The sequence below is a fragment of the Notamacropus eugenii genome, chromosome 2 (assembly GCF_028372415.1).
Source record: "Notamacropus eugenii isolate mMacEug1 chromosome 2, mMacEug1.pri_v2, whole genome shotgun sequence".
Lineage (NCBI taxonomy): Eukaryota > Metazoa > Chordata > Mammalia > Diprotodontia > Macropodidae > Notamacropus > Notamacropus eugenii.
Genome location: NC_092873.1, coordinates 83,808,216 through 83,930,111, shown reverse-complemented (window position 1 = coordinate 83,930,111; position 121,896 = coordinate 83,808,216). Strand labels below are relative to the sequence as shown.

The following is a 121,896-nucleotide window of genomic DNA, read 5'->3' as shown; positions in this document are numbered from 1 at the left end:
ATTTGTGGTTGGGAGGGCAAGGTATAGTGGTTTTCAGACATCCACCAAGTTGGAAAGTCTGCAACACCCATGAGCCCCAGGTCACTAGAAACTTGTGTCAACATAGCCAGAGGCCAGCAGGAAGCTCCTAATCCTAAACCCAGGTAGAAGAGGAGAGGAAGCCCTGTTAGTTCTTTTACACATTATAAATCCCCACCTCCCACCCCTCTCAGGGAACTCTGACACTGGTTCCTGGTTTACATTCACCCAAACTACAACTCTTAAATGTCTTCAGGTATTAGCTATTTATTGCCTTCTTAGGTCTGACCAATTTTTGGCCACTCACTTTGCTCCTTCTGGCTCAATTGGAGTGAGGTGTTTATACTTTGTAAGGACATTATTTGGTGTTAATACTTTATTACCACATCAACACCTTGACATCTGTAACTACATCTTATGACTATATCAACTGAACTAGGAGGCAAGGGGAATAGCAGGAAGAAAATTTCTCGGCTTCTATCAACAAACACAACCTCTGTGAGAAGGATTTAGACATAGGGCAAAGGAGAAGGGAGTGTGAGTGGCAACTGGGGGTAGTCTTCTTTCCTCAGTTTTCTCTAAGCTCGGAGTAGATTTCAGATTTTACTTGAAGTCATACTAGTGCTTTAAGTGCTTTAAACCCTTACCTTGAAGGACTTTGACCTTGAAGGAGATTTATGAACAGGTGAGGTGGAAGTAAAGCCAACTAAGGAAGATGTAGAGGGGCACAGACTTTGACCTTGGTAGATGATGGAGAATGGTGGAAGTTGGAGGCTGGTTGGTTGGTTGATTGTTGTTATCCTTCATTGTCCAAAAGATTGAAAGAGAAAATGATATCATTATGCTAGAGTCAAGTTACAGTGGATTTGACTGTGGCTGATCAGATCAATATGACTTCAGAATGTTCTACCACAGGTCAGTCAAAATAGTCCATGTGAATGTTTAGGGTGGATTCTCTAAATTTTCACATCTCAAGTTTTTTTTAAGCTACTTCAATTCTGCTTTGCTTACCTTCTCTGATGAGGGCACTCCGTGCTAGGCAGTCCTGTGCCAGTGTCTCTTATGTCACACAATCAATCCCAAAGTTCTTCAGAGAGACCTTGAGAGTGTTCTTGTGTTGCTTCTTCTAACTTTTATGTGAGTGAGTGCCTGCCTTGTATGAGTTCTCCATAAAATAGTCTTTTTGGCTACTTATCAAGCTGATACACACACACACACACACACATATTTAGGTAAATGTATATATATGTGTGTGTATATATATGTGTGTACGTATGTATATATGTATGTATATGTGTACACATATATATTATTTGTGTATATATTTATATATGTGTATGTATGTATGTATGTGTGTATATGTATAAAACTTTGTCATTGTGGCTTTGATGGGGTGCTTGGGTGCATGTACTTGGGCCCCAATTCTAAAATCACATTTCTCTTTAAAAATCACATTTCTTCCTAGCCTCAACACCATCCCAGGCAGTTTCTCCCCAGCCCAAGGACAGCCTGCCCCAGCAACAATGTTATCTCCCTCCCTGCTATAGTAGCCAGCTCTACCTATAGAACTCATTATTTGAACCAGCTGTGTACTAGCTGAATAGGCTGTGTGCTGGATCATAATGACATTTACTACTCACTGACCAATCATATGTGTCCTAGAGTTAGACATATAGAGTATATACATATATACTCCCTTACATTTATCTTATCTAACAAGACATTGATGAGAACAACCTCGTATTTTTGAGCCAGCCCTGACTGCTAGTTGATTTAGTGACTTTCAGACCTAAAACCACACCTTCAGGTAATCCCCGCCTTGGGTTATTTCCTGATGAATTTTGGGTAAAATACCTGTGCAGTAGATACTAAAAGTGCATGTTCCTTTAAGAACTGACCACTCTTTAACCACTCCCTAATTCCACCCCAAAACACCTAGTCAGCATATTTGGCGCAAGTGATACTATAGAATATCCTATATAAACTTTGCCTGTACCCCTTTAAAGTTGCAAGTTCCCTAAGAACTTTTGCTGCTGGAAAGCGTAATAAATCTTTACCTTGACCTCAGCAATGCTTGAGTTCATAAATTCTTCTCCAGATGACCTGCCCCTGGTACCCTGGTTTCAGTGGGGGTGTTACACCGCCCTTCCAGCCCTCATCAGCTTGAGCTAAGTACCATCAAGCATTACTGTGCTACTATTCCAAAGTGATGGGGCATGCCCTAAAGGTCTGGAGACTGAATCTAAGAGCGAGCTAGCTACCATCTGAGAGGCAGAAACAAAGCTGTTGGTGACATTGCTTTGTTGACTTTCCTCTATGCTTTTCTGGGGGAACTGAGATTCACTTTCTTGCTGTCATGCCACTTACTATTTACCTGTGATGTAGAGGGAGCCAATCACACTTGGGAAAGGGAACTGTCCACCCCTATTTTGCCTTGCTGCATGTCCAAGTCTGTTTGATAGCAATTCAAAAAGTGGACTACAAAAAAACACAAACAAACCAGAATTGTGAAACTATGAATTTTTATTATGCCCAGTTTTCAAAAGTATGCATTAAATCTAACACAATGGTAACAAAACTTCCTCGTTTGTCTATATCTTTCACTGAACTCCCTTCTGCTCTTTTCTGTGTATTTTTAAAAATGTTTCATTAAAGCTCTCCTTTTTCTTTTGCATCTGGTTTGTGGGGGACCAAAACCCTGCAGACTGGGAAAAGCTTCCAGAGCTCAGCTGTATGAAAAAATTGTAGCTTAAAGGAAAGGCTCAGCAGGGGCATTTTGGTTTCAGTGTTCTCCATGGAGAAGAGCAAATGGATTAGAAACACAATGGCAGATTGTAGACAGGTGGGAAGAGGGAGAGGGAGAGGGAGAGGGAGAGGGAGAGGGGGATCCATCAGGCATTTTTTGCTGCTAGTCCAGAACCTAGAGACTAGGTGTTTTAAGCAGTTGACTTCTTCATTGACTGTTTTCCCTAACCCATTCAAACACCTGAGAAGGGGATATTGGTGGAATAGACTGAAACCTTGGACTGTTATCAAGTCAGGAGATCTGCAAAAACCTGGGAAGGGTTTTACTCTCCTATCTGACAGGTATTTATGCCAAGATCTTTCTTTGTTCCTTAAATTGCTATTAATTCCTGTTTTGCATATTATTTAAAAAGCTAGCTTGCCCTAAATATAAAATTATGGCTGGTTGTAAATGTTTTGTGTATGTTCTTAACCATAAACGGGAGCAGAAAGAGAAAGAGCTAGTGAATCAATTTTAGTATACAAAGATAAAAAGAGGACAGTTGGCTTAAAACATCAAGGTTCTGCCCAGGAGTGGAAGATCTTGAGCTAAAATTTTAAGAAATTCTTATGGTTTTGATTTATTGTTTAATTTTTGACAAACTTCCCTAAATAAGTAAAATTTAAACTGAGATTTTTCTGTCCTCAAGTAGAAGTGAACTGTGTTATTGGCAGTCTGATAAGGAGGTAAGGTGGGAGGCTGAAGAAGTTGGTAAGACACAATATCTTTCCACTGTTTTTCCTTTATCCATTCTTCGTGAAACAAGGGCATTGATTAAAGAGGTTACCCTAAAGACAGTTTAGGGAAAGTGGCCTTTTATTGTTGTTCAGTCCTGTCTAACTCTTTCTGCCCCCATTTGGGGGTTTTCTTGGCAAAGAAACTGGAGTGGTTTTTCTATTTACTTTCCCAACTCATTTTTACAGATGTGGAAAGTTAAGTGACTTGCCTAGAGTTACACAGCTAATAAATGTCTGAGCCCATATTTGAACTCAGGTCTTCCTGATTCCAGCTCTGGTGCTCTAACCACTGTACCATCTAGCTGTCTCTGAAGGTGGCGATAGCTACCATCAAAGACAGGGGTCAGATTGGAAAGTGAGTGTCTTCTTCTCCTTCTCCTTTTTTTTCTCCTTCTCCTCCTCCTTTCTCCTCCTCCTCCTCCTTCTCCTCCTCCTCTTTCTCATTCTCCTCCTTTTTCTTCTCCTTCTTGTTCTTCTTCCATTAAGACCACAAACCTTGACAGATAGTGCCACCAACTGATTACTATTACTATTGCTATCTCCTCCCTCCACAAATCTCACCTCACTCAATGCCAGTGGAAGCCTTCTCCTGTAATAAGACCATATAGTCAAGCAAAAAGAAATTCACACATCCTCCAAACTCTATGATATATTGCGATAATTTATTTCTCATGAATATATTTACAATTTTCTTTATTAATTGAATGGGAAAAAAATTGATATAGGACTCTTTTCTTAATGGTGGAGATGAATGTCCTGCCCTGTGTAACTGGTGGGGTGGAGTTAAGAAGAGCTGAGAAAGCTTTAATTCTCAAGCAGTCCCCTTTGAGTGTCTTTTGGGATAAGTCCTCTTTGGAGATTCATCAAACTTCAAGTGTTCTTTGGGACTCTTCAAGTGTTGAGTTGCTTTGGAAACTTCTGACTTCCAGTTGTGAGAAAAAAAGATGGAAGAGGGCAACTCTATGTTGCTGAAGGAAAAGACTCTGGAAAGAACAGTTAGTTTGTTACGATAGAGATTGGAGGGAGTTTCTCATTGGATAAAATCAAAGATACTCTCTTGATTGAACTGAACTATATTTCTCAATGGAAGAGCTCCTTTACTCTGTATTGTCTGATATATAGTCTCTTATGTATACTTTCTTTTATATCTATCTTGCTATGGTTTGAATAAATGGATTTATTTTCTATTTACTATGTGTATTCATAGTATAACTGATATTAGTTGAGAAAGGGGTCAAGTCTTGGACACAGAGTTTGAGGTTTCCCTTCCCTGCAAAATGACAGTGACCAGAAGTTAACTTGAACCCCATCATAGCCCTTAGACAAATAATATTTAAGGAAGCAGATATACTTCTAATTTGGTCCCCACTCTCTCTGAGCAGAGCAGAGTGGCCTCTGGTCCACCTTCCTGCTTCCATCCTTGGCAGGAATGAAAGTGTCCCTGGGAGAAAGGTGAAGGGGATAAGGGGCTAGAGATGTCTATTCTGCCTCTTTTGGAGCTATGAAACCACAGGTTTCATATGTGGGCCCTTCTCTGCCCATGGGGCTCACCTTCTCTTTCTCTATATAAAATCAGCATGATCACCCCAGTTGATTAAATATTAATTATTTAATAAAATGGAAAAATCTTCTTTCTCAATCTTATAGCCTTGATAAAGTCTGGGGATCCTTATCTATTTCGATACTGTAAAGTGAGTGGAGGTCCTTAGGGAGCTCACAACCTATTGGGGGGTTAAACAAAAGCTTTTGTGGGAAAAACTCAGTGTAGGGTTTGTCAATCATGCTAATTAGGTAGGCCAGGTGGGATGTGGGGTGGGATTAAAGAGTGGTCACTTCTTAAAAGAACATGCAGTTTTTGCCCTTAGTGAGCAGGTGTTTTACCAAGAGTTCACTATGGGAAGAGGGGGAAGGGGGAGAGAAAGGGAAGAGGAGGTGGAGGAAGGAACTGGCTCACCACCAAGGGTGTGTTTTTAGGTCTGCAACATCATTAAGTCAACACTGATGGTCATGGCCTTCCTGTTTGTTACCAGTCGATGTCCTGTTTAGATAAGATAGATTGGGGAGTTGACATCTATATCTCGACCTCTGGAATGTATTTGGTAACTGGGGGAGTCAGTACGTGATGGTTCTGTTGGTACAAGATAGTTCTGTTTAAACAAGGGAAATTCTACAGAGGTCAGCTTGTTCTTGTAACAGGGAGAGATAGTTTGTTTCACTGGGGCCTGCTCATGGGTTACTATCAGAGATGTGGTCTTTGGACTGGGGTCCAATCACCCCATTAGAAATACTGAGTGGCTACAGACAATCCTGCACCTTTAGACTGGGGAACACTTCATCTGACCCTGCTGCTTCTATGCTCTCGATTATTGAGGCACTGCAAATGGTATCTGATGGGCTGGGGATTGGGTCCATTGCTTTTGGAACTGGTATTTTAGATATCGCTGTGACTGTTCATGAAGCTATTGGAAACACTCAAGCTAAAGCTATTTCTCTAACTGTTATCCTCTGCTCAGGGTTTGGAGGGGGTGGTATGTGCGTTCTGGATGTACCCTACTCAGGACTGTAGCTTGAAAGAGGGATGAGACCTCACAGTCAGGGCAACGGACTGAAGTCAGGCTCCAGGGCTCATAGAGGTCTCCTTCAACAGGGTTAAGACTGAAGTTACCATCATTGGGAAACCAACACTTTTCACAAGGTTCACATTTGTCATCTTAGGTAAGGGAAAGCTGGATCTGTTTGGCCAAGGTAACTGGGTATCTGGAGACTCTTCACTAGACCTGGACTGAGAGTTAGATTCTGAAGATTTTTTTTGACTGTGAACCAAAGCTCTGCCCAGGAAAATCAAAACCTTTTTCTTTCACTTGTCTTGACTATTTGACTCTTTGGTTTTGAAACCAATTCTATATTCTAGACTGAGGAACATTGAAGCAGTTAGCAAGTTCACTTCTGACAGAATTGTTAGGATATGGTTGCTTGTGAAATTCACCAGAAAGAACATTCAGCTGAAATATGTTAAATACAAATGCATTTCTTCTCTGCCCCACATTTTTTTTTAACTGCTCATGGATGAATCAGAGGTCAAAGCAGGTTTCAGCTTGGAAGACTTCAAGGTGGCTGGCTAGCAAGTTTGTCTTGGCTTAAAAGGAAGCAAGAGATTGCAGATATCTTTCTAATACTATTTGCTTGAGGTCTCATTCTGGCATGTTTTCTCCAGTGTCAGTTACTAATGATTAGTGCCCTAGGATCAATCAGTCAATATACATTTAACTATCTACTATGTAATATGCTAAGTACTACTAGAATGCTAAGCTTTGGGTATAAAAAAAGAGCAAAATTGACAAGTCCCTGCTCTCAAGAAGCTCAAAATATAGTGGGGGGTGGAGGGGGAGACGAGCTAATATATACAACAAGCTATATTTGGAATAAATAGGAAATAATTAACAGAGGGAAGGCACAAATGAAGAGGAGTTAGGAAAGACTTCCTATAAAAGATGGGATTTTAGTTGGAATGTGAAGGAAGTAGGCAGAAATGAGGCAGGAGAGCATTTCAGGAATGGGAGATAATCAGAGAAAATACCCAGAGTGGAGATACAGAATCTCTTGTTTGCAAACAGCCAGGAGGTCATGGATCAAAGGGTATTAGGGGAGGAGTAAAGTGTAAGAAGACTGGAAAGGAAGGAGATGGCTAAGTTACAAAGGGTTTCTTGTAGAAGCTGCCCCAATTCCCAGCCTCAATGTCTCCGACTACAGAAGCAGCAGGGTCAGATGAAGTGTTCCCCAGTCTGAAGTTGCAGGAATGTGTGTATTCACTCAGTACTTCTGATGGGGTGATGGGATTTTTTTTTTGATTTTGCAGGCAATAGTTACCGGAGGATAAAGAGTAGGGGGATGACATGGTCAACTGGTTAACATCAATCAGCTTTTACAAAGAGATAGTTAATGGGAAAATATAGATTTTCTAACAAGAAATATAAACATTTCTCCCTAATAGTAAGGGTACTGGATTACACATTGGTGCCTGGGGAAAAGATGCTCAAACCTAATGCAGTTGCTATAAAGTATTTGCCTCAACCAAATTCCCTCCCAAATGCAGCATAGCCCATGGATGAATTGCTTTCCCTTGATTGCCTTCAATCCAGTATTGTACTGGGTTAAGTAGGTAGCTGAGGAGTTCACTCCTCACCAGAATAGGCTGCCTGCAAACTCTGGCATAGATTCCTGATATTGGAGCTCAGGCAGCTTGCTTTTCTGACCTTTCAAAGCTTACAAGATCCCAGTCTAGTTCAGTCCATTTCCAATATTCCTTCAGCTGAGGCAGGGAAAAATATGTACAAGAGGGACCAGTTTCAGATGCCAGAGGTGATCGCCATGGTACCCAGGAATTTTGAGCCATGGAAACCTTGGAGTCAGAATTGCAGGTAGAGTGTTGCAGTCAGTCAGGCTGACATGGAAGCCTTTGGAAACCAGGATGCTTGAGAGTTGAGCTGGATTAGGGATTCAGATTGGGATTGGAACTGGGATTTTGTTCTAAGGGAACTGAACTAAACTGTGAACTTAATCCCTTTCCTCTCCCCAGGGACTGAGGTGTAAGGAGAGAAGGAGGATGATGCCTCATATATGTTGGGGGAGTTGTATGATTATACCTTTTGAAATACATATTCCAGAGTTATGAATATAAAAATAGGAATCCTTTTGGCTAATTCCCTGTTAAATTAGCCCAGAATTTGAAATTTCCCATCCATGGCAAATCAGCCAGGATACATTTTGAACATGTCATCCATATCCCTAATCCTAAATCATTCCAGGGAGGCATTAACATTGTTTTTTGAGCACTTTTAAAAAGTTCTTTTTTTTTTTCCAGCAGATTGCTGGTTATGTTTCTTTTAAAGGTAACATTGCTTTACTCCATTTATTAAATGTCTATGATGTGTCAGGCATCGTACTAAGCTCAGGGAACAAAGAAAGGCAAAAAACAGTCCCTGCTTTAGAGGAACTCATGGTCTAATGGGAAGACAACATATAACAACTATTTACAGAAAAGATATAGACAAGATAAATTGGAGATAAACTTAGAGGGAAGGCATGGACATTAAATAGGAACTTGTTCAACCCTTTTGGTCATATCTGATTCTTCATGACCCTATTTAGGGTTTTCTTGACAAAGATGATGGAGTGGTTTGCCATTTCCCTCTCCAACTCATTTTACAGATAAGGAAACTGAGGCAAACAGGGTTCAGTAATTTGCCCGGGAATCACACAGTTAGTATCTGAAGCTGAATTTGGCAAGGTTAGTGTTTCTGACTCGAGGCCTGACTCTATCCCACTCTACCACAATAGCTGCCCCAAATGGGAAGTACCAGAGGTCAAAGAAAGATAATCTTAAAAAATATAAGCTGAGAAAAATCAAATACTCTGAGAACCTTCACTCCCTTTGAAACATCCCCTACTGTAGCTTTAAAGAGTAGCCCTTAGGGCAAATGTTCTTAATCTGGGGTGCATGAATTAAATTTTTTTTTTACTATTTCAAAATAATTAGTTTTCTCTGTAATCCTGTGCATTTTATTTTAAAAACATTCTGAGACTCAGACTACTGAGGGGGTCCATCACACAAAAAGGTTAAGAACTGTTGTCTTAGGGGGAGTTGGTGAGGGCTTCCTGCCAGTTCTGAGGATGGCCATGTCTGCTTGACACAGTAATGCTAGAAGTGCCTAAAACTGGCAGTTCTGAAGCCAGAGAACTCAGAATTTACTCCAGAGGTCCCCCTGCTGGTTAGACCTGTATGGTGAAACAAAACTACATAATTTGTGCTCCTTGGGAAATGTTTTCCAAAGGAGCTTGCTTTGTAACCTTGCTTTCTGTGGTTTCCTCATTTCTCCTCATGACAGAAAAATCTTGCGTTTGCTGACTGGGGCTATTTTCCATTAATTAAATTTCTCTAACACACAATGATTATTAATCATTGGACAGCTAGGTGGGGCAGTGGATAGAACACTGGGCTTGGAATCAGGAAGAGTCATCTTCCTGAGTTCAAATTTGGTCTCAGACTCTTACTAATCAATCAATTAATATTTATTAAGCATCTACTATGTGTCAGACACTGTGCTGAGTGCTGGGGGATTTTTTAAAAAAGCAAAATGCAAATGAGTTAGTGACAGTCTAATGGGGGAGAAAATAAACATATACAAAGCAATCTGTATACAGGATAGATAGGAAAATAATAGAGGGAAGACATTGGAATTAAGAAGGGTTGGGGGAAGGTGGAATTTTAGTTGGAATGAAAAAAAAAAACCCAGGGAAATCACTAGTTGGAATGGGAGGAGAGAGAACATTCCAGATGTGGCGTATAGCCAGAGAAAACAATGCTCAGAGAGGAGAGATGGAGTGGCAGGTTTGTGGAACAGCCAGGAGGCCAGTGTCACTGAATTAAAGGGTGCTTGTGGGAGAGGAAGATGTAAGAAAACTGGAAAGGTAGGAGAGTGTTAGGTTACCAAGGGCTATGAATGCCAAACAGAGTATTTTAAATTTGTTCCTGGAGGCAATAGAAAGCCACTGGAATTTATTGAGTCTGTACTCATGAGTGAGCCTGTGCTTTAGGAAAATCACTTTAGTATCTGAATGGAGGATGAATGGATGAATGGACTGGAGCAGGGAGACCTGAGGCAGGCAGACTGACTAGCCAGCTATTGCAGTGATTTAGGCATGAGGTGATGAGGACCTACACTAGAGTGGTAGCAGTGCCAGAGAAGATAAGGGAGTGTATATTTGACACTTTTGTCGACCTTTGCTCTAACTAGTCAATGACTTGACTACATAGAGGGAGCTGGTTTTGAAATGATTCCCATGTTGGCAATAAATAATTTTCTATTCATTAAGAGAAAGTCAACTTAAATTTGTGTGTTTAATGATGTTAGTGCTCAGCACATCCAAATCTCTCTCTCTCTCTCTCTCTCTCTCTCTCTCTCTCTCTCTCTCTCTCTCTCTCTCTCTCTCTCTCTCTCTCTCTCTCTCTCTCTCTCTGTATCTGTCTCTGTCTCTCTCTCTCTGTCTCTCTCTCTCTCTGTCTCTGTCTCTCTCTCTCTCTCTCACTTTCTCTCTCTTTTAAAGAAGGAGAGCTACTTTCATTTCTTAATTCTGAACTAGATTTTCTAAGATATTTTTTCACCATCTTTTTATGCCTACCTTTGCATTACAGTCACTGAATATTAAAGTATATGATGATTTGGTGTAAGATAAATTCTACTTCTTAATCCTCTGTGGCAGATTAGTGCATAAGTTCTAAGTTTCTGTTATTCAATAGGTGGCTGCCTATTATTTCTAGGATGAAATGTTATAAGATATATAGATGGGCATAGTGGATAGAGCACTAGATCTAGAGTCAAGAAGACTTGAGTTCAAATCCAGTCTCACACCCTTACTAGCTATGTGACCCTGGATAAATTGCTTAACCTCTTCATGCCTTCGTTTCTTTATTTGTAAAATGAGGATAATAATAGCACCTACCTTCCAGGATTTTTGCATTATCCTATTTTCAAACTTCTTCAAGTCAAGTCAACAAGCATTTATGAAGTACTTACTATGCGTTAGGCACTGTGTTAAACTTTGGGTACAAAGAAACGCAAAAACTAGTCCCTGCTCTCAAGGAGTGGGGAGCCAACATATAACAACTATTTACAAACAAGATATACTTTATGTCACTGCATAATAGTTGCAGATTGTATGGTGATTTTTTTTTGCCAAAAAGTGGGTGCAATCATTATGTGGACCTTCAAAAAATTGTGCTGGTATTACTTAAAAATCATTTATTACCAAACTGTCTTTGGTGCAAGATTAGGAGGTATGGAATACTTGTGAATATAAATTAAAATTGGAAAGATGCAAATCTTACCATATCAAGGGACTTACTCATGGCAGCTTCACCTGCTTGAGTGCTCGCCTTGCATTTACTGCTTTTTATTGGGTTGAGAGACACTATGACTAGTACTACAGTGCTCTAAACAAACCATGCAAGTCTGGCTTTTGGAAATATACTAACAAGGCACATGCACTGAGAATTCTGGGGTTGAGGCTAGCAATGCTCAAGAGATAAATGTATATCCATATGGTACTGGTGAGGACATTGCTGCTTTGTTTGCCTTTTAAGTGGCATGTGGAACAGAATTACACCATCTGACCATTACATGACCAAAGATTAGAAACCAATTTTGGACTGAAAAAAAACAACAAACCCAAACCAGAGTGTGAAGATTATGCAGTGGAGATGATTATGCAGTAAAATACTGTAGACAGAATAAATTGGAGATAATCTTAGAGAGAAAGCACTGGCATTAAATGGGAAGTTGTTGTTTGGTGATTTCTGTCATGTCCCACTCTCAGTGACTGTTGTTAGGATCAATTGAGATGACATTTGTAAAGTGTCTTGCAAACTCTAAAGTACTATGTAAAATGTTAGCTATTGTTACTTAAACTCATCTGCTTTGGTAGTTTGATTGGTATGTTACTGAATAAGCAAATTAGTTTGGGCTGAATGTCATTTTTATCATATTGGCTCATGAGCAACTGATATTTTTCCAGTTGATTAGATCTGACTTTATTTGTGTGAAAAGTGTTTTGTAGTTGTGTTCATACAGTTCTTGTGTTTGTCTTGGCAAGTAGATTCCCAAGTATTTTATATTATTTGCAGTTTTCAAAAATACAATTTCTCCTATCTCTTGCTTCTGGGCTTTGTTGGTCACATAAAGAAATGCTGATGATTTGTGTGGGTTTATCTTGTATCCTGCAACTTTGCTAAAGTTGTTAAAGTTCAAATAATTTTTAGTTTATTCTCTAGGATTTTGTAAGCATACTATCATATCATTTCTAAAGACCAGTAGTTTGATTTTCTCATGGCCTATTCTAATTTCTTTTACTTCTCTCATTGTTATAGCTAACATTTCTAGCACAATAATGAATAATAGTGGTGGTAATGGGCATTCTTACCTCACCCCTGATCTCACTGGGGCGGCTTCTAGCTTATCTCCATTACAGATATTGTTTGCTGATGGTTTTAGATAAATACTGCTTATCATTTTAAGGAACACTCTTTTTATTCCTATGCTCTCTTGTGTTTTTAATAGGAATGGGTGCAGTATTTTATCAAAAGCTTTTTCAGCATCTATTGAAATAATCATATGCTTTCTGTTGGTTTTATTACTAATAGAGTCAATATGTTGACATTTTTCCCAATGTTGAATCAATCCTGCATTCCTGGTATAAATCCCACCTGGTCATAATGTATAATACTTGTGATATATTGCTGTAATCACTTTGCTAGTATACTGTTCAAAATTTTTGCATTGATATTTTTTAGGAAAATTGGCCTATATTTTTCTTTTTCTGTTTTAGCTCTTCCTGCCTTAGGTATCAGCACCATATTTGTGTCATAAAAGGCATTTGATAGGACTCCACCTACTTTTTCTAAATAATTTGTGTAGTATTAGAATTAATTATTCTTTAAATGTTTGGTAGAATTCACCTGTGAATCCATCTGGCCCTAAGGGATTTTTTTCTTTTCTCCTGGGATCAGACCACATAGTCACTTTTTGCTTTTGAACTGGTTCCTTGCTCAGTACATAGCCTAAGGCCTGAGACTGCTTTTCCCTCTAGATTATCATGCCTGGGCACAAATCTGATCCTCAGTCTGCCATGGGTCTGTGACCTAGATCTAGGTAGTGAGCAACAGAGCTGTCAGTTGGCACCTATTCCTCTGTCCCTCACAGGTCTCAGATTCACCAATATAGGTCTTGGAACTCTTCTTTTTCTTGGACATGGCCTTGGTTTTCTTTTAGTTCCTGTGAACTCAGGTGCTCTACGCCTTGCTGCTCCATCCCCTCCCTCCCCAAATCCTGCTTAGATTCTATCCCCAGTGTCCATAGATCTTTCCTTATTTATCTCCCTATGCTAAACTGAACTAAAAAAAAAATGATTCCTTGTGATTTATTAAAAAAAAATTTCCTGTTCAGAACTAGGTTTGGTGTTTTCTTTGTGGAAGAATTGTAGAGAAAGAGCTTGACTGCTACTCTGTCCATTCCCTGAACCATATCACCTTATGTTACTTTATTACACCATATTTTCACTTGAATGTCCCACCAGTAACTTAAACTCAAAATGTTCCAAACTTGTCATCTATTTTTATTTATTTGATTCAGTTTTATTTTATTTTTTTGGTTGCAAATTCTCTTTTCCTTCCTTCTCCCTTCCCCACCTATTGAGAAGACAAGAAAAAAATATCATGAATATGCATAGTTGTGTAAAAAAATTCTGCTTTAAGAATGTCTAAAGAAAATAAAGGAAAGAAAAGAAAATGTGTTTCATTTTGTACTCTGACTCCATCAGTTTTCCATCTGGAGGTGGAAAGCATGTTTCCTCATGATGTGGTGGGTCATTTTGTTGATCAGAATTATTATTTCTTTCAAATTTGATTATTTTTACAATATTGCTATTATTATAGAAATTGTTCTTCTGCTTCTTTTCACTTCAACTGAGTTTATACAAGTCTCGGTTTTTTTTCTGAAACCATCCCCATCATCATTTTGTATAGTATAATAGTATTCCATCACATTTATAGAACATAATTTGTTCAGCCACTCTCCAGCTGGGGGGCATACTTTCACTTTCCAATTCTTTGCCACCACAAAAAGAGTTGCATTTTTGTACACTTAGGTCCTTTTCTTTTCCTTTTTTTCTTTTTAAAAATTCTTTGAAATATAGAACTAGTATTGCTTGATTAAAAGGAATGCACAATTTAATAGATTTGTGGGCACAGTTCCAAATTGCTCTCTAAAATGGTTGGATTAGTTCACAACTCCACTAATAGTGCATTAGTTTCCCAATTTTTCCATATTACCTCCAGTATTTGTCATTTTCCTTTTCTGTCATGTTAGCCAATCTGATAAGTGAAGCGGTACTCAGAGTTGTTTTGATTAGCATTTCTCTAATCAAGAGTGATTTGGAGAGTTTTTTCATATGACTATAGAGAGCTTTAATTTCTTCCTCTAAAAACTGCCTGTTCATATCCTTTGACAGTTTATCAACTGGGCAATGACTTGTATTCTTATAAATTTGACTCAGTTCTCTATATATTTTAGAAATGAGGGCTTTTTCAGAGACACTGGCTGTGAAAATTATTTTCAAGAGAAAACAAGCTTTCTGCTTCCCTTTTAATGTTGGTTGCTTTGGCTTTGTTTGTGCAAAAACCCTTTAATTTAATGTAATCAAAATGATCCATTTTGCATTTTGTAATGTTCTTGATCTCTTGTTGTCATAAACTCTGTTCTCCATAAATCTGACAAGTAAATTATTATTTGCTTTCCGAATTTGCTTATAGTCTCATCCTTTATGTCTAAATCATGCACCCATTTTGACTTTATCTTGAAGTATGGTGTAAGATTTTGGTCTATGCCTAGTTTCTGCCATACTATTTTCCAGTTTTCCAATAGCAATTTTTGTTAAATAGTGAGTTCTTATCCCAGAAGCTGAAGTCTTTAGATTTATCAAACAGTAGATTCCTATAATAATTGACTACTGTGTCTTGTGTACCTAATCCATTCCATGGATCTACCACTCTTTTTCTTAGCCTGTACCAAGTAGTTTTTGTGATTCCTGCTTTATAATGCAGTTTTAGATGTGGTACAGCTACACCACCTTCCCTTGCATTTCTTTTCTTTATTTTTCTTGATATTCTGGATCTTTTGTTCTTACAGATGAATTTTGTTATTATTTTTTTCTGGTCCTATAAAAATATTTCGGTAGTTTCATTGAATTTTTCTACATATTTGAGAAATGAGGCTTTTATCAGAGAAATTTGTAAGTTTTTTTTTCAGTTATGATCACTATTTTCCTCCATCCAATTTCCTCTGTTTATGCTGTCCCTGTCCTCTGCTTTCACCTTGTCCAATCTCAAAAGTGTTTTGTTTCTGATTACTACCTTCCCCAATCTACTCTCCCTTCTATTATCTCCCTCCAACTTCCTTCTATTATCCCCTTTCCTGCTACTTTCCTGCAGGGTATGATAGATTTCTATACCCAACAGAATGAGTATGTTATTCCCTCTTTGATCCAATTCTGATAAGAGTAAGGTTTAAGTGTTCCGCCCCACCCAAGTTCCTTCATATTTCTCTCCACTGTAAAAGCCCTTTTGCACCTTTTTTTATGTGAGGTAATTTACCCTATTCTACCTCTCCATTTCCCCATCTCCCAGTGCATTCCTCTTTCTCACCCCTTAATTTTATTTTTACTGATATCATCTCATCATATTCCACTCACAACTCTGCCCTTTATCTGTGTATACTCCTAATTGCTCTAATAATGAAAAAGTCCTTAGGAGTTACAAGTGCTATCTTCCCATGTAGGATTGTAAATAGTTTAACTGTATTGAATAACTTATGATTTCTCTTTTCTGTTTATCTTTTCATGCTTTTCTTGAGTCCTGTATTTAAAAGTTAAATTTTCTATTTGGCTCTGGTCTTTTCATCAGGAATGCTTGAAAGTCTTTTATTTCATTGAATGTTCTTTCTTTTTCTCCTGAAGGATTATACTCAGTTTTGCTGGGTAGGTTATTTTTCATTGTAATCCTAACCCCTTTGCCTTTCAGAATATCATATTCCAAGCCCTCTAATCCTTAAATGAAGAAGCTACTAAATCATGTCTGATTCTTACTTTGGCTCCATGATATCTGAATTATTTTTTCTGGTTGCTTGTAATATTTTCTCTTTGACCTAGGAGCTCTGAAATTTGAGTATAAACTTGGAATTTTTCATTTTGGGATCTTTTTCAAGTGATGATTAGTGGATTTTTAAATTTCTATTTTGCTTTCTGGTTCTAGAATATCAGGGCAGTTTTCCTTGATAATATTTTGAATGACCAATTTGAGGCTTCTTATTTTGATTATGGCTTTCAGGTAGTGTAATAATTCTCAGATTAGCTCTCCTGGATCTGTTGTCCAGTTCAATTGATTTTCCAATGAGATAGTTCACATTTTCTTCTATTTTGTCATTTTTTTGATTTTGTTTTACTGTTTCTTGATGTTTTATAGAGTCATTAGCTTCCACTTGTCTAATTCTAATTTTTAAGGAATTATTTTCTTCAGTGAGCTTTTGTGTTTCCTTTTCCATTTGCCCAATTCTATTTTTTAAGGAGTTCTTTTCTTCAGTGGATTTTTATGCCTCTTTTACCATTTGTTTTACTGTTTTTTAAGGTGTTATTTTCTTCATTTTTGGGTGCCTCCTTTACCAAACTGTTTCCTCCACCTCACTTATTTTACATAAATTTTTTTTTGAGGGAAACTGGACCAATTCACATTTTTCTTGGAGGCTTTGGATGTAGCAGTTTTGATTTTATTATCTTCTTCTGAGTTTGTGTTTTGATCTACCATGCCATAATAGTAACTTTTTATAGTCAGGTTCTTCTTTTTTTTGTTGGTTTGCTCATTTTCCAGCTTATTCCTTGACTTTTAACTTTATATTAAAGTTGGGCTCTGCCCCTGGGATGGAGGGGGCATGGTCTTAACCTTTAGGCCTTTCTTGCTGCTATTGTTAGAGCTAGTTCTCGGGCTTGGTAAATTTTCAGTTCTTCCAACATGGTATTTGCCCACTGTTCTCTTGACCTATAATCTGGCCTATGAGTGACCACAAGCACTCTTTTCCACCCTGGAACTGTGACCAGAATCCTCATTCCCCTCAGGCTTCAAGCTATGGTATGCTAATGTTGATGCTCACCTTGGGACTGAAACCCAGAACTGAGACCTGGATCTGTGTATCAACAAAGCAAAAGAGTCCTGCATCCAGTGCCAGCAGTGAGAATTCCTATAATTTCGTTCTAACTGGACCTCCTTGCTGTCTGTAGGCTGAGAGTTCAGGAAGCCCCTATTGTGCTACTGATTGTACTGTCCCTGAGGTTGCTGCTAATTTGCTTGGTCAGAGCCTGAGCTGGCTGCACTGAATTGTACTTCACTTACCCTGTTGTGACAGACATTTTCTGCCAATCTTCTAAGTTGTCTTGGGCTGGAAAAATTGTTTCACCCCATCCTTTTGTGGATTCTGTCACTCTAGAGTTCATTTTGAGGTATTATTTAAAGTTGTTTGGAGTAGAATTTGGGAGAATTCAGGTGAGTCCCTGCCTTTTCTCTGCCATCTTGGCTCTACCCTCTGCTTGTATATTTTTTGAGTCATTCTCTTCTTCTGAGTTTGAATTTTGAGCTTCCTAGTTGCCATAGTACCTCTTTTTGATGGTGCTATTTTTCATTTGTTTGCTCATGCTTTAAGTCTACTTCTTGACTTTGGACTTTATGTTATTGCTAGGCTTTGTACACTTATGAGGGAGGTAGGGGTGTCTAGCCTGAGCTTCTTTCCCTTTATCTCCTTCTGCTGCTTTCATAGCTCTATTTGGGGTCCTGAAAGTTTTCTATGCTTCCAAAGTGGTGTGATCAAGGGGGTGATCAGGTCACTGACCACCTAATTTGAGTTCTGCAAATTCCTGACACATGTTTGAGTCTGTTACCTTGTTTCTGGTTGGGAGTTATAGTAGTTTGTCACTGGACTCAATCATTATTGGCATGCTGGGAGGCTCTGCAGGTTCAGAGTGGCTGAATCAACCCTCTTTGGTCTGCAATACTGCATTCTTCTCCTGAATTCAGACCCACACAGCTACCATATAGTTCCCAAAACTTGTTTTAGACTCAGTCACAGTCAGAACCAATGCTTACTTCTGTTATTTTTCACCCCAGATCTGTGACCCAGCACTATGTGGGTGGGAGGGACTCATTCCTGTACCTAATACTTGCTCAGGAATTACCTGGGATTTCTTGCTGGTGTTTTATCTAAGACCTCTCTCTGCCCCTGAGCATGGAATACTCCCTTGTTCTGCTGCTGAAGCCCTGAGCTCATGGTTAGACTACTTTTCCAACATCCACAGACCTCTAATCATGTCCTTCAGCTGCCCTGGTCTGGAAAAATGACTCATTGTGACTTCTTGGCTTTCTTAATCAGAATTCAGTATAGTATATTTTATTGTTGAGGTATTGGGTGGGGGGAGGAGAACTACTCTAAAGCTTCCTTTCACTTTGTTATTTTCATTGGAAGCCTGCATTTTTCTTTCCTGCTAAACTTCATTATAATCCTACTCTTTTGTAATCTTTCATGTCCCAAACCTTAAGGTTTTTTTGTCTTGGTTTTCTTTCATCCCAACATCCAGCTACTAATTTCTGCCGACACTACACTCACAATGTTTCTTGCACTCATGGTCCTCACTTCTTTTTCCACTACCAACCTGGCACCATCCTAGGTTATTACAAAATCCTTGTAAGTCTTTCATTTTTTATGTGTTTATTCTCTTTCCTCTGCAAGCCATCCTCTTCACATCTTTCTTATGCATAGTGAGACAACTGGTTTTTGCATTTGCTAGAAAATAGCATAAAAGTAATGTTTGTGAATATGTATGTATACAATAAATATTTCCCAGCCCTCATTTCCTTGCAAATCAAATAAGATTGTGTGATAGTAGATTTTATTGCCCTAACCTCTATACAACTCCTGTAGCAGTTTTTTTTTTACTAACATCCCTGAAATAAGTTATGGGAACAGAAGATTCCAATCAGGGATAAAGGAATTTAATCTTCAGTCAGCATGTTATTTGGGACCACAGACTTGGAATCAACACAGGACACAAATGAATAAAAAGAATGAATAATCTTAGCTTCAGGTCATTCTGTAGGTCTTAGTTGTCCTTAGGTAAATATGGTAGCTTATAGCTTTATGTTCTAGTTTAAATTTAATCTAACCTACTGAAAATGCAGCATTTAGAACCAAAATATTCTAATCAAGCTGTTTTGTTTTTAATTGAAGTACACCAATACACGATAAACATGGCCCCTCTTGGCCTTCATTATCTACAAAGGTACACTGAGTAAGTCTGGATGGAGGTGGATTGTATGGTCCTTCAATCAGGTCTGAGTAGTTCCTGAGTAGCAGACAGAGTGATTCCTATATTCTTTTCAAGATGGTTTCACACCTGAGGTCTTGAGGCTGTACCCCATTAACTGCTGCCTATCACACAAATGTACAAGGAATTTCTGCCTACTCTAATTGGGGCAGTTTGGTGGTGCAGTGGATAGAGAGTCTGCTCTGAAGTCAGGATGACCTGGGTTTAAATCTGGCCTCAGATACTTACGAGCTATTTGACCCTGGGCAACACCCTGAACCTTGTTTGCTTCAGTTTCCTCATCTGTAAAAATGAGCTGGAGAAGGAAATGGGAAACCACTCCAGTATCTTTGGGGTCACAAAGAGTTGGACATGAATGAAAAATGACTGAACAAACCCCCTCAGCATATCTTAATTAAAAGATTTGTAAAGTGTTCTTGTGAACTAGTGACCTAGCCACTGCATCTTAGTAGCTGGGAACACAAAACTCAACAAACAGCTCTGGAGGACTGAAGCCCAACTAATATTAGAGGATAGCAGATTGGTCATCACAAAACCAGCAGAGATATTCAGTTTGATGAAATCACTAGATAACATTAGGAGTCATGCAGCATTTGAAGATACAAATTGCCCCAGACACATGTTCCACATATATGTATATTTATATATGCATATATGTATATATGTCTCTGTGTGTATATCTTTATATATATATGCACACACATACATATCCTCCATGCATATTTTTTTGGTTATGCGTTTTCTGCATGTTTGCTCACTGGTAGTATGATAACTTATGAGAGTCTGTATTTCATGTATTCATTTGTCTTGTTCTTTTCAATACTACTTCACCAAATGTCATTTTGTTTGTACTTTCTTCTTCCTGGTTGACTTAAAACAAGTAAAAAACATTAATGAGGAGTCATGAACTATGGTTTGGAGAGGATACTGATTCTTAGAGTGCCTGGAACTTAGGATATCTTTTCTGGATTTCTACACATGAAAGTACCCCAGGTGTTATATCTCCTCTGCTCAAAATCCTTCATTCTCCTACTAAGGAGATCCCACATACTTGAAGCTTAAACTTTAAGCCCTATTAAATATCATTCAAGATTTTCTATTGTTCTGCACCATCATACCTTTCCAGATCTATCCAATATTATTCCCTGACACACATACAATGTTTTAGTCAAATTCTGTTTCCTTTCCACTTTTATGCCTTCACTCATGTTATTGCTTCATACTGGAATGGTCTCCCTTATTATCTTTGCCTGTTGAGTTCCAAATTCTCTTCCTCCCTCCCTCTTCCTATTCTTTAACGCTTGCCTTAAACGATCGTCGATTTAGAGCTGAAAGCTTAGAGGTTCCTCATCCAAACCTTCATTTTAGAGATGAGAACACTGAAGGCCAGAGAGGTTATTTATTTGCCTGAGGATATATAAGTAATCAACAAGTAAACAATAATTTGAACCCAAATCTGGTATTCTTTTATTATTTGGCACTTTCTTGAAGTTCCATGAATTGTTCTCTGGTGTTCCAATTTGTAAAAATCAGATCTCATAGCATTTTTTCACTTCTATTATGACATAAGACAAGACACATTGTATGTATAATTATTTGTGTATTGTTTTCTTCTCTTCCTAACTAGATTATAAACTCTCCTAGGGCAGGGACTATGCTTTACCTAAACTTTCTAATGATCTCAGAGATTTGCACAGTGCTTTGAACACAATTGATGCTTAATAAATGCATTTTGGGTGAATTTTTCTTGACTTCTTTCTCCAGTTTTCATTCAGTAATCAAACATTGGTTCAGTTTTACTTTGTACACAACTCTTTTAGACTGTTGGCGCTACCTAAAAAAGAAGTATAAGACATGGTCCCTATTCACATGGAACTTGCAATCTCTTTTGACTTATTCTGTTGCTATTTATCTCAAAATGTTTACCCATTTCTCCCACCTCTCCCTTATCTTTGCTTCAAGTGCTGAATCTCTTTCAGTCTCCTGCCCTGTGTATGTGTCATGGAACATCAGAACTGGAAGGCAATATTTGAACCCCAGACTTTCTGACTCCAAATCTGGTACTTGTCCATCCATCCCTGTGCTACCTTTTCCTATATCTATCTGTTCGTACACCTTTCTGTCTTTTCCGCTGGCATCTCTCCTTTCCCAGTCTACTTTTCTTGATCTCTTCTTTAACTCCTCATCCCATTTCCTTCACTCGTACAATCTCCATCCTTCATACCCCATTCCCTTATTCTACTCCTAGGCTCAATGTCCTTCAGACCAACCTGACTTCTATTTGTATGTCTCCATCTCTCCTTCTTTCCCGTACTCCCTGCTTTCAGCCCTAGTCATTAGCCTCTTTTCCCAATCCCTCAGCCTAATTTTCTTCTCTGGCTTGAGCTTGGTTTCTCTGTCTTATTCCCTGTTTTCGAATATTTCCCCCCATTTTTCGGCTCGAGTCACAAGTCCGTTTCTGCCTCCCTCTCCCCACCTCTCTCTTCCATCACGGTGGGCGGTCCAGGGCGAGGCCGGGATCCGGGGCGGTACCCGGGGCTCCGGTTGTGGGCGGCGCCCTCTCCCCTGTCCCCCTCCCTGTCCTCCGTTCCACCCTCCCTCTTCCCTCCGCCCGGAGGTTCCCGGGTCCCCGGCGCCGCCTACTCTCTTCCCGGCTCCGGGCGCCCGCTACAGCCGCTGCCCGGGAAAAGGAAAGACTGGGGGGTTGGGCAGAAGAGAGGGAGAGGAGGGAAAAGACCCCTGCTCGGCCCAGCGCTGTGTACTGGAGGCAGGAGGGAAAAGAGGAGGAGGAGGAGAAAGGAGTGGGGGGGAGGGAGGAGCGGCCCGGCCTGGGGCCCTGAGGCCCGGGGAGAGGCGGGGAGCTGGGCCAGGGAAAGAGCCGGGTGAGCTGGGCCAAAGCGCCGAGGTAAGAGAGCCAAGGGCCTGGAGGGAGGAGGGCAGGGAAGAGAGATGGAAGAGAGGAAAGGACATGGGAGGGGATGGAGAAGGGGAAAGGAAATAGGAAAAGAGGAATGGGGAAGGGGAGCAGGAATGGAAGGAAATACGGAAAGGCTGGGGGGGGATAGGGTAGGAAGCGGGTAATAAGAGGCTAGAAGAAAGGTGAAAAATGAGGTAGGGGACAAATGGTACCGAGGAGAAAGATGGAAAAGGGGAGGTGGGAGATGCCGTATAGTAGATGAGAGTGGAAAATGGGCTCCCGAAGAGGGGGACGAGGGGGTACGGGGGTGATGCTGTTAAGATAGAGTCCCAGAAGGATGTGGGGTACCTAGGAAAGGAGGAAGAGGGAGGGGACATAATCTCTCTTCTCCTCCCCCTCATCCCGACTTGGCGCGGTGCTCCGCCTCTGCCTCCTCCACGGGGCGCTGTCCACACGTCCCGATGCTGAATCAAGCAGCAGCCTGGAAAACACTGTAGGACCGAGGAGGGGAATGAAAGACAGAGCCGCACCCCGTCCGGTCCGCTTCCATTGAGGTTCAATTCTGTCCTAACCCGGTGTCTCTTATCCAGATGCTGCTGCTGCTACTGCATCTCCTTCTTCCCTTGGGTTCTGATGGGGCCCAGAACTCCAACACAACCTCAGAAGGTGCACCTTTCTCTAAAATCTCTCCAAATACCTGACCACTCCCACTTGCATTTTCCTGTTTCCATGCTCTTACATTCACTACCTCAATCCAGCTTATTTCTCCCTTCATTTTAACTTAACTCGGACAACCCATTTTATCCTTTCCTTCTTACTATACTCCATTTCCTTTCCCCACCCTACTTGAACAACTCCCAATTCTTTCCCTGATCCTATTGGCTTCTTGTAATCCTCTCGAATCATAGTCTGAGTCTTTCTGTTCCTATCTTCCCTCTGGCCTCTCTTCCTAACCTTTAACACCACTCCCATCCCTCCCCTTTATTCCCTCGTGACATTTCCCATTGATCCTTGCTTTCTTACATCACGTTTCCTTAAAACTGACTACCTTTTCCCTTTCCCCTACACCTCTGACAGGCTGCCAAATCATACACCCACCTTGGGAAGGGGGGATTCGCTACAGGGGCCTGACCAGAGATCAGGTTCGGGCAATCAACTTCCTGCCCGTTGACTATGAGATTGAGTATGTGTGCCGGGGGGATCGTGAGGTTGTGGGTCCCAAGGTTCGAAAATGTCTCTCCAATGGTTCTTGGACAGATATGGACATGCCAAGCCGGTGTGGTGAGTAAACTTGCAATGGCGCCTTTTACCCTTCCTTTTCCTTAAGAAATCCTCTCCTTCCCCCTCACACTCTACTCTCCCCAAACTCATTGGCATTGCAACCCTGCAAGTAAGGACTTTGAATACTATAAAAATAAATATTTATAGAGCTGTACTATGTACTGTTAGGGATATAATGAAGTCATCAGCCTATGGCATTCTTTCATAATCTCCCTATAGTCCATTATGATTATGGTTAATTGAATTTTTGTTATTTCACTTTGATTATTATTGGTGGTACCTTACAAAAATAAATTCATAAATCCATGATTTATCCACACCACCCCATCACACTTTTGTCTACTCGCATCTCCCAATATAGTCACATATGTTTACTGCATCATAGTGCAGTAGAAAGAGTACTGGTTCAGGAGTTAGAGGACTTGGGTTCAAATCCTGGCTCTGCCACTTGATAACTGTGTTATTTAGGGCAATTCTCTTAAGCTGATTATTCATTAGTTTCCTTATGTGTAAAATGAGGGCATTGGGTAGATGACCCCTAAGGTTCCTTCCAGCTCTAAAGCTATGATCCTATGAACTTGATTTTAATATTAGATTAAGTAACCTTTGGAAGAGATATCTCTACTACTTATAAAAAAGAGAAATTATTATTGCATTATCTAGAATTTAATAAGTATTTAATTAATATGCACAGCTGAGTTTTAACTATTATAATCAACTAAACTTCTTAAGAGTGAGAACATGTCTTATTTTTCCTGTTATCATCACCACACGTAATAGCTAGCTAAATGCTTGTTTAGTAAATGAACATTTAGAAAGGGCCTCTCTCTGGTGTGCCTACAGATCTCAGGTTCCTTCCTATGTTGGACTCTTGTCCTTTCCTTCTCCCCGCTTACTTGCAAATCATTCTGTCCATGCCTCCATATCCCCAATCCAACTTCTTTCTTGCACATTGAAATGAAAAAGTTTTCTTCTTTGATACATATATCAAAGGAGATACATGTGATTATATGCATCAAAAGACAGAACTCACTATATGTATGTGTATGTATACATATATATGTATATTGTGTATACTTGCATCTCTCTCTTTTCCTCTTCCCATTTTTTTTTTTTTACAGTACGTACCTGTTCCAAGTCTTATCTGACACTGGATAATGGGACAGCTTTCCTCAGGGGAGGGAATCGTCCAGCCCTGGATGGTGCCTGGGTGGATTTCAGATGTGACCCTGGTTTCCATCTAGTGGGCAGTTCCCGAAGCATCTGTGCCCGGGGACAGTGGGACACCCCGAAGCCCTCCTGCCAGGGTGAGGGGAACAAGCATTTGGGCATATTTAATGACAACAATTTTTAGGGGATAGGTCCTAAGTAGGGTTGGGTGGGAATGGATAGGGAACAGGATACAGATGTTAGGAAGAATGAATGGGGTGGGGGAAGAGGCTGAAATAACATTCTATCCCCTCTTCCTATAACCCAGCCTCCACTCCTTTAATTACAACTTTGCTTCTCTTACTTTGTCCACCTCTGGGCTTTACTCTTTTGCTTTTTCTTTACTCCTCATCTTTAACCCTGAACTTTTCCCTCTTGCTCAGTGTGCCTCATCTTACTCTTACAAATACTCCATTGTTTTCTCCATAATCTTACTGTTTTATGAGCTTCTCTTTATACTTTAAGCTCTTCCCCCCTGCTTTCTGGACCCCATCTTCTTATTTTAGCCACCAAATTTCCTCTACCCCTCCCTGAAATATTCAGGTTTTACTTAAAGAAAATGATTCAAATATTTAGGAGGGAGAATTCCGGTTGGGAGGAGAGTTGGGAAAAGGGAATATAACATTTGGGAGCCAACCTAGAAGGACAGGGATTTTATAATAAGCTTATTTTATCAACTCAGGCTTTTCAGTCCTTAGGTCTCCTCCCCTAGCCTCTTTCTTAGAGATTCTGGTGTTTGGTTCTCCATCATTTCCCCTGCCCCAACCCCATCCCCACCCCATACACATTTTTCCCCCATTCTATTGAGCCTTTACTCCACCCTAGGGAAGCCTGTTCCTAAATCTTTGGTTCCCAGTACTCAGGCATCCTATTTCTTTGTCCCAGATTCTCTAACCTTGTAGATTGCTTTTCCCCCCTCAAGATCCTGGTCTTACCCTTCAACCCCTGGCTCTCCTTATTGGACCCTAAGTCTCCATGATACCCATTATTCCTTGATACTCAGCAATCTCAACTTTAGCTTTTGACTCTCCTCCCCCAAATTCTGCTCTACTACTGAGAAAATACAAGCTCTGACTTCCAGCTGCAACTTGCTCTTATCCCCAGACACCCTCCCCTCCCAGAAACTCAGGCGTTCTGCTCTCCCAAGTGCTCGACTTGGAAAGGTGTGGGGGGGTGATGGGGATCGGGCCGGGGAAAGCTGGGCATCAGTGATAACTCTTCTCTGCATCCTCGTCTTTCCTGCTGCCAGTGAAGAGAACCACATACACAGGTGAGACCAGAAAACCTATATTCCATTTAATGTACTACCTTCCCTTTCTCTGCCCTAGACTGTGAGGCCCCTTCCTTAGTTCTGCTCTCTTAGCCCCCTCTTGCTCTACCTTATTCCTATTGCCTCTACCAGTTCTTCCTTTGGGCTGTGGTGTCCACTCCCATTCCACTGTCCCATTCCCTACTTCCAGATTCCCTGCCTCCCCTTAACTTCTCCCTGATCCTATTCAGCTGAATGTCAGGATACCAGCAGGAGGACAGGATGCTATTATAGCTTTCATCCCTGCATTCATTTTCTTAACGACCTCTTCCTTTTACCCAAACTTTGCCCTTACCCTCACTGAAGTGCTCTCCTAACCCAAGTGACTCCTGCCTCAGTCTTTCTCAACCCTGTCTTTATCAATCTATACCACTAATCCTAAATCGTACTGCCAAAGGTCCCATATAACCTATCCATCACTTTCCTTCAACTGTTCCTTTCCCCAATGCCCCATTTCTTTGCCCCGCAAACTCCCCCATCACTTCTTAACCTTCCAACTGCTCCAATATCCTTTCCCTAACCCCTTTCTCTATTCCAAATTTTCCTTTCCATTCATTAATCTCCTCCCAAAACCCTTCCCCATTCCTAGCCTCCCACTCCACTCTCCTCCTCTACGTCTTTCTTCGCTTTCTCATTCTCTTCAACTCTTCACCCATCCCCCCTTCCTGTCCCTCACCCCCACCCCGAGGTCCATCCACCTTCCCTCCCCCACTTCTAGCGCCCCACCACGTCCCTTCCTCACCTTCTCTCACGTGCTCCCCTCCCTCACTTGTCTCCCCGCCTTCGTTCGCCCCTCTCCCCTCTCAGCAAGCTGCAGCTCCTAGCTTCCTTCTGGACCACAGAGCTCTCCTTCCCTTTCCCGCCCCGCATCCTCCCTTTCAATCGCCGCCCCTTGCGCCCCCTGCGGCCGCGCCGCCGCCCGTGACGTCAGAGCCCGCCCCCTCCCCGCCTCTTGCCCCTTCCTCCCCCCTCCCCATAGCTTCCTCCTCCTTCCCTCTCTCAGTCAGTCGGCTATAGGAGAGTTCTCGGCAACGACAACGGGTGCGGCGGGGGCTTAGGGAGACCAAACCCTGAGTCACCTCTCCCCCTCTCTTTTCCCCAAATTCGGGATGGAGGCGTCTCCTCAGTCCCGATCCCCCCTCCGCAGCCCCCCCTAAAAAGTGTTTTCCCTGAGGCTCCTCACTCCTTCTCCCAAACAGCCCCCTCCGCTGGTCATGGGCCCGGGGTCTCCCTCTCTTAGGGTGGGTTGGCCGCTGCTGGTGGGGATGGTGCTGGTGGTGGGGGTGCCCCTGGTGTGGGCCCCTCACTCTCCCCCGCGGCCCGGGCTCCCGCACCCTCACCCGCACCCCCGGGCCCCCTCAGCCCCCTCCTCAGGCCGGCGCGCCGTCTATATCGGGGCGCTGTTCCCCATGAGCGGGGGCTGGCCCGGGGGCCAGGCCTGCCAGCCGGCGGTGGAGATGGCGCTGGAGGACGTGAACAGCCGCAGGGACATCCTACCCGACTACGAGCTCAAGCTCATCCACCACGACAGCAAGGTAGCCCCCCAGGATGTGGGTGTAGGGGACAGTGGCGTTTGGGCTGGGGGCACTGCTCAGGCCAGGGAGATACATGTATATACCTGGGATTTAAGCTGAGCCTAGAATCACGAGGCAGAGCCCAGCCCCCTCTTCCATGTGGGGGTATGGAGTTTGGGAGGACCGGAGGGTAGAGAGAGACTTAGGATCATCTTGAGAGGCTAGGGGGTCCAAGGAATCTACCTAACAAAATAATCTGAATTTTCTCATGCAGGGAGTGTGGGGGCATTAGAGGAAATGGTATATGAAGGAGGGGGAGGGGGAGAGAGATTTGGAGAGGGAAATAGTTTCGGGGTACAAGCTGAGCTTACACAATATCAAGGTAATTGTTATGATGTAGGAGCCTGAGGTGGGGGTTGGGGTGATTTAGGCTATAAGAAGAAATAAGGTACAAGGGAGAATAAGTCTTAGGACCATTTAGAACAGGATTGGAGTGGGGGGATATCCAGGGACATTCTGAGCCAGAAGCTCAGTGGCAGCAAGATAGACCCCAGGGGTCTCAGGGAAGAAATATAGAGAAATAGGGTTATGGAGGGAGGGGTAAGAAGAATGGGTGTGGGGATGTAGGAATGGAAGTAGTTGCAGAGCAGGATCTAGGTTCAAACTCATTACCCTCCATTCCAAGATATCCCCTATATAAGTGAGTGAGGGTCAAGGGAGGGGTGAAGGCAGGGTACAGGAATGAGAAGAAACCTTGGTCATTATGAGGGATGAGATCATGATTATTTTTCTTAGCAGTAAGGTAGTGGTTGAGAGAAAAGGTGTTTGAAGAGAGCTAGGGACTGGGGCACAAGTTTATCCTCTAAGGAGAGAAACAATTGCCCATTCCCCAGCAATGTGGAGCATGTGATATTGAGAATAAAGATTTGGGGAGAAATTCAGGGACATTCTAGTCAACCAGACATACTTCATGACAGGTAACCCCAGATACAAAGGAGAGTATTGGAGGTGTATGAAAAAGTATGGGGTAGAGGAGTAAAATGGTGTTCAAGGGATGGATTACCTTAGTGATATCCTATGTGACTCTGACCTTATGCTGATTCTTCAGGGCAGGAAAGTAAACCCACAGGTATGAGTCTTCAGGGCAACCTGAGTGAGGTGAAGTGCCAAGGTAGGGGCAGTAGAAGAATGGCAAAACCAACTATGGCCCTTGACTAACCCCTGAGAAGAACAGATAACCCCAGGATACAAGGGAAGAGCAAATGAATACAAGAGAAGTAAAAAAGTACAGGGAGAATTGGAGGATAGGTAAAAAGGAAGGGGGATTTCATTTAAGAGGTCATGCTGAGTATGAGATGCAAAGGAATCTTATTTGGAAGAGAAAGGGAGATGACTGGAAACAGGAAAGAATAATGGTGAGGGATAGAATACAAGAAGATCACTTCTGAGACGAGATCACAGGGAAATGAGGGACACCTGAGCATGAGCTCAAATTCATCCACCATACCAGGTGATTCCCTGGAGGTATAGGGGGAGCAGATGGGGGGACATAGGAGCTGGAGCTGGAGGAAAAAATAGAAGTGGAAGGTAGGGGGAAGGGGAGAAAGAAAAATATTTTCCCTGACTACAAATCCAGATTCACTGCAACAGAGAGGAGAGGTAGACTATGGGGGAGGGGAGTAGTGGTAATATATGAGTCTGTTAGCCCATAATGAGCCAAATACATACTCCCCTGACAAATAGGTGTGGAAGAGAGAAAGGAAGTGTAGGAAAAGATGAAGAGAAAGATGAAAAGTGAGGGAGAGAGAGAAAGAGAGAGAGAGAGAGAGAGAGAGAGAGAGAGAAAGTAGCACCTCATTCACAGAGAACAGTAATGTTATATAGTGCTTTGTTTTAAAAAGGGACTTTAATATGTACTGTTTCATTGAAACATAGTTTATTGCTCATGACAACTTTTACCTGGGGCAGAAAATTAGAGGAATTTTGAGGGGGTTGAGAATTTGGCACTAGGGAGAGGCAAGGAAAAGAATTGGGATAAGTGATGGCTGTCTGGGAGAAGGGGACCCATAAGAGTAAATAGTCTGAAAGAAGATTCTAGAAAATGATGGGATAATAAGGAAAGCCCATCAGAATATTGTTGAGAATTGACCTTCATAGGGGGTGGGGGTGGGGTGTCAAGTTTCAATTGAATGTTGTTTCTTCACTTTGTGTTAACCCCGCTGTAGTTCTCCCTGATTTCCTACAGTGGCCCAAATGTCAAACCTTAGTGGGGAAGGAGGTATCTCCAGGGGGTCATTTTTATTTCCTTTCTACCTGCCCCTACATTTCACCATCTCCAGGCCCCTTGTGTTTCCTGTCTATCTCCCTTGTGCCCCTGCTCCCCTACTGGGTTTCTGCAGCCTTTCAAAGGTCAGGCTTCAGTGTGAAGAGAACATGGACTGAGACCTGTGGCTCATACTTGCTCCCTTTAACCCCCCTTCTTTCTCTTTATTCACCCTCCTCCTTTTATCTCCTCTTCTCTTCTATCACTTATCTACTGCCAATTTCCTCTCCCAAACCTCAAAGTATCTTTCCCTTCTTTTCTGTACTCCCTTCCTATTTCTTGTCCTCTTGTTCCTTATTAGACCCCTGATTCTCCCCCACACCTCAATTGTTTCTCTTTTCTAAAGTACCACTCAAAATGTCAGGACACAGTAGGAGGGGATGGATAGCTGAGATCCCCATGGTTTCTCTTCTGCTGTACTTTTCTCTTATCTCTTACCAGTCCTGAAAAGAGATAAGGGAAAAATACGAAGTGAGGAAGAGGAAATTTAAAGTGAGGTAGGGGATTATGGGGATTTTATTTATATTCTTATTCATTCCTTTCTATTCGTGGATAAACCTTGAGACATCACGGCCTGAGGAAGGGGGAGGGAGAGTGTCTGGGAATTAGCAGAAAGGGACGAAAGAGAAAATAGTGTCCTGGTTAAGGGGAGGGAAAAAATAACATGAAAGGATGCTATTTGATAGAAAAAGGAAGAAAATGAATGATAGGCAAGTACATCTGGAGAAGGAAGAGGGAAAGAAGGGTAATAATGAAGGGAGGAATCTCAGAGCAGGAATAGGGGATAATAGTGTCTTAAACTGAAAGACAATGGGAATGAAGGAGAGAGGTGTCTGAAGTACGATTGCTCCCTAATTTCCTACCCTTCCTATGCAGTGTGATCCTGGACAAGCCACCAAGTACCTCTATGAGCTGCTTTACAATGATCCTATCAAGATCATCCTCTTGCCAGGCTGCAGCTCTGTCTCCACCCTTGTAGCAGAGGCTGCCAGGATGTGGAACCTCATTGTGGTGAGCTAGGGTGTGGGTATTTATGTGGGAAATTCAACCTTTTGGGGTGGTTTAGTTGGGAGGTAGGGGGGCCATACTCTTTGACTGTGGGAATGAATGCTTAAGATCCTGCTATTTTTGAGAACATCATGGGGAAAATTCCCCAGGTTCAGAGACTACTGACGATCAAATCTACAAATCTCCCACTCTGACTGGCATCCCAGGAATGGTCAGACAATTATAGTTGCTTGAAATATGACAATTTGAGGGTTCAGTTAGTTTCTCTAGCAAGATGATTTAGTTAGATCTGAGGAAAAACTTTCAGATTTTGAGGTGAATATGAAACTTCTCTAGGAATGCTAGAGACTAGAGACTAGAGTCCACTAGACTAGTGGACTCGATGGTATCTCTTTCCATAGGACTGTCTTGGTGTAGAAGAAATCCTATATCTGTATGAGTAGTGAGAAGGGAGAAAAGGAGAGGGAATCAGTTGATTTCCAATAACCCTTAATAGCCTGGATTATTCCATGTTGAATATGTCTTATTGCACCACACTCATCTCTTTCAGCTTTCTTATGGTTCAAGTTCACCAGCCCTCTCAAACCGGCAACGTTTTCCTACTTTCTTTCGAACACATCCATCAGCCACCCTCCATAATCCTACCCGGGTGAAGCTCTTTGAAAAGTGGGGTTGGAAGAAGATTGCCACAATTCAGCAGACCACTGAGGTCTTCACTTCGGTGAGGGAGGTGGAGCCTGGGGTTCAGAGGTGGGGGGGGGGGGCGAATCTAAACAACATTGGGGAGGAATATAATGGGAGTAATTTCTCTATTTTAAATGAAGAATGGACAAGCATTTTATCAAGCATATACTCTGTGCCAAGCACTGTATTAAGTTCATAAAAAGAGAAATCATTTCTTAGGTGTAATAGCTGAACTTTCCAATCTAAGGGTTCTGTCATTCTTTTGATGCTCTCCCTTTGTGGATCAGAAGATAAAGAATTGTTCAAATCTTTTGGAGGTTCATCCCACACTCAAAGATAAGAGAGGAACACAGAGACAAAAGTGCAAATAGTTAGAGTCAGAAAGGAGAGTCAGGTGTGTGTGATTGTGAAAGTAAAGGGGAGAGGAGTGAACGCAAAGGAGACAGGTAGATAAAGATGCACAGAAGATCATATACATTTGGTGAAATAGATACATAGAGAAGGGCACTGACAATAGAAATGTTGAGAGAAGTAATTGAAGGATAGAGACTGGAGGGGGAGTGGAGAAAGAAATACATAGCTCTACACCTGAGAGAGAGAGACATTATTAGTCTGAATTTATCTCTCTGACCTTACTCTTTTGGACTTGTGTCCACTCTCCTACTTCTTTGTTTGCTTTCTGTTACTCTGGATACAACTCTGATTTTCTTGTCCATCTTTACACTTGTTTCTCCCTGTCCACTAATTATCTATCTATATCATGCCCTATAATGGAAACCCTACTTGGGTCTCCACTAACTTTTATGGCCTTCCCAATGAATTCTAGTCAATGGAGGTCCTATTCTACACTCTACTGATTTAAAAATCTGATCAATTTTGTCCTAAAGGTTCCACTGGCAATCTCTATTCTTATTGATGCCCCCCACCCCCAGCCCCCAGTCCTTTCTACCACATAAGGATGCTCCTAGATTCAGTATTTAATATCCTTCCCAGTTCTATCATTCTCATTCCTAAGCATAATTAGTTTAGGAAGGTTTATTTACCTTCTTAAAGGGTAGTAGAAAAACTTACAGATTCTACAGAGGGCACAAGATATTATGGTATCAGGATAACTTTGTAGTTAGCTGACCAGTGGGAGTATTGGTCAGTTCTAAACTAATTACCTCCTCAAACCTCATCTAGAATTTGAGCCTAGTACTGAGACCTCATGGCTTCTGCCATGAATAACTTAGGAGACAAATACATTCTTTCTTTGAATTGTGTGTGTGTGTGTGTGTGTGTGTGTGTGTGTGTGTGTGTGTGTGTGTGTGTGTTGAATTTGTTTTTCTATCTGCTTTCTTTTCTTTCCATTGATTTTCATCAAGGATATAACTAAAGAAGGGAGTAGGTAAATGGGGAAACAGCCCTGAACACAACCCTATACATAGATACTCTGTATGAATGAATGCCATTCCCTTCTATTCACAATCTTTTCCCTTACCTATCTCATATGGCTCTGCCTTAGGGCAAAAGAGACTATTCTGAGAACATGTATTGGATATACAAGTCCCAAGTTAATACTTTTTGTCATTATTCAAAGTGTACTCCATATTTTTTCCAATTGTTTATTTCCCTCTTATCAGACTCTGGATGATCTAGAGGAACGTGTGAAGGAAGCAGGAATTGAGATTACTTTTCGCCAGAGCTTCTTTTCTGATCCAGCTGTGCCAGTCAAGAACCTTAAGGTACCATGGAAGAATAAATAAGGGTCTGGGATAGCCTGAATCCTAGGGATTGGTGAAGATGACAAAAGTTGATTTTGGGGGTAGTGAGGAAAGTCAGCCTGGGCAACAAGAACTCTCGGTCCTGGTACTGAAAGAGAATGGTTCATCTCACTAATTTAGTTAATATCGATCAATGTGGATTGCTGTGTTAGGGACTTTGGGAGATTCACAGATGTCTTTCAGGATCTCTGCCTCTCTTTTCTTCTGCAGCGCCAGGATGCTCGCATCATCGTGGGACTTTTCTATGAAACTGAAGCTCGTAAAGTTTTCTGTGAGGTGGAGCTGAACTCTGAAGAGGGAGGGTGGGCAGGGAGGACACATCAAGCCTCGGTTTCTCATGTTATCATTTTTGTACTCTTCTGTGCAAGCATTATTATGATAACATGACTTTGTACCTGGTGGTCACATCTAGTTTTTCTGCCATTACTTTCTTCAAATACCATAGCATTCTATCTCAGTTTCCTATGGGGTCCTGTGAATTAGTAGAGGGCATCAAGGAAAGACCTCTGAGGGGGAATTTGTGGGCTTTCCCTGTTCTTTCTACCCCTGAAACTTGTACATGTCATGTTTTGCCTCTCCTTTTTTCTCTTATTCTCAAGAGGATGGTCTGGAGTTAGAGCCAATCTTAGCCGTCCCTCTCCTTTATACTCAGGTTTACAAAGAGCGTCTCTTTGGAAAGAAGTATGTCTGGTTCCTCATTGGGTGGTATGCTGATAACTGGTTCAGGACCCCAGATCCAGCCATCAACTGCACCGAGCAGGAGATGGCAGAAGCAGTAGAGGGACATGTCACCACAGAGATCGTTATGCTAAACCCAGAGAATACTCGTGGTATTTCTAACATGGTGAGAAGTGTTTGGGGTTGGATAGTTAGTAGGTATGTCAAGTGTGTAAGGGGTTATAACTAAGAGAATGTTGGGGTAATTAGAACTCAGGAGTCAGGGTTGGGGAATGTGGCCACTTTCCTATTCTGAATATGCTTGAATGGTACTTACTGTAGGGTCTGCCTCTGTTTGTGGTTGCTCTGGAGATGGGTGGGGGTAGGGAATCAAGTTCTCAGTATGCTCAGTGTGCTAGTGAAGGTGGGGGGGGTGACTGTCACCATGGAGATGAAGAGAAGTTAGAAACATGTAAAGGGAGGGCAGTGGAGTTAATAACTTAGTTCTTTGGATGTGCAACTGTACCTTGCTTGGTACTCATTGTGTTCCTGAAAAGCTGGATGTAAATCAGATTTTATTTTCTCAGGGAAAATTAGATTACTTAGATGTTTTATCCTTTTTATTCTTTTTTCTGATTGATACTCAGCCTAGTTTCTCAAGCTTTCCTTAAATTTTTATGTTAAGTAGTTAACAGTTTGTAAATAAATACTTAAAAGAACTAAGGGAGTTAGTTAGTGAATAGGGTTTTTTTGTTTGTTTGTTTTTTTGTGAAGCAAAAACCATATGATTTATCTGTTTTGTATATTCTTATGTATATTGATTCAGTCAACATTTACTGAGAGCTTAGAAGGCTGAGGCCCTTTAGGAATAGCCAATTTGGAGAAACACAGTGAACTGTATAAAACATTTATGGTAACAATTCATGGCAATATGAAAGTGCCAACATGAATGTTACAGCTAAAGCTATGGGAGTTCAGAGAAGGGGGAGAACTGATATGGATGGAAGAAGTTGGAGAAGGCTTCACTGAGGGAATAAGATTGGCTTAAGCCTTGAAGGATGATATTTAGAGGAAGGGATGTTAGTTCATATATTTAGAATTGGAAGGGAACTCAGGGGTCAACTAGTCCAAGCCTTTCATTTTTAAAAAAAATATTTCTTTTTTTCTAGTTTTCAGCATTCAGTTTTATAAGATTTTGAGTTCTAAATTTTTTCCCCTCTCTATTCTACCCCCTCCCCAAGATGGCATGCAATTTGATATAGGCTAAATATGTACAATCATATTAAACATATTTCCACATTAGTCATGTTGTGAAAGAAGAATCTAAACGAAAGGGAAAAAAACACAAGAAAGAAAACAAAGAGAAAGTATGCTTCCATCTGCATTGAGATTCCATAGTTCTTTCTCTGGATGTAGATATCTTTTTCTGTCATGAGTGTTTTGAAGTTGTCTTAGATCATTGTGTTGTTGAGAAGAACCAAATCTATCAAAGTCCAATCCTTTCATTGAGATCTTGAGAGAGGAAGAGACTTGCTCAAGGTTGCATAGGTAATAAGTGACACAGGCAAGGTCTTCTAACTCCAAAAGTCACTCTGAGAGTCACTTAGTTACAAAAAAATAATTCCATCAAGAAATGAATGAACATACACAGCTGTCCCCAATTCTTTCTCTTTTCCCCTCTTCCCCTCAGAATAATGCTTGAATTTGGAAAGCTTCTAATCCTCAGATGGAGAGACTTGAAAAATGAATCACCAGAGGGAGTTTGGGGAAAGTGGATAGAATCAGTCAACTGAACCAGGAAAGGCTTTTTCATTCACTGAGTTCAGGACCTGTCAGTCATCCCTGCTCTGCAAATGAACTGCCAACTACAAGTCCTCTCAGCTAGGAAACAGGAATTTAAGAGGCCTCTCAAAAAAAGGATTGCTCAGACTTTGAAATAGGAAGTGACAGGGAATTTGTTTTTGGTTGTTTGAGGGAACTGGTATCATGTAGATAGGTTCTAGAGAAAGATGACATTCACCTTCAAGGCCACAATGCTAATCGTAAGACTAGTCTTGGTTACTTGCTTAGAATAAGGACTAAAGTTATTTAGTTTTATCAAAGGGTGGAATTGGCCTTAACTTCCTAGTGAGTAGGCTTTAGGCATACTGAATAGGGCTGAAAAATGAGGGCAAGTCAATGTAAGATGGCTTGAATCCTAAGGAGAAAATATCTTCCAAGTAATGTAGGAAAGGGCCTTTTGGCAGGGACCCAGAGTGACTATCCTGTGAAATGTAAGGAACACCAGGTCCAGAGGGACTTACATTCAGAAATAATGGTAGGAAGCAAATTCTGGGAGGTACTGAGAATTCTCTTAGACCTAAAAGCGGTTCTGGGAGGGACTGTGAATTCTATCAGGCCCAGTAGCTGGTTTTATGGGATTGTGAATCCCACCAACTTTAGCAGCACTGCCAAGCCAAGTCGATCTTGAGCCAGAAATTTCTGTATTTTGGTCTAGCATCCGTTCTCACACATCTAACCCAGACAAGGATGAGGTGAAGAAAAGGGAGGAAAAAGCTGGCTTCCTGTGAGCTGTGCCAGCAAGCTGATCTCTGGCTAGGTTGGTAGGAACAAAATCTGTACTCTGTAGACTTGTTCATTTTTATACATTTAATTTTGCTTATTGTTGTCTCTTAGTTCCTCAGTAAAAGTTTCTTTTGAAAATTATGTCCTTGTCTTGGCAAAATGAATGTTTCCACAAGTGTTAAAAGGCTAAGTAAATTAGGCTAGACAGAAGTGGCAGTATTTATCCCAACTCAAAAATCAGTATAACTGGGACAAGTTTAAAGTAGGAAAATAGGAAAAGGAATTGAGAGATCAAAGGGGCTGGGTGTTGGGTTGGGGTCATCAGTTGTGGATGCTGATGCCTTCTTTCCAAGGCAATCTCAAATAGTGTTTAAATTGTAATGGGGAGAGAATGGGAAGAGGGAGACCATTTCAAAGGCGGATGTCATTGCTTGGACCTAGAATAGGACAGTCACAGTGGGAATAAATAAGAAACAAATCTGAGTGAGATCTCAAAGGGAGAACTGACAGAATTTGGTCGTTGATCATAGAGAACAAAGAGGTGATACTGATTCCAAGATTTTCAAGCCCTTGTGATGGGGAGAATGGTGGAAATAGAGAAATCGTAAGGGAGAGATAGTTTTTTTGGGAAAGACTAGTTCAATTTTGGTCATAATGAGTCTGAAATGATGGGACATTCAAGTAGAGATGTTCTATAGATAATAATTCTATAATTCTATAATATCTATAGATAATAGTTAAAAAACTAGGCCTGAAGTGAGGTGCTCATAGTACTTAAAAGCTGGAATAGACCTTAGAAGTCATAGAAGAGTAACCCCTTCATTTTATAAAGGAATAAACTGGTCTATGGAAATAAATAATTTTCCTGAGGTAAGCAGCAAAACAGTAATTCAAGTTTAAATCCTCTACCTCTAAATCCATTTCTCTTTTCACTCTCTTTCTAGGCCTTTAATGAATTCTGAGGGAAATCTGTATATCAATATAGAGGGAACCCTCTTAAACTTTTGACTATCCCTCCCTTTCCCCCATCCATATCCATTTTTCTCCCTTGTTGATCCTCAATAATCCAAAGTCTTCATGAATTAATCTGTTTATGTATGATTCTATGCTAAGAGCTTATCAAACTAAATTAAAAAGACTCAGTGCCCTTGTTCTATGTATTTGCCTTATAAGCCATGACAGACATATGGATACAGACCAGAACAGATGGGTAAACAAGAAGGAAGCATGGTATGAAGGAAAGAGTAAGGGCTCTGGGGTCAGAGGACCTGGGTTCAGATTTCCCCTTTGTCACTACCTGTGTGATCTTGGGTGATCTTAACCTACCTGGACCTCAGTTTCCTTATCTGTAAAATGATGGGATTTAGATTACTTGACTGCTGAGATTTTTTCCAGCTCTAGACCTATCATCATTCGTACATTAAATGAATAAGTATATGAATTAAATGGGGAATGAAGCAGGAGTCAAGGCAATTGCATATGCCAATGGGAACATGGCATATTAACTCCTTTATTCCTTCCTTCATCAGACATCCCAGGAATTTGTGCAAAAACTGACCCAGCGGTTGGGAAGCAAGAAAGCTGAGGAGACTGGTGGCTTTCAGGAGGCACCTCTGGCTTATGACGCCATCTGGGCTTTGGCTTTAGCATTGAACAAGACATCAGGGGGCAGTGGAGTCCATTCGAGTGGTGGGGTGCGACTGGAGGACTTCAACTATAACAACCAGACCATCACAGATCAGATCTACCGGGCAATGAACTCTTCATCCTTTGAAGGAGTTTCTGTGAGTCTTGTCCCATCCTTTGCTTTTCACTAGACTTTTTTCTCACTTAAAGACTTTTATCCTCTAAAATATCTTTCCTCCTCCAGACCCACAGTATACTTTTATTCAGGATAGATTTTTTGGAATTTCCTTAGATTGCATGGACCTAACCTTCCTTTGCCCCCAAACTCATTTTTGGCATTTGTCTGTTCATCACCCTCTTAAAAAGTTACAGAAATAGCAAATATAAAGGCAGCTAGATGTTGCAGTGGATAGTGCTAGACCTAGAGGCAGGAAGACCTGAATTAAAATGCTGTTTCAAAGATTTACTAGCTACGAGATCTTGACTGAGAGTTGTGAGGATAAAATGAAAAATGTATTTATAAAGCCTTTCATGAATCTTGAAGCTCTACATAAATTTATTATTACAAAAGAGAATTATTATTATTGTTATTAAAGAGAAAGAGTATTCAATTCCCTTGAGACCTGTTATCAGATTACCACCTGATTTTCATGAGTCTCTTTAATACCATAGAATTTTTATTGCTGAAAGAGAATTTAGAGAGCATCTACACAAACATCTTCATTTTATAGATGAGGAAATTGAGACCCATAGAGATTTATGACTTGCCCAGGGTCATACAGCTAGCTAAAGGCAAAGGTAGAACTAGACCATAGGTCTCTTAACTCAGTCTAGTGCTCTTTATAATTTAAAGGTAATTTGCTGTCACAGATGCTTAGCTTCATCTCTTTAGGGGAATGATGTCTTAAAATCTAGGGTACTGACAACTGGGGTGTGTCCTATATGTAGGAAAATACCATAAATAGCATTTATTGAAAACATGAGAAATGAAAGTGTCCCTGATTTGCTTTTTCTTCTGTCCTCCTTTTATCCATCCCTCCTCACTTCCCTCCTCCCATCCCCATTTCCTCCTTTTAGGGCCATGTGGTATTTGATGCTAGTGGTTCTAGGATGGCTCGGACTCTCATTGAACAGCTGCAGGGTGAGGGCAAGGTTTGTGGGGAGGAGAATTGGGATGTGGGAGGGATCCTAAATGGAGAGGGAGACACCAAATGGGGAGAGCTGTCAAGTGGAACGCTGATAAAAATTACAAGGTTATTTCATTTCCTTTTTCCCTGTGCCCTGGCTTATCTTCTCCATTTCTCAGGTGGAAGAAAGTGACAACCATAAAAGTTCTATCCATTCATCTATCTTCCATCTATCCATCCATCCGTCATCCATTTGTCTGTCTGTCTGTCTCTCTATCTGTCTGTCACTTATATATGTACATACATATGCAAATATGTGCATATATACACTATATGTAACTCACTTTATACTTAATAGCTGTATTCCTAAAAAAAGTTGTTTGTAAATTGAATTAAATCCTATTTCCCCAATGACTTATATTACCATTTCGGAGATCCTTTAGCTTCATTTCTTATAGACATTAAAATGCCAAGTTTCTTATATTAAATTTTCCCCACTCTTACTTTCATCCTTGCTCTTCCAATCACGGAGTTTTAATCTGTTTCTATGTTAATCTGTTTATGTTAAACTGCTAATATGTTTTAAATTTGCAAAGGGTTCTAATTATTTCAAACAACATTGCCATTTAAATGATTCATCATTTTTTTTTTTGTAAAGCCAACTACCACCCTGCTTTTTAAGTTTGACATTTCTGTAAATTTATGAATCATTATTGAATTGGGTTTTCTTAATATGAGTTTTCCTGTATGACCAATAAGCTTCTCTGAATTAATTTACTTTCTCTAGTCTTTGGTAAAGAGAATTATTTCTTGGATCTCTTTGAAAAGCTCCTTTTTTCTATCTCAATCCCTTCTTTCTGTGTCCAAGATGAGAAAAAAAGAAAGATATTTAGCTACAACGGAAGGGAAATAAAATAGAGCTTGCAGAAGCTGCCTGGAACAGAGAATGGCAGGGAGAAGTGTGAGACATTGGAATAGATAACTGAGAAAAGTTGTGGAGCGGCCTTTCTCTAGAGAGGTTTAAAGCTAGGAATGATGCTTGTCTGTCTGAGCTGGGTTGGGCATACTGTACTACTTTTATGGGGATCCTTTCAATTCTAAGCTTGACATCCCTAGGGTCACATAGAAGAGAAGTCAAAGAGAATGGCAGTATGGCTCTTCAGGAAATGGGGAGAGAAGGGGATTCTGGTTGTTTTCTAAATTCCTCTTGTGCCTTCTCTATTTCTTTCTTCCACCTAGGTGGAAAATACATGCAGATTGGCTACTATGATAGCACCAAGGATGACCTCCACTGGCTGGGTGCTGATAAGTGGATTGGTAAGTGACATCTGTTGCCTTTTCTGTGACTTTATTTTCTATATCCCTTTTCCTTCTGAGAAGGAAACAAACAAACAAGCCATTATTGTTGATGGAGGTGGAGGGAGGGCTGTGGCTAGAATGTGGTAGCTATAGCACAAGACCCAGGATCAGGAAATTAGAGGGGAATCAAAAAAGACTCATCTAAGTTTATAGAGTAGTAAGAGAGTCACAGATATTAGCAGTAGGTAAACTAAAGTATAGGGTTAGGGCCCTTCACCATAGGCTTGTGGTTGAAGGAAGGAAATGGTTTTCACATTGAGGGTTTCTGATAGAGTGGAAAGACCATGAGCAGAAGAAAATTTCTCTTCCACTAGTTAAATGTGTGACCTTAGGCAAAATACTTAACTTTTCAGTGGTTCATTTTTCATATTTGTAAAAGAAGGTGATTGGTCTAGACAATATCTAAGGCTCTTTGTACATCTAAATCTAAGACTCTTTATACATCTAATATTTATTCTTCTTCTACAATTCTATATTATGGTGTTATCATGAAATATTCAAAATAATCCCAACCCCTGACTTGACTTGAGATGAAAATTCAGGGAGCAAACTGGGGTGTTTATCCTGTAGAAGAAAAAACTAAGGAATGACCTAATTTTTGTCTTCAAGCACATAAAGAGTTTTAAATGAGAAGGATCCTACACAGTACTTTTCATTTATGTGGAAATTAGTTTAAAATAGAAATAACAATTAGTTAAAAAGAAGAATTTCAGAGGGGAACAACTTTGAGCTGGGCAACCGACGGTAAATGTATAGTCTCTGCCCTGAAGATGTTTAAGAGAAAGATAGGAAGCTAGCCAAACATCTGGTCCCTGATGGTTTAGGCTATTGATACCCCACATTTTTTTTTTGTGGTGTTTCAGCACCTTGTTCTTTTATTTAAATATGGCCTTCTCCCCTCCTAAGTATTGTGTGCATATAATATGTATATAGATAAAAAATATACATATATTATATATATGCATGTATATATGTATATATACACATATACAGTGTATTCATATATCCAACATATATTTATATTTTATTTAAGTGAAGGTAATTATTTTGGAGAACTTAGGGGAATTTTGTGATACCCCTTAAGGAATTTGTAGATATTCTAAGCTATTGTGGTTTAGATATTCGCTCTAAAAGCAGATTCTGGACTACATAATATGTTCAAGATTTTTTCCAGCTTTGTGATTCTGTAGTTCTCTTGCTTGATGACTTTTTGATTCAAGGCTAGAAGAAACCTCTTAGTCTACCCTTTTGCCTGATTATGACTGTGCCTTGCTCCTTTCACTGTAATGCACTTCCCTTTGCTTAAGAAACGGAAACTTTACAACCTACTTTGGTGATGAAACTCAACATCTCTCCTGATCCTGCCTGTTAGGAATATTTGCTCCCATAGTGTAACATCTAGATTTTCTGTAGCCTCTCTCCTTTCCTTAGTTGGATTAGGATTTCATATATGTTAGTGTGTGCATGTGTGTGTGTGTGTGTGTGTGTGTGTGTGTGTGTGTGTACGCGCACATGTATCACAGGCATTTGCTTCAGATCCCTCACCCTTTAAAGTTCTATCCTTTTTTTTTCTTTTCTGTTTCATTTCCTTCTCCAATCCAGGAGGGTCCCCCCCAGCTGACCAAACTGTGGTCATCACGACATTCCGCTATCTGTCCCAGAAGCTCTTTATCTCGGTCTCAGTACTATCCAGTTTGGGCATCGTGCTGGCCATCGTTTGTCTCTCTTTTAACATCTACAACTCTCATGTTCGGTCAGTTCCTTCTCCACCTTTCTCTGTTTTTTTTTTAAACTTTATCTCTCAAATGACCACTATGGCCTCTACTCATTAATCTACCCATAAATAGATATCATGGTAGAAACAAAGTTTTGGTTCGTTATAAAGCCAAACCCCAAGAATGTCTGCCCAGTGTTGGCTCACTGACTTTCCAGTTAGCATTTGAATTAAAGTTAGGGATATAGACTATAAATTCCTTCCTGTCCTTCAAGTCATCTATGTGGGGGGGGGGCGGGGGGGGGGGGCGCATGCCTCCTCAGAGGCATTAAAGCACTGATAGGTCCTATGCAAAATATAGACTCAAGGACACTTGTGACACTTGTAGGCCCTCTGTGGTCCCACTTTTTGCCCAGTTATGAACATGATCCTTTCTCCTCTTCCTTCCTAGTATTGGAGAGGGAAATTTCTATCTATATCCAAAGACTACTCTTAATCTGATTTCTCTCAAGCCTTTAAAAGTTTGCTTTCTTGTAGTCCCATGGTCTCCATGCCTGGGCTTACACTTGTGGTATTGAGTGGGAACAATTTGGTTTATCTGCAGAGGGGTAATTGGTCTTCCCCTTTACCCCTCTATTCTAGGTATATCCAGAACTCACAGCCAAACTTGAACAATTTGACTGCAGTGGGCTGCTCCTTGGCTTTAGCTGCTGTTTTCCCACTTGGGTTGGATGGCTACCACATTAGGCAAGGCCACTTCCCCTTTGTTTGTCAGGTAAGGAGCTTTGATCCTGGAAGTTGTGTCCTATTACCATCTTGCTTAAGACATCTCTCATGCTTTATTTTCTCTTTTTTTCCCCTTTTCTCTTATAGCTTTGTTCTTCATATTCCTATCCTCCACCTGTTAATATGCCATGCTTGTCTCTGCCTGACTATTCAAGTCCTTCCCAACCCTATTTATTTTGCAATTAAATTCCAGGGAATGGCATAGTGAACAAAGAAATGGCCTTGGAACCAGGATGTTTTGGTTTCAAGTCCTGCTTCTGGTTGTGTGATCCTGGGGCAGGTCCATTACCCTCAGTGCCCCAAGCAACTCTGCAACTATAAGTTGCAGAGCCCATTCCAATCTACATTGGTTCAGGTAGTAACCAGAATGGGATCTCCCTATGTGGATAAAATTCTGTTAAAAAAATGGAAAGCATTCCAAAGTCACCATTAGACACCTTGTAGGTAGGAGATGAAGTAGAGGTAAAGAAAAAGCATGCATGGACAAGAAATCCACTAGGATAACATCACTGTTGTGTAGTAGGGGTTCAAGATAAGAACTGAAGATTGAGAAGAGGGAGTCCCACATTGGGTTGAGGAGCACTTTATCTTAACTATCCCATGTCCATTTTCTTGGCACTCTTCACTCTCTCCCATCTCTTTGTCTCTGTCTTTCTTCTTGTCTGGATCCTCATATCTTGTGTGTACTCTTTCTCAACCTTATTCCTCCTCTAACAACTCCACAATCTTCAACTCCTCTATTCAAGTTTCTCCCTTGTTCTCTACTTTTCTACTTGCCATGGGCCCCTCTCTTTCTTCTCTCCACTTTCCACAATGCATGTACATATTCTTTTTCTTTCCTTAGGCCCGACTCTGGCTTTTAGGCTTGGGCTTCAGTCTGGGTTATGGCTCCATGTTCACTAAGATCTGGTGGGTCCATACAGTATTCACAAAGAAGGAAGAAAAAAAGGAAAGACGGAAGGTGAGCTGACCTGCCCTCTCCCCTAATCCTCTGCCAAGTCTAGCCCCCTCTACCTCAATCTCCTTATCCTTTCCAGGAATCATTGGTAGATTTTTGGTGGTATTGAAGGTGGGGAGTGGTTGGATCCCCGCATAGGGCTGTCTCTATTAATAATTGTCATGTCCTCTTTGGCTTAGACTCTAGAATCCTGGAAACTTTATGCTACAGTGGGGCTGCTGGTGGGACTGGATGTTTTCACATTGATTATTTGGCAGATTGTGGATCCCTTACATCGAACTATTGAGGTACACTTAAAAGCTATGGAGTTGGAACTGAAGGGACTGAGGGCAATTCGTAATAGCATTGACCTTATTAGAAATTAGTTCAGAAGACCCCAGCAGAGATAACTCTCTGGCCCCTACTAGGCATTGGAGAGACCCTTTTCCCCTTAGAAAGAGCTCTATCAAAGGTGTATTTATTATACAGTTGGAGGGAGGGGAAGGAAGCAGAAGACCTAAGGTATTATATAGATAATAATCAGGTAGGGTACATTTAAGGAACTGATGCTCTCAAAAGTGGGGAGCAGGGATTTGGGGGTGGAGATTGGGAAGGGAAGCTCACAGACAAAAACTGGGAACTGGGAATGTTATTGAGTGGGAGGTCTTGGTATTGAAGATAACTTATTTGGGGAAAGGGGAAAAGTTGGAGACCATATCCTAGACAGGCAGTAGAATGTGAGAAGTGGCAGCCTTTGTACCTATGGTCCCATTTTTCCCTATAGTCTTTCACGAAGGAGGAGCCAAAGCAAGATATTGACATCTCCATTCTGCCCCAGCTGGAGCACTGCAGCTCCAAGAAAATGAATACTTGGCTCGGTAGGTGGGGCATGGGGGACCTGGAGACAAAAGTGATCATGAAAACAGAAGGGAGGAGGACAGAAACAATGAAGGGGGTTGGGGAAATGGGTAGGAGTCACCTGGGGTAAATGCACAAAGTTTTAACATTTTTAACAACTTGGATTGCATATCTCCCATGTGAAAGTACTTCATATAATAAAGGCTTTTCCAAGAATGGAAGACAATTTATCTCTGTCTGCAAGGAACTGAAACTCTAAGATAGAGATATGAGTCACACTTCTGTAGTGGCAGAGGAATAAGCTGGGACTACCTTATCGACAAGTATATACCATCTGTGACTGGCAAGTTAGAGGCTTCATTCTCTTTTGGTTCAGTTGGTGTTGCTATGTTCTATAGCCACAGACTATGTGACTTGACCCTGGAAAGTCCTGTTATATACACACACCATATTTGTTCTTGGCTGCCAGAATTGGTGATCTGGAAAGCCAGTATGTACAGTTCAGGACAGTACATCACCTTTACTGAGAAAAAAACTTGGAGCATATGTCCTGCTGAAAAGAGGCCAGCAGTATCACCTTATATTCAAAGGATAGCCCCTTATAGGGAAAAGGGAATGAGATTTAGGGAAGATAAGTGGGAGGTGGGGTCAATATGGGAGGGCGGGAAGAAGGGATTGGTGGTGCTACTCAATAAGAGAAACTAGAAAGGTCATCCTTCACTTTGCTTTAATGACAAATTATGGAGCTGTTATAAAAGATGGCAGCTGGTGAAGGATTAGGGAAGTTGAGGGTATTGGGGAAGGAACAGGTGTTGGGAGGAAGTGAAGATCATTGTTTACCATGTGACCTCTTTATTCCCTAGGTATCTTCTATGGGTATAAGGGACTATTGCTGCTGCTTGGGATTTTCCTTGCTTATGAGACCAAGAGTGTCTCCACTGAGAAAATCAATGACCACCGTGCTGTTGGCATGGCAATCTACAATGTGGCGGTGAGCCATTTTGATATTATCTCTGAATCAATGACATGTAGGTACACATGGGTAGATCATCCCAGGACTCAGAAATGGAGTTCTGATAACATTAAGGTTGTGGAGCCTAAGATCAGAGGCTTAACCAAGAATTTGTGATACTAGAGCAAATTCACCTGGCTTGGGTAGGGAGGCGGGGAAAAGGGGTAGAGTAGAAATGGGGGGAGGTGGCATAGTCTTCCCTAGGAGCAGTCATACTGGAAAAGGAGTTGACTTGTCCCCCAGGGAGCCTGACTCATGCCTCCATGGCATAGAAAACAGTTCCTGCCCTTTCCACAGCCCTTCCATTCCTCCACCTTAGGAAGAGTTACAGAGGAGAGGTATTACTAGAGTGACACCCCAGTCTTTAGACTGGGGTGGGTGGCCTTGGACTGGGAGATGAATTGAACTGGGAGAAACAGGCTGAAAACATACCTCCCATTGTTAGCACCCTGGTTGGAGGCACCTTCATTATGGCTCTGGCTAAGATTCATATTAAGTCTAAAGGAAATGGATTCTGCTCCTCCTCTTCACAGTGCTTTTGATCATAGTATCATTTAATAATTGGTTATTGAATGAAATTAAATGTCTTTCCATTTCTGAGGCAGATGGGGAATACCAAATGTGTGTGTAGGCTAATTCTATGCCTACCTATTGGCTATACTCATATCTCTGAGGAAGCACAGGGGAGAAGGGGATTGGTCAGGACTGAGGAAATAATTGTGGGATAAATTTCTTTGGAATTCATCTCCAAACCAATGGTTACCATGATCCCTGACAGAGGTTATCTCTAATGAGATAACCAAAGGAAATATGCTTTCCTTGGTGGCTCCCCAAATTTACATTGTGATAAGAATTAGGGAGGGAGGAAATTTGTCCCACATCTTCTTGGACTCTAAAATTCCCAGTGTCTTTAATCTCTTATTTTTCAGGTCCTGTGTCTCATCACTGCCCCAGTCACTATGATCCTGTCCAGTCAACAGGATGCCGCTTTTGCCTTTGCTTCTCTTGCCATTGTATTTTCCTCCTACATTACCCTAGTTGTGCTTTTTGTGCCCAAGGTGAGGCTTTGGGATAGGAGGAAGCTGTTTTTCTTAATGAATTCCCTTTTCTTAATCTGGATTTATCTATGTTTTCTAATTCTTCCTGACTCTATCTCTGTCCTTTTGTCTTTTGTTTCTCTTTAACCCTCTTTCTTATTCCTCTTGTATTTTATCCCTTCCCATAACCCAGGAGTTCTCCCTCCCCCTCCATATACTTTCTAGACTCTGATTTTACCCTTCCCCCTCCCCACCTTAGCCATTAGACTCAGGTGAGTGTTTTGTTCTCCTTTCTGTACCAATTCCCCTCAGATGCGAAGACTAATCACCAGAGGAGAGTGGCAGTCTGAGGCTCAAGATACCATGAAGACAGGTTCATCTACCAATAACAATGAGGAAGAGAAATCACGACTGCTAGAGAAAGAGAATCGGGAGCTAGAGAAGATCATTGCTGAGGTGGGTGGAAGAGTCTAAGGGAAGGTCAGCTTGTGATTCTGAGGGACAGGTAGTTTTGAGAAGAAGGGTTTGTAGGGTTTATATTCTATTTTATTCTATTTGTAAGTTGAAAGCTTTCATTTCTTATCTTTTCCCTTTCATTCATTTCCTTCTAACTCCTTTATTCTCTTGCCATCCTCCTGGTATCCCTTTTCTTTCCTCCTTCTCAATTCCCCCCTCCTTTTTTCTTACCTCTTTCCCTCTCCTCCTTCAACATTCCCTCCCTACTCCCTGTCATCTCTTTCCTTTTTGCTCTTATTTTTCTGCCACTAGAAAGAGGAACGCGTCTCTGAACTTCGCCATCAGCTCCAGTCTCGGCAGCAGCTCCGTTCACGGCGTCATCCCCCAACTCCCCCGGACCCTTCAGGGGGCCTTCCTTGTGGTACCTCTGAGCCACCTGACCGGCTCAGCTGTGATGGGAGCCGGGTCCATTTGCTCTATAAGTGAGGGAATGGGAATGAGGGGAAGGGAAAGAGATAAGGGCTTTTTTTGGGGGGGGAGGAATGAAGGAAGGGAAGTGGGAAAAGATTTTGGAGAGCATTAGGGAGAAATAGGGAGAAGCCCTCATCCCCTGGGGGACAGAAATGGGCTTTCTAATCCCACTGCTGTCTGTCTGTCTCTCCTGGGGTGGGTTGGGTTTCCAGCACTGTGGGAAACAAGCCTCTTTCCTCATACCCATACATCTTCATGTCCTGCTTTATTACCTCATCTCTAATTGCTCCTGGTCATCTCTTGATGTATATATACTCATCACTACCATCTCCTTTCTTCTTGTGACTCACATCTAACTCCATCTCCAATCCACTTGACTCATTTAATTCATACTTACTGTGTTCCTCTGGACCCCTCCTGCCACATACTATGTACCTTTTTATACTCTCATACACTCATAGTTCTATGTACTTTATAAATGTGTTTTTTTCCTTCTTTCTCGCCATTGTCTTTTCCAGTGTTGGGTCATTCCTATTCTTAATTTAGCACCTTTGTGCTTTTTCACTCTTCTCCCTGCTCCCTTCACAAACATTCAGGCTCTCCCACTTAGCCTTCTTACTTTGCCCGCATTCTTCTTTTCCTTGCCCAGGCTTATTTGCACTTTTGCCTCTGACTTATTCCTGCCTGTGCTTGCCACTGCATATAGACTCTTCCCACACATCTTTGCTCACAAAGATACTTGGTTTACATTCATTTCAGCACATGTATTTTAAGGATTTCATATGTCCTAGGCACAAAGAAAGATGAAAAACCACCTAGTCCCTATCCTTTTGGAGTTTAAAGTTTAGTAGAGATTAGATAAGTTAACAATCAGTTTTAATACAAGTTAGAGTATTATAAACACATAGGAAAGGCCATGGTGACATGAGCAATTTGAAGGATCATTTGTGGTTGGAGATGTCCAGTAAATTAGAGAAGCTGTGTGATATGGTGCATTGGGAGCTGACCTTGAAAACCTGGAAGACCTGGGTTCAAGTCCTGACTCTGATGTGCACTAACTGTGTGACACTGGCTGAGTAACGTAAGCTCTCATTGCTCTTGCCAGCCCTCTAAGACTATAAGTTGCATGAGGTGCCATCCTGCACTGATAGTTTCCTTACTTGAGAGTTCCCTATGCCAATAAAATCACAGGTTCAGTCCTGTCATTGTGCTCATGGTCATGTGCGTTTTTACATATGCCACTATCTGCAAGTGCTATAACTAATGCTTTTCTTACACATGCTCAGTCACCTCTGTATTCTTTGTACTTTTATAGCCACATGTTTACTTTTTCTGTATATTCTCATTCATAAACCCATGTGCCCTTCCTACACATTCATTGTTCATGTTGATGGATTTCCTCTCCTTCTATGCTTGCTTGCTTCCTCTTGCCCATACCCCTACCCATGCGATAACCTCCCCTTTCCCTCCCCTCATATGATACTCACCTTCCTATAGTCACAACCACTTAGCACTCTATCCATATTCATATCTGTCCTCTCTGTGATCCTCCTTTCTAACACAACTCCCTTGGGCTTAGGTTTTGGGGAGAATTGATGGAGAAGGCATAGGGGGAGTAATTGAGCTACTTCTACTGGTTAGCTGGTAAGCAGTCTTGACCTGAAGGAAAGGTGCCTTCAACAACTAGGATAAATAGATGGACATACTGGGCATGGATATTTCCTCATATTGTGGTGTCTTCTGGGGAAGATTCTCCTAGGCCTTCAATAAACCAGAGATCAATGTGACAGATGGCATCTCTTCCTTCCTCTTGTTGAGAAAGGAGCAAACCACCTCTTTATCTTGGAAGACTGAAGCAATTACTTAAATTTTAAGTCAATGAGGCATTGAGGAGAATGTTTTTTTTTTCCTCTTGTGGGGGAGAGGGTGGTAGCTGCCATTTAGAATCATTGAGGGGAGGAAGGACTCCTTAACAGGAATAGTCTCTACATCCTGAAGCATGTTGACATCAGAGTCTGAGAAGTCTCCTTTGCACTTAAAATACCATGAGAACATCTATAGAAGATGAATGAAATGGCATTATAAGGAATCCTTCAGCAGTAAAATTCTTTGAACACTGCTTCCTGGGGAAAAAAGTATGAGGGCAGTGAAATAAAATCTTTATTATTTAATGATCAAAAGTTAAGACTGTGCTGCTTAGATTTTTGTATCCTGTGAGCTCCCAGGCTTTGCAGGGAGATATCTCTTGTTCTCTTACTTTTCTTTTTCTGGAACTTGATTTATTGCCTCTTGATGACCACATGTCTTGGCAGAGAGATGCTTGGCCCTTGACATCCTATTTAAAGTTAAAGAGAATTAATGATTTCTAATTCCTTATATTATAAAGACATTATGTTACATAATTATGTATCATATAAAGATGTATTATATTATTATAAAGACAGAAGGAACATAGATAATTGATGTCTATTGAATCCCATCTCCTTCTGATATAACTTCTAGGGAGGAAGGAGGAGGAAGAAAATGACTATGGCCTAGATAATCCCTCTTAGGCAGCATACAGAAAGAGAAGTGTGTTACCACCATCCTCATGGAAAAATTAAAAATTTGAAGGTGAAGTTTTTTCAGTAGCTGAGCTCACAAAGGGGAAACCAGTCTTCCTTAGCATGAGGGATGATGCTGGGGAAACCTACTGGAAGAACTCTGTCTCGTGTAATGAGAATACATTGATTACAGAGCAGTTAGGAAGACTTTTCTCTCCTCACTCCCTGCCCCGCCTTGCTCTGGGAAGGAGTTACAGTATCATGGAACCCTTAAGTTGGAAGGGACCTTACCAATTCTATTGCAACTTTTTCCCCCAAAGGCATCCTCTCTGAATCCATGCACTTCCTGAAGACCTCCAATGGGAGGAATCCCATTCTCTCCCAAGGGAGTCCATCCTACTTGTGTACAGCTTTGATCATTAGGAAATTTTTCCTGACATCAAGTACAAATGGACTTCTCTGCAATTTCTACTGAGTTCTCCTCATTCTGAAGTCTAATCCCTTCTATACAACTCTTCAGGAACTTTATCCAGGGCCTTCTCCAGTCATCCTGATCTATTTCTCACCCTTGGGCCCAAGAGGCTCTGGAGGAGAAAGTGAGACTGGTGACTTTGCACAGCCCTCCCTCACTTAAATCCAATCCACTTGCAAGTCATGACACAACCTCCCTGATGTCATGGTCCTCTTCGAGAATGTAGAACAAACAACTTTAGATACTTAGGATCATTGATGAAGTGCTAGAAGGGAACCATTTAGTCCAACCTTATTTTAAAGTGGTAGTAACTGAGACCAGGTGAAGTTATTAATTGCCCAAGGTCACACAAGTAATAAATATCAGAGGTGGAATTTGAACATGTGTACTTTCACATCAGAGTCAGTGCTCTTTGATATACCACTGAACACAGTTATCAGGTCCCTGCTCCTTCCTCCCTGCTCCCTGCAGTCTTCTCTAGACTAAATATTCCTAGTTTCTTCAATGAACCTCACATGGTAGAATCAAGGAACTTCATTACCCTGATCTCCCTCATATGGACTCTTTTGGGTATTAATTACCAATGTCCTTTCTAAAATGATACAGAACAATACTACAGGTGTAATCTGACCATGGCAAAGTACCAAAGGACTATCACTTGTTGCAAGAAGCTATGTTTTTCTTAACATGCCCCAAAATGAGATTTCACATTGTTGACTCATATTGCTCTTTCAGTGTACCAAAACCCCAAGGGTTTTTTTTTTTCGAACTACTATGTAAACTTGTCCCCCACATCTGATGCTTGTGAAATTGATTTTTTGAACTTAAGTGCAAGACATTACATTATTTACTAAATTTCCTCTTACAAGATTTAAGTATTTCTAGATCTTTTGGGATCCTCTGTCATCTGATGATTTGGTAAGATTTATTGAGCACATATTACTATGGCTCAGGCACTATACTAGGTACACAGAGGAAAAAAAAAGAAATAATCCCTACCCTCAAGGAGCATGTACTCTATTGGGGGGAAATAACATGTAAATATGAAATTATATTCCAATTAATTTTAAGGAGGAGGAGGCTTTTGTTGAATGTCACATTTGAACTGAGCTTTGAAGGAAGCAATGGATTCATGGAGATACAGGTAAAGAAGGAGTGTATATTAGGTATAGGGGACAGCCTGTGCGAAGACAGACAGAAGATGAAACATATGAAGAACAGCAAGTGCTTTGATCTGACCAAAGAAGACATGAATGGGAATAATATATAATAAGCCTATAAAGCTTTAAGCATCAAACAGAAACTTGCATTTTATCCTGCTTTTATCCTGGAGCTAAGAGGAAGCTGCTGAAGTTTTTCGTGTAAAGAGAATGACATGGTTGGTAATTTGGGAATACCACTTTGGCAGCAATGTGGATGGGCAGCTAGGTGGTGCAGTGGATAAAGTGCCAGCCTGGAGTCAGGAATACTTATCTTTCTGAGTTCAAGTCTGGCCTGAGACACTAGTACTGTGTAACCTTGGGTAAGTCACTCAACTCTGCCTCAGTTTCCTCATCTGTAAAAATGAGCTGGGAAAGGAAATGGCAAACCATTAAAGTAACTTTGTGAAAAAACCCTGAATAGGTCATGAAGAATCCAACAGGATTGAAAAATGACAACATAGGGAAGGAGTCAGTTTGGAAGGTTATTGTTAACTATCTCTTCTTAACTTTGGGTTATCTATAAATTGGATGAGCCTTTTATGCTTTACACATAAAATGCTTTAAGCATTTATGATCCCCATCTCCTCCCTACTATCTTAAATAGAGCAGAAGCCTGGGGCATTGCACTGGAGACTTGCCAAATTTACATTGAACTATTAGAGACTACTCCTTGAGTCTGTCCATTCGTCCAGTTCTGAATCTGTCTAATTCTTTCTTGTCTAACCTTTAGCTCTTGACATTTTTCAACATGAATAGTGTAATATACTTTATTGAATACTGATTAAAAATCTGCACAAGCACTTTATGGCATTCCCTTGACCCACCAATTAAGTAATCCTGTCAAATAAAAAAACATGATGATGGTGTCCTTGAAGCCTCTTTGTGATCACTACTTCCTTTTCTAGATATTCACTAATAATATGTTTAACAAATTAATTTTGCCAGGAAACAAAGTGAAGATCACAGTCGGATAATTTGTATACTCTAGGAGTTAGGATTTATAAAGCACTTCATGGTTTGGAAAACACTTAACCAATATTAACTCATTTTATCCTCTCAGCAACCCTGGGAGGTAAGGCTATTATTTATCTCCATTTTACAGATGGGAAAACTGAGGCAGAGGTTAAGTGACTAGACTAAGTTTACAGAGCTATTAATATATGAGGACATATTTGAACTCAGCTCTTTCTGACTTCGGATCTAGTGATCTATTCCTTGTACTACCTACCTAGCTTCCTCTAGAGATACTATACTCATTTCCTTCTTTTTTGAAATGGGAAAACTTTTTTTGTTACATTTCATTGTACTTTAGTTGAAAGGAAAATTCTTCATTTGGGCTTTCCACCCTGATTAATTAAAAGGATTTCATTATAAGTTTGTCAGGTTGACAGGCTGATCTTTGGAATTCAGCAGTGGCTTCGAGATGGAGACAGCTTTTATAGGCAACTTTAAGACAATCCAGATTGGTCCACCTCAGCAAAAGAGGTTGGACCTTTACATCTCAGTGCCTCCCCAAGGTAGCAAGAATTTGGAGGTAAAACAAAAAGCTACAGACTTGGTTTCTCCTCCGTCAGAACCTTCCTCAGCACTGATTGATAAGCAGGGCTGGGGACAATGAATGAGCCATCGAGTTAACAGTCTCGGCTCATTTTGAACTTTTTTAGTATTCCTGACATTATTCTTATGGGATTGTGCCATACTTTATATTCATCATCTTATTTGCCTTTGCTTCCATTTTCCATACATATCTTTTTAAAATACAAGTTGGTTGGTGAGTTCTTTATTCATCCACTTAAGATCTCTCCAGACAAGTCCCATGTTTTCCTCCTCAGAATTGTTGATACTTGAGGCTTGTAAAGCAAGCCTAGCATCCGTCTTTCTCTTCCTCCACCACACTCTGATCTTATCTACTTTTTAAAAAAAAGTTTAAAAATTTTTTTCGTTCCAAATTCTCTCCCTCTCTCCTTCCCTTCCCCACCTTGAGAAGGCAAGCAATTTGATATGCTATACATGTGAAGTCATGCAAAATGTTTCCATATTAGTTACGTTGCAAAAGAAAGAAAAAACCAAGAAACATAGAGAAGTAAAAAAAAAAAAGTATGCTTTGATCTGCATTCAGACTCCATTTCTTTCTTTGGAGGTGGATAACATTTTTCATTGTAAGTCCTCTGGAATTGTCTTATATTGCTTTAGAATAACTACGTCATTTACAGTTGATCAGCAGACAATGTTTCTGTTACTGTGTACATGTTCTGGTCCTGCTCATCTCATTTTGCATAAGCCTTTCCATGTTTTTCTAAAAGCATCCTGCTCATCATTTCCTATAGCACAATAGTGTTCCATCACGATCAGATATCACAACTTGCTCAGCCATTTTCCAATTGATGGGCATCCCCTCAGTTTCCAATTTTTTTTTCACCACAAAAAGAGCTGCTATAAATATTTTTATACATGTAGGATCTTTTCTCTTTTCTTTGATCTCTTTGGGATACAGGCCTAGTAGTGGCATCTCTGTCTTTTCATCAATCTGGGACAGGATTCCCCTTCAGGATTCTGACCTCCTTCCTGCCCTAGTTAATACTTTTGTGCTCAGAGCTGCCAACATCAAGTTTAAAATAGCAGAGAGGAAATAGCTTTTCCTTAAGATCAGAGTTTACCATCCATATTGCCAATTCTGCTCTAGCTGATTTTCTAACCTTTTGGACTCTGGAACTGTCTGCCTAGAGTGAAATGCGGACACTTGTCCTCCCTGCCTTAACTAGCTTTCCTTTGGTAACCACCTTACATTTCTGGTCCAGTCCTCAGGCATTAGAGGGTGCCCTATTATTGTGATATCATAAAAAATGAATGACTTTTAATTTGAAGTGCAAAATTCTCGTCTCACCTATTTCTTGGGGATTATTTATCATATAGGGGTTATGACCTCAAAAATCCCTTCAACTCCTAAAGAAAAGATTTCCTGCCCTTTTTTGGATAGCTCTTTTCTATTGCTGCCCTTGTATGACAGAGCTATACTCAGACTCATCTGTACTCAGGTGTTGGAATATATATTTACTCCCATAGTACCCTATCCTTGGACATGGATCCTATTTCTAGCATCACCTAACGCCCTCCACCCCTAACTTGGCTATTAGAGAAAATTGCAGCTTCAACTAGGTTACCGTGGACCATGCATTAGGGGATGGGCCTCTAAGAAATCTATACTGTTTATACCTCATGGCCATTACTATATATCTGGTTTTGTGTGTGTATGTTGGGGAAGGATGGATATAGAAAAAGCACTAGCAACTGAAGACAATGAAAGGCTTCTTTCAGGCAGTGGCTTAGCTTTGAAGGAAGTTAGGAATTATGAGACATGGAGATGAGGGGAGAGTACATTCCAGACACAGAGGACAACCTGTGTAAAGACAAGGAGATGAGAGACTGAATGTCATATGTGAGAAACAGAGACAAGGCTGGTTTAGTCAGATCATGATGTGTGTAAAGTATCATCAGCCTTGAAAGGTAGGTTGAAGCCATGTTATGAAGGGCTTCCTTCTAGCCTCTGACCCTTCATATCAACCATTTTCCTTCCCTCGCTTGCTTTAATTCCTCCCCTCCTCATTAATTAGTCAAATACTCATTGAATGTAATATGTGCTAGTTATATCCATCTCCTTTGAAACCACTACCAGAAGGCCTTTGTTGATTTCCCCCTACTCTATTCTAGTCTTTTATTCTTCATCCCCTCCCCAAAAGAAGCCAAAACACTTTCCAATTTTGCACACAGTGGAAGTGTTTCTCTTTTCTGTTGGGCCTTACTTTTCTTGTTCCAGAGCTTAAGATTTATTGCCTCTGTCTGACCACATGTCTTGGCAGAGAGGTGCTTGGCCCCTGATATTCTATTTAAAGCTAAAGAGAATTAATAATTTCTAATTCTCCATATTATTATAAAGACATGTTACATAATCATATTATATAAAGATATATTGCTATAAAGAAAGAAGGAATGTAGTTGATTCCTACTGAATCCTATCTTCTTCTGTTATAACTTCAAGGGAAGAGGAAGAAGAAAATAACTATGGCCTGGATAATTCCTGTTAGGCAGTGTACAGAAGGAGAAGTAGTTTACCACCATGCTCTTGCAAAAATTAAAAGTTTGAAGGTAAAGATTTTTTCAGTAGCTGAGCACACAAAAGAGAAATCAGCCTTCCTTAGCTTGAGTAGTGATGATAGGGGAACCTAGTGGAGGAACACTGTCTGGTTATTGGCTACAGAATAGTAGTTAGGAAGAGTTTTCTTCTCCATCCCCTCTCCCCTTCACTCTGAGAAGGAGTTACAGAATCATGGAACCCTTAAGTTGGAAGGGACCTTACCGACTCTATTGCAACTCTTTCCTCCAAAGGCATCCTCTCTGAATCCATGCACGTCCTGAAGACCTCCAATGGGAGGAATCCCATTCCTTCCCAAGAGAGTCCATCCTATTTGTGTACAGCTTTGATCGTTAGGAAATTTTTCCTGACATCAAGTACAAATGGACTTCTTTGAAATTTCTACCTAGTCCTCCTCATTCTGCTTTCTCCTCCACATGACAGCTCTTCAGATACTTCATCCAGGGCCATCTCCAGGCATCCTGATCTATATCTCTTCACTGGACCCAAGAGGCTCTGGAGGAGAAAGTGAGACTGGTGACTTTGCACAGCCCTCCCTCACTTAAATCCAATGCACTTGCAAGTCATGGCATCACCTCCCTGATGTCATGGTCCTCTTCAAGAACAAAAGACAAACAGCTTCAGATCAGATTGAATGTTTCTAAAGGGAGAATCCTAGAATCATAAAATTTGAAAATTGGAACATATCTCATCATCCACCTTGTCTAACCCATTTATGAAATGAATTCCCTCTATAACATACCCAACAAGTGGTTCTGTCTGGTCTCTCCTTGAAGATCTCCAAGGAGGGATAACTTGCCACCTTTCTAGACAGCTCATTTCTACTTTTGGATAGCCATAATTGTTGGAAGTTTTTCATGATATTGAGCCTAAATTTGCCTTTTTTGTAATTTCTACTTATTGTTCCTGGTTCTTCTCTCTGGGGACAAATGGAATTAATTCCTACTCCACATGACAACCCCACCCTTTAAATATTTGAATTTAGTCATCATATCTCCTCTCTTCCCAAGTCTTACTTTCTACAGGTAAAATATGCTCAGTAACCTCAAACAATCCTCATATAAAATGGACTCAAGACTTTTCACTATCCTGATTGCCCTTCTCTGGACAATCTCAAGCTTATCAATGTCTTTAATTAATTGTAATGCCTAGAACTGGACACAAAATGAGTGAGGGCAGAGTATAGTGGAACTACCACCCTTATTCCTGGAAGCTTTGTTCCTCTTAATGAAGTCCAGGTGCCTGCCAAAATCTCTAATTAACTTGGTCTTTATGATCAGAGACCTCCAAAAATGTGCACCCTACAGAGTCCAAAGGGTCTTGGAGCAGAGACTACTGAATGCCTCATTGTAGGTCTCCTAGAGTTCTAATCTTTTTGGGGATGACTCAATAAATGATGGATACCCAGGTGAGGAATGTGGACTCTCCAAAAGCTAGAGTTCATTAAAACTCTAGGCTTCTTTCTCTATTATGGGAAACAGAGTGTCAGATTATTCTAAACTGTTTTTGGAATGATCTGCCATGTTCATGGAAGGTTGCATAGATCCAATTTATCAAACCTATTTTCCTTAGTAATTGTATTTCTTCCCTGTAGAATTTCTTCTGAAGACTGACTGTAATGGCAATTCATTTTTATGGGTGTTCTGGGCTGGGTCTGACTCAGGCCAGTTCCCTGTTAGTTATGTATCATAGTAGAGTAAAATGAGACACTCAAGACATTCAACAATTAACAAAAGGAGATTCACCAAGCATATGGTGAATGGTGGTATGGCAGGTGTGGGGAACATGTGACCTCGAGGCCACATGTGGTCTTCTAGGTCCTTGTAATGGGAGTTAAAAATATTTTCCACCCATTGATAGGCCTCAGATGGTACTATTGAGGGAGGCTTGATTGGGGGAAGCTTGTTTTGTATGGGGCCCACACCTTTTGCTGATTGCTGGTGAGGCACTGGGTCATATACTCTGAGGTGAGTTTTGCTTTGGTTCTTAGTTTTTGGAACAAGGTTCATGTGCCAGATGAGACTCTGGGCAGCTGTTTTAAGAAGCCCCCTGGCTTTGGAAACCCATATGTTGGTACTTTTCTCTGTGGTAATGATTTATGGATTGCCTGTGGTCAGACAGTTGGAAGCCCTGTTTGTTGGTCCTGCTTGTATTTTCTTTGTTAGTATATGTGTTTGATTAAAGTGATTGTTGACCCCTCAAAAGTTGCTTTTCTTTTAGAAAAGCAAATCTAAGAGCCTCCTGTGTATGCTGGGATGCTTACTGCTACAGTCCTCAAGTGTGGCTCTTAGACTGAATCCAAGTTTTACAGAACAAATCCTTTCATTAAGAGGATTTGTTCTCTGAAGTTTGGAATCAGTCAAAGAGCCACACTTGAGGACCTAGAGAACCACATGTGGCCTTGAGTCTGCAGGTTCCCCACTCCTGGTCTAGGAACACTAAGAATTGATTCAACTGAGTGAAGTTTTCTTGCCTCTGAGTTCATCATAGGGGTCTACCAGTCAAGTGTGAAAGAATGTCTGGAGCTCTGTTAGGGCTTTTAGTACTCAGACAACCAGGAAATGATGCCTTGAATCTTCTGAGCCAATTAAATCTGGAGGATGATTTCAATACCTTTTAAGAAAACACTTGCATGGGGGTGAGGGCTAGAGTATTGTACTCACTATACCCTATCCCTTGGTGGCAAGACCCTTAAGGCCTTCAAGAAAACTTTCTACCACTTAAGTAATTTTTTATTATTTATTATATGCTGATCTCAGGAATCCAAGCAGCCTGATATAAGTAGCACCAAAGGAGGAAAAAGAACACTAAGCTAGAAAGATGACAAAAGAAAACAAATAATGTAAGCCTCCTGAAGGTGTGTCTGAATATGGAAGAACTAAGAACAGAAATCCCAGGCTTCATCTTCCCCTTTAGAAACATTGAAATTCCTAGATCTGAACCATAGGGCAGCAGATGCCAAATTTTTGCAGTTTAGATTATGTCTCTATATAAAGGGGTGACCGAGGAGGAGCAGCACAGGAAAATCAGGGCTACAGCAAAAATGATGATACTTCCTGTAAAGTCATCGATCCTGATTAGGAGTCAGGAAGAATTGTCTTGTACCCATTTAATGTCCCCAGGTCCCACAGCCAGGACTTTCCTCTCTCTGTAAGCCTCATGGTGGGGAAGGAATCCCAAACATTTGCTCTATTAGGGGCTTCTAAGGATTTCTCCTCCTGTAGGGGATAGGTTTGCATTCACCTCCCCTTTATTGCCTGAAAGCAAGCCACCCCCCAACAATGTCACCCATTTGTTCTCCAGGTCCTCTATGCAGAGGAGTTGTCTTAGAGTAACATGGAACCAGCTGGTTTTAGATTACATTAAGCAAAGGCTAGATTTTGCCAGGACTTGTTCCCACTTCTGAGGTTCCCCACTCTGTTACTGTTGCTCTGTCATTGCCATTGGTGCTTGCCCCACTGGATCAAATGCTACCCCCTATGTGGGACTGGGACCTGAGTTGTATTATGATACTTCCATATCATTTGCCAGGGCAGGACAACTGCCACTGCTTGAGCTGTGATCTACCCTATGCAGAGGCCTGACTGTACCCCTACGTCAAAGCAAAGTGTGCCTCTCCCATGGTGGGGCAAGTGCTGTCCCTTATTTCCTGAGTCTAATTCTCTTTCCCTCCCTACCCCATACTGGGCCAGATATTGCAGGCCAGAATGTCACTGCCCCTGATTGGTCCATCCTTGTTGATAAAGTCAGGTCTCCTCACAAGGGGTAACTCAGACAATTTCAAGGGATTTGGTTGATCATGCCAGAGCTTGAGTTCTTGAGTTCTTCCTGTTAGTATTCATCCTTTTCAATGTGGGAAATTCTCTGTACTGCTCATTGGGTCACCAAGGCAGAGAATGAAGACCTGCATTGTCTTGAGATATCCACCAAGTGTCAAGAGCCCTACTTCATGTGTAGGGGCCTTCTTATGTGTGACTATAAGGTGACTAGAACACCATATTAACTGACCTGATTCCACTAAAAGATTGTGGCTTGAGTCTTAGCTGTCTGGGCCAATCATGATGTTTTGGGATTGCCATCTTTGTCTTTTAGGGAAAGAACTTGCCTAATGTTCATTGTGGAGGGAGTGGAGGCAGAGAGAAACCCTAGAAGATTTTGATACTAACATATCATGTCTCTTCCATCTTATGCTTATGATACTGATTTTTTTTTTGTATCTAAGAACAACTGAATTTAGCCCAGTGCTCTAGTCTAGTAATATTCTTTTGGATGCTGGCCCTTTCATCCATTGTGGTAGCTATCACCCCTCCCTCAATTTTGCATTATCATCAAATGCAATGAACATACAATCTATGTCATTAAGAAAAAGTGTTAAACAGCATAAGGCCAAGCATAGATACCACTGGAGATCTCCACCATGTTGATATTGAGCCATTAACTACTCTTTGAGTCCAGATACCCAACCAATGGTCAATGTGATTGCATTATTACCAAATCTACATTTCTCCATTTTCATCCCAAGAAGAATGTGAGATAGCTATCCAAAGCTTCACTAAAATCTAGGTAAAATATATCCACAGAATTCCCCTCATCTTGGTAAAAGAGGAAATTAAGTTAATCTGGCAAGACGTGTTCTTGATGAAACCATGATGCCTCTTTGTAATCCATGGTTCCCTTTTAAGGTGCTCTCCAAATACCTCTTTAACGATTCATTCTATAATTTTCCAGAAGTACAAATCAAGCTTCCCATCCCATAGTTTGAAGATTCTTTTTTCTTTCCTTTATTTGAAAATCAGCACATTTGCCCTTCTCCAATCTTGTGGTACCTGTCCTGTTAACCATGATCTTTTCTACATCATTAAGAGTGAATTGACACACACCTGGTAGTTTGCTTAGGGCCAGAGGATGCAGTTCATGTGAACCAAGTGACTTGGATTCTCAATAGCCCTTAGTACTTAGTACTCAGGAAGAACTTGTATAAAGGGTATATAGTACCTGATTTTGATTAATTCCAGGTGTAGAGGCTTTAGATTGGACTTAATTAAGCCTGGTCACAGCTTAAAGGAAGTCTGGCATTCAGTAATTTAATTAATGAAGCAGATTCACTATAGCCTCTCTTTTTTGCCCATTTGCACTTTTCTGGGCTTTGTGACTGGAAAAGACATTTTATGCATTTGGTTCATGCATCTCTGAATAGTGGGATATCAACAGAATGAAGGAATTGGGGATTGCCAAGGGATGGAAAGAAAGAGCAAGGAAGCACCACTGAAAATATTAATCATTTTTGAATATTAAGCATGTTTATAAAATAACTATTATTTGTGATGCTCTTTGTTGATTGGGCACTGGAGTGACAATGATGAAAAATAATAGTCGTTGTCTTTGACGAATTTATGTAGATAGTACTGTAGTTAGGAGAAGTTTGCAAAAGCATGATTTTGGAAAGTGTTATAGAAGTTATTAGTTTATTAAAAATATTGCTTCTTTATTTTTAACCTCATCTTCACTTCCGTGTATGTGTGTGTGTGTGTGTGTGTGTGTGTGTGTGTGTGTGTGTGTCCAAACCAAGCAGGGCTACTTGGAGAATTGGTTAAGATTAGAGTTAGGATTACAATTAGGATTAATGTTGGAATTAGGTTTATTTGGGTTATGATTTGAATTAAAGTCAGATTTTTATCTTCTTTGTTTTGTTCTTCGTTCTTTATTTTCAGTCACCTGTGTGTGGGGCACTTTAGCACAACCAGCGTTACCCTAGGGAGGTGTAACACCAATGTGATATTCATAGTAGCTATTTTTCAGGGTTGAACTGCAAAATATAATAAGCTTTCTTCATTCAAGACTAAACCAAAACATTTATTTGGAATATTACTACTGAGATATCAGAAGGCAAAACTTAATAAAGTCACAAATGAAGAAATACTTGTAAACATCACCAGTTGAGGGAGCACCAACATCTTAAGAGTTCTTTCTGTCCAGCCTCCTCCAAAACAGGCCTCTGACAAGTAAGTCCCCCTAGGCAAGTTGCTCCCTACACCATACCTCTCCCTTCAAGTAATATTGACCTGAGCACTGAGGCACCTAGCTGGTCACTAGTTGATGCCTATTTCAGTTCCCCAGGGCTTCCAAAGATTCCATCCTGGAGCATCCTCAGATTAACTTTTTGTTCTTTCTGCTTCTGAACACAGAGCCTCACAGACTACACATCTTACTTCTCTGGGTAGTCTCTGGCTATGCTAGGAAGCTACCCTGTGCTGGCACTAGCTTTGCTGGGAGAGCCTCATTTCCTATTATCCATAAACTTCTGACTTTTTATATAGTTCTAGAATAGAGGAAGATACTGTTTCTCATCGGATTTCTTAAATTTCATTATTTAATCAGCTGTGGACTTCAGAATTTTGCTGAAGTTAGGTATGTGGGAGGGAGTTGTGAGATGTGCTTCCCATTCAAGGCCAAGACAACCCAGGCCTAGGGGCTCTTATATACCTAATACTCTGTCCCAAGAAGACAGAGAAGGCCCTAGATTCTGAACCTCAAAGATCCCAGTCTAACCCAGGGAGGTGGAGGTCATGTCACACCCCCCTCCCATCTTTCCTTCCTGTTTCTTTTTTTTTTAAAAAAATATTTATTTATTTTTAGTTTTCAACATTCACTTCCATAAGATTTTGATTTCTAAATTTTCTCCCTTCCCTCTCCCTTTCCCAAGATAGCATGTACTCTGATATAGGCTTTACATATACATTCATATCAAACACATTTTTACATTAGTCATGATGTAAAGAAGAATTAGAGCTAATGAGAGCAACCATGAGAAAGAAGAAACAAACAAAAGAAAGCAAATAGTGTGCTTCAATCTTCATTCAAACTCCATAGTTCTTTTTCTGGATGTGGATTTTCCATCATGAGTCGTTGCTGAGAACAGCTAAGTCTATCAGTTAGTCATCACACAATGTTGCTTGTTACTATGTACAATGTTCTCCTGGTTCTGCTCCCTTCACTTAGTATCAGTTTATGTAAGTCTTTCAAGTAGGTTTTTCTGAAGTCTGCCTGCTCATCATTTCTTACGGAACAATAGTATTCCATTACATTCATATACCACAACTTGTTCAGCCACTCCCCAATTGATGGGCATCCCCTTGATTTCTAGTTTTTGGCTACCACAAAGAGAGTTGCTATGAATATTTTTGTACATGTGAGACACTTTCCCATTTCTATGATCTCTTTGGCATATAGACCTAGAAGTTACATTGCTGGGTCAAAGGGTACGCACAGTTTTATAGCCCTTCGGGCATAGTTCGAATTGTATTCCAGAATGGTTAGATCAGTTCACAATTCCAGCATTAGTGTTCCAATTTTCCCACATCTTTCCCAACATTTATCATTTTCCTGTTTTGTCATGTTAACCAATCTGCTACGTGTGATGTGGTACTTCAGAATTCTTTTGGTTTGCATTTCTCTAATCAATAGTGATTTAGAGCATTTTTTCATATGACTATAGATAGCCTTAATTTCTTCTTCTGAAATCTGCTTATTCGTATCCTTTAACCCTTTATCAATTGGGAAATGACTTGTATTCTTATGAATTCTACTCAGTTCTCTATGTTTTAGAAATGAGGCCTTTATCAGAGACAATGGCTATAAAAATTGTTTCCCAGGTTTCTGCTTCCCTTCTAATTTTGATTGCATTGGCTTTGTTTGTGCAAAACTTTTTTAATTTCATGTAATCTAAATGATCCATTTTGTATTTCATAATGTTTTCTATTCCTTGTTTGGTCCTAAATTCTTCCGTTCTCCATAAATCTGACAGGCAAACTATTTTTTGCTCTCCTAATTTGCTTATAGTCTCATCCTTTATGTCTAAATCATGTACCCATTTTGACTTTATCTTGGTGTAGGGTGTAATGTTGATCTATGTCTAGTTCCTGCCATATTTTCCAGTTTTCCCAGCAGTTTTGTTAGTGAGTTCTTATCCCAGAAGTTGGCATCTTTGGTTTTATCAAACAGTAGATTACTTTAGTCATTGACTACTATGTCTTGTATACCTAACCCATTTCACTGATCTAGCACTCTGTTTCTTAGCCAGTACCAAGTAGTTTTGATGATTGCTGTTTTATAATATAATTTAAGATGTGCTATAGGTAGGGAGGTGGAGGTCATTTCAAACTTCAGAATGCTGCAGGGCTGAAGGGACCTAGTCCTAGGAGAAAGCCCCAATTCAGGAGCTAAAGTTGGATATATAAGTAAATCAAAGAAAATTATATACAAATATACAAAATAAAATACAAAATAAAAAAAAATTATTGCAAATCTAAAGATTCCCCCAAAGAAAGACACACACAATTCAGTAACAACTGCACGCATAGATTCAAAAGAAAAAATGAATTTCTAAAGGACAACATGAATATTTAGGACAAATGAAGCAAGAGGTAGAAATGAAATAAAAACTTTAGAAGAATGAATCAGAAGGAGAATAATTAGCTTAGAAGAGAAAGTGATAACTCATCTTAGAAATGGAAAGCCTGAAAACTAAATAGTTCAAACAAAAATAAATTATTCCACGAGACAGAAAGAAATGTTAGAACAAAATCAAAAGACTGAAAAAAATAGAAAAAAGTAATATGTCTGATATTAAAAAAAAACTGACAGAAAATATATCAAAAAGTGAATTTGATAATCATTGTAATCATGGAAGAAATTACCTGGCAGATCTATGAATGGGGGAAGAGTTCATGACAAAATAAAAAAATAGAGAGGTTCACGGGAGGTAAAATTTTGATTATGTAAAATAAGAAAGTTTTTGCATAAACAAAACCAATGCATTTAAAATTAGGAGGGAGGAAACTCAGAACAAAATCTTTGCAGCAAGTGTCTCTGATAAAGGTTTCATTTCTTAAATACAGAGAACTAAATTTATAAGAATAAGTGCCATTCACCAATTGATAAATGAACAAGAGATAAGAACAGGCAATTTTCAGAAGAAATCAATAGTCATATAAAAATGCTCTACACCACCACTGATTAGAGAAATGAAAATTAAAAATCTGAAGTACCACTTCATACCCATCAGATTGGCAAAGATGACAGAAAAGGAAAATGAGAAAAGTTGGAGGGAATTGGGAAAATAGTTACACTAAGGCACTGTTGAAGGAGAAAATTCTGGAAAGAAGTTTGGAACTATACCCAACTGTTCATACCCTTTGACTTAGCAATACCACCTTCAGGTCTATACTGAAAGGGATCAAATAAAAAGGAAAAGGACCCAAATCTACAAAAATATCCATAGCAGTTCTTTTTGTAGTGGCAAAGATTTGGAAATTAAGGGAATGCCTAACAATTGGAGAATGGTTGAACAAATTATGGTATATGAATATGGTGGAATACTTTCATATTATAAGAGATGAAAAAGGGGATAGTCTCAGAAAAATCTAGGAATACTTAAACGAACTGATGCAGAACCAGGAGAACCACTTACACAATAATAGTAATATTGTAAAGATAAATGGCTGTGAGAGACTTAGTAACTGATTAACACAATGATCTACCACAATTCCACAGGACTCATGATGTGAAATGCTGTTCTTCTCTAGATAGAAAATTGATGGTCTTAGAGTACAATTTGAAGTATATATATTTTTCCTTTTTTTCTGGAACATGGCAAGTGCAAAACTTTATTTTGCATGTCTTCATATTTGCAGCAGATTTTGTATTTCTGACTTACTCAACAGGTTAGGAAAGGGTGGGAGAAGGAATAAATTCTGAACGAAAAGTAAAATAAAATTGAACAATTTAAAAAAGAAATCATTACAGTCCCTGAAAACAACAATTAAAAAGAAATCCTGGACACTAAGTTTTAAGAAATTATTAACAAAAACTGTCCACATGTATTAGAACCAGAGGACAAAGTAAAAATAGAATTTACAGATCACTTCTTGAATGGGACAGTTGTAGAACACCATAGTCAAATCCCAGAGCTTCTACATTAAAATAACTTTTTATCCTGAAAGAAGCAGTCAAAGAGGTAGGAATTACAGTCACATTCACACAAGACTTGGAATATTTTTTACTAACCACAAAATATATTTTGGAATATAAGATTCCAAAAGGTAAATGAGATGAGTTTACAGCAAATAATAACTTACCCATAAAGCTAAGTATGTTCATATAGGGGAAAAATGCACAGATGACTAGAAGATCTTCAAATATTTCTGATGAAAAGACCAGAGTTGAAGAGAAACTCTGACAAATATAGGTCCACTCAAATCTAGTATGCCTCGTTCAAATAAATCAGAAAGCCATTAGAAAGAGTTGCATGATGATGCAATGGATGTAGACATCCTCTCAGATGCTCAGATTTAAGGAGGGGGACTTGTACAGTCTTCTCCTCATCTCCCATCAGGTTGCAAGACTTCATCATGTCCCTGTCCTTGGTACCCTCTTCTCTCCTCCTCCTGATTTTCAGTTTCTTTTTATGTGTTGTCTACCTTCTCCTTCCTTCTCAGGAGTTAGATAGCATTTTTCATCATAAGTCCTTTGGAATTGTCTTGGATTATTGTATTGCAGAGAATAACTGAGTCATTCACAGTTGATAATTGTATAATATTATTGTTATATACTATGTTCTCTTGGTTCTGTTCACTTCACTCAGTATCAGTTCATACAATTCTTTCCAACTTTTTCTGAAAGCATCCTGTTCATCATCTCTTATAACACCATAATATTCTATCACAATCATATACCACAACTTGTTTAGTCATTCCCCAATTGATGCACATCCCTTCAATTTCCAATTCTTTGCCATCATAAAAAAAGAGCTGCTATAAAATTTTTGTTCATATATGTGCTTTTTTTTTTTTTTAAATCTCTTTGAGATATAGACCTAGGAAAGTGGTATTCCTGTGTCAAAGGGTATGGATAATTTTATAGCCCTTTGGGCATAGTTCCAAATTGCTCTTCATAATAGTTGAATCAGTTCACAACTCCAAAACAGTGCATTAGTATTCCAATTTTCCCATATTTTTTGCAAAATTTGTCATTTTCCTTTTCTGTTATATTAGCCAATCTGATAGGTGTGAGGTGGTGCTTCAGAGTTGTTTTAACTTGAATTTCTGTAGTCAATAGTGATTTAGGACATTTTTTCATATGGCTATAGATATCTTTATTACTTCATCTGAAAACTACCTTTTACTATCCTTTGATCATTTATCAATTTGGGAATGAAAGCTATTTAGGGGTGAAAGACCTTTGGTGCATCTCAACTATTCAGTGCTGATGGAGTCACACTGATCAATGATAAAGATATGATAAGAGATAGCCTGCACACTTCCCTAGTGTTCCCAACAGACTGTCATCAAGCAATGCTGAAGGTATTACCAGTTTACCCCAGGTTGAAGTCAATCTTTCTCTGGTTGAACCTCCAACTGAAGATGAAGTTTTGAATACCTTTATATTCCTCTCATGTGTCAGAGCGCCTGGTGCTGATTCCATTCCATCAGAGATCTACAAGGCGGGGAGTCCACTGATCATTAGAAAAGTTGATGGAAATATTCCAGGTTATATGGCAAGAGGAAGCTATCTTTCAGGACATCAATGATGCCTCCATTATCCATCTCTATGAAGATAAAGGAAATAGATTGTCCTGTAACAATCACAGGGGTGTCTCTTAGTCCTTGCTGTCAAGATTCTTTTCAGGGTCCTCCTTAATAGGCTGATCCTTCACCTGGAAGATGGTTATCAACCTGAGAGTCAGTGTGACTTCAGAAAGGGCTGAGGAATGGTTAGTATGGTGCTTAGGGCCTGACAACTCTAGAGAAATGCCAGAAGCAGAACAGAGGTCTATACGTAATGTTTGTTGATCTAGTCAAAGTCTCTGATACTGTCAGTTGTGAGGGCCTGTGGAAGATAATAGGAAACTTTGGTTGCCTGGAGAAATTCATCAATATCTTTAAATGGCAGTTTTATGATGGCATGCTTGCATGGGTTCTGGATGATGGATAGAGCTCTTGTGCTTTCCCAGTCACCAATGTAGTGAAACAGAGCCATGAGCTTGCTCTCATGCTTTTTATCATGGTGTTTTCAGTGATGTTGTCACACATCTTCAATGAGGACAAAAATGGCATCAAGGTCAGTTACCACACTGATGGTATATTATTTACCTTGAAAAGGCTTGCAAGCCAAGACTAAGGTGGAGGGAGAGTTGGAGCATGATTTTTTTGTTCACAGTTGACTGTGTACTCAATGCAGTCTCTGAGGCTAGGATGTACTAATTTTGACCCAGCAATTAACACCAACAAAGCAGAGGTTCTCTACCAGCCAGCACCACACCATCCATATGTGGAACCATCAGTTACAGTAAATGGAGCAATTTTGAATGTGGTGGATAAGTTTACTTAGGTTGTCAGTATTCTTTTCAGAGATGTACATATAGATGATGAGACTGGCTTGCATATTGCTGGACTCAGCTCAGTACTTGGGAGAACATGAAAGAAAGTGTGGGAGAGGATGTATTAGACTGCCTACTAAACTGAATATCACAGAGCCATTGTGCTGACCTCATTGTGCTATGAAACCTGGACAGAATACCAGCACCATGCCAGGAAACTGAATTGCTTCCATTTGAATTGTCTTAGAAACATTCCAAAGATCACTTGGCAAGATGAGGTGATAGACACTGAGGTCCTTTCTGGAACTGAACTGCCAAACATTCAAACTCTACCGCAAAGAGTGCAACTACAATGGACTGTCCACTTTGTTCAAATGCCAACATATTTTTGCCTAAAAGACTTTTATAGAAAAATCACACAAAGTAGGTGCTCACACGGAGGTTGGAAGAAGTGATAGAAAGACATTCTTAAGATCTCTCTGGAGAACTTTGGTATTGATTGTAAGACATGGTAGACACTGGCACAGGACCACTCAGCACAGCATGCCCACATCAAAGAAGGCACAGTACTCTCTGGGCAAGCAAAGCATAATAAAAGTAGTTCAAAAGAAAAGTGATATGTACAAATTTAGAGATCTCCATTCTGAATGTTTCATATAGACTATTTGTGTCTGACTTGTGGTGGAATCTTTGAAGCTTATATTTGTCTGATCAGCTACTGTCAGACACACTGTACATTGACCCAGACATCATGATGTCATTTTGGTTTTCTTTCAACCAGAAGGACAAACAACAATTGGGGAATGACTTGTGTTCTTAAAATTTAATTCAGTTCTCTATATGTTTGAGAAATGAAGCCTTTGTTGGAAGAACTTGCTACAAATTCCGCCCACCCAGTTTTCTGCTTTCCTTTTAATCTTGGCTACATTGGTGTTATTTGTGCAAACTCCTTTAAATTTAATATAATCAAAATTATCCATTTAACATCCCATAATACTCTCTCCTATTTGGTAATAAATTCTTCCTTATCCATAGAGCTGATAGGTAAACTATTCCATGCCCTCTTAATTTGCTTATTGTATCACCCTTAATGTCTAATCATGTACCTGTTTTGACCTTATCTTAGTATGTGGTATAAGTATCTTGGTATATAAAGAAACTGGAAACCTTCCTGGGCAAAGAAACTAAGCTTTATTAATAGAAACAAAAGTAGGGTCTATATTCTACTTAGTATGGCCTGAGAACTCAAATAGTAGAATTCAATTATTTATAATTCTCTTGATTCATGTTTGATGCAAATGGGCTAGTTATGATGTAAATGGTCAGTGTTCTTTTATTCAAGCAGGCTCTTGGCTCAAGAAGGCAATGATTTCTTAAAACATAGCTCATTTCTTATGATGTTACAGTAAAGCTGCTCATTACCATTGATGTTATGGTAAATCACATGTATATTTTTATGGTGTTACAATGAGCTCTTTTACATAATAGGTTAGGTCCACCTTTTGCCCAGAATTTTAATATAAGGATGATTATAATTATATTTCCAAGATTAACATAATACAGATATTTCACTGAGACTACATCTTAGTTTCTGTTATACACAGGCTTTCATCTGGGATTACATTCTTACTGTAAATCACACAGTTCCTTCTTACCTATTAAAATGATAGATGATTGGTAAGGCAATGCAAAACAAAGTACTCAAAGCATTGATTATTGATTTTACTTTCTTCTGATGTTAGTCTATACCTAGCTTCTGCCAAATGGCTTTTCTTTTCCCAGAAGTTTTTGTCAAATAGTGAGTTCTTGTCCCAAACATTTGGATCTTTATGTTTATCAAATACTAGGTTACTAGGGTAATTTACTTCTATGTATTGTATACCTGGCCTATTTCTCTGATCTACCTCTCTGTTTCTTAGACAGTACTGGATTGTTTTGATGATTACCACGTTGTATTACAGTTTGAAATCTAGTATCTACTTGCAGGAGTCAAGATGGTGGAGCAGGATATTGCCTTAGCTCTCTCATATTCACCTCCAAAAAACCATAAAATAGCGCTCCCCTCCTCAGTGAATCCTGGAACAACAGAACAAGCAAAAAGATGAGGTGAAACAATCTTCTAGCCCAAGAAACTTGGAAAGTCAGCAGGAAAGGTCTGTCTCACCTGGATAAAAAGGGAGCACAGTACACGACAGGAAACAACCTGGCAAGGCAGCAGCAAGCCCTACCTCAGAAACCAGTGGGAGGTCCTGAGCAGCAGTGCAGTGGAGTAGGCAAACTTCAGTGCCAGGACCCCCACATGCCTCAGCATAGCCAGTCCAATCAACAGATGCCAGTGCTGGGAAGTTTCATGTGCTTCAGAGTAGGCCTCTGCAAATAGGCAGACACCAGCACAGGGATTGCCCACACAGTTCAGCATAGCCAAAAGAACAGGTAGACACCAACTCTGGAACACCCCATAGGCCTCAGCACACCTGCAGATGACAGAGCAAGGACCCCTCCATGGGCCTCTGTACATAGGTAAACACCAGCACTGGAGCCCCAGAGTTCAGCATCACGTAAGCTGTCAGACACCCCTTTGGTCTTCAGCAGTGCTAGCCACCTCCCCAACCCACTTCCTCAGTGCAGCATCAGACACAAGGGTCCCCCATGGGCCTCAGGGCAACACTAGTGCAGTACCAGGTTAATGGCAGGGTCTGTAGTCTCTGGTACAAGAAGCTTGGGACAGTGCATCTTCCACCCCAGGAGTAGAATTCAAAATTAAAAGTAAGAAAAAAGGCTGGATAAGATAAGATAAGAAAAAAAACAGCAAAAAAGAATATGACCATAAAAAGTTATAATGGTGACAGGGAAGATCAAGATACAGACTCAGAATTGGACAACAATGTCCAAGCCTCAAAGAAAAATGGAAAGTAGTCTCAAGTACAGAAAGAAATCATGAAAGAGATCAAAATGAAGTTTAAAAATCAAGTAAGAGAGATGAAAAAAGTGGGAAAAGCAATGAGAGTGGTGCAAAAGAATTATGAAAAAGAGCCAACAGCTTGGAAAAAGAAAACAATGTTTTAAAAAGTAGAATTGACTAAATGGAAAAGGAGGTACAAAAAAGCTGAAGAAAATAATTTTTTAAAAATTAGAATTGGGCAAGTGGAAGTTAATAACTTTATGAGACATCAAGAATCAATCAAACAAAATCAAAAGAATGAAAAAACAGAAGAAAATGTAAAACAGCTCATTGGAAAAACAACTCATCTGGAACATATATCCAGGAGAGATAATGTAAGAATCATTGAGCTGCCTAAAAGCCATAATCAAAAGGAGGACCTGGACATCATACTCCAAGAAATTATCAAAGAAAACTGCTCTGGTATCCTGGAACCAGAGGGCAAAATAGATACAGAAAGAATCCACCAATCACCTCAGGAACAACATCCCAAAATGAAAACTCCAAGGAACATTATAGCCAAATTTCACAACTATCAGTTCAAGAAAAAATATTGCAAGAAATCAGAATGACAATTCAATTATTTGGGGAACCACAATCAGGATTACACAGGACTTAGCAGCTGCAACATTAAAGGACTGCAAGTCATGGAACATGATATCGTGGGAGACAAAGGAGCTAGGACTACAACCAAGAATCACTTGCCCAGTGAAACTGAGCATAACACTTCAAGGGAAAAAAGTGGGCATTCAATGAAATAGAAGAATTTCTAATAAGCTCTAATAAGAAGATGAGAGCTGAATAAAAAAATTGATCTCCATTCTCAAAACTCAAGAGAAGCATAAAAAGGAAAAAGAAGATTCAATAGGGCTAAACTGTTTACATCCCTGCATGGGAAGATGATACTTGTAATTTTTAAGAATTGTACCACTAATAGTGCAACTAGAAGGAATACATATAGACAAAGGCATGAGTGTGAGGTATACCTAAGGGAATGACATAAAAAAAATTAAAGGATGAGGAAGAGGAGTATACTGGATGCAGAAGGAAGGGAGAAGTAGAATGGGGTACATTATTTCACAAAAAGAGGTGTGAAAGACCTAGTATAGTGGAGGGGAAGATGGGAGGGTAGGTAGCAGGTATCATTTTAACCTTACTCTCATCAGAATTGACTCAAAGAAGGAATAATATACACAATCAGTTAAATATGAAGTCTATTTTATTTGGCAGGGAAGTAGGAGGGGAAGAGATTAAGTTGGGGGGATGGACAGAAGGGGTGGAAGATTGGGGGACGTGGTGGACAGAAGTAAAACATTGATGAAGAGGGAAAGGGTGAAAGGAGAGGGAGGGCAAATGGGAGGAAAAATAAGATGGAGGGAAACACACAGTAGTAATAATTGTGAATGTGAATGGATGACCTATTTCATAAAACAGAAGTGGACAGCACAATGGATCAAAACCCAGAATCCTCTAATATACTGTTTATGAGAGACACACTTGAAACAGAGAAACACACAGAGTAAAGGTAAGGGGTTGGAGTAGACCCTATTATGCTTCAGCTAATGTAAAAAAAAAAAGCAGGAGTAGTAATCCTGACCTCAGATAAAACAAAAACAAAATAGATCTAATTAAAAGAGATAAGGAAGGAAACAACATCCTTTAAAAGGCACCATAGGCAGTGAAGTAATATTAATGCTAAACGTATATGTACCAAGGGGTAAAGCATCCATATTCTTAAAGGAGAAATTAAGCGAGTTGTAGGAAGTTATAAGCAGCAAAATTATACTAGTAGGTGACCTTAACTGTCCCCTCACAGAACTTGAAAAATCCAGTCAAAAAATAAACAAGGAAGAAACTAAGAAAGTGAATAGAATCTTAGAAAAGCTAGATATGACAGACCTTTGGAGAAAAGTGAATGGGAATAGAAAAGAATATATCTTTTTTTGATGGCACCTACACAAAAATTGACCATGTACTAGGGCATTAAAACATCAAAATCAAATGTAGAAAGGCAGGAATATTAAATGTATCCTTTTCAGATCAAAATGGAATAAAAATTACATTCAGCAAAGGGCAGTAGAAAGATAGATTAAAAATTAATTGGAAACTAAATAATCTAATCCTAAAGAATAAGTGGGTCAAAGAAGAAATCATAGAAACAATAATTTCATTAAAGAGAATGACAATGATGAGACAACATATCAAAATATACGGGCAGTTGCTTTGTCTTAGGGGAAAATGTATTTCTCTACATTCTTATGTCAACAAAATAGAAAAAAAAAGATCAATGAATTGGGCATGCAACTAAAAAAACAAACTAGGAAAAGAATAAATTAAAACCCCCAATTAAGCACCACGATAGAAATCCTGAAAACCAAAGATGAGATTAAGGAAACTGAAAGTAAGAAAACTTTTGAGCTAATAAGTAAAAAATAGGAGCTGGTTTTATGAAAAAAGTCAATTTGATTTAAAAAGAGAAAGAAGAAAACCAAATATTTAGTATAAAAAATGAAAAGGGTAAAATCACCTCCAATGAAAAAGAAATTAAAACACTTGTTAGGAAATATTTTGCTGAATTATATGCCAATTAATCTGACAACCTGACTGGAGTAGATGAATATTTATAAAAATATAAATTACCCAGATTGGTAGATGAAGAAATAAAATGCCTAACCCTATCTTAGAAAAAGAAATTGAACAAGTCATTAATGAACTTCCTAAGAAAAAATCTCAAAGGCCACAAGGTTCACAAGTGAATTCTACCAAACATTTAAGGAATAATTAATTCCAATGTCATATAAGCTATTTGGAAATGCAGGCAAAGAAAGAGTCCTACCAAATTTCTTTTATGAAACAAACATGGTGCTGATACCTAAACCAGGAAGAACTAAAACAGAGAAAGAAAACTATAGACCATTTCTCTAACGAACATTGGTGCAAAAATTTTAGTAAAATACTAGCAAAGAAATTATAGCACCATATCACAAAGATCATCCACTATAACAAGATGAGATTTATACAAAAATTCAGGGTTGGTTCAATATTAGGAGAACTATCAATATAATTGACCATGTCAATAACAAAACCAGCAGAAAGCACATGATTATTACAATAGAAGGTAAAAAAACTTTTGACAAAATACATCATCCATTCCTATTAAAAACACAAGAGAGCATATGGGTTAAAGGAATAAATTGGTTGATTATTTGATATTAAAATGATGAACAGTATCTATCTAAAACCATCAGCAAACATTATCTGTAATGAGCATAAACCTTCCCAATAAGATGAGGTGAAGCAAGACTACCCATTATCACCCACTGTCATTCACTATAGTACTAGAAATGTTAGCTATAGCAATAAGAGAAGAAAAAGAAATCTACTGAATTAGAACAGGCAATGAGGAAACCAAACTTTCAGTATTTGCAGATATGATGGTATACTTAGCAAACTGTAGAGAATTAATTGAAAATCTACTTGAAATAATGATCAATGTAAGCAAAGTTACAGGATATAAAATAAACCCACACAAATCATTAACATTTCTTTATATGACCAACAAACCCCAGCAGGAGGATGTAGAAAAAGAAATTCCATTTAATATAATCGCAAACAATACAACATACTTGAGAGCATACCTGTCAAGACAAACCCAGGAACTATAGGAACACAGTTACAAAACATTTTTCATGCAAATAAAATCAGATCTAAACAATTGGAAAAATATCAATTGCTCATTGGTAGGCCAAGTCAACATAGTAAAAATGACAATTCTGCCTAAACTAATTTATTTATTCAGTGCCATACCAATCAAACTACCAAAAATTATTTTATAGAGTTAGAAAAAATTACAACAAAATTCATCTGGAAGAACAAAATGTCAAGAATATCAAGGGAATTAATGAAAAAAATTCAAAGGAAGATAGCCTAGCAATACCAGATCTCAAACTATATTATAAAGCAATAATCATCAAAACTATCTGGTACTGGCTAAGAAACTGAGTGATGGATCAGTGGAATAGATTAGGTACACAAGACACAGTAGTCAATAACTGTAGTAACTAGTGTTAGATAAACCCAAAGACCCCAGACTTTGGAATAAGAACTCATTATTTGGTCAAAACTACTGGGAAAACCAGAAAACAACCTGGCACAACTGGCTATAGACCAACATCTTACACCATATACCAAGATAAGGTCAAATGAGTACATGATTTTGGCATAAAGAGTGACACCATAAGAAAATTAGAAGAACAAAGAATAGTCTATCTATCACATTTATGGATAAGGGAAGAATTTAAGACCAAACAAGAGATACCATTACAAAATGTAAAACAGATAATTTTGATTATATTAAATTAAAAAGTTTTTGCACAAACAAAACCAATGCAATAAGATTGGAAGGAAAGCAGAAAGCTGGGCTTTACAGCAAGTGTCTCTGATAAAGGTCTTATTTATCAGATACATGGAGAAGTAAGTCAAATTTATAAGAATAAAAGCCATTCCCCAACTGACAAGTGGTCAAAGGACATGAACAGGCAGTTTTCAGATGAAGGAATAAAAGTTATCTATAGACATAAGAAAAATACTCTAGAGAAGTGCCAATTAAAACAACTCTGAGGTACCACTCACGCCCATCAGATTGGGTAATAGGACAAAAAAGGAAAATGATAAATGTTGAAGAACATGTGGGAAAATTGGGACACTAATGCACTCTTGGTGGGGTTGTGAACTGATCCAACACTTCTGGAGAACAATTTGGAGCTATGCCCAAAGGGTTATTAAATTGTCCATACCCTTTGACCCAGCAATAACACTACAAGATCTATATCTCAAAGAGATCATAAAAAAGGGGAAAAGGGCCTATTTGTATAAAATATTTGTTGCAGCTCTCTTTGTGGTAGCAAAATATTTAAAACTGAGGGGATGCCCATCAATTGGGGAGTTACTAAAGAAGTTGTGGTATATGAATGTAATGGAATACTATTGTGTCATAAGAAATGATGAGGAGGCAAATTTCAGAAAAACTTGTATGAACTGATGTAAAGTGAAATGAGCAGAACCAGGAAAACATTGTACAGAGTAAGAGCTATATTGTGTGATCATCAGCTATGAATGACTTAACTCTTCTTAGCAATACAGATAAATAAAGCAGATAAATAATAACTGGTAGAGTCAATGCAGATTGAAGCATATTATTTTTGCTTTATCTTTTTTTTGGATTTTTTCTTTTGGTCTGTTTCTTCTTTTATGACTGTGACTAATATGGAGATATATTTTATATAATTGGACATATATAATCTACATCAGGTTACTTCCCATTTTAGAAAAAGGGTAGAGGAGGAAAAAAGGGAGGGAGAAAAACTTGGAACTCAAAGTCATATAAAAATGATTGCTAAAAATTTTCTTTACATATAATTAAAAAATTAAAATACTATAAAAAATTAAAAAAAGAAATCTGATAAACCTACACCACCTTCCTTCACACCTTTTTATTTGATTTCCTTAATATTCTTGATCTTTTGTTCTTTCAAAATTAAAAAATTTCCCCATTACAAGTATAAACGATTTTTATCCTTCAGTTTTTTATGTTTTGAGTTCCAAATTCTCTTCCATTCTTCCTTCTCTCTCCCATCATTAAGAAGAGTAAACAATTTCATAAAGGTTATGCATGTGCAGTTATGCAAAGCATGTTCCCATATAAGTCATGTTGTAAAAGAAAACACAGGCAAAAAATAATCCAAGAAAAATAAAGAAAAAATTTAAAAAGTATACTTTAATTTGCATTCATATTCCATCAGTTCTTTCTCTGGAGGTTGATAGAATTTTTCATCACTGGCCTTTCAGAATTGTCTTGGACGTTTGTATTCTTGGGAATAATGAAGTCATTCACAGTTGATCATTGTACAATATTGCTGTTACTGAGTACAGTGTTCTGATTTTTCTTACTTCACTTTACATCAGTTCATGTAAGTCTTTCAAGAATTTTTCTGAAAGCATCTTACTCATCATTTCTTATAGCACCATAGTATTCTGTCACAATCATATGCCACAGTTTGTTCAATCATTCCCCAAATCATAGGCATCTCCTTAATTTCTAATTCCTTACCGCTATAAAAAGAATCGCTATAAATATTTTTGTAAGTATAGGTCTTTTTCCTTTTTTTTTTTTAAAAAAAAACTCTTTGGGATAAAGACCTACAATACTAGTAATTGGATTGCTGGGTCAAAGGTTATGCATAGTTTTATAGCCCTTAGGTATAGTTCCAAATTGTTCTCCAAAATGGTTGGATCAGTTCACAACTCCATCAAAAATGCGTTATTATCCCAATTTCCCCATATTTCCTCCAACATTTGTCATTTCCCTTTTCTGTCATATTAGCCAACCTGAGGTGTGAGGTGGTACCTCAGAGTTGTTTTAATATGCATTTCTCTATTTGAAAGATGAGGCCTTCATCAGAGAAACTTCCTGTAAAATCACCCACTCTCCCAGTTTTCTTCTTTCCTTCTAATCTTGGCTGCACTGGTATTGTTTTTGTAAAACCTGTTTAATTTAATGTAATCAAAATTATCCATTTTATATCCCATAACACTCTCTATCTCTTGCTTGGTAATATATTTTCTCCTTATTTATAGATCGGACAGGTAAATTATTCCACACTAACCTAATTTGCTGATGGTACCACCACTTATGTCTAAATCATATACCCATTTTGGCTTTTTCTTGGTATATAGTATGAGATGTTGGTCTATACCTAGTTTCTGTCAAGTTGCTTTCCAGCTTTCCCAGCAATTTTTGTCAAATAGTAAGTTTCTGTCCCCTGTCTGGATCTTTGTATTTATCCAACACAAGATTTACTATGATTATTTTCTACTGTATATTTTACACTGGCACTACTCTCCTTTAAAATTAATACCATATTGATTTTTTTTTTTGAGGATTAGCACCTTGTAATAGAATTTGAAAGATGCTATGGCTAGACCACCTTCCTTCTCATTAAAAACAATTACTTCCCTTGATATTCTTGACTTCTTGTTCTTCTAAATGGATTGTATTACTTTTTCCAGCTCTACAAAAATAATTTTTTGGTAGTTTAATTAGTATGGCACTGAACAAGTATACTAATTTAGCTAGAATTGTCATTTTTACTATATTGGCTTGGCTTATTTGTGAGCAATTAATGTATTTCCAATTGTTTAGACCTAACTTTATTTGTGTGAAAACTGTTTTGCAATTGTGTTCATATAGTTCCTGGATTTGTTTTGGAAAATAGACTCCCAAGTATTTTATGGTGTTCACAGTAATTTTAAATGAAATTTCTTGTTTTATTTCTTCCTGTTATACTTTTTTGGTAATATGTAAAAATGCTGATGATTTATGTGTGTTTTTTATATCCTGTAACTTTGTTAAAATTGTTAATTACTTCAACTGGTTTTTTTGTTTGATAATCTGGGATTGTCCAAGAATACCATCCTACTATTTGCAAAAAGTGATAGTTTCCTCTGTTTTCCTCTGTTGCCTATTCTGATTCCCTCAATTTCTTTTTCTTCTCTTACAGTTATAGCTAGCTTTTCTAGTACAAAATTGAATAATAGTGGTGATAATGGGCATTCTTGCTTTACCCCAGATCTTGTTGGGAAGGCTTCAAGCTTATCTCCATTATAGATAATACTTGCTGTTGGTTTTAGATAAATACTACTTATCATTTTAAGGAAAGGCTTATTTATCCCTTTCTAGAGTTTTTGGTAGAAATGAATGTTTTTTGTCAAAACCTTATTCTGCATTTATTGAGATGATCATACGATTTTTGTTGTTTTTACTTTTATATGACCAATTATACTAATGATATTCCTAATATTGAACCAGTCCTTAATTATTGGTATTAATTCCCACCTGGTCATAATGATATATTGCTGTAATCTTCTTATTAGTATTTTATTTAAATTCTTTCTGCATCAGTATTCATTAGGGGATTCCTCTTCTGTTAATCCGGGCAACTGACATATTTTTAAATATTCATTTTTTTTCACTTAGAGATTTATTGGCTTATGATTAGAGAAAACAGCTGCTAAGAGCTACTTGAATTTCTTTTTCATTGGTGGTGAATTCACCATTTTAGTTTTTGAGAAGTTGGTTTTCTTTTTTAAAAAAATCAAATTAATTAATGATTTATCTTTTTATTGTTTTTAAAAAAATGAAAACTAGCACCTACTTTTATTTATTAGTCTAATGGTTTTCTTACTTTCAGTTTTATTAATCTCTTCTTTGACTATCAGGATGTCCAGTTTGGTGTTTAATTGAGTATTTTAATTTGTTCTTTTTCTAGTATTTTTTCTACTTGCATGCTCGTTCTATTGATCTGCTCTTTATTTTACTGATGTTAACATTTAGAGACAGAAATATTCCTCTAAGTATTGATTTGGCTGCATCCCATAAAATTTTGGTATGTTGTCTCATTGACATCATTGTCCTTAATAAATTATTGATTGTTTCTCTGATTTGTTCTTTGACCCACTCATTCCTTAGAATTAGATTACTTAACTTTCTATTATTTTTAAGCCATCTTTCCACAATCCTTTATTGAATGTATTTTTTATTGCATTATGACCTGAAAAAGGATGCATTTAATATTTCTGCCTTTCTGCATTTAGTTGTGAGGTTTTCATGTCCTAATACATGGTCAATTTTTGTGAAAATACCAAGTCAGTTGAGCAAAAGGTATATCCCTTTCTATACCCATTGTTTTCTCCAGAGGTCTAGTATATCTAAGTTTTCTAATATTCTATTAATCTTCTTAACTTCTCTCTTGCTTATTTTGGGTTATATTTATCTAGTTCTGAGAGGGTTGAGTTAAGTCCTCTAGTAGTTCAATTTAATTGTTTATTTCTTCCTGTAACTCATTCAACTTTTCCTTTAAGAATCTGGGTGCTATGCCAATTGATGCATATGTTTTTAGTATTGATTTTTCTTCATTATCTGTGGCACCTTTTAGCAAAATATCATTTCTCTCTTTATTTTTTCCAGTGAGGTGTATTTTTGCTTTTGCTCTGTCTGAAATTATGGTTGCTACCCCTGATTTTTTTTACTTCATTTGAAGCACAACAGATTTTGTTACAACTCCTTATTTTTCTGTGTGTTTCTGTTTCAAGTGTGTTTCTTATGAACAACATATTGTCAGCTTCTGTTTTTTAATTCATTCTGCTATTTGCTTCTGTTAAATGTGTGAGTTTATTTTATTTACACTTACTTATGATTACTGTCTACTTCTCTTCTTATTTTTTCTTCTCTCTCTCTCTCTCTCTCTCTCTCTCTCTCTCTCTCTCTCTCTCTCTCTCTCTCTCTCCCTCCCTCCCTCCTCTCTCTCTCTCTCTCTCTCTCTCTCTCTCTCTCTCTCTCTCACTCTCTCTCAGCTGTCCCTTCCCAAAAGACTATTTTCATTCTGACCCCTGCCTCCCTTAATCAGCCAACCTTTCTATCAGCCATCTCACTTCTTTTATTCCTTTCCCTCCTACTTCCTTGTAGGGTAAGCTAGTTTTCTATACCCAACTGAGTGTTTATGCTATTCTCTCTTTGAGCCAATTTTGATGATAGTAAGGTTCAAGCATTGTCTGCCACTTCTGCTCCACTGTAAAAGCTCTTTTTTTTTGCATGTCTTTCATGTGAAATAATTTACCCCATTCTTATTTTCTTTTCCCTCTTCTCCCAGTGGATCCCTTTTTCTCACCCCTTAATTTTATTTTTTGAAATCATCCCATCACAGTCAACTCACAACTCATACTCTGTCTACGTATAGTTCTAACTGCCCTAATAGTAATAAAGTACTAGGGAGTTACAGGTATCATTTTCTCATTTAGGAATATAAACAGTTTAACCTTATTGAATCCCTAATGATTATTCTTTCATGTTTACCTTTTTACTCTTCTTTTGAGTCTTGTATTTGAAAGTCAGATTTCCTATTCAGCTCTAGTCTTTTCATCAGGAATACTTGAAAATCCGCTATTTCACTGAATATCTGTTTTTCTCCCTTGAAGGATCATACTCAGTTTTGTGGGGTAAGTTATTCTTGGTTGTAATCCCAGCCCCTGTTCTCTCTGGAGCATCACATTCTATGCCCTCTGATCCTTTGATGTGTAAACTGCTAAGTCTTGTGTTTTCCTGACTGTGGATGTGTGCTATTAGAATTGATATTTCTGACTCCATGCTATATTTTGTCCTTGACTTGGGAGCTCTGAAATTTGGGTATGATATTCCTGGTAGTTTTCATTTTGGGATCTCTTTCAGGTGGTGATTGGTGTATTCTTTCAATTTCTATTTACCCTCTGGTTTTAGTAATAGTAGAGCAGTTTTTCCTGATAATTTCTTGAAATGTAATGTCTAGGCTCTTTGATCATGACTTTCAGGTATTCCAATAATTTTCAAATTATTTCTTCTTCATATGTTTTACACAGTAGTTGTTTTTACAATGCGATATTTCACATTTTCTTCTATTTTTCATTCTTTTGATTTTTAAAAATTATTTTTGATGCTTTATAGAGTAATAACATCCACTTGTCCAATTTTAATTTTTAAGGATCTATTTTCTTCAGTTAACTTTTGCACCACTTTTCCCATTTGTCCAGTTCACCTTTTTAAGGTGTTCTTCTTTTCAGTAGATTCTTGTAACTCCTTTTCCATTTGACCAATTCTGGTTTTTAAGCTGTTATTTTATTCAGTAATTTTTGTGCTTCTTTTACCAAGCTGTTGACTTTCTTTTCTTAACTTTCTTGCTTCACTCTCATTTCTTTTCCAAATTTTCACTTTACTTCTCTCATTTGAGCTCTAAAATCCTTTTTGAGAGCTTCCAGGAATTCTTTTTGGGATTATGACCAATTCAAAATTTTTTTGGAAGCTTTGGATGATTTTACTGTGACCAGAGCTCCTACTTTTTCCTGCAGTTGCAAGTGCTATCATTTTTTATGTCCCTAGAAATGAGATGGACTCTTGCTCTCCTAGAGTTATTACTGCTGGTGCTTCTTTCTGCCTTGGACCTGAGACCAGGCCTCTTCCCCCTTGTGAGGAACCAGAAGCACATTTCCCTTCTCTAGAACTGTGACCAGTGTCCCTGTTCCCCTCATGCACTACTTCTCCTTTTCCCCTGGGACTATCACTGGAACTGTGTATGGGCAATGTATAAATGTCAGTCACTTTTGTCCCCTAGTGCCAACAAAGGGCTTCCTGTAATCTCGAACCCCCTTACCATGCATGGGCTGAGAGCCCCTAAAGCTGCTGCTACTACTGATGGGGGAACCTACAATGCCTTCTGCTGGCTTGCCAGTGCATGACCAGTATCACACTTCCTGAGAGGCCAGATTAGCACCACAGTGAGACAGACCCTTCTTGCCAACCTCCTAAATTATCTTGGGCTGGAAAATTGTTTCCAACCTTTTGTTGATTCTACAACTCTAGAATTCAACCTAAGGCATTATTTTAAAGTTATTTGGAGGGGAATTTAGAAGAATTCAGGTGAGTTCCTATTTTTACTCCTCCATTTTGGCACTGCCTCAGTTTTCCAGTCTTCTTCCACCTCATTCTGATTTTCATCCTCTGTCATCCAGGGACACTGGCCTCTTCATGACTCTCCAATATTCCTGGAACATTCCATGTTAACTGATAATTTTTGGTGACTCTCTGTCATGCCTGCAATATTCTTCTTCCTCATCTCTACTTTCTAGTTTCCCTCAAGTCTCAACTCAAGACCTGTTTTGTGTGAGAAGCCTTTCCCAGTCTCCCTTAATCTTAGTGCTTTCCCACTGAGACCACTCTTGATTTATCCTGCATATATCTTGTTTTACATAGTTGTTTGCATGTTATCTTTCCAATCAGGCTATGAACTCCTTGCAACTAGGGACTACTGTTTTTCTTTTCTTTGTATCTTTTATACTTAGCACAGTGTTAGTTGACTCACTGAAAAAGAAATCAAAACAACAATGAAGTCTAAAGCAGTGCCAAAAGGAATAGAGATAAAGTAGATATCTCTCATAAGGCTCAAGAACAGTCATGGCAGCTGAGGTAAGACCTTCTATCTATATCCAGCTGAGTGACCCTGGGCAAGTCACCTAACCCTGTTTGCCTCAGTTTCCTCATCTGTAAAATGAGTGAAGAAGGAAATTGCAAGCCATTCCAGTATCTTTCCCAAGAAAATACCCAATGGTGTTATGAAGTCTAGGACATGAAGGAAAGACTGAATGTCAAGAACACCACCACCACCACCAACAGTAAAAATAGCAACAAACACCAAGCCAGACCACAACACTCTGTCTTGGATGAGACAGCAAGTTTTTTTCAGGCAAAAATATTTTTAGAGCCTCTTTAAACTTAGTAGTCTCAATGAATTACATTAGCAAGGTCACTATTTATATGCTAAAAGAGGGAGATCAATGACAACAACCAAAGAAAAATGTAGGGGGAAAGTCCACATAAAGGTCTTTGATTTTTCTCAATAGTTTGGAGGATCAGAGATCAGCTCATGAACTGAATCATGCTGAGAAAGTCCTGGGGTAGGAGGAAGGAATTCTAGGTGTCATACCTTACATGACCACCAGAGAGCAAGAGAATCCTTCCTATCAGGATACCTGGTAAGGTCATCTTAGGGAAATTGTACAAGTGGTTTCTCCCTCAATAAGCAGTTGCCTTTTTATAGATTGTGTTAGGTCCTTGACATTTGTCCTTATGTCCTCTGAAGTATTCTGAAGGAGCTTCATAGAGCAGAATGGCAAGAGATTGTATGACTCTCCCCTTTTCCTTCCTTTTACCCCTAGAATATATAATAGTTGGAAATTTGATTATTGTATGTATTATTGTATGAATTATTGATTATTGTATGAAAGTAGGCAGGTGCAACAGGGAAAGTGCTATGTTGGAAGGTAAGTGTCCCAGACTTTTGGCTTACTGACTTCTTGTGTGATCTTAAGCAAATTAGTGAAGCTTTCTATGCTTCAGGCAGCTAGATGTTGTAGTAGATAGAGTTCTGGGCTTGAAGTAAGGAAGCCCTCACTTCAGATCCTGCCTCAGATATTAGCTGTGTCATCTTGGGCGAGTTACTTAACTTTTTAAGTCTCACTTTTTTCCCTCTGCAAAATGGGGATAATAATAGCACCTACCTTCCAGGGTTGTTGTGAAGATCAAATAACATAAAATATACATATCTTAAATGCTATATGAATGGTAAGTATTGTACATTGAAAGAGCAATGAATCTGGAATCAAGCAGATTTCGAATCATGGTGCTGCTACTTAGGATCATAGATTTGGAGCTAGAAGGGGTCTTAGAGATCATTGAATTCAACCCCATCATTTCACAGATTAGAAAACTGAGTGTGTTTCAGTTATTTGTCCAGGGTCACAGGGCTAATGTTTAAGGAAGAATTTCAATTCAGGTCTTCCTGACTGCAAGGCCAGTTCTCTATCGTCCACACAACTTATCTTTCTTGACCTTGGGCAATCCCTTAGACAATTATTTTCTGTCTCCAAGACTCATTTTCCTCATCTGTGAAATTTGGGGACTCATGTAGATGATCTTTGAGGTCCTTTCCAGTTCTAACATTTTCAATTAATAGATGGGTTCTCTTTTATTTGAAGTCTATGAGAAAAGGTTGGATACTGAAGAGATTTAAAAAAAGTAGAGAAGTAACTATATGTATAACAGTATTTATAGCAACTCCTTTTGTTGTGTCCAATGTCCCCAGTCTCCAAGGAATTGGAGATCCAGGGGCTGCCCCAAAATTGGTGAATATCTAAACAGTCTATGAATATGATCGTTGTGCTGTAAGAGATAGTGAAGGGTATGGTTTCAGAAGGACTTGCAAGGACAGATGAACTGACAGGAAGTGAAGTGAGCAGAACCAGGACAATAATGTATACAATGACAACAATATGGCAAAGACAAGAAATTTTGAAAAGCACAGGAACTCTGATCAATATAATGGAATCAACTGAAATTCCAAAGGGCTCATGATGAAACTTACTAACCAGCCCCATATGGAGAAGGAATGGACTCAGAGTGCAGATTGAAGCATATTTCCTTTTCATGTGCATGACTAATGCAGGAGTTTATTTGGTTTGAGTATACATATTTGTAAGAGGTTTTTTTTCTTTTCTTTTTAATGACTTGGAAATGGGTAAGAGGGAGGGAAAGAATTCAGAACTAAAAATCAAATTCAATTAAAAAAATAAAAGCTAAACAAAAGGAAAAGAGGAAAAGTTTGTGTAAAGCTTGTTGAATATCATTGATCAGGTAGCAGTCACATTAGCTAGGTAGTTTCTATCTTTGCCCAGAGACCATCTTTGAATGTATAATTTTTTTCCATTAAGGTGAAAAAAACTAAAGGAATAGAAAAAGAGGATAAACCATGAAGAAGCAAAATAGGAATAAAAATGTAGATATCATTGAAAAAGTTGACAGGATCATCAGATCCCATCTAACCCATTTCCTTAATTTTGTAGATGAGGAGATAGGTCTGCAGAGTGGGTGACTTGTTTAGGGTCATACAGATTAAAGCAGATTCATGTGATAACAGAGAAAGATGGTAAGTTGGAGACAGAAGACAGAAATGGCAAGAGTTGATTAGGTAATAGAGAGCTAGAGAAATCAGGAATTATTATATCAGATAAAAAGACAGAGGAAGGAAAATGTGATATGGGGTAGAGAAGTAAAATGAAAGGAAGTTATATAGGTAATAATGTCGTATATGTAACAGAGATTCCCATCACAAACAGAGACCTACCCTACTGTTGAGGTTATATGTCAAGTTGGTGGTTGGATCAGCTGAAGTTCCAGGTGAAATTGAAAAGCATTGGAAACATCCCTCTAACTTCAGAAACATTAGTTTTAATGTCTCAGCTCTGCCCTGGTGAGTTGATCTTCCCCAACAGTCTCCTAAATGCCCCTTTCACCTCCTTGTTTCTCAGGGTATATATGAGAGGGTTGAGTGTAGGAGTTCCCACAGCATAGAAAAGACCAAAGAATTTTCCTCGGTCCTGGGCATAGGGGTTCTTGGGCTGGAGGTAGACAGTGATAACAGAACTGAAGAAGAGGGAGACCACCAGGAGGTGGGAGGAGCAGGTCCCAAAAGCTTTCTTCCTTCCCTCTGCTGACTTAATCTTTAGCACAGTGTGGCCAATAGCACCATAGGATACCAAAATGAGAGTCAGTGGCACAACCAAGAGGAGGACGCTAGCCACAGCCAACTGGATCTCATTGTAGGTGGTGTCCTCACAGGAAAGGCGAATGAGGGCTGGGACCTCACATAGAAAGTCATCTATTCTCCTGTGGGAGCAGAATGATAATCGAAGAGTGGATGGTATCTGGACCACAGACTCCAATAGTCCAATGACCCAGGCTGCAGTTGCTAGTCTTTGGCTAAGTTGAGGATGCATAATGATGGCATAATGGAGGGGTCTGCAAACTGCCACATATCGATCAAAGGCCATGACAGCCAAAAGGATGCACTCAGTGGTACCTAGGGCCAGGAACACAAAGAGTTGAATGGCACAGCCAGTAAAGGTGATGGTCTTCTCTGGACCCCAGAGGTTGGACAACAACTGGGGAACACAGCTTGTGGTGAAGCAGAGATCCAGGAAGGAGAGGTTGGAAATGAAGAAGTACATGGGAGTGTGGAGTTTGGAGTCCAGGATAGACAGTAAGATGATGAGTGTGTTGCCAACCAGAGTCATGAAGTAAGAAGTCAGTATTACCACGAACAGAGTTTTCTCTAACCTGGGGTGGTCAGAGAAGGCCAGGAGGATAAAACCTTCTGGAGAGCTTTTATTATTCATTGCCTAGCTTTCATCTACGCTCCTGAAAAATAACAGTAAGGGAGAGAGAGAGAGAGAGAGATAGAGATAGATAGAGAGAGAGAGAGAGAGAGAGAGAGAGAGAGAGAGAGAGAGAGAGAGAGAGAGAGAGAGTTGAGATATTTCTCAAGGTATTAAAAGTTATGTTGTTTATTCTTGTGAACACAGTAATGAGGGTATTTTTTTCTCCCTTTTCTTAGAGTGATCCAATTCCATTCACCTATGTCTCTATTGACACCCCCTTCCCATAGCCACAATGTTATATAACAAACAGATGCTGTCCTCTCAACTCTGTTAACTACCACCACCATCCTCTACCCTTTTGATAAGAAATTTATAAATGTGAATGAGAAAACCCAAGAGTACCTGATTAATTGGGTAAGGGGAGAACATGCCTTGCATTCCCCCCTCTTTTCCTGTGTTCTGCTCTTTTTAGATTTCAGAGATATCATCAAAAAATATAATAGAAAAAAAAATTAATTTGTTTAAGAAAAAGAAGTTCATGACCAGTAGTATGTCTGGATAGGATATCTGCTTGGTATTTGTTTTTCTGGGAGCCACACACTTTTACACTATTCTCCCTTATAACCAGTCTACAAATATGTGATAAATGCCTAGATTTAGTCATCTGTTCTGAGCTTGAAGAATAGAATTTTCCTCTTTTGGGAAGCTTACTGGTTCAGAAAATCTCTTTTACAGTATATGCAAACCCACTGAAATGACCCAGAGAAAAGAAATGGGAGACATGTACTTGAAAACCCTTTGGTCTAGTGGGAGAGACAAAACAAACACAGTGATGAAAAAACTGGAAGGAAAATGAAAGAATGGCATGATACCATTAGGGGCACATGGAATCAAGTAAACTCTTTGGAGAGGTATCCTTGCTCTTTGGAGTTAAGGTGGAAGAACTGGGACATGGCTTGTGTTTTGTCCTTTGTTTTCAAAGAGGACCATGACATCAGGGAAATGATAACATGACTTGCAGTTGACTTTGATTTGAGTGAGGGTTGGCTGTGCCAGGGCACCAGACTCACTTTCTCCTCCAGGGCCATCTGCATCCAATGACCAGATATTCATGAGAATGACTGGAGATGGCCCAGGATGTAATGGGAGACCCTGGCCCTGTTAGGTTTAGGCCTTTTCAGGTTCTCACCTGGAGTGCGTTAGCACCCATGTAGTGAATAGACTTCTTCAGGAAGTGAGTCATGGGATGGCCCTTTCAATTAGAAAAAAGGAAAAAATTCAAGTTGGGAGGCAAGACCCTCAGGGTTGCTCTTCCAAAGACAAAACGTTTACCATTGACATTCACTCTAAGCCAGGAGAGCCTAAAATATAGCCATTAAGTGAAAGTTGGCCAGGAACTTATTATGATCCAATCTGTGAGCTTCAGGGCAAACTGAGTTTAATATTTTGTGGAAAGATAGGAAGGAAGGAAGGAGATACAGAGAGAGAGAGAAAGAAAGAAAAATTAGCCAGTAATCCCCAAGTTAACTGGGCAACTTCTTGCCTTCAAAATTTACCTTCCTTTGGGGAGGAGAGGGAGAGGGGTCTTCTGCAAAGATGATCCTGTACCCTGCCTTCATAGCATGTACAAAACTGGGGCACAGGAGAGGCAGAAGGCAGGCTGCTTAGGCTGAATCCCAGAACATATAGTTCCATAGGTCAGGTTGAGGGAGGAAGAGTATGGAATGCAACAGGCAACATTCAATGGTGGCGTCAACAATAGGGTGAACTGGTCCTGAGTGATCATCACGGTCATAGCTTTGCCTCTAAGGAGGATTGCAATGAACTTTTCCTCCACGAATGACAGTCAATCATGTGTTTGAAGGCCCCTGCCTTGTGGGATCTAGCCATTTTTTCTTTGCCTCCCTTCATTTCTTACATGAAGTAATCTTTGTTATCTAGTTATCTAATCATCTCTTTGCATACTTATCTCACTTTGTCTCTTCTGTTTTTATTTCTCTTAATCTTTCATTTTGATCTCTTTATCTCTGTCTCTCTTTAGGCTATCTCTTTCTGTGACTTGCTTCTCTTTTTTTTCTGCTTCTCTCATTTAACAAAACTTTTTCTCTAGTACCTGAGTGTCCATTGTTGTATGTGATTCATTTTCTCCCTTCCCTCTCTTCTGTCTTTTTGGTTTTCTTTTCCCTACCTTTCCATCTATAGTTCTCCCTAAACTATCTCACCCAGAGATTGTTGTCTGTTCCATAAATAGAAGACAAAACTTCCTTTCTTCTAACTATTAAACTTACCCCTCTGTGACAACCAGAGATCAAATTTTCCACTTACTCTGAGTCAGTGACAAATATGTCCTAGATGTCTTGCTGCTGGAGCTCCAAGATGCCAAAGAGCAGTGCCTATCTCCAATTAACCCATTAAGATGAGAAAAGAAAAGAGAATAAGGGGACACTGCTACAAATCCCCTTTTCAGAGACAATGAGGATTACACTTAAATAGAATTTAGAAGGCTCTTACTCCACAAAGTCTCCCTGGTCTGGGTAGTCTGGTGCAGATGCAATGTTGGGGATTGGCAAAATCTTAAGCACTGATTGATTTCTTGAGGAGTGGGGAAAAATACATCAGATATAGAGTAAAGGCCACCTTACAATCTCAGCAGCTAAGCAGAAGGAAATGCAAGGCACTAAAGAGACATTATTGTGTTATTAGGAGGTTACAGTGATTGAGGAGGAATAGTTTCCAGATCTCCCATCCCTTGGAGAAACGTAGCTCCTTAATTGTGTGAGAACCCTAGGGAGAGGTTGGGGTAGGTTCAGGGTCTAGGCCCCAGGCCAGCAATTAACTTCTGGGGCTCTTGATGAGGGTGAAGTGAGAGAAAAAGAGCCCAGGGAAATGAGTAACACAGCAGCAATGATAATGTCAGATAAAGTTGGTTGTCTTTTGTCTGATAGCAAAGATCAGAACATCCTGATTCCTTCTGGTTTCCCTTTCATTCACACTGCAGGATGCCATGAATTCTTATTCCTTGCTAATCCCTTCTAAATTCCTAATGCCTCCAATCTCCCTCCTACTCAGTCCTTTCCCCAGAGAGCCTGAGCATAAGACATAGGAGGAGAGAATTTTGTTTTGTGTGTGGAAATGAGGAAGGGAGTAGTAGTAGGTTCTAGGTTCTTTGAAGTAAATCAAATAATTTTCAGTTTCCTTGATCCAGATTGTCAGGATCAAGTCCTTGGCAGATAAAATTGTTTATGCAACTATCCAGAATCTAGAGGACCTTTCTAAACAAGCTTTATATTCCTGGAATTATAGAGCCTACATCTTAGAAATTAAACTGGTCAGGAAAAGGGCATTGAAAATGAAGCCCTTTATAGACTTCAAAGTATATTTTTACTTCAGTGAAATGACCAGGAGTAAAGTTAGCTGGAACTCAAACTCAAGGGTCCTGCCTCCCTTGAAACTTGCTCCCATGATATCATGGCATTGCAGAACATCTGTAAAGTACTAAGTAATTTTATAAAGGCTTTTCCTAGACATGCACTAATGGGAGTGGATATAGGCAACAGCAAGAAGTAGAGCCAAGACAAGAGGTAGGCAAAGTAGGTGGGTGTCTGGGTTAAACACAATATGTGAGTATTTGCATAGTACTTTAACATTACCTGCTTTTATTCTCACAGTAATCCTGAGAGGTTGGTACAATTATTATCCCCATTTTACAGATGAGGAAACTGAGAGGGAGGCAATTTGTAACTCAAAATCTTATAACAATGATTGCTAAAAATTTTCTTTATATATAATTTGAAAAAGTGAATATAGCAGAAAAAAATTAAAAAAGACATCTTGTATATCTAGATCACCTTCCTCCACATTTTTCCATTGATTCCCTTGACATTCTCGATCTTTAGGTCTTTTAAAATTTTTTAAAAATTATTTTTTTCTGAATTACACGTATAAACAATTTGTACAATTTTGAGTTATAAATTCTCTGCCACTCTTCCTTCCCTCCCTAATCACTGAGAAGGCAAACAATTTGATAGAGGTTATACATGTATAGTCGTGCAAAGCATCTTTCCATATCAGCCATGTTGTAAAGGAAAACACAGACAAAAAATAACCCAAAAGAAATAAAGAAAAATTTAAAAAGTGTGCTTTAATCTGCATTCAGGTATCATCTGTTCTTTCTCTGGAAGGTGATAACATTTTTTATCATGGGACCTTTAGAAATGTCTTGGATCTTTGTAATGCTGGGAACAGCTAAGTGATTCACAGTTGATCATTGTACAATGTTGCTTTTAGTGGGAACAGTGTTTTCTTGGTTTTGCTTACTTCACTTTACATCAGTTCACATAAGTCTTTCAAATATTTTTCTGAAAGCATCCTGCTCATCATTTCTTGTAGCACCATAGTATTCCATCACAATTATATGCCACAGTTTGTTCAATCATTTCTCAAATGATAGACATCTTCTCAATTTCCAGTTCTTCACCACTACAGAAAGAGTTGCTATAAATTCTTTTTGTATGAATAGGTCTTTTTCCTCTTTTAAAAAAATCTCTTTGTGATACAGACTTACAATAGTAGTAGTATTGCCTGGTCAAAGGTTATGCATAATTTTATAGCTGTTTGGGCATAGTTCCAAATTACTCTCCAAAATGGTTGGATCAGTTCACAACTCTATCAGTAATGCATTAATATTCCAGTTTCCCCACATTTTCTCCAACATTTGTCATTTCCCCTTTCTTTCATATTTAATAATTTAATATGATTAAAACTATCCATTTTACATTCCATTACACTCTGTCTGTTGTTTGGTAACATATTTTCCTTTTCTACATAGATTTGACAGGAATATCATTCTCATAATTTGCTTATGGTTGCCAATTATGTCTAAATTGTGTGCCCATTTTGCCTTTATCTTGGTATATGTTTTGAGATTTTTATCGATATCCAGTCAAACTCCTTTCCACTTTTTCCAGCAATTTTTGTCAAATAATGAATTTTTCCCCCCATCTGTATCTTTATGTTTATGCAACACAATTACTATAGTTGTTTCCTACTGTGTATTTTTTGCTTCCATTATTCTACTTTTGAATGAGTACCATATTGGTTTTTTTTTTTTTTTTTTTTTTTTATGATTATCACCTTGTAATGCAGCTTGAAAGACTGTATGTGGCTAGGGCACCTTCCTTTTCATTAAAAAAAATTAATTCCCTTGATATTCTTGGCCTTTTTTTCTTCTAGATTGATTTTGTTATACTTTTTCTAGCTCTATAAAATAATTTTTTGGTAATTTGAATGGTATGGTACTGAATAAGTATATTAATTTAGTTAGAATTGTCACTTTTATTGTATCGACTTGGCCTGTGTGTGAGCAATTAAAGTATTTCCAATTGTTTACATCTGACTTTATTTGTGTGAAAACTGTTTTGCAATTGTGTTCATAGAGTTCCTTGTTTTTTTTTTTGGAAGATAGACCTCCAAATATTTTATGCTGTTTACAGTTATTTTAAATGGAATTTCTTGTTTTATCTCTTTCTGTTGGACTTTGTTGGTAACATGTAAAAGTGCTAATGATTTATGTGGGCTTTTTGTATCCTGTATCTCTGTTGAAATTGTTAATTATTTCAACTGGGGTTTTTGGTTGATAATCTGGGATTGTCCAAGGATACCATCCTCTGTGAAAAGTGATAATTTTGTTCCTCTGTTGCCTGTTCTAATTTCTTCAATTTCTTTTTCTTCTCTTATAGCTATAGCTAGCATTCCTACTACAATATTGAATAATAGTGGTGGCAATGGGCATCATTGCTTTACACTAGATCTTACTGGGAAGGGTTCTAGCTTATACCCATGGTAGATAATACTTCCTGTTGGTATTAGATAAATACTACTTATCATTTTAAGGAAAGCTTCATTTCTTTCAAATCATTCTGGAGTTTTTAGTAGGAATGCTTATTCTGTATCTATTGAAATAATCATATGATTTTTGTTGGTTTTATTTTTTATTGATATAGTCAATTATACCAACGGTTTTCCTGATACTGAACCAATTCTTCATTACTGGTATCAATTCCCAACTGGTCATAGTGTGTGATCTTTGTGATATATTCCTGTAATCTCCTTGCAAGTGTTTTATTTATTTATTTTTTTGGTGTCAGTATTTATTAGGGGATGCTTTTTCTGTTTATCCGGGCAGGTGATATTTTTAAAAATATTCTTTCTTTTTACTTAGATAGTTAGAGATTTATTGACATACAACTGGGGAAAATAACTCCTAATAGTTGCTTGAGTTTCTTTTTCTTTGGTGGTGAATTTACCCTTCTCATTTTTTAATAAACTGGTTTCCTTTTTAAAAAAAAAAATCCAATTAGTCAATGACTTACCATTTTAGTTTTTTTTTTTAAAAAACTTAAGCCATCTTCTACTTCTATTTATTATTCTAATTGTTGTCTTACTTTCAGCTTTATTAATCTCTCCTTTGACTATCAGGATGTCCAGTTTGGTATTTTATTGTATATTTTAATTTGTTCTTTTTCTAGTTTTATTTTGTTGCATGCCCATTTCATTGATTTGCTCTTTACTTTACTGATGTAAGCATTTAGAGATAGAAATTTTCCTTGATAGATTTGGCTGCTTCCCATAAATTTTTGGCATGTTGTTTCATTGTCATCATTGTCCTTAATCAAATCATTGATTGTTTCTCTGATTTGTTGTTGGACCCACTGATTCTTTAGGATTAGATTATTTAGCTTCCTATTATTTTTAATCTATCTTCCCACAGTCCTTTATTGAAGGTAATTTTTGTTGCATTATGATCTGAAAATGATGCTTTTAATGTTTCTGCTTTGCTGCATTTAGTTGTGAGGTTTTTATGTCCTAATACATGTTCAATTTTTGTGAAAGTACCATGTCAGTTGAGGAAAAGATATATTCCTTTCTATTCCCATTCAGTTTTTTCCAGAGGTCTATCATTTCTAACTTTTCTAAAATTCTGTTTATCTCCTTGGCTTCTTTCTTGTTTATTTTTTTGGTTAAATTTATCTTGATCTAAGAGGATTGAGTGAAGTCCTTTACTAGTTTAGGTTTACTATTTATTTCTTCCAGCAACTCATTTAAGTTTTCCATTAAGAATCTGGTTGCTACCCCATTTGATGCATATGCGTTTAGTATTGATACTCTTTCATTATCTGTGGTACCTTTTGGCAAAATATCATTTCTCTCTTTATCTTTTCCAATTAGGTGCATTTTTGTTTTTGCTGTGTCTGAAATCTTGGTTGCTCCCCCTGTTTTTTTTTTTTTTTACTTCAGTTGAAGCATAATAGATTTTGTTTCAGCCCCTTAATTTTGCTCTCTATGTTTCTCTGTGTCAAGTGTGTTTCTTATAAAGAACGTATTGTCATCTTCTATTTTTTAATCCATTCTGTTACTTGCTTTTGTTTAATGTGTCAGTTCATTTTATTCACATTTACTTATGATTACTGTGTATTTCTCTTCTTATTTTTTCTTCTGTTTCTTTCTGTCTTAGCTATCCCTTCTCAAAATTGTATTTTGATTCTGACCACTGCCTCCCTTAATCAGTCATCCTTTTTATCAGTCCTCTCCCTTCTTTTATTCCCTTCCCTCCTACTTTCCTGTAGGGTAAACTAGTTTTCTTTATCCAGCTGAGTGTTCATAGTATTCTCTATTTGAGGCAATTTTGATGATAGCACGCTTCAAGCACTGTCTGCCACTCCCATCTTCTCCACTGTGAAAGGTCTTTTTTAAAATCTCTTTCATGTGAGATAACTTATCCCATTCTTATTCTCTCTTCCGTCTCCTCCCAGTGGATCCCTCTTTCTCATCCCTTAATATTATTTTTTGAAATCATCCCTTCATCATCAACTCTCAGCTCACACTCTATTTACATGTACTCCTAACTCCCTTGATAAAGATAAAGTACTTAGGAGTTACAAGTATCATTTTCTCATATAGCAATGTAAAACAATTTAATCTATTGAGTCCCTTATGTTTTTTCTTTCCCATTTACCTTTTTATACTTTTCTTGAGTCTTGTATTTGAAAGTCTGATTTTCTTTTTGGCTCTAGTATTTTCATTAGGAATATTTGAAAATCCTCTATTTCATTGAATATCCATTTTTCCTCCTGAAGGATTGTACACAACTTTGCTGGGTAGCTTATTTCTTGTTGTAATTCTAGCTACTTTGCTCTCTGGAGCATTACATTCCATGCCCTCTAGTCCTTTCCTGTATAAGCTGGTAAGACTTATATTTTCCTAATTGCTGTTCCATATTTGAAATCTTTATAATGCCTTGCTATATTTTCTCCTTCACCTGGGAGCTCTGGAATTTGGGTATGATATTCCTGGTAGTTGTTATTTTGGTATCTCTTTCAGGTGGTGATTATTGTATTCTTTCAACTTTTCTTTCACCCTCTAGTTCTAGTATATCAGAGCAGATTTCTTTGATAATTTCTTGAAATGTAATGTCTGCACTTTTTGATCATGGACTTCAGGTAGTCCAATAATTTTCAAATTATTTCTTCTTGATCTATTTTCCAGGTTAGTTGTTTTTCCAATGAGGTATTTCTCATTTTCTTATATTTTTTCATTGTTTTGATTTTATTTTATTATTTCTTGATGCCTCATGGAGTCATTAATTCCCACTTGTTCAATTTTAATTTTGAAGGAGTTTTTTTCTTCAGTGAATTCTTGTACCTCTTTTTCCATTTGGCCATTTCTATTTTTTACCTTTTATGTGTGCCTTTTATGAAGCTGTTCACTTTTTTTCTTAATCTTTTTGCTTTATTCTCATTTCTTTTCCCAAGTTTTACTTTAAGTCCTCTTATTTAAGTTCTGAAGTCCTTTTTGAGAACTTTCAGGAATTATTTTTGGGCTTATGACCAATTTACTTTTTTTTTTGAAGGCTTTGGATGCAGCATTTTTGACTTTGTTATCTTCTTCTGAATTTGTGTCTTGATAGAAAGATAGTAATTTTCTATGGTTTGATTTTTTTCTGCTCATTTTCCCAGTCTGTTTCTTGACTTATAATCTAGTTGAGCCTTGCTCCCAGTGTGGAAGGGGCACCGTTCCAAGCTACAGGCCATTCTTGTTTCTGTTTTCAGAGTTCACTTTGGAGATCTGGAGATTTTCAATCCTTCCTGGGTAGTATGATCTAAGGAGACATGTGATTGCTATTCTCTTGGTCTGTACTCTGGTCTGTGAGTGACCACAAGCTTGCTTCTGCACCCTGGAACTGTGACCAGAGTCCAACTTCTCCCTGCAGCTGCAAGTGCTATCATTTTTTATGTCCCTGGAAGTGAGATGGGCTCCTGCTCTCCTAGAGTTGCTATTGCTGGTGCTTCTTTCTGCCTTGGACCTGAGACCAGGGCCTCTCATCCCTTGTGAGCAACCAGAAGCACTTTTCTCTGCCCTAGAACTGTGACCAGGGCCCATGCTCCCCTCATACATGATGGCTTCTTTTCTCCTGGGACTGTCACTGGAAATGTGTATGGCCTATGCAAAAGTGTCAGTCACCTTTGTCCCCCAGTTCCAGCAAAGGGTTTCCTGTGATCTCTTTCTGAGAAGTTGTCCAACCCCCTTACTGTCTATGGGCTGAGAAACCCTAAAGCTGCTGCTTCTACTGCTACAGGCATCCCCAGTGCTTCCAGTTTACTTGCCACTGCTTGGTCTGTATTGCAGGTTTTAACAGGTCTGATCAGCACTGCAGTCAGACAGACTGTTGTTGCCAATCTCCTAAATTGTCCTGGGCTTAAAAATTGTTTCCAATCTTTTGTTGGTTCTATCACTCTAGAATTCAGTTGGAGGCATTATTTTAAAGTTTTTGGAGGGATATTTAGAAGAATTCAGGTGACTGTTCCATCTTGGCAGGGCATCCATTTTCCAGTCTTCTTCCACATCACTCTACTTCACATTCTCTGTAATCCAGTGACAATGGCCTCTTCATGGTTGTGAAATATTCCTGGAACATTCCATCTTAACTGATAATTTTTGGTGACTCTCTGTCATGCCTGCAATATTCTTCTCCCTCATTTCTACTTCCTAAACTCCCTCAAGTCTAAATTAAAGTCCATTTTCTGTAAGAAGCCTTTCTCACTCTCCATTAATCTTTTTTTCTTTTTTTAAAATTTATTAATTTATTTAACTTTTAACATTCATTTTCACAAAATTTGGGGTTCCAAATTTTCTCCCCATTTGTCCCCTCCCCCACCCCAAAACACCAAGCATTCTAATTGCCCCTATCACCAATCTGCCCTCTCTTCTATCATCCCTCCGCTCCCTTGTCCCCATCTTCTCTTTTGTCCTGAAGGGCCAGATAACTTTCTATACCCCTTTACCTGTATTACTTATTTCCTAGTAGCAAGAACAGTACTTGACAGTTGGTCCTAAAACTTTGAGTTCCAACTTCTCTTCATCCCTCCCTCCCTCCCCATTCCCTTTGGGAAGGCAAGGAATTCAATACAGGCCATATCTGTGTAGTTTTGCAAATGACTTCCATAATAGTTGTGTTGTGTGAGACTAACTACATTTCCCTCCATCCTATCCTGCCCCCCATTGCTTCTATTCTCTCTTTTGAACCTGTCCCTCCCCAAGAGCGTTGACTTCAAATTGCTCCCTCCTCCCATTGCCCTCCATTCCATCCTCCCCCCCACCCTGCTTATCCCCTTTCCCCCCACTTTCCTGTATTGTAAGATAAGTTTTCATACCAAAATGAGTGTGCATTTTATTCCTTCCTTCAGTGGAATGTGATCAGAGTAAACTTCATGTTTTTCTCTCACCTCTCTTCTTTTTCCCTCCACTAAAAAGTCTTTTGCTTGCCTCTTTTATGAGAGATAGTTTGCCGCATTCCATTTCTCCCTTTCTCCTCCCAATATATTTCTCTCTTACCGCTTTATTTCATTTTTTTAAGATATGATCCCATCCTATTCAATTCACTCTGTGCTCTTTGTCTCTGTGTGTGTAATCCCACCCACTATCCAGATACTGAAAAGTTTCAAGAGTTACAAATATTGTCTTTCCATGTAGGAATGTAAACAGTTCAACTTTAGTAAGTCCCTTATGACTTCTCTTTGCTGTTTACCTTTTCATGCTTCTCTTCATTCTTGTGTTTGAAAGTCAAATTTTCTTTTCAGCTCTGGCATCAAGAATGCTTGAAAGTCCCCCATTTCATTGAAAGACCATTTTTTCCCCTGAAGTATTATACTCAGTTTTGCTGGGTAGGTGATTCTTGGTTTTAGTCCTACTTCCTTTGACTTCTGGAATATCATATTCCATGCCCTTTGATCCCTTAATGTAGAAGCTGCTAGATCTTGTGTTATCCTGTTTGTATTTCCACAATACTTGAATTGTTTCTTTCTAGCTGCTTGCAATATTTTCTCCTTGACCAGGGAACTCTGGAATTTGGCCACAATGTTCCTAGGAGTTTCTCTTTTTGGATCTCTTTTGGGTGGTGATCTGTGGATTCCTTGAATACTTATTTTGCCCTCTGGTTCTAGAATCTCAGGGCAGTTTTCCTTGATAATTTCATGAAAGATGATGTCTAGGCTCTTTTTTTGATCATGGCTTTCAGGTAGTCCCATAATTTTTAAATTATCCCTCCTGGATCTATTTTCCAGGTCAGTTGTTTTTGCAATGAGATATTTCACATTATCTTCCATTTTTTCATTCTTTTGGTTTTGTTTTGTGATTTCTTGGTTTCCCATAAAACTCATTAGCCTCCATCTGTTCCATTCTAATTTTGAAAGAACTATTTTCTTCAGTGAGCTTTTGAACCTCCTTTTCCATTTGGCTAACTCTGCTTTTGAAAGCATTCTTCTCCTCATTGGCTTTTTGAACCTCTTTTGCCAATTGAATTAGCCTATTTTTCAAGGTGTTATTTTCTTCAGCATTTTTTTGGGTCTCCTTTAGCAAGGTGTGGACCCGCTTTTCATACTTTTCTTTCATCTCTCTCGTTTCTCTTCTCAGTTTTTCCTCCACCTCTCTAACTTGATTTTCAAAATCCTTTTTGAGCTCTTCCATGGCCTGAGCCCATGGTATATTTATTTTGGATGTGTGGGATACAGAAGCCTTGACTTCTGTGTCTTTCCCTGATGGTAAGCATTGTTCTTCCTCATCAGAAAGGAAGGGAGAAGATATCTGTTCACCAAGAAAATAACCTTCTATGGTCTTATTTTTTTCCCCTTTTCTGGGCATTTTTCCTGCCAGTGACTTGACTTCTGAGTTTTCTTTCCACCCCCACCTCTCCTCCAGATCTGCCCAGCCAGCACTTGGGGTCTGAGATTCAAAAGCTGCTTCCCAGCCTCAGGGCTTTGGGTGGGGGCAGGGCTGTTATTCAGTGTGAGATTAAGTTTAGGTGCTCAGGTGGGGGCAGGGCCATCACACAGGGCTCACTTCCCTCAGGGGGTTTATGTGGAGAACTTCAACAATGGATCTGGGCTCCTGAATGCTTTGGGAGCCCCTGTCCACCTCCACCCCTGCTGCTGCCTCCCGAGGGGGCCCGAGCCATGGGGACACCCCACTCCTCTGTCGGCCACCCAAAAAGACCCTCCCACTGACCTTTGGTGCCTGTGGGTTGAGGGACCTGCGTGGCTGCTGGAGATATTGTCCCTGAAGCCCTGCTCAGATCTGCTCCTCTTGGTGCTGCGTGGCCAAGGCAGGGCTGGGCTCTGCTCTGGGTCCAGTGCACATTGGACCTTTTGTGTCAGATTTTCAGGGCTCTCTGGAACAGAAATCTCCTCCACTCTGTTGTTCTGTGGCTTCTGCTGCTCCAGAATTTGTTGGGAGTTCTTCTTTACAGATATTTTATGGGCTGTGGAGCTAGCATATGTGTGTCTTTCTACTCCACCATCTTGGCTCCTCCCCTCCATTAATCTTAATGCTTTCTCATTGAGACTGCTCTCAATTTATGCTGGATATATCTTGTTTTACATAGGTTTGCATGTTATCTCTTGAGTTAGGCTATGAGCTCCTTGAGACTAGGGACTATTTTTTGCCTTTCTTTGCACCTTTATTAGTTAGCACAGTGCTAGTTGACTGACTGTGAAAGAAATCAAAACAATGATGGAGTTCACCATAGTGGCAAAAGATACAGAGATAAAGCAAAGTAGAGGACTCTGTAACTGCAAGGTCCCTGGCATACACAGGAGGGCCTCCTGTACAGGGTCTCAAATCTGCTTTTCTAAAAGCAAAGCAACTTTTGAGGAGTAAACAATCTTCTTTAATATGTCATAACATATACCATTCACTTACTTCTGGGGAAAAAGTCAGCACCCTGAACTTTATGGAAAATGCAAACAGTGAAATAAAGACCAACAGACAGAGTTTCCAACCATCTGACCATAAAACAATACATACATCACAGGCACCAGACAGGTCCCACTGTCTGACCATCACATACATACATGGTTACTATAAAGAGAAGCACCAGTATCTGGATTTTGAAAGTCAGGGACTCCTTAGCAGCTACCTGGAGTCTAATGTGGTCAAACAAATACTTCTAAAAAGTAAGCCCCAAAGTAAAACTTCACCTCAGAGTGTTTATACACTTTTCAGAACTGGCTGGCCAGACTCTCTGACCCAGGTCCTCAATAAAAATTAACAAAAGGTACTAAGGCCTATTAATTGACCTGGAAGATCTTTAACTCTTCCCCCCACCCACCATTAAACTTGCATTATAACAGTCTCTTGTAATACTCAAAAAAAGTCACAGGTTCTGAGTTGTGACCTTCTACCTACCTCTTAGCTGGGTGTCCCTGAGCAAGACACCTATTTTTCTTTGCCTCAGTTTCCTCATCTGCAAAAGGAGCTGGAGAAGGGAATGGCAAACCACTTTGGTATCTTTCCCAAGAAAACCCCAAATGGGGTCATAAAGATGCAGGCTTGCTTGAAAGACTGGACAACAATAAAAACAGCAACAATCGCCAAAATGATATCTTACTTCCTGCAAGCCAGACCACAGCACAGTGTTGGAGGAGACAGTAAGTTTTTTCAATCAAAGATCTTTTTAGAGCCTCTTTAAACACAGTAGTCTCACTGAACCACATTAGGAAGGGCACTATTTGTACCCTAAAAGAGGGAGATCCATGATGAAAACAAAAGAAAAAATTAAGGGGAGAGTCCATATAGAGATTCCTTTGATTTTCTTAATGGTTTGGAGGATCAGAGATGAACTCAAGAAAGGTATCATGCTGAGAAACTCCTGGGGCTAGGAGGAAGGAATTCCAGGTACCATATCTTACATGACCACCAGAGGGCAAGAGAATCCCTCTTATCAGGATATCTAGTAAAGTCTGCTTAGAGAAACTGTACAAGTGATTTCTCCCTCACTAGCAGTTGCCTTTTTATAGACTGCATTAAGCCCTTGCCATTTGGACTTATGTCCTCTGAAGTATTCTGATGGAGCTTCATAAAGCAGAATGCCAAGAGATCCTTTGACTCTCCCCTTATCTTTCATTCCAGACCTAGACCATATAAGAGTTGGGAATTTGATTATTGTATGAAAGTAGGCAGGTACAATAGAGAAAGTTGGGAGGTAAGAGGCTTTAACTTTAGAAGTCTTGACTTCCTGTGAGATTTCCAGCAATTTTGTGAATCTTTCTGTGCTTCAGGCAGTTAGACAGTGTAGTAGACATAATGCTGGGCTTATGATAAGGAAAACCTCATTTCAAATTCTGTGTCAAATATTAGTTCTGTGATCCTGGGCAAGTCACTTAACTTTGGTCAGCCTCAGTTTTTTCCATCTGTAAAATGGGGCTAATAACACCCACCTTCATGGTTGTTGTGAGGATCAAATGAGATAATACATTTACAGTCTTAAGTGCTATATGAATGCTAGGTACTGTACATTGGAAGACTAATGAATTCTGAGCCATGCTGCTGCTACTTAGGATCACAGCCTTGTCTCTGAAAGGGGTTTTAGAAGGCATTGAGTTCAACCCCATCATTTCACAGATGAGAAAAATGAGTCTGAGAGAGGTTCATTGATTTGCCCAGAGTCACAGGGCTAGTATTTAAGGAAGGGTTTCAACCCAAGTCTTCCTGACTCAAAGGTCAGTTCTTTATCCTCCATGTAATTTAACTGTCTTAATCTTGGGCATTCACTTAGACAATCACTTTTTCTCTCTAAGATGCATTTTCCTCATCTGTGAAATAGGGGAGGTTGAACTAGATGATCTTTGAGTCCTTTCTAGCTCTAGCACTTTCAACTAATAGATGGGTTCTCTTTTATTTTTATATTTTTTTGTATTTTTATATTATTATATTTTTATGTATTATATATATATATATATTTTATATTATTATCCAATGTTTCATGTCTCCAAAGAACTGGAGGTCAAGAGGCTGCCCCAAAATTGGGAAACTGCTAAATGGTTTATGAATGTGATTATTGTGCTGTAAGAAGTATTGAAAGGTATGATTTCAGAAGGACTTGCAAAGACATATGAAGTGAAGTGGGCAGAACCATGACAATAATGCACACAATGACAACAATATGGCAAAGACAAAGAACTTTGAAAGACCCAGGAACTCTAATCAATACAATGGAACTAAGTGCAACTGCAAAGACCCTATGATGAAACATATTACCTAGCTCCATGTAGAGAACTAATGGTATCAGGGTGTAGATTGAAGCATATTTCCTTTTCTTGGGCATGGCTAATGCAGGAATTTATTTTGCTTGAGTATAAATAATTGCAGCAGATTAGTTTTCTTTCAGTTTCAGTGATCGGGAAAGGGGTAAGTGGGAGGGAAAGAGTTCAGAAATAAAAATGAAATTGAATTAAAAAATTAAAGCTAAACAAAAGGAAAAAAAGCAAGTCTGTATACAGTGTACTGAATATTATTCATAAGGTACCAATCAGATTAAATATATAGTTTCTCTCTATGTCTGGAGACCATTTGTGAATCTGTGAATTTTTTTTCATTAAGGTGAAAAAACAAAAGGAGTAGAAGAAGAGGAAAAACCATGAAGAAGTAAAATAGAAACAAGAATGTAGATATCATTCACAACTTTGATAGTATCATTGGATCACCAATTTCAAGTTTGAAGGGACCTTAGAAGAATCCATTTCTTTCATTTTGCAGATTTGGGGATAGGTCTGCAGAGTGGGTAAGTTGTTTGGGGTTCTATAGGTCAAAGAAAATTCATGTGGTAACAGAAAAATAGATGATAGTTGTAGGGAGAAGACAGAAATTTCAAGAGGCAACCAGTTAAAACAGAGGTAGAGAAATCAAGAATTACTATACAGGATAAAAATTAAGGTAAACACAGAAGAATGAAAATATGAATATAGAGTAGAGAAGAAAAATAAAAGGAAGTTAGATATATAATGATCTCATATATGTATAAAACAGAGATTCCTCATCCCAAACAGAGTCCTTCTCGCACTCTGAGGTTATATGATGAGTTGGTGGTTGGGTCAGCTGAAGTTCCAGGTGAAATTGAAAAGCACTGGAAACATCCCTCTGACTTCAGTAACATCTCAGTCTCAATGTCTCAGCTCTCCCTTGGTTGCTTGATCTTGTCCAATAGCCTCCTAAATGCCCCCTTCACCTCCTTGTTTCTCAGTGTATATATGAGAGGGTTTAGTGTAGGAGTCCCCACAGCATAGAAAAGACCAAAGAATTTTCCTCGGTCCTGGGCATAGGCATTCTTGGGTTGGAGGTAGACAGTGATGACAGAACTGTAGAAGAAGGAGACCACCAGGAGGTGGGAGGAGCAGGTCCCAAAAGCTTTCTTCCTTCCCTCTGCTGAGTTAATCTTTAGCACAGTATGGACAATAGCACCATAGAATACCAAAATGAGAGTCAGTGGCACCACCACAATGAGGACGCTGGCCACAGCCATCTGGATCTCATTGTAGGTGGTGTCCTCACAAGAAAGGTGGAGGAGGGCTGGGACTTCACATAAAAAATCATCTACTCTTCTGTGGGAGCAGAATGTTAAATGAAGAGTGGGTGGTGTTTGGACCACAGACTGCAATAGTCCAGTGACCCAGGCTGCAGTTGCTAGTCTTTGGCTAAGATGGGGGTGCATAATGAGGGCATAATGGAGGGGTCTGCAAATTGCCACATATCTGTCAAAGGCCATGACAGCCAGAAGGATACACTCAGAAGTCCCTAGTGCCATGAATACAAAGAGCTGAATGGCACAGCCATGAAAGCTGATGGTCTTCTCTGGACCCCAGAGGTTGGACAGCAACTGGGGAACACAGCTTGTGGTGAAGCAGAGATCCAGGAAGGAGAGGTTGGAAATGAAGAAGTACATGGGAGTGTGGAGTTTGGAGTCCAGGATAGACAGTAAGATGATGAGTGTGTTGCCAACCAGAGTCATGAAGTAAGAAGTCAGTATTACCACGAACAGAGTTTTCTCTAACCTGGGGTGGTCAGAGAAGGCCAGGAGGATAAAACCTTCTGGAGAGCTTTTATTATTCATTGCCTAGCTTTCATCTACGCTCCTGAAAAATAACAGTAAGGGAGAGAGAGAGAGAGAGAGAGAGAGAGAGAGAGAGAGAGAGAGAGAGAGAGAGAGAGAGAGAGAGAGGGAGAGAGAGAGAGAGAGAGAGTTGAGATATTTCTCAAGGTATTCTAATTTATGTTGTTTATTCTTGTGAACACAGTAATGAGGGTATTTTTTTCTCCCTTTTCTTAGAGTGATCCAATTCCATTCACCTATGTCTCTATTGACACCCCCTTCCCATAGCCACAATGTTATATAGCAAACAGATGCTGTCCTCTCAACTCTGTTAACTACCACCACCATCCTCTACCCTTTTAATAAGGAATTTATAAATGTGAATGAGAAAACCCAAGAGTACCTGATTAATTGGGTAAGGGGAGAACATGCCTTGCATTCCCCCCTCTTTTCCTGTGTTCTGCTCTTTTTAGATTTCAGAGATATCATCAAAAAATATAATAGTAAAAAAAATTAATTTGTTTAAGAAAATGAAGTTCATGACCAGTAGTATGTCTGGATAGGATATCTGTTTGGTATTTGTTTTTTTGGGAGCCACACATTTTTACCCTATTTTCCCTTTATATCCTAGTCTACAAATGTGGGGTGAATGCCGTGGGGTAAATGCCTGGATTTAGTCATCTTTTCTGAGCTTGAAGAATACATTTTTCTTCTTTTGGGAAGCTTACTGGTTCAGAAAATCTCTTTCACACCATGTGCAAACCCACTGAAATGACCCAGAGAAACGAAATGGGAGACATGTACTTGAAAACCCTTTGGTCTAGTGGGAGAGACAAAACAAACACAGTGATGAAAAAACTGGAGGGAAAATGAAAGAATGGCATGATACCATTAGGGGCACATGGAATCAAGTAAACTCTTTGGGGAGGTATCCTTGGTCTTTGGAGTTAAGGTGGAAGAACTGGGACATGGCTTGTGTTTTGTCCTTTGTTTTCAAAGAGGACCATGACATCAGGGAAATGATAGCATGACTTGCAGTTGAAGTCAACTGATGTCATGATTTGAGTGAGGGATGACTGTGCCAAGGCACCAGCCTCACTTTCTCCTCCAGGGCCATCTGGATCCAATGACCAGATATTCATGAGAATGACTGGAGATGGCCTAGGATGTAATGGGAGACCCTGGCCCTTTTAGGTTAAGGCCTTTTCAGGTTCTCACCTGGAGTGAGTTAACACTCATTCAGTGAATAGACTTCTTTAAGAAGTGAGTCAAGGGACGGGCCTTTTAATTAGAGAAAAAGAAAAAAAGTCAAGTTGGGAGGCAAGACCTTCAGAGTTGCTCTTCCAAAGAGCAACAGTTACTATTGACATTCACTCTAAGCCAGGAGAGCCTAAAATATAGCCATTAAGTGAAGCTTGGCCAGGGACCTACTATGGTCCAATTTATGAGCTTCAGGGTCAACTGGGTTTACAGTTGTGTGAAAAGACAGGAAGGAAAAAAGGAAGGAAGGAAGGAAGGAGATACAGAGAGAGAGGGAAAGGAAGAGAAATAAGCCAGTAAACCCCAAGGTAACTGCACAGCTTCTGGCCATCAAAATTTACCTTCCTCTGGGGAGAAGGAGAGGGAGAGGACCTGCAAGGACAATCTTGTAGCCTCCCTTCATAGCATGTACAAAATTGGGGCACAGCAGAGGCAGAAGGCAGGCTTCTTAGACTGATTCCCAGAGCTAAGAGACTGATATAGTTCCATAGGTCGGGGGGAGGGAAAAAGGGTATGGAATGCAATGGGCAACATTTAAAGGTGGGGTCAACAGTAGGGTCAGCTGATCCTGAGAGGTCATCTTGCTCATAGTCTTGCCTCTAAACAGGATTGCAATGAACTTTTCCTTGACGAATGACATTCAATCATGTGTTTGAAGGCCCCTTCCTTGTGGGATCTAGCTATTTTTTTTCTCTGCCTCCCTTCATTTCTTACATGAAATAATCTTCATTATCTAGCTATCTAATCATCTCTTTGCATACTTATCTCACTTTGTCTCTTCTCTTTTAACTTCTCTTAATCTTTCTATTTTGATCTCTTTATCTCTGTCTCTCTTTGGGCTATTTCTTTCTGTGACTTGCTTCTCTTTTTTCTCTGCTTCTCTCATTTAACAAAACTTTTTTTATAGTACTTGAGTGTCCATTGTTGTATGTGATTCATTTTCTCCCTTCCATCTCTTCTGTCTTTTTGGTTTTCTTTTCCCTACCTTTCTGTGTATAGTTCTCCCCAAACTATCTCACCCAGAGATTGTTGTCTGTTCCATAAATAGAAGACAAAACTTCCTTTCTTCTAACTATTAAACTTACCCCTCTGTGACAACCAGAGATCAAATTTTCCACTTACCCTGAATCGGTGACAAATACGTCCTAGATGTCTTGCTGCTGGAGCTCCAAGATGCCAAAGAGCAGTGCCTATCTCCAATTAACCCATTAAGATGAGAAAAGAAAAGAGAATAAGGGGAAACTGCTACCAACCACTTTTCAGAGACTATGGGGATTACACTTTAGATAGAACTTAGAGGGCTCTTACTCCACAAAGTCTCCCTGGTCTGGGTAGTCTGGTGCAGATGCAGTGTTGGGGATTGGCAAAATCTTAAGCACTGATTGATTTCTTGGGGAGGGGGAAAATCCAGCAGATACAGAGTAAAGGCCACCTTACCATCTCAGCAGCTAAGCAGGAGGAAATGAAAGGTACTGAAGAGATATTGTGTTATTAGGAGGTTCCAGCTATTGAGGAGGAAGAGATTCCAGATCTCCCATCCCATGGAGAGATGTGGCTCATTAATTCTGTGAAGACCCTGGGGAGAGCAAGGGGTGCGACCATGATGTAGTCCCCAGGCCAGATATTAACTTCTGGGGCTCTTGATTAGGGTGAAGGGAGAGAAAAAGAGCCCAGGGAAATGAGTAGCAAAGCAGCAATGATAGTGCCAGATAAAGTAGATTGTCTTGCCTGATAGCAAAGACCAGAACATCCTGATTCCCTCTGGTTTCCCTTTCATTCACGCTGGAGAAACCCATGCATACTTATTCCTTGCTAATGCTTCCTAAATTCCTAATGCCTCCAATGTCCCTCCTACCCAGTGTGTAAGACATAGGAGGGGAGGCTTTTGTTTTGTGTGTGGAAAGGAGGAAGGGAGTAGTAGTAGGTTCTTTGAAGTAAGTCAAATAATGTTCATTTTCATTTTCCTTGATCCTGATTGTCAGGATCAAGGCCTTATAAAAGAAGCTTGTTTATGCAACTATCCAGAGTCCAGAGGATCTTTCTGAACTACCTTTAAATTCCTGGAATTATAGAGGCTACATCTTAGAAATTCAACTTGCCTGGAAACTGGTATTGAAAAAGAATCACTTTATAGATGTTCAAGTACATTTTTAATTCAATGAAATGACCAGGAGTAAAATTAGCTGAAACTCAAGCTCAGGGATCCTGCCTCCCTCCAGACTCGCTCCCATCACATCATGGCATTGCAGAACTTCTGTGCTAAGTAATTTTATAAAGGCTTTTCCTAGATATGAACTAATGGGAGTGGATAAAGGCAACACCAAGCAGTAGGGCCAAGACTACTTCTGGCCATCAAGGAGTAGGGCTAACACTACTTCTGGTCTTGGGAGGCAAGGTAGGTGGCTGTCTGGGAAAACACAATATATGAGGGAGAGAAGTACACTTCGGAGAGCCTTAAACAAATATATGTTTTTTAATCATTTTAAAAGACATCATTTTATTTCCCTATTATATCCCTCCTCATTAAGGGCACATTCCTTGCAAAAGATAAATTTTTAAAAAAGAGAATAACAAAGTAGCAAAAATAGCTAACACATTTGCCATATAAGAAAACACTGGATTTTCTACACCACTAGTCACCTATCTATGCAGTGGAGATGCATTTTCTAATTTGTTCCCCAGGGTCAATCTTAGTCATTATTCTATGTCTTGTCCACCTCCAGAGTTCTGTCCAAGAAAGTCAAACAGAATTAGGTTGTATGGAAGTTTATCTCTCTCAAAGGAGGTGGGCATGCATATGGAAGCATGGGAGCTGCAGTCAGCAGGTGAGCTGAAGAAAAAAGATTCTACCAGTGAGGAAGTGTTCCCTCTTTCCTTCCTCCTGATTCAGGATGCCCGTGTCTTTTATCAGTCAAGATGACAGTTCCCAAAAATCAAGGAAGTACCCTTGACTCATAAGTCTGTCCTTTTGTTACCCAAAGTTAGAGTTTCCCTAAGAGTGTCCCCAGGATCTCTAGTTTCTGTCTGCCATAAACAAGGGAATGTCACAAAACAAGAAAATGTCATAACAAGATAGTTTTTTTAATAAGAGAGGACCACAAAACAACAAGAATATAACAGAGAAATGCCATTAATCCAGATCATGTCTGGTTCAAGGCCCCTGGTCTTTGTTAGTTATCTGCAGGAGAATGCTGCTAAGCAGCTTAATCCAGTCTTGGGGTTGTTGACCCACAGGATAACTTTGGGGTTCACTCAGAGAGCATCACAAAGCATTATTGGCATTGACTCAAATCCTCCCCTCACTCTGTATCTCTGTATTTGGTTGTGTAGAAGGTGAATGATGCTAAGAGTTCTCTGATGGCATGGAAAGTTCCGTACCATCAATGGGAGGGTCAAAGGAGCACTTCGATGAAACATCATTAAAATTGTATGTGCTCTGCTCATAGGTTCAGTTCCTTGCTAAATATTTTTGATTTGGGTTCATAAAGATAATCTCAGCTATACTCTGAGATATGGAAGAAATGTGTTGTAAGTTAAGAAGATTTTGTTAGTCTTTTTCTGATAATAATTCCCATAAAAGTGCCCAGGCTCCTAGACAATATTTCCTAGAATCATAGTGAAAAACAGTGCTACTAGGACTGTGCAGTGAGATATGGGGATGACATAATATGATGTTTACTACAATTGCACTGAATGATTGATGATATTGCTGAAGTTAACCTGTGAGCTTAATGTTGACAAATTGTCTTCTTGTCTATTGCCCTATAAATCAAGTGGACTTTGGTCAGTAAGTGGGGATTTGAGTAATGTATAGAGGAATGTAGTTATTTACCTTTGATTGGTCTTTATTAAGACTTGGGTAGAATCTGTGTTTACCTGTAAAACAATTAATGTAGTTGTGCAGTGTCTGCATAGACCACAAGGCAAGAATATGGGATTTAGTGGGACTGGGATAGTTCTCAGATGGTCCTTAGTGATTCTGTGGTTTTTTTGTAGCTATGGTTCTACAGATCCCTCACCTGTTGATTTGTACATAAACTGGATTTAAGTGAAGCAGAGTTGCAGGAAGTTGTCAGCCTCATTCTCTCCTCCATAGTCATCATAGTCCAATGGCAGGACAGAGTCAAGATGGCTGGCAATGGCTCAGGATGCAGTGGTGTCTTGGCGTCTTTGTGTCTAACCAAGCTCTAAGTGCTCCATATCACCAGCTTCATCTGTCTTCATGACTGTTGGAACAAATTGTTTTCATCTGCCCATTCCACCAGAGGAAGTCTTCACATGCTTGGAGTAGACACCCCCCTAACTCACCAATGGGTTGGAGAATTCTTGTTTACCCTCAGCCTGGTTTGGCCTGTCTGCTGAAAAGATTTACCAGGGTGTGGCCACTGTGTATGCTGCAGCTTCTTGGAGCCACAGGTGAGAGTTAGGTGGAATAGGTGGATGTTATAGGTGGAAAGAGTTCTGTAAAGGGCTCATCAGCCATCACACCAAAGGTAGTGGTCCTCCCTGAACACACCCTATACCCCAACAGACCCCTCCCCAGAAATGGGAGGATGGGGTATGGCTACCTCCCCAGGAGTGGGAGGATATGTCCCCTTCCCCTAGAGGCCTTGAGAAAGTTTTGATGAAAATTTGGGGTACCCTTGATAAGAAGGTAGCTAGAAAGCCTTAGAAAATTGTAGCAATGCTGTGGGAGACCCAGTAAGTCAGAGGAGTAGGAGAGTCAGTGTGCAGTGGCAGAGGCAGTGGAGTCCTGGACCCATCCAGAGAGACCTTAATTCAGTGGCAGAGGCAATGGTGGTGGAGCAGGCAGCAGAAGCAGCAGCAGCAGAAGTAGTTGTTTTTCTGGTGGCCAGAGCAGGGCTCTTTGGAGATGACCCCTTCTTCCCCCTCCCTACCTAGTTGCACTCCTGAAGATGAGCCAGAGGTTACTGTGGGGAGTCTGGGAATAGAGCATGGAACTCAGTTTCTTGTGTTGTAAACTGGTTAAAGTTAACTGTTGTAAAGGAAGTTACTGACAAGCTGTTGTCCAGGGAACCCTGCTTATGGGAGGTTCACTGAGAAATATTAGAGAGTGAGACATGAATTCTTAGGGCTCAGATATTTATTATTCCCATCTACTCAAGAGGCAGAGTTACCTGATGAGTTGGAGGAGGACTCTGGATTTATAGCCGTGAACGAGGAAGAGAAGTTCCTCTTAAACTTCCCTGTATTAGAAATGGTTAAAGCTCCTACAGAGATTAGAGGAGGAGCACTGTCTGGAGACATTTCTTTTGAACCACTCCCCAAAGCTCAAGTGTCAGAAGCCCTGCCTACTGGCCTCAAGACAGTCTCACCCAGGCTGAGAGAGGGGGGGTGGGTGGGAAATAGACAGACAGACAGACAGAGATAGAGAGACAGAGATACATAGAGAGTGTGTGGGGCTAGAATGGTCTCACCCTTTGAGGTGAAGCCCCAGAACGTGCCAGAGGGGCAGGGGCCCTAGAACTTAAAGTGATCTCAGAGGCTATCTAGTTTAGGCCCCTAATTTTACAGATGAGGAAATTGAGGACTGAGTAGAGTCAGGGAATTGCCTCTGGTGACAGGAGTATTAAGCATCAAAAATGAGATATGAAACCAGACCTTCTCACCATAGAACCAGTCTAAGCTCCCTTCATGGTGACTTTCCACCCTATTACACAAATCCCAATGCCAGGTTTTAGAAACATTATTCTTAGCTTTTCCACATGCAGATTGTTTCCCTGATGTTTTACTAAAGGCACAACCCAGGTGGGAGCAGCCCCTCCTCCCATGAGGTAAGACATGAAGTACCAAAGAGCAATCTGTGGGAGGACTCTAGAAGGAGCAGGGAGCTGTTCATCCCTGGCCTTACAGGAGGAGGATACAAATAGCTCCAGACTCAGCCCCCAGGTCAAGATGAAAATTTTTCCCCAACCCAGGAGCACTGAGCATGCTTTCCTGCTACTTCCCCCTGGTATAGATCGGGACCCAAGGAAGGAGTTGTCCATGGTGGCATAGGGGAAGTGCCATAATCGCTGCAAACCTGTTGGCTTTGTCACCCAGGTGAGCCCCAGATCTTGTGACAAGGGTTGGATCAGGACTAGAATTCAAACATTTTGGCTCACTCCAGCATGCCTGCCCCTGAGAATGCCAGGTGGGATCTTGCAGCAGCATTGTGGAGAGCAGGACACAACCCCAAGAGAACTTTCAGGACTTGGATCCTCTGCTTTGAATGAAAGGATTATAACCTACAGTGGCTCAAGGTGGAGTGTACTGTGAAAGACCTTTCCAGGTCATCTTGGGCTGGGGATTTATTTCACTCTGTAATTTTGAGGATTCTGTAGCTTTAGAATTTATTTAGTCATTTTTTACAGGTATTTGGAGGGCTTTTAAGGAGAGCTCAAGGAAGTCCCTGCTTTTACTCAGTCATCTGGCTCTAAAATCCCTTCTAACTCCAAATCTATGGCTTTATCCTTGAATGGCTTCATTAAAGAATATAGAATAAGTAATATTTCAGTGGTAATGAAGATTTCGGCATGAATCTTGACTTAAAGAGATGAGGGACAAGAGAATCAGAGCACCTTTTCACCTGGACAATTTTTGTAGAGGTAGTTTAGAGATGCAGTGTGCCACCAGGAAGGGGGAGGGGAGGAGGAAAAGCAAGGCTACTTTCAGTTTCCTAGTAATAGTGAATGTTATCAGAAGCTGAGCAAACTCTGGAACTGGAAATCCCCAGGAAGATATTTGAGATTTAACTCTCTGTTCCTGCCCTCTGTGGTATTTCTGGATTTGTTCCTTCAACAACCACATGTTAATATATATCCTCTGCTGCCTCCTAACTCTCACTCTCCAGTTCTCTGTCTCTCCTCTATGTGTTTCTAGAGAATCCTTTGCCACTGTGTTGTAAAGAGCCTTGGACATGGAGCAGGAAAAATCTGAGTTTCAATATTATCTCTTATACTTGCTAGCTATATAACTTTGGGCCAGTAATGTATCCTCCCTCTCAGTTTTCTCATTTGTAAAATGGGGATAATAATTGCATCTACCTCTCAGGATTATTATGAGAATAAACTGAGATAATGTTTGCAAACCACTTTGAAAAGGACTATAACAACACTAGAAATAATGAAGATGATGATGATTGTTAGGAATAAAATTTTCAGAAGGAATGATAGACTTCTAAGGGAGATGAGGCAAGCTCATTTATTTTACAGTTCTTGCAAGAAGTGGGTGTGCTGCCTACCAGCTACACAACACAAAAGTGAAAGCTAGTGGTTTAAATAACTGTCCCCAAACTCCAAGTCCTTCCCTCATTTCTTCATTGGCTGAGTACTTTGAGGTGTACAACTTCCTGATACACTTGCTTCATGTTGTCCCCCTTCAGATGTTGCCCCTCCCTCCACATACATTACATGTGCATTTAAATGAGCTTTAGCTCCTCCCAGGGACTAGAAATTAGTATCCATGAAGCAATTAAGTATGAGTGCATGAAACTTAGCTGACCTACTTACCCAGTCCCAAACTCAGACTTGTTTTTCCTTTTATTCTGAGAATTGTTTTTGTAGAGCAATGTGAAAGAAAAACTCACTTTTCTTCATCTGTGTGGAAACATAGTCTTTATAATTCACAATGATGATGGCACCTTGGTGGCATAACAGAAGAAATGCAGGAACTGGAGTCTGGAAAATTCACCTTTCTGAGTTCAAATCTGACCTCAGGCAATTAGTAGCTGTGTGGCTCTGGGCAAATCACTTAACTTTGTTTACCTCAGTTTCCTCATCTGTAAAATGAACTGTAGAAGCAAATGGCAAATCATTCCAAATATCTTTGCCATGAAAACCCCAAATGGAGTCACAAAGAGTCACACACAGTTGAACAGCATTATTGAACATTATTATTATTAATCTTCCTACATGTAAACATTTCTCATGAATGCCCCTTCCTGTACACTCCTACACCACTACCCTGATCCAGGCTCTCATCATGTTATGCCTGGACTATCACAATAACCACTGGCTCCTCCCCTTCATCAATTTTCTCCCTATTGCAGTTCATCCTCCGCTCAATGGGCAAAAGCATTTTCCTGCGATGCAAGTCTGATCATGTCAATTTCCTATTTAATAAATTCCAGTGGTTCTCTATTACCTCTGGGTTCAAATACAAAATGCTTTGTTTGTCATCTCAAGCCCTTCACAATCTGGCCTGTTCTGACCCTTCCAGTCTTCCTACCCTTTATGCTGCCCCACTCTGTGGTATAAGAACACTGGCCTTCTGGCAGTTTCTTGTACATAATGCTCCATTTCCTGACTTTGTACTTGCTGTCCCCCATGGCTGAGCTGAAATCTCACCTTTCAGAGGAGGCCTTTCCTCTTTTCCCCACTCTGTCTTCCCATCTTCCTTTGAGATTACTTTTCCTTTAGACTATACAAATGCATACATAAATGTAAATATGCATGAAGAAATTTGTACTTTTCTCCCCCTTCAGAATGGGAGCTCCTTGAGGGAAGGCACCTCATTTTGCCTTTTTTTATGCCCCCATGCTTGACAGGATACCTGACAGATAGTAAGTACTTAATACAAACATATTGATTGTCTGCTCCCCTTTTCAGATTTGTCAGTCATGGGTGATGAACACAGATTCAAAATAAAACTAGTTGCGGTCCCAAGAGCTTTTGCTGCAAATAGCAAGTCTTGCCAATCACAGTTTAGGGCTTGATACAATTATTTTTACTTTAATGAAATTTCAATAAGCAATAAAAACTTTACCATGACTTACATATATAAGAGATTTTATTTAACATACAGAAGCTCGCAATTTTCTCAGCAAGTCAAGTTGATTGTTTAATACCTCCACAACCCAAATAAACTTTTCTTTTTTTCCCTTCTGGGGCTGATGTCCTTGCTGTCCAGAAGGTTTCTGACAAGTTTGCAAATAAGGAGAAATCTACAGGGACCCCAAAGAAGGAACTGATCTGCCTGTCTACCCTATGGTATTCTTCTTCTCTAGCGGTGAAAGTCATATACTTTCTGTGGGACAAGTCCCCTATTTTCAATCTTAGTTTTTTCTGATTGATTTTTCTTTTTCCTTGTTAGGATATCTTTCAGGCTTCCCCTATTTTAATTTTAGGATCCCTGTATATGGTAGCTAGTGTGTGTGTGGCCTCTGGTCAGCCACTATGGCCCTACATTGGAGGCAACCTTGGCCATCTTCCTAAGAGGGGAGAGTAGAGGTGTTGTTGCATCAATTTTAGCTTTTAATGTTATAACAATAATCCCAAATAACATAGTCAACAATCTTACAATTTTCATAAGTGAGAGCCAAATTATTTTAGCTGGACTAAACTAGGGTTAGCAGGACTTAACTGGCTTTAAACAATTTTTTCCACTATCTTGTAGTTTCATCAATATTCAGGTTAAAAATTGCTTTGTCTACTATCATTTCTGACTCATAACGGTCACTCAAGTTTTACAAGAGAATTTTATTACAATTAAAAAAAAATAATAACACAAACAGTAAACTTCAGATGACACTAATTGCATTTCCAAATCATCACATATAGAAATTGTTGCTAGAAGGTTGGGCTTACCAAGTGCAGAGGCTGGTTGGCTTCTGACCTCACACTGCTCTGGCCCATCCCCTTTTCCCCCTCCCTACAATTGCAGGGTGTGGTTGAGGGAGTGGTTTGGTCTGGGATTTGGGAAGGAAGGAAAAGGAAGGCATCATTCCTTAATTGAGAAGGACTGAGGACTGGGTAATGCCAGGAGGGTGTAGAGTCCACTACCTGAATTAAAGGTCCAGGAGTTCATTGAGGAAGGGGATTTTGTAGATAAGGAGGAGTACCCATCAGGAACGTATGAGCTTCCTGATAGAGGATGCTTGTCTTCAAGGAACTTGGTGCAGAAATTCCAGGTTCCAGTTGTGTGAGAGCAAGGACTTAGGGTTTGAGAGGAGAGGTTCACCTGCTTGCCTAGCTGGGTGGGTTTTGGAACTCAAAATCTTATAAAAATGATTGCTAAAAGTTTTCATTACATATAATTTGAGAAAATGAAAATAGCATAAAAATCAAACAAGAAAGCTTGTATAGCTAGGTCACCTTCCTTCACATTGTTTTCATTGATTCCCTTGACATTCTTGATCTTCTGTTCTTTTAAAATTTAAAAAAAATATATTTTTCTGAATTTCATGTATAAACAATTTTTACAATTTTGAGGTACAAATTCTCTGCCTCTCTTCCTCCCCTTCTCAATCACTGAGAAGGCAAACAATTTGATAAAGGTTATACATCTATAGTCATGCCAAACATGTTTCCATATCACTCATGTTGTAAAAGAAAATACAGACAAAAAGTAACCCAAGAGAAATAGAGAAAAATTTTTAAAAAGTATGCTTTAATCTGCATTCATATTTACATCAGTTCTTTCTTTGGAGGTTGATAACATTTTTCATCATTGTGATGGGGTTCAGACTCTGGGAGCCTCCTTGAGCTCCCCTTGAATCTTCCCACTTAATCTGGCCTTTCTTACTCAAATCTAATCTTCCCATTTGTTCCAGCAATCTCAGGAAGCCCATGGGCTTTTCATTATCATTTCAGGTCTCTGTTGCACTCCCCACCCTTGATCCCATCAAAACCCCATTTCCCATACTGCCCCTATCAAGATCTCTGGATTGCCCCACCTGCTTCCCACCCAAACCCTCCATTGTCTGATATCTCCTGATAGCCTCCAGGCGTTTCCAGCCTTTGACCCTCCTTGGACTTCTCCTCAAGACCCTTCCTAAACCCCTCCTCCCATCACCCTGGATTACCAGACCCTCCCCCCCCCAGATCCCTCCTATAGTCTTTTCTGTATTTAAGTCCCACCTTGCCCCCATGAAGGCACTCAGATGCAATCCAGCTCAGACTCTGTCTAGATGAGATTGCGTCCAGCCTGCTTGTGAATACAAGCATCACAAATGCTTAGGTTCCTTAAGAGGCAATGCAGTATGGTGAATCTTTAATAAACTTTGTTTTCTTTGGCTTTAAGAAGGCTTGAGTTGAATTCATTCGAGCATGACGCAGACTGTTGGTATTTTGGGGTTCCCTGTCACCCTTAAACCTCATTAACTGGACCTTAAGAATTTTCTGGGATCCTTGTATTGTTGGGGACAGCTAAGTCATTCACAGTTCATCATTGTACAATATTGCTTTCAATGGGTCCAGTGTTTTCCTGGTTTTTCTTGTTTCACTTTGTATCAGTTCACATAAGTCTTTCAAGTATATTTCTGAAAGCAATACTGCTCATCATTTCTTATAGTACCATAGTATTCCATCACAATCATGCCACAGTTAAGTTCAATCATTCCTTAAAAGATAGGCATCTCCTGAATTTCCAATTCTTTACCACTACAAAAAGAGTTAATAAATTTTTTTTCTGTGTGTATAGGTCTTTTTCCTCTTTAATAAATGTCTTTGGGGGGGAGGAGCCAAGATGGCACAGTAGAAAGATACACACATGCTAGCTCCAAACCCACAGCCCATAAAATACCTGTAAAGAAGAACTCCCAACAAATTCTGGAGCAGCAGAAGCCACAGAACAACAGAGTGGAGGAGATTTCTGTTCCAGAGAGGAGACCTGAAAAACCAGCACCAAAGGTCCATGGCGCACCAGACCCAAAGCAGACCCCAGCCCTGCATTGGCTGCGCAGCACTGAGAGGAGCAGATCCGAGCAGGCTTCAGGGACAGAATCTCCAGTGGCCACACAGTTCCCTCCACCCACAGGCACCAAAGGTCGGTTTTTGGCCTGCTGAGAGGGGACTGGGGTATCCCCATAACTCAGACCCCCTCGGGAGGCAGCAGCAGACAGGGGCTCCCAAAGCAGGCAGGAACTGGGATTCATTGTTGAAGGGCTCCACATAAACCCCCTGAGGGAACTGAGCCCTGTGTGGCAGCCCTGCCCCCACCAGAGCAGCTGAACTTAATCTCACACTGAATAGCAGCCCTGCCCCTGCTGAAAGCCCTGAGGCTGGAAAGCAGCATTTGAATCTCAGACCCCAAGCACTGGCTGGGTGGATCTGGAGGCGAGGTGGGTGTGGAGAGGACACTCAGAAGTCAAGTAACTGGCTGGGAAAATGCCCAAAAATGCTGGGAAAAAAAATAAGACCATAGAAGGTTACTTTCTTGGTGAACAGATATCTCCTCCCATTCTTTCAGATGAGGAAGAACAATGTTTACCATCAGGGAAAGACATAAATGTCAAGGCTTCTGTATCCCAAACATCCAAAATAAATATTCAATGGCCTCAGGCCATGGAAGAGCTCAAAAAGGATTTTGAAAATCAAGTTAGAGAGGTGGAGGAAAAACTGGGGAGAGAAATGAAAGAGAGGGAAGAAAAGCATGAAAAGCAGGTCTACACCTTGCTAAAGGAGACCCAAAAAAATGCTGAAGAAAATAACACCTTGAAAAATAGGCTAACTCAATTGGCAAAAGAGGTTCAAAAAGCCAATGAGGAGAAGAATGCTTTCAAAAGCAGAATTAGCCAAATGGAAAAGGAGGTCCAAAAGCTCACTGAAGAAAATAGTTCTTTCAAAATTAGAATGGAACAGATGGAGGCTAATGACTTTATGAGAAACCAAGAAATCATAAAACAAAACCAAACGAATAAAAAAATGGAAGATAATGTGAAATATCTCATTAGAAAAATGTCTTTGGAGTACAGACCTACAATACTAGTAATAATATTGCTGAGTCGAAGGTTATGAATAATTTTATAGCTGTTTGGGCATAGTTCCAAATTGCCCTCCAAAATGGTTGGATCAGTTCACAACTCTATCAATAATGTGTTAATATTCCAATTTTCCCATATTTCCTCCAACATTTACCATTTCCCTTTTCTGTCATATTTAATAATTTAATGCAGTTAAAAGTATCCATTTTACATCCCATTACAGTATCTCTTATTTGGTAACATATTTTCCCCTGATACGTATATTTAACAGGTATATTATTGCCCTAATTTGCTTATGATATCACCAATAATGTCTAAAAGATGTGCTCATTTTGCCTTTATCTTGGTTTATGGTTTGAGGTTTTGATGGATACCTAGTGTCTGTAAAGCTTCTTTCCAGTTTTCCCAGCAGTTTTTGTCAAATAATGAGTTTTTTCCTGTGTCTGGATCTTTGTGTTTATCCAACACAAGATTACTATGGTTGTTTCCTACTGTGCATTTTGCACTTCCACTGCTCTGTTTTTAAATGAGTACTATGCTGCTTTTTTTTTATGATTGCCACCTTGTAATGGAGTTTGAAAGACAATTTTGCTAGAACACCTCCCTTTTCATTAAAAAAAATTAATTCCTTTGATATTCTTGACCTTTTGTTCTTACAGATTGATTTTGTTTTTATTTTTTCTAGCTCTATAGGATAATTTTTTGGTAATTTGATTGGTATGGTACTGAATAAGTATATTAATTTAATTAAAATTGTGACTTTTATTCTATTGACTTGGCCTACCTGCGAGCAATTAAAGTATTTCCAATTGTTTAGATCTGACTTTATTTGCATGAAAACTGTTTTGCAGTTGTGTTCATATAGTTCCTGGATTTTTTTGGGAAGACAGATTTCCAAGTATTTTATGCTGTCTACAGTCATTTTGAATGCAATTTTTTGTTTTTTCTCTTTCTGTTAGACTTTGCTGATAATACGTAAAAATGCTGATGATCTATGTGGGCTGTTTATATCCTGAATCTTTACTGAAATTGTTAATTATTTTAACTGTTTTTTTTTTTATTAATAATCTGGGATTGCCCAAGGATATCATCCTACTATCTGTGAAAAGTGATGGCTTTGTTCCTCTATTGCCCATTCCAATTCCTTCAATTTCTTTTTCTTCTCTTATAGCTATTGCTAGCATTTCTATTATGACATTGAATAATAGTGCTGGTAATGGGCATCATTGCTTTACCCCAGATCTTATTGGGAAGGGTTCTAGGTTATCCCCACTGTGGATAATACTTCCAGTTGGTCTTAGATAAATACTACTTATCATTTTAAGGAAAGCTTCATTTATTTCAAATCTTTCTAGAGTTTTTAGTAGGAATGCTTATTCTGTACCTATTGAGATAATCATATGATTTTAGTTGCTTTTATTTTTTATTGATATGGTCAATTATACTAGTGGTTTTCTTAACATTGAATCAATCTTTCATTACTGGTGTCAATTCCCAGCTGATCATATTATATGATCTTTGTGATATATTGTTATAATCTCCTTCCAAATATTTTATTTAAATTTTTTTTTGGCATCAGTATCCATTAAGGGATGCTTCTTCTCTTAATAATAGCACCTACCTTCCAGGATTGTTGTGAGGATCAAACAACATGCTGTATACATAACTTAAATGGTATATGAATGCTAGGTATTGTACATTGAAAGAGCAATGAATCTGGAATCAAGTAGATTTTGAATCATGGTGCTGCTACATAGGATCATAGATTTGGAGCTAGAAGGGGTCTTAGAGATCATTGAGTTCAACCCCATCATTTCACAGATTAGAAAACTGAGGCTGAGAGAGTTTCAGTGATTTGTCCAGGGTCACAGGGCTAGTGTTTAAGGAAGAATTTCAATTTAGGTCTTCCTGACTGCAAGGCCAGTTCTCTATCCTCCACACAACTTATCTTTCTTGACCTTGGGCAATCCCTTAGCCAAATATTTTCCGTCTCCAAGACTCATTTTCCTCATCTGTGAAATTTGGAGACTCATGTAGATGATCTTTGAGATCCTTTCCAGTTCTAACATTTTCAATTAATAGATAGGTTCTCTTTTATTTGAAGTCTGTGAGAAAAGGTTGGATACTAAAGAGATTAAAAAAAAATAGAGAAGTAACCATATGTATAAAAGCATTTATAGCAACTCCTTTTGTTGTGTCCAGTGTCTCCAGTCTCCAAGGAACTGGAGATCCAGGGGCTGCCCCAAAATTGGTGAATATCTAAACAGTCTATGAATATGGTCATTGTGCTGTAAGAGATAGTGAAGGGGGTGGTTTCAGAAGGACTTGCAAGGACAGATGAACTGACAGGAAGTGAAGTGAGCAGAACCAGGATAATAATGTATACAATGACAACAATAGCAAAGACAACAAATTTTGAAAAGCACAGGAACTCTAATCAATATAATGGAATCAGCTGAAATTCCAAAGGGCTCATGATGAAACATACTAACCAGCTCCATATGGAGAAGGAATGGACTCAGAGTGCAGACTGAAGCATATTTCCTTTTCTTGTGCATGGCTCATGCAGGGATTTATTTGGTTTGAGTATACATATTTGTAACAGGTTTTGTTTCTTTCCTTTTTAATGACTGGAAATGGGTAAGTGGGAGGGAACGAATTCAGAACTAAAAATCAAATTCAATTAAAAAAATAAAAGCTAAACAAAAGGAAAAAAGGAAAAGTCTGTATACAGCTTGTTGAATATCATTGATCAGGTACCAGTCGAATTAGCTAGATAGTTTCTGTCTTTGCCCAGAGACCATCTTTGAATCTATAATTTTTTTTCCATTAAGGTGAAAAAAACTAAAGAAATAGAAAAAGAGGAAAAACCATGAGGAAGCAAAATAGGAGTAAAAATGTAGATGTCATTGA

At 39.4% G+C, this 121,896-nt stretch overlaps 3 protein-coding genes across 6 annotated transcripts; 1 reads left to right on the top strand and 2 right to left on the bottom strand.

Moving 5' to 3' along the window:
* The first annotated feature begins 5,788 nt into the window (after positions 1 to 5,788).
* On the top strand, positions 5,789 to 50,310 carry GABBR1 (gamma-aminobutyric acid type B receptor subunit 1). Of its 4 annotated transcripts, none has more exons than XM_072641516.1 (24): positions 5,789 to 5,923; positions 23,020 to 23,095; positions 23,507 to 23,710; positions 24,832 to 25,017; positions 26,169 to 26,189; positions 27,591 to 27,763; positions 30,942 to 31,076; positions 31,624 to 31,794; positions 33,380 to 33,481; positions 33,731 to 33,796; positions 34,173 to 34,364; positions 38,272 to 38,526; positions 39,446 to 39,509; positions 40,735 to 40,812; positions 42,457 to 42,607; positions 43,211 to 43,343; positions 44,199 to 44,315; positions 44,492 to 44,599; positions 45,076 to 45,169; positions 46,013 to 46,140; positions 47,091 to 47,219; positions 47,511 to 47,654; positions 47,967 to 48,136; positions 49,875 to 50,310. In XM_072641516.1, exons 1-24 carry the CDS (start codon positions 5,894 to 5,896, stop codon positions 49,882 to 49,884), a joined length of 2,937 nt encoding a protein of 978 aa, XP_072497617.1. In that variant the 5' UTR covers positions 5,789 to 5,893; the 3' UTR covers positions 49,885 to 50,310. The 4 variants fall into 4 exon arrangements, with proteins under 4 accessions (XP_072497617.1, XP_072497618.1, XP_072497619.1 ...); XM_072641518.1 differs by lacking the exon at positions 5,789 to 5,923 and adding an exon at positions 22,051 to 22,417; XM_072641517.1 differs by having other exon boundaries at positions 5,790 to 5,923; positions 47,967 to 50,310.
* Positions 50,311 to 86,670: 36,360 nt separating this feature from the next.
* Positions 86,671 to 87,640, bottom strand: LOC140525824 (olfactory receptor 2H2-like). Its single transcript, XM_072641515.1, has one exon. It carries the CDS (start codon positions 87,620 to 87,622, stop codon positions 86,684 to 86,686), a length of 939 nt encoding a protein of 312 aa, XP_072497616.1. The 5' UTR covers positions 87,623 to 87,640; the 3' UTR covers positions 86,671 to 86,683.
* Positions 87,641 to 104,102: 16,462 nt separating this feature from the next.
* Positions 104,103 to 105,041, bottom strand: LOC140525822 (olfactory receptor 2H2-like). Its single transcript, XM_072641512.1, has one exon. The coding sequence runs from the start codon at positions 105,039 to 105,041 to the stop codon at positions 104,103 to 104,105; it is 939 nt and encodes a 312-aa protein (XP_072497613.1).
* Positions 105,042 to 121,896: the final 16,855 nt, after the last annotated feature.

What these genes read in the sequence shown, in the direction of transcription:
- GABBR1 (XM_072641516.1), top strand. Translation starts at nt 5,894, where the DNA reads ATGCTCTCGATTATTGAGGCACTGCAAATG. An exon ending in TGCCAGTCAAGAACCTTAAG is followed by an intron (nt 33,482 to 33,730) that starts GTACCATGGAAG and finishes TTTCTTCTGCAG; the next exon opens with CGCCAGGATGCTCGCATCAT. An exon ending in ACTTCCCCTTTGTTTGTCAG is followed by an intron (nt 43,344 to 44,198) that starts GTAAGGAGCTTT and finishes TTCTTTCCTTAG; the next exon opens with GCCCGACTCTGGCTTTTAGG.
- LOC140525824 (XM_072641515.1), bottom strand. Translation starts at nt 87,622, where the DNA reads ATGAATAATAAAAGCTCTCCAGAAGGTTTTATCCTCCTGGCCTTCTCT.
- LOC140525822 (XM_072641512.1), bottom strand. Translation starts at nt 105,041, where the DNA reads ATGAATAATAAAAGCTCTCCAGAAGGTTTTATCCTCCTGGCCTTCTCT.